Raw genomic sequence first — 140,073 nt, 5'->3', positions numbered from 1 at the left:
AGGATGCTGCTGTGGACTAGCAGTAGAACTGGGGTAAGATTTTCTCTTTCTCGTGAGTTCTTCCCTGTCTGCACTACTCCCTCTCTTGGGAACCTTTGACTTCCCAAACCCTTTTCTCCACAGCCCTGCACCTTGTCTCCCCCAGCCCGTGCAGACAGAGGCAGATACTGGGAACCTGTTGTCATCTAGTGAAACCAGAGGAGTGCTCATAGAATGGCTCCACTGGGGTGACATGTAACGTGTTGTTGAGTCCAGTGCTGGCTCTTCTAATTTGGGTTCCTTGTGTCATTGGATGTGTAATGTGGTCTTGAGCTGAATGTGCAGACAGCAGCATCTGAGGCACATCGAGAGAGCGGAGGCAGCATTTCTTTGAATTCAGCAAAACCATAATTATTGTGTTTTCAGAACTGTGTTTTACATAAATATCTTAGGCAAAGTCTTACTCTTGTTGTAGAGTCATTTTGTTTCTTTGGTTTAAACTGCACCAAAATTTTGCACAATTAAATATCCTCACCCCAAAAGCTCTACAGTGTTTCATTAGTGAACATATTTGCCAGTAATGTCAAAAAATGGGTTGATTAATCTTTGACTATATTTAAACAATACTAGGTCAATTTTCAATTAGTTCCATCATTTCTCTGAACACTGAGCTATTTCACACCTTGTGGTCTTCAGACTTGGCGTTCCTTTTGTCTAGTGTAACCTTGGCCACCTTCCATTCTTTGTGACTTAGAGCAAGCCCACCCAAGCTCCAGAAGTCTTTCTCAACACTCTTCTCTCCCTCCGGTGCCCCAGCACTGCCCCTTAGTTGTGTACCTCTGGCCGTTGGCATATTTGTTTTCCCAGGCCTCAGATTCCTGTATGTCAGCATCTTGCACAGTGCCCAGCAACATGGTCATTTAGTTTGTTGGAACAGAAGAAACGTTGAAACCCACACCAGGTTCATTCCACTCAGTATGAATTGAGTCCAAGTTGGTATTGTCTTTGTTACCCGGTATTGCCCTGTCAGAGGTCAGACTTGGTTCTTATGTTGCCTCAGCTGTTTTTGCATTTATTTAGGTGACATAAACCAGAGATAGAAACTCTGGAATTTCTGCTGTAATTTTTTATTCTCTTATTTTTTCACCACCTTAGGCTTCTTAGCTACTTTTCCTTTAAATCTCTGTAAGGTATAATTACACTTTACTCTGCATGTGATCTAAAGAATATTCAATCAGCTTTATTTTTGTTACTGTCCAAAAAACATTCCCGGTTTCCACGAATTTTTGTTTTTGGACACTTATTTCATCTATAGTCGTGGCATTTTATTTCAGCAGATGGTTCATACACATGTAAGAAATATTGCTGTAGAAGGAGATTCTAAACATTTTGGCTTTCTCTCCTGAATTTGTTCTTTATTCTTTAAGTGTATAAGAAAAATGAGAAAAAAATTTACAGGAATAGTTTGAAGTAAGCCTGTTGATTTGTTCTAATTTACATAGTTTACACAACTCCCAGCCTTAGAGAGGAAGAACACTCTCAGGGGCTGGATCTCGGGAAGAAGAATCTTATCGGATGTTCTCCTGAGTTTACTTCACTGCTAACAATGAGGTGGGTTGGGGGAAGAATTTCTTCTTGTTTTTCAAGCTTTGCCAGAACACTTTGCTTACAAGCAACTGTGCGAACTCTTACTGGTGTCCCTGTATTTCCAGGGACGCTTTCTGACCTCCTGTTAGCGACACAGCTAGGACTAGCCATGTGCTTTGTGGTGCCAAACATAGCTGAAGCAAACCTGGAAGGCGTCCAACCTGAACAAGATCCTGAAGTCAGAACGAGCAAGTGGTGCAAATGCTCTTAGTCAGAGTCTGGAAAGTCTTCAGAAGAAATGAATGCAGGCGGATCTGACAGGCTGATGAAAATTTGTTCATAGACTGACATTTCAGTTCTTCTAGGTCCTGAGTAGTTGGCTTCAGTCAACAAGGCACCAGTATCTCCTTTTAAATTTGCTCATAGAAACCAGCTCTTGGAATGTATGCATCCTGGTGATAAACCTGGAGCTTGAATGTTGTTAAGATATTCAGAAAATAATGAATTTGCAGCTCTAGTAGGACCTGGCTTTAACTTTGACTCTGTAAGTCAATCTAAGCCTCAGCTTTAAGCATTCATTAATTTTAAGTGTTTGTGCCTTTTCGTTGGTAATATGATGGTTCATGTTTTGAGTAAATACTGCTATCCTTAAAGGAAAGGAGTACATATGTTTTGAGTTGTTTTTCTAATTGTGGTAAGTATACTAGAGGGTCAGTAAGTTCTTTTTTTCGGGGGGGGGCTGCGTTGGGTCTTCATTGCTGCACGCAGGCTTTCTCTGGTTGTGGCGAGTGGGGGCTACTCTTTGTTGCGGTGCGCGGGCTTCTCGTTGCAGTGGCTTCTCTTGTTGCGGAGCACAGGCTCTAGGCGCGCAGGCTTCAGTAATTGTGGCTCACAGACTAGAGCGCAGGCTCAGTAGTTGTGGCTCATGGGCTTAGTTGCTCCGTGGCACGTGGGATCTTCCTGGACCAGGGATCAAACCTGCGTCCCCTGCATTGGCAGGCAGATTCTTAACCACTGCGCCACCACAGAAGTCCCAGGGTCAGTAAGTTCCTAAACACCATCGCTGTCTTGAGTGGTGCCATCTTAAATAGGCTGGTTGGCTAGAGTGAGAAAGTGAGCCTTTGACCAGCCCAGCCCATACCAGCCCACAGTCCTTGTCTCAAGAGTCTTACATTGTGACTCTCTGGATGAGCGCAGAAGAAGCAAAGGAATAAACTGGCATTTTTCTCAATACCAGGGTAGATCAGCATCTTTCAGCTGAGTAAAGCAACATATGGTTGTTTATGCCTTCTTAAAGTTTTATATCTTTTGGTTGTGGCCTTATAGTGTAAAGAAACCTTCAGTTTTGCTAGAACTTTAAGCTGCTACTCCTTGTTCCAGCTTAAAATCATTTAAATAAGATAGTTTTGATATATCCCATTTTGAACTCTGAGGAATATCTAGTGGCACATTGACACAAAATGTAGAAAATCATAACATTATATTGCTTTTTTTTTTCAGGTTCAACTAATATTTATTGCATACTTAACCCACACCAAGAACTGTGCCAGCACTCCCTTTATAATATCTCATCCAATCCTCTAAATAACCCTACAAAGAATATATTAGTATCCTCCATTTCTACAGCTGAGAAAACTTGACTAAAAAAAGTTAACTAATCTATGCAAGGTCACACAGCCAGTAACTAGAGACCCAGAAATGAAGTACAGGTAGCCTGACTTAAATTCTAGCATGCTTTCCACTGTTGATTAGACTGTCTCCTAAATTTCATCAATTCTTTAAAGTCAGATAATCTGTTACCATGTCCAAGGTACGTTTAAAAAAATCTCTAACACAGTTCAGGGAGATGGTGCTCTGACTGGGTGAGCTGAATATCTGGATTCATGTGGTAGTTCTGTATTTCATTATAAATTAATATATAGGTATTGTAGCTAACTGGCAAGTCTCTTGTGAGTTCCTGCTACACCTCTGGGGAAACTGACAAAATGGAGTTCCTGAAAAAGCAGAGAACCAGTGTTATCCAGATATGGTTTATTTTAAGGACTTTCCTTTACAGCAATATGGCTTCTTCTGCTTTGCTCTTTAGGCAGAGAAGGCTTTTAATTCAATGTCTGACTGATTTAAACTATGACACATTTCCTCCCTGACATATTACATTTCTCTCTTTTTATATACTACATTTAGGTTGGTCTGGAAGCTTTTGAGTGTGTGCCAAGTAGACAGTCTCAGTCTAGCGGGGACTTAGAGTTGAGCTGGTGAGGCTCTGTATACATATTTGTGAAACAGTTTGTAAAGAAGACAGTTATAGGAAGTATGTCTTCTGATTAAACGATGATTTAGAGGATTTATAGCAAGATAGAATCAGATGTAGTGATTGTGTACTATAACTAAATAATTTTGGACTCAAGGTACTAGAAAATGGTAGCTTCCATCCGAGTAATCAGAGCCTTCTAGGTGGGAGGAACATGAGAACAGAGATGGACTTGAACATAGAGGTACCTTACTGAAGGTAAAGTTTTCATATAGGCCCAGAAAATTAGCTCTTATTGAGCTCAGACAGACTTGGGAGCCAGGCAGGCTCTGTACCAGGTACTTTGCTCTTTAATCCTCTCAACAGTTCAGTGAAAGAATTTTTTCCAGTGTGTTGACAGACGGGTTGAGTAACTTGTGTAAAATTGCACAGCTAATCGGTGGGAGAGTAGACTTTTGAGCAAAATCTGATCTCGTTCACATTTTGAACGGTGGACTGATCAGAAGGCAGGCATTTATGTTGATGAAACAGCAGCGTTTTCTAACAGGTCCTGGAACAGTGAGTTTACCCAAATGGTGTTTTAGAAAGACTGTTTTGAGTAGTACAGGATTAAAGAGGAGAAAGATTAGAAGCAAGATGGAGCGTAGGGATGAAGAGCCCAGGCGGGAGCCAGACCATTTGGATTCAGACTTCAGCTTTGCTGTTTGCCATGGTTGTCATGATGTGCAAGTTTTTAAACTTCTTTGTGCCAAAATTTCCTCATTGGGAAAATGGGGATAATAATAGTACTTACCTCATCAGATTGTTGTGAGGATTAAATTAATTGAAACATGTAAGCAGTTAAAATGGCAAATATACAGTTAGTTATTATCAAATAGAAAGCAGTGGGGTGTTTTTGTTTTTTTGGGGGGCCGTACCTCGAGGCTTGTGGGATCTTAGTTCCCCGACCAGGAATCGAACCCAGGCCCTAGGCAGTGAGAGCACAGAATCCTAACCACTGGACTGCCAGGGAATTCTCAGAATGCAGTTTTGTTTCAGGCAAGCTGCTGAAATAAGTTAGTGGGAAGTCCAAATCTAGAGGGTGTTATAAGGGAAGAAATCACAGGACTGGGCAGGAGATGCAGTCGAGCCAGAGGATTCTGCAGCTTTGAGACTGGGGAGAGTATTGGTATCATCAACAGGATGGGAACTTGAGGAATTACCTAATTGGGGAAGATAAAGGATTGAATGCTAAACCATAGGAAGAGGTTGGACTAAAAATCTTGTGGACAGTGTAGGCCCTCCCCACTGCAGAATAGAGTGAGCAAGCAAGAAGCAGCCTTTATGTTGAGGAATAGGAGTCACCCCCGAGACCGACTGCTCCGGGCAATTCCTGTTTCACTAGCTGTCTTGAAACAGAGTAATAGATGGGAGTATGACCCTTTGTGGCAAATGCTGCATTCCATTGCTGTAGATTTTCTAAATTGGTTACAGTACAACTTTTTATTTGTGGCTAATAGTAAGAATAGTGTGGCCCTATTCATTTAGAAAAATTCAAGTGAGAATTCTCAGTTATAAGACCCTGAAGTACTGAAACCTTGGTTAATTTTATGCTCATTGTTAGCCCCATTATGCTGCTGTGCTTATTATGGCAGGCTTAGGAAAAGCGCCCTGCCGGGGTAAAAAGATCACAGGTTCAACAGCTCATTCATATAAACACAGGCACTCCTCCCCAGGTCCGGCAGAGAGGGACCTTTAACAGTGCTGTCCGTTGTCAAGGGAAAGTTCTGTGTTTGCCTCCATTTCATCAGAGTACTATCCATGTGCGATTCCCAAAACCTTGTTATACACTCAAAATGTGACTAGAAATAAGTTTCTCCACTTGTGCCGACTGACATGTATCAGGAGCTGTTTTACCTGGGAATCTTTGGCTTATTGGTGGTCTGTTTAGTTATGATTTAAGAACTATTGGTTGAATCTCTAGTGCAATAGTTCTTAACCTGTTTGGGGGCCATACCCCTTGGGACTCTATTAAAAGCTATTTCCCCTCTTCCAAATGTATATAAATAATCTGTATTTAGAACCTCTGCTTTATTTTATAATAGAATATGCTAGGCGTTGAGACAATTCAACATAAATGTAAAACAGTTCCTGCCCTCCAGTAATTTCGTATTTGGTTGAGTAGAAATGACTAATACAGAAGCAGTTATGTTTAAATGTAATAACATAAAGTGCCCAGGATTGTAGCATTATAGTAGGTTTTCAGTAAATGAGGTGGTTATTGTAATGGTTGCTAACTGTTGAAGGCATCAAGCATTCAGAGAAAGAAGTTGTTGGGGATTATAGGTAGGAAAGAAGAGAAGCACTGATCCTAAATGGCTAAGATTTGGACAGGAGATTTGGAAAAAGGAGAGTGGCATTTCAGGTGTCAGGATTCACAGAGAGTTGGCATGTCAATGGAATGAGTTTCAAAGACAGTGATCAATCTGACAGTCTCTTTTTTAATAATTAATATATATATGATAGTTAATGGTCAGTACCCAAGTCTAGCCCAATCCATTGCCCAGAAATAATCAGTTTATTATCTTTCCTAATAATCATTTTTTTCTGGACGTTTTTAAAATTAAAGGTCATACTGTATATGAAATTGCCTTTTTAAAAGATAAATATTTTCCCATTGTGTTAAGCCACTCTTGTTTGCAAATAACAGGATACATTACTCATACTAGTCTAAACAATAAAAAGTATGTATTGGTTTATATAATCAAAAAGTTCAAAAGTAGAATAGAGATCAGATATAGTTTGATCAGGGTTCAGCTCTGTATTTCCATGAGTTTTTGTAGCTATACCCTGTTCCACGTTAGCTTTGTTCTGAGGCTGGTTCCCCTTGTGACCAGTATGTCTATCGCCAGGGACCTTGACTAGAAGACATGTCGTTAACATCAGAGGGAGGGAGAAGTTTGCCCTTCCCACCTCCAGCAGGTGTTTTGAGATTTGGGTTGATTGGTATAGGTAACCAAGGACTGAGCTGGTCATTGTGGGTTAGGGGAGATAGACTTGCCCTGGGAGATTTGGTTGGGGGGTCAGTCCCACCCAAGCTTCATGGCTGCTTCATAGAGGCAGAATAGAGGTTGAGGAGACCACCCATTGTCTACCCGACCCGTCCTATTATAAACTCTTAGTAAATAACATTTGTGGGACTTCCCTGGTGGCACAGGGGTTAAGAATCCACCTGCCAATGCAGCAGACACGGGTTTGAGCCCTGGTCTGAAAAGATCCCATATGCCGCAGAGCAACAGTCTGTGAGCCACAACTACTGAGCCCGTGTGCCTAGAGCCCATTCTCTTGCTCTGCAACAGGAGAAGTCACCGCAGTGAGAAGCCCATGCGTCGCACCGAAGAGTAGCCCCCACTCGCTGTAACTAGAGAAAGCCTGGGCGCAGCAACAAAAGACCCAAAGCAGCCAAAAATAAATAAATAAATAAATTTGTTTTTTAAAAAAGTAACAGTTGTAACAGCTGCAGAGTATCTCATCGTATGTACCGTAATTTAACCATTTCACTACTGCTGTTGGACATTTTAGAGTGTTTCCTCCCCCATCGCCCCACTATTTTATTTTCTTATTTTTAAAAAGTTCTTTCTTTATTTATTTATTTTGGCCACGTTGGGTGTTTGTTGTCGCACGCAGGCTTTCTCTAGTTGCGGCAAGCAGGGGCTACTCTTTGTTGCGGTGCGCGGGCTTCTCATTGCAGTGGCTTCTCTTATGGAGCATGGGCTCTAGGCGTGCGGGCTTCAGTAGTTGTGGCCAGTGGGCTCAGTAGTCGTGGCTCGCGGGCTCTAGAGCGTAGGCTCAGTAGTTATGGCGCACGGGCTTAGTTGCTCTGCGGCATGTGAGATCTTCCCGGACCACAGCTTGAACCCGTGTCCCCTGCATTGGCAGGCAGATTCTCAACCACTGTGCCACCAGGGAAGTCCCCCCCGCCACTATTTTAAAAAATGCTTAGGTGAACATCCTTATTATATTTAGAGGTATTTTAAAGAAGAGTAAAATTTAATACTTGATTAGACTTGGATATGAAAGAAAAGGAGAAATAATTGTGCAAATGGTAGTTTCATAGACAGACCTGATGAGTTGGATAGTAGGGAGACTTGGGAGGACGATTGGTTTTGGTTTTGGCATGTTGAGTGAGATCCATTCCTTGGGTGGTTCTGTTCATGCTCTTGGGCAACCCCTGGGTACCCACTGGTTATTAATTATTCCCTCTTACGTTCTTGTTTTACCTTTTAAAAACTCTAAATGTACTGATGGTGCTTTTTTTTTTCTTTTGCTCATCATTTTCTATCCCCCACTGTCTTGTTTCACTTTGATTTCAGCTTTTCACCGTGGTATAGATGGTACCAGGTGTTCATTTCACCTGAAGCCAGTCACTCCTAGCACAGTTGCAAAGGCAATATCTTGCCAGAATAGCCTGTACCTGCTACTCTCTTCCAGTTTTACTGTGTTTAGCTTCTATTAAAAACGCATAACTGATTTACTCTGAGTAAAAGGACAGCTTAATTTAATTCATTAAAGTAGGAGTTAGAATTTCTTTGATATAAGATTCTGTCCAGGAAGGTTTAAATGATTCTAATTTAGAGGGTTTTTGGTTTTGTTTTTTTTGAGACAGCTGAAAGTAGGAGATCTGGTGTAAGATGAGCCATTAGCTTCTGCCCCCTTCCTGGACTTTTTCCCAGTTTAAATGTAAGCATCTGGGTGGGCAGCAGATGGAGCTACTGTAGGATTGGTATCTGACACCTGCCAGCTTGTGAAGCTCACATATTCTCAGTATCACAATCATTTGATACTAGAACTGCTAGAGAATGTCCTAAAAATAAAGATAGCCAAGAGCAGAGGAGAGACTTAACAAGATTAGTTTGATCTTACTTTTTCTTCATGGTCTGCCATTAGATGTTTGGGTATATGGCTCAAAACTACCAAATAAAAAGAATTTTCATATTTGCAGACTGCACTGCCTTCCCAAAAAATGGGAGGAGTTATTCCGTTTGAAGATTGACCTGAGTAAATAAGTAGTTGGTAGATATCTTTTTCCTGTGTGGACCTCAAAAAACTTTTTGGGTTGGCTGAATTTCTCTGTCTGGATATTATGGGAAGATTAGGTTGGGTACCAGATGCTTGTATGTGAGACAGTTTAGAGTCATCGTACTATTCTGAGCTCATTGTCCATAGCATTCTTAATCCGAAATAACTCTGTTCCCTCAGCTGCAGAAAGTATAAAACCCTAATAGAAACCTAGCTAGATAATTGATTCTGTGACGTTTTAGACAGAAATAGTGCAGACAACACTCTTCGGGAGGGCTGTTAAGGACGGTGTAAAATAACGCATAGTGAGAAGTATGCACAGAGGTTACAAGCATGACTTCAGAATTGGTCAGACCTCAGTTCCAGTCCTACCTCTTCCATTAACAAGCTATCACTCCTTGGGCAAGTTCTCTGGCCTCTTTGAATGGGCCTTAGATTCCTCATCTGTAAAGCAGAATAATACCTACCGACCTTATGGAGTTGTTGTGAGGATGAAATGGCCTAATATGTCATGAATTCTGGCACATGATAAATGCTTAATAGATGTAAGCTGTGTTATTTTAGTAATTTATTAAAGGAGATAAACTCATTCACCAAACAGGCATCGAGTGTTTATATAGGTATGTGATAAAACTAGATACTACTTTGTGGTTGTACAGTTAGTTTCAGTTCACTAGTGGAGATGTGTACAAGGAGAGTGGTGGTGATAGCTTTCACAAAGGATGGACATTACAGCTAAGATTTGGAGAGTAAGATAAGACTAGGTGAACAAATATGGAGGGAAGGGCATTCCAGGCAAAGGGGGCAGAGGCATGAAAACACAGAAGGTGAGGGGGAACAGCAGATGTTTGGCTATAGACAGGACGTGGGGTCTTCATGGGGGAAATGGCAGAGGTCGTTGGAGAGTTGGGCAGAAACTGGAGTTTGTATGCTGAACTAAGTACTGGACTTGATTCTCTGAGGGTAGGAAGTAATTGAAGGATGTTAAGCATGGAAGTAACATCAGTTGCATTTTAAGAGAGAAATTGTTATACCAGAGTGCTAAAGAAAGGGAAGTTAGGATATTGCACTGTGTAGAAGTGATAGACATTTTAATTGAAGATGACATCTATTTACATGATAGAAGGAACCAGACTTGGGGATGGATAAGGAAGAAGTCTGACTAAAGCAACTTGGTGGCTCTGGGTGCTATTAACTGGGAAAGGTAATATGGGAGATGGAATACTTTTTGGAACATCCTGAGTTCTATCTGGTTGTGGTTAAGTTTGAGGTGCTTGTGAGACATCCAAGGAAAGAGATTAGGTTGTTGAAGAGGTTGATTTGGGCTAGAGAAATTTGCGTATATCCAAGTAGAATATAGGCAGTAATGGAAGTTTGTGTGGAGGTGAGTTTTTTCTGAAGTGAAAATGTAGGCTTAGAACAATACCAAAAAGAGAACCTTGAGAAATGTCAAACATTTGAAGAGGAACTAGCAGTGATCAGTGCCATCCATGGAGGCATTCCTGCTGTCCCTGAAACAGAAAGAGGCCATTGTAAAACTTTACTAGGAATATCTTAGGTTGACTTTTTGGAATGCAGTCATTATATTGACTTTCTGGTACATAGGTCAGCTGTGTCTTTGTGTTCTTTGGCTGATTTGCTCTTAGGACAAAAATTCAGAGTTGTGATTTCATAAGAATGAGACTCAGTAAAACATTTTGCAGGTATAATATTCTTTGCATTTGTACTTTTGGGTTCCTGAAATAATGATCAAACAGTATATCTATCACTGCCCTCTAGATAATCCACATAGTTTTCCAAGGTGGGAAAGGTTTTCCAGAGAGAAAGCTTAAAAGCAGAAGGTGCTTTTGTGAGTGGAAATGATAGGATCCCCCTTAGCTGATTTTAGAGGTCAGGAGTATAAGACCTGACAGTCACTTCTTAGTGGGTGGGGATTGGCGCATAAAGAAGATAAGTTAGGTGTTCAAAACCTTTGAAGAAGGGTCTCTTGATTGTTAATTTTAGAATCCAGGGGATCTGTGTGATGGAAAATAATCTCCCTTTCCCCCCAAAACAGACACATACCCTTTGTGACAGGAATGGATTATGAAGTATGGCATGCAGAACAAACTCTCCACTCCTCACCTTTATTTTTGCTTCTGTTTCCTTCAAATACCCAACTCAAACAAACAGTTCTAAATTTTTTTTTTTTATCCTCTAGACTTACTTTTCTTCCTTCCTCTACTCCCCAAATGAGAAAGCCTTTAGCTTTTAACTGTAGTACTTCATTTGGCTGTCAGTGTTTATCACATTAGTAATTGGGTGATCTTGGCTGGAGGTGGGGGGCTGTAATGCCCTTTTGAAGATTGGCCCACACATCATTGTACTTAGGTGCCCACACAGAAGCAGAGGCAAAATGGCTGGATTTTGAATGCAAAAGCATGATACTGTGGGTGGGAGCATATATAGTTTTAGAATTTTTAAAGGCAAGACAAAGCCATGCACCTAATGGGCCGGTGGAATAACCTTTACAAAAGAGAATTTTTGTTTCTGTTTTTCTTGTCCTGCATCTGGCAATTTAAAATATTGAGAACAGGAATAAAGTGACAGTTGTTCAGCACCTGTATCTATCTCTTATTATTTTTAATATAATATTTTAAAAATAAATTTATTTATTTATTTTTGGCTGCCCTGGGTCTTCGTTGCTGCACATGGGCTTTCTCTAGTTGCAGCAAGCGGGGGCTACTCTTCGTTGCGGTGCATGGGCTTCTCATTGCAGTGGTTTCTCTTGTGGAGCACGGGCTCTAGGCATATGGGCTTAAGTAGTTGTGGCATGTGGGCTCGGTAGTTGTGGTGCACGGGCTTAGTTGGTCCGTGGCATGTGGGATCTTCCTGGACCAGGGCTCGAACCCCTGTCCCCTGCATTGGCAGGCGGACTCCCAACCACGGTGCCACCAGGGAAGTCTTCTATCTCTTATTGATAAAGATCAACACATTAAAAAAAAATCCGCTGGCTCCCAGATTGTTAATACTTCCTGACTTTTGTGTGTTCTGAGTAGTTTGGTGGAGGAGATGAGCTGGATCTTACCTTCTCAGCGGGAGTGATTTCTCCTCTCCCCCAAGGGGGAGAAATTTGGTGGTTGGAGGGTGAAAAAAACCTTACTCTTTTTATGCATACAGTACATAAATAGATATTCATGTATCTGTGAATCAAAATTTCATGGTGGGGGTGATGGTGATGTTGGGTTTTTTTGTTTGTTTGTTTCGTTTTTTTAAAGGCTGAGAAATGTTGGGCCTTTTCATTCTGGTACCTGCAGTGCCTTGAGCCCCTGTGTCTCAGGATGCTAGTGTACCTTCTTTATTGTTCTCATCTCTAAACTGGCCTGAGGGTGACTAGCTCTGTCACTAATCTGAAGCGCTTCAGGAATGCTTATGGGTATTTTTAGGATTATGGCAAAACGTGATTCTAACACTTACCAAGAGTATGTATATAATGCTTCCAAAAATATATTTATACAGTTCATTGGGGAACTTTGAGATGGTTTAAACATCTGAAAATAAGCTGAGAAAAATACTAGGAGTGGGAAGACATGAATCCTAGGATATTTGCAACATTATAATTTACAATATTAATTTAATAGTCTGTATGAATGGAGTTGCTCAGTTAGTAACAGGCATGTAATGAGTGTAATATATTTTGCTCATGGAATCATGTTGTTTTCAGAGATGTTAAAACCTACTAAATTGGGAAGGTTTTTCCCCCTAATTTGGTGAAGAGTTTATTGTCCCGCGTGCCTGCTCCCCACCCCACCCCAAACCATGGTTTTTAGGATGGTTCCTCAAACTGCCTCAACATACCTTAGGATGGTTCCTCAAACTACCTCAAACATACCTTCATTCAAGATGTTTGGTATTTTGCAAGTAGATATATGAGAAGTAGTATGACGGTATGTCCTGGTAGATTAAGCAGTTGGTAAAGAAGTGATAACATTTATGATGACAATATTAAAGAGCCAAGTGTTTGGGCCCATTTGTCTTAGGATTTCTGTATCCCTACTCATGGCATAGTGGATTGTCTTGACCTATTTTTCTGTTCTTTTGCTGCCTGCAGGAAAAATACTTATCTTTGCCAGTCTGTAGTTTCCTCCCTCCCTTCCTTCCTTTTTTCCTTTTTCCCTTTTCCTTTTCCAGGAGGCAGATTAGCACGTTTTTAAGAACAAGCAGACCTGAATTTGAATTGAATTACAGTTTGTTTTTATTAACTGTGCAATCATCTATAAAATAAAAATACTCTCTCTGTGAAGGGTTGGCCTTAATATACATATAAAGGTCACATAACAGGTGCACAATACATTGTGCCTTTTTAAGTTCTAAGTTTAAAAAAGAACCTAGCATTCCAGCCCAGCACTCTTATTTCACAGGGGGTTTATATGAGGCCCAGACAAGCCAAGGGACCAGAGCAAGGTTAAAGGGAGGGGCAGCACTGATGCTACTAGATCTCAGTGTTCTTTTCACTCCAGTCCACTTTCCTTTTGTGTCACATCATTCCTTATTGTGCAGACACACGTGCTAATGGTGGTATTTTGTTTCCTGTGTGAACTAATGCTGAGTTTGACCTAAATTGCATGGGTAGAGATTACATTTGTGTAAATTCTTAAGGATAGTTCTGTGGAAGCCTTCTAAAATAGGATAGTTATCTTGCCTGTATTTGTGACTTCATTTACTAGGTTTTATAATAGGAAAATGAATTGGAAAATCTCCTAAAATCCCATCTGGTCCCTTGATTTTTATGTGAAGGACTGACAATTACCAGGAATTGTTCCAAACACATAAAACTGGTCCCTGTTGTCCAGAATAGTCTTTCTAAGATGTGTGTGTATAAGTGTGTGGGTGGGTGAGAGAGAAAACGAGAGAGAGAGAGACACACACACACTAAGTGCTTGAAATCTGTTGGAACCATACTTTTGAGATTTAAGCTACTGAAACATTTGCTTATTATGAATAAAAAGAAAACCAGGCATAAAAATTCATTATGTAATAATCACATTTCCTGATTTACATTTGGGAGATAGTTTATCATTTTTTCCCTGGTGGCGCAGTGGTTAAGAATCTGCCTGCCAGTTCAGGGGACACAGGTTCGATCCCTTGTCCAGGAAGATCCCACATGCCGAGGAGCAACTAAGCCCGTGCACCACAACTACTGAAGCCTGCATGCCTAGAGCCCGTGCTCCGCAACAAGAGAAGCCACCGCAATGAGAAGCCTGCGCACCGCAATGAAGAGTAGCCCCCGCTCAACACAACTAGAGAAAGCCTGGATGCAGCAAGGAAGACCCAACGCAGCCAAAAATAAATAAATAAATTGATTTTAAAAAAAAAAAAGAGAAGAGAGAAAGATCTAGAATATTTTTGTGACATACTATTTTGCCAACAAAGGTTTTTCTTGCAAGACATGCCCTTGAGGATACCAAGGTTAATAGATTGAGGCACCTGCCCTCAGCTCAATCTAGTAGAAAAGACAAGTAATTACAGTGCATTGAGACTAGTATGATGGTAGAACTGTGATAATAATACAAAGATCCGTGATTGCAGAGAGGAAGTGATCCTTAAATCTTGAGCTTGCCATCTTAGCCAGAGGAAACACATATACGAAGTCTGAAAATCATAAAACATCTTGGCAGTTGGGAAGCAGCTTGCAGTAGCTTTAGTATTGTTGGAATTTGGAGTTCAAGGAAAGAAATAGCAGGAAGACTGGAGAGTTAGGTGAGGGCCAGGTAATTGAAAGCTTCGTGTTCGGTGCTGTGCTACCTCACACCAGTCAGGAAATGCTGTGGACTTGGAGCAAACGATTGATGAGTTTTGCCATATTAGTCAAAGGTGAGCTCTCTGGAATTGATCATCTCTGTCCTTTCACTTAAGTTAGTTATTAGAATCACTGTCCACACAGATGAGTATAGAGTAAGAAAAATAGCTCTTGTTGGTAAGTAAATATTTAAACTAAAAATGTAGCCATTAGGCCTGTTAAGATGAATTGATTCCAAATTGCATTTTACCTAAATTGTTTTTTAAAATGCTTATATTTAACATTTGATTAGAGTTTTAAAGACCTAATTCATTTTACTAAGTATCTTCTACATTGTGGGTGGTTTGCTGCTGTTGGTGGTGGTGATGGTTGTTTTAGTCCCAATTCAAGTTGCATTATAGGCTCTCTCTACAGACATACTCATTCCCCACTCCCTTCCAGTGTTGGTGAGTGTTCAGTGTGTTACACAATACAAAGAACAGTAAACAGGTCACAATATGATCGGAGAATTTGTTGTCAACAAAGGTAGAACCGTCATTGAGAATAACAGACAATGAACACTTCCGCATTGTCCCAAAAAAGCTTGTGGCATTGGAAATGGTGTTCAGCTACTCTTCCTAAAGATACCTGCATCTAGAGCTCTGTTCACTCACTCTAAAGCAGAGTCTCTGTTGTCAAGCCTCACCCACTTCCAGTAGAGTTCCTAGGCTGCTTTCGTTTTGCCTCAATTTTAAATATGAATGCACAACCAAGGAGCACCAGATGTTAGAGGAATGGGAAACCATTGAAGCATTTTAAGCACACTGACAGTCCAGCTTTTTTTTTTTTTTAACATAAGCTTTACTTTTAAGAACAGTTTTAGATTTACAGAAAAGTTGTACAAAGTGTTCAAGTATACCCCACACAAAATTTCCCCTATTCTTAGTGTCTTATGTTAGTACGGTGTATTTTTTTTTTCTTACAATTAGTGAACCGATACTGATACATTATTATTAACTAAAGTCCATACTTTATCCAGATTTCCTTAGCTTTTCCCTAATGTCCTTTTTCTGTTACAGAATCCCAACTAGGATACCGCATTACACTTAGTTGTCATGTTTGCTTAGATGACTCCTGGCTGTGACAGATCTGGTTTATATTTTTTTATTTATAAATTTATTTACTTTATATATTTTTGGCTGCATTGGGTCTTCATTGCTGCGCATGGACTTTCTCTAGTTGAGGCGAGTGGGGGCTACTCTTGGTTGCGGTGCGCGGGCTTCTCATTGCAGTGGCTTCTCTTGTTGCGGAGCACAGGGTCTAGGCGTGTGCGCTTCAGTAGTTGCAGCACGCAGGCTCAGTAGTTGTGGCATGCAGGCTCAGTAGTTGTGGCCCTCGGGCTCTAGAACACAGGCTCAGTAGTTGTGGTACACAGGCTTAATTGCTCTGTGGCATGTAGGATCTTCCCAGACCAGGAATTAAACCTGTGTCCCCTGCATTGGCAGGCAGATTCTCAACCACTGCACCACCAGGGAAGCCCCTGGTTTACATTTTATTTGTTTGTTTATTATTTTTAAAACTTTTATTTATTATTTATGGCTGTGTTGGGTCTTCGTTGCTGCTCACGGGCTTCCTCTAGTTGCGGAGAGCTGGGGCTACTCTTTGATGCAGTGTGCAGGCTTCTCATTGCGGTGGCTTCTCTTGTTGTGGAGCATGGGCTCTAGGTGCTCAGGCTCAGTAGTTGCGGCATGTGGGCTCAGTAGTTGTGGCTCGCGGGCTCTAGAGCGCAGGCTCGGTAGTTGTGGAGCACGGGCTTAGTTACTCCGTGGCATGTGGGATCTTCCCAGACCAGGGCTCGAACCCGTGTCCCCTGCATTGGCAGGCGGATTCTTAACCACTGCACCACCAGGGAAGTCCTGGTTTACATTTTAATGATGTTATTCGGGTTTGCAGAATTGAGTACATTCTGAAGGGGACAAAGTGAAAGCAGTGAGACCAGTTAGGAAGCCACTATGTAATAATTCAAGCAAGAGATAATAGCAGCTTGGACTAGAGTTGTAGCAGTAGAAGTGGAGAGAAGGATTTTTTTTGCTTTTTAAAAAACTTTTATTTTATTCATTCATTATTTATTTAGGCTGCGCCAAGTCTTAGTTGCCACACTTGGGATCTTCGTTGCAGCACGTGGGCTTCTTAGTTGCAGCATGCATGTGGGATCTAGTTTTCCCACGGGTTCAAACCCAGGCCTCATGCAGCGAGAGTGCAGAGTCTTACCCACTAGACCACCAGGGAAGTCCCTGGAGAGAAGGGTTTTGATTTAGGGTATGTAAAAGCCATTAGACTATATGAGAAAATTAAGGGGAATGAGAGTAGATAGAGAAGAAAATAGGTTCTGGGTTGGAGCCCTTGGGATCCTTTAAAAGTTAATGAGATAAGAAAGGCACTAAAGGGATTTCCCTGGTGGCACAGTGGTTAAGAATCCGCCTGCCAATGCAAGGGACACGGGTTTGATCCCTAGTCTGGGAAGATCCCACTTGCTGCGGAGCTACTAAGCCCCTGTGCCACTAGTGAAGCCCGCGTGCCACAGCTACTGAAGCCCGTGTGCCTACAGCCCGTGCTCCGCAACGAGAGAAGCCACTGCAATGAGAAGCACGTGCACCTCAACGAAGAGTAGCCCCCACTCACCACAACTAGAGAAAGAAAGCCCGCATGCAACTAAGACCCAACACAGCAAAAATAAATTTAAAAAAAAGACACTAGCAAAGGAGACCAAACAAGAGCGGCCAGTTAGATAGGAAGAAAACCTAGGATGTGTTGTGTCATAGAAGCCAAGAAAGTGTTTCAAGGCAGAGTAAATGATCACTGTATTATGTGCTTCTGATAGGCCAAGTCAAGTAAGGGTAGGGAATTGACCTTTGGATTCAGCAACAGGCCATCACTAGTGACCTCTGTGAGGAGTTTCCATGGAGTGGTGAGAGCAGAAGCATGCTTGGAGTGGCTTCAGCGAGAATGGGTTGGGACAGGGAAGGGGACATGGGGAAACTTGCCAGGGGGGTGGCGGTGGTTATGTAAATTTTACAGCAAAAGAAAACACTGCAAAGTAATATTTAACTGTTGTTAATAATATGTATGCAGAAGTATGTAGGAGAAAGCACTGATGTCTGCAACTTTGAGATACATTAAAAAATAAAATGGATTAATGGAAGGTTGCATAGATAGATATGTGATAAAACACATAATGGCATAATTTAGGTTGTGGGTAAATATGTGTTCATTGGAAAATTCTTTTAACTTTGCTCTACGTTTGAAAACTTTCATAATAAAATGTTGGGGATGGGGGAGAGAACAGGAGGAAAGAAATTGGAGACAGAATGTGAACAGCTATTCCGAGGAGTTTTTATGTAAAGGCAGTAGAATCAAAAGAAATCTGCTTTCATCCTGATCTCAAGAGTTGGGAGAAATAACAGCATGTTTATTTACTGATAGGAAAGATCCAGTAGAGACAAAAAATTGATGATGCAAAAAAAAAGAAAGGAAAAGTACTTCAGTGAAATGTCCTTGAGCAGGCAAAAAGGTGGGGTCTAGCACAGAAGTAGAATTTTCTTTTGTTAGGAGCATGGACAAAAGTAACAGAAGGCAGAGGGTAAGGATATAGGTATAAGCAGTTGTATACACGTGGTGGGAGCTTTTAAGGATCTCTTCTGTTTTTTCCGTGAAGTAGAAAGTAAGATCATCTGCTGGGAAGGATGGTGGAGGAGCTGTTGAAGCTCAAGGAGATAGGAAAATGAGATAGTCATCTAGGAGCGAGTGAATGGACTCAGGAGATACAGTGCGAGCCCACTTGAGGTCTTTCGTGAGGTCTAATAATTAATATTTAAAGTTTCAGAAGGAGAACAGTGCAAATGAAAGACACTATCAGTTTTTTTAAAAAGAAAGAAAAGATAACTTCTCATAGCTGATGGATGTGGATTTTTGGATGGGAAAGGACCACCAAGTCTACCCAGCAATATGTACAAAAATAGATCCATGCTCAGATAGGTTATGGTTAAGTTTCAAAATGACAAGAAGAAAGAAAAGGTTCTAAGAGCATCTAGAAAAAAGAAGCAAGTCTCTATAAAGAAATGATAATCAGATTGCCAGTGAACTTTGTACAAACAACTTCAAATACCAGAAAGCAGTGTCTTCCAAATGCTGAGGGAAAATGCTGTTCGGCCTAGAATTCCGTTGAATTCTACACCTCATTGAACTGGCGTTCAAGTATAAGCAAAGAATCAAGGCAATTTCAGACATGCCAGGACTGAAAACATTTGCTTCCTAAGCACCCTTTCTTGGGAAAGTATTAATATTAATGGTGCACTACCATAAAAACCAAGAATGAGGAAGACATGAATTCTAGGAATCAACACATCCAACCAAGGAAAGTATTGGAGGAAAATCCCAGAATGGTAGATCGATTGAAGAGTTAAATGGGTATTCCAGGCATTTTTATACACATACCATCCTTGAAAAGTTGTAATAATTTAAAAATATAATAAAGCCAGAAAAATTGTTTTAAGGCCATTAGAGCTCTAGGGAAAGCAGAAGGCCATCCAATAAAGGGAGTACAATTTTTAAAACCAGCTTAATTTTTATCTGCCAGAGCTGCAAACTGTAACTTCAACAATGAGAATTCACCTGTAGAAAGCAGGGCATTTTGGGGACTTCCCTGGTGGTCTAGTGGGTAAGACTCCGCGCTCCCATTGCAGGGGGCCCGGGTTCAATCCCTGGTCAGAGAACTAGATCCCACATGCCGCAACTAAAGATCCCGCATGCAGCAACGAAGACCCAGCGCAGCACCCCCCCCCCCAAAAAAAGCAGGGCATTTTGGTTCTAGTCAGTTCAGATTTGATAACTTAATCATTATAGATCTATTATGCATAGCCATTCATAGCCTTTGACTTCGCTGGGTGGGGGGTTATAAAGGCCTAATAATACTATTCCGTAGTGGCAAACAGTAGTCATACCTGAGTTGATCATAATATGGCTGATGAGTTTTGTAATTTGGGGAAGCTAGTTGTTATTGTGGGCAAGAGAGCGAACCTCATATGCCTGGTTTCCCCTTGCATTTACCAGGCAGCACGGACGTTGTTCTGTTGGCTGACCCAGAATTGTGGAATGGGACACAAGTCTCCCAGTTTAAATACTACGTGAAATCAGGAAGTTGTCCTTGTAGTCTGGAATTGAGGGTCTGACAAGCCCATTGTTTGCATTAATACACCTATTATTTAGTCCTCTTAGTCCCTCTGTTCTCTGCAGGTTGTGACGTTTTGTGGGACGACAGTGCTGATTTTGTACATGGAACAGTCTGTAGGTGCTCAGATAAAACTACTAGGCGGAGCAAGGCTGGGCTTGTCTGCTTTTGATGGTACAGGCCGGGAACACAGCAGCCTGGTTGTTCTCCGGCTGCCCCCACCCCCCCCGCCCTCCCCCCAGGCCTCCCTGCGAACCTGCCCTCTGAGCCCAGCAGCTGCCTGAAGGAGGCCATGAAAGCTGGTTAATTACTAGACAGGCCTCCCTTGCAGCGGTAAAAGGAGGGGTAGTTAGTTTAGCCTGTCTGTTAACAACAGCTATGTTTGTCTCCAGTTCCGTTAGAGAGGTGCCTAGAAAAAGTTGTCACATCCTGAATTCTGATGTCTGTTTTCCTGATGAAAATGTCCATATTTGGGGTCACGTTTGGAAGTAGATAAAGTTTAATATGGGAGTAAGCATATGTCAGGGTATACTAGTTCAAATTGAGTATTTTCATAGATTCTAAACATTGCAAATTATAGTTATTTGAATTGGTTGTTTGAAAAAGTAATGTCAGTTTTGTGTAGATTTTTAATTATATAGCAATTAAAACATAACCTCAGCACAACTGAGGGATTATCACTTTTATAAATTTATTTTTTAGTTTTATTTATTTTTGGCTGCATTGGGTCTTCATTGCTGCACACCAGCTTTCTCTAGCTGTAGCAAGTGGGGACTACTCTTCGTTGCGGTGCGCAGGCTTCTCATTACGGTGGCTTCTCTTGTTGCGGAGCATGGGCTCTAGGCGCGCGGGCTCAGTAGTTGTGGCTCATGGGCTCTAGAGCGCAGGCTCAGTAGTTGTGGCACACGGGCTTAGTTGCTCTGCGGTATGTGGGATCTTCCTGGACCAGGGCTCGAACCCATGTCCCCCGCATTGGCAGGCGGATTCTTAACCCCTGCGCCACCAGGGAAGCTTCGGGATTATCTCTTTTATACACTTTCTTTTTATTTATGGTGGAGAGTAAACTTTAAGTTTTAAATTATGTGACCTTGAGAAGCTAGTGATATGGCTTGAAATTTGATATCTGTTCCCTGTTCCTGGCAGAGGATGGAGGGGTAAATTTAGAGTCTTTAATGTGTATGGGTTTTTTAATGTTCATTTTAGGGTCTTTTCAAAACAGTCAGAATCCCCCCACCCTAGTCCAAATGTCCATCTGCTCTGGCCTGGCTTACTGCAGTAGCCCCGTAATTAAGTGGTCTTCCTGCTGCCACTTTCATCCCTCTCAGATCTTTGTATCACACAGAAACCAGAATCGTCATATTAAAGAGCAAATTCAGTCCATGGTTTCCCAGAATCCTTATTCTACCCTTCAGGGCCAGAGCCCTGCACAGTCTGGCCCAGTTCCCTTTCTCTCTAGCCTCCAAGGCTCTGCTTTTCACAAAACTCCCTTGGATTTGTCATTTCAGTTCTACACTGTGCTAAACTCCTTCTCACCCAAGAGCCTCTACTTACGCTCTTCTCTCTGCTTGGAATATTTCTCCTTGCTCTCATTTGTGTCCTCCATTCCCACCCCCAAACCTGGCTAAGACCTACTCATACTCAGGGTTTCTGGTTGAAATGTTACTGCCCAGGTGAGCTTTCCTTGACACACCTCTGCATAGTTCGATTAGGTCTCCCCAAGGTGTGCCCTCATACAGAGCACTCTGAACTTTTCATCGTAACTTATTATACCTGAAGTTATAATTACAATCCCTTCCCTACTATCTGCTCCTTGTAAGTAAGGATCATTTCCTTATTGTGGTATCCCCAGGACCTAGCACAGACGTTGACCCAAAATGGACACTCATACTTGTCTACTCCCTGAGTCTTAATATAGTACATCTTTGATTACTTTATTAGGATAGAGTCCTAAGAATGGCTGGGTTTTACTGGGTTAATAGGTATGAAAATTCATATCTTTGATACGTATGGCCAAATTGCTTTCAGTAAAACCATACACCTTTTTATACTCCCACCAGTACCATCCAGCCACCATCACTGAATATTAACTTATTTTTATCTTTGCCACTGTGATCATCCAAAAAGAAGAGGAAGGGGGGAGGTCTGTGAGATCTCTGAGTGATAGAAACAGAAGACTCGAGTAGGCCACTTGATCTAGTTATTCCAGTCATGACCACGTGATATCCCGTCCTTGAAGATTTCTGGGCTGTAAGACTTTAGCCTTCCTGGTGGCACTTGAGCACAGTGGAGGAGACAGCGAGGAGGGTGACTCGTCTTACGTGTTAGGCAGTAGTTTTCGTGCAGTGGAGTAGCATTGCCATGGTGATTACCTGTAGGAAGTGACTCTGCTTGACTGAGCCACATCCAGCCATCCACAGTGTCTGTAATTAGTTTGTCACTTAAACATGTGACAGCTCCATATCGCAGAAGGGCAGTGTGTAGCCTGGAGGAGGACAGCAAGTAAAGTGTGACTTAACAGCAACTCTCTTTTTTTGAACCCCATTTTAAAATATAAAAGGGAAGATGGCCTTGTTTACCACATACTCTTACACACTCTGTGTTGCTCTGCCTTTAGGTTCTTGCTCTACTCCTGCACTCTTGGAAGTTGCCCCTTTTCTCGTTTCTCCAGACATGAATTGAGTTTTCTGTATTAACTAAGCAGCTCACTTGGAAACATGTAGCTGTGAATTCCATATTCAACTCAAAATCAGCAGTTTCCCTTATCCCACTTCTTACTTCTTCCCTCATTATTTACATACATAACTCCCTTATCTGTAGGGCAGGGATTGTGTCTTTCTGCCCCCACCCCCCCTTTAAATCCCGTTGCGGCTTCCTAGCAGAAAGCTTTCAGTGGAGTAGACACTCGAACATTAACTGAAGTGCAATTCGAAGAGGACAGCGACGGTAACTCATCAGGACAGCCTAGTAATGACCAGATTACAGATCCTAGATTTTCATACTTCCACCACCTTTCTCAATTCCCTGTAACTGTTTTAATAGTAAACAGAATTATTTAGCTGCGTAAGATGGTGGACCTCAAGGCTGTTTTACAGTTTTCTTCTCCCAAGTTGTTGGTAGAATTTGGATACTTCCTGTGATCTGTTTGCCTCATAACAAATGTCACTTTGTATAATGAAATATCTCCTCAGTGAGTTCCAAAGGATGGATAGAACTGATTTGAGAGGAATTTCAGTCAGGGTCCTGGTAGGAAACACATGACACATTTAAACTGGCTAATTTGAGGAGATTTTATTAATGAGACTATTTACAAGGTGTGGGCAGGGTTTCTCTAGAAACCACAGGGGACGGTACAGTGCCCAGAGCTAGTAACCGGGTTCCCATTTTGAGGCCTGCAGAAGACAGTGGGGCAAAGGAAGGGGGGAGGGGTGTTACCAGAACCTGGAGGAGGAAAGGACTGAGTCAAGAAGGCTGAGACTTTCAGTTGCGGGTCTAAGACTGTCCACAGAAGCCCCAGACAGGAAGCTGCCTTCTGCGGCCTCTCCACTGGGGAGCTGGGAAGCCTGTAGAAGAGCCTGCTGTTGTGGTCCATACAGGTGGAGGGCACAGAAGGGCAGAGGAGAATGTCAGCTGGATCTGGAGAGGCACGGGGGTACCATCTACCTTTTACAATTATGCTTTTTACTCACGGTGGCTTTAAAAGAGGGAAATTTGCCAGCAGCTCTATATAGCTGTTTTTCTAAAGTGCTTTTCAGAAAAAAAATTGGTGGCCAAGAGGGAGGCCACCGAGTCACATATGCCCACGAAGCTCTTTTGATTCCACCTCAGAAAAGTATCTTGAATCTGTCTCCTTCCCTCCACCACACTTTCCCACTGCAGTCCAAGCGCTGGCGGCTGTAGTTGTTCCCGCCTGGTCTTCCCTGCACTTCATTCTCACAGTGCAAACGTTGGAATGTTTGAAAAATGCAAACCTGAATGTCACTCTTCTGTGACTTATAGTTATCATCCTTAGCATACCCATTTGAACTTCCTAATTTGCACACTAGAGCCTTCTGCCTAGACCATTTATAGGAGATACTCTGGGTGTCCCCTCAGGTGTTACTCACTGACCACATTCCCCGTCTCTCCCAGACTAGGGTAGGTCCCTCTCTTTTCCGCTTCCTAACCCTGTGCTTAACCTAACGTGAATCCACATTTTCAGTTTAGTGTTGTACTTATTAACCTGTTTAATTGCCTGCATTCACCTCCACCCTGGGAATGGGGTGGGGAATTACCACTGCACCCAAGTCCCTCTGTCTGTCATGTGGTTACAGACTCTCCTGCCATGGAGCTAGATTAGCTGCTTCAGAAAATTTTGGAACTAGGTTTTTTTTTAGTTCAGAATGGTAGCATTCTAGGTGTAAAGACCCCCCTAGCCTCGAGTGTTTCAGAACCATAGATCTTTTTTTTTTTTAATACAGCAGTTTCTTATCAGTCATCTATTTTATACATATTAGTATATACATGTCAATGCCAATCTCCCAAGTCATCCCACCCACCTACCCCCAACACTTTCCCCCCTTGGTGTCCATACGTTTGTTCTCTACGTCTGTGTCTCTATTTCTGCCTTGCAAACCAGTTCATCTGTACCATTTTTCTAGATTCCACATATATGCATTAATATACAATATTTGTTTTTGTCTTTCTGACTTACTTCACTCTGTATGACAGTCTCTAGGTCCATCCACGTCTCTACAAATGACCCAGTTTCGTTCCTTTTTAAGAGCCATAGATCTTTATGCAGTTGCCAGTGATTAGCTGAGTGACTGATGCCTTTTTTTCTGTTACATTCTGTGAGGTGACTTTGGGGCACGGAATGACTAAATCAGTAGACCCTATTTAGTTCACATCTTGAATCAATAAGGCCTAAGTTAAACTTAATGACCTCTGTTGTCATTAATTTTGGGGCGGAGGAGGGCTTTTTGGGAGCTCCTGTTTTTGGTTTATTTGCTGAAGCAACAGGAAGTGAGTTAGATCTTAGAAGGGGGAGCTGATGAATGTAAGCAGGTTTGCCTGTCATCAGAGAACAGGCAACTGCTGCTCCCCTGGCTTAGGAGGCTTTGTTTGCTTTTTATTTAGTTTGGTGTTTTTGAGGAGAGGGTTGTAGAATTTAACCTAAAATTGAAAGCCTTCTGTTAATGAACAAGGAGAGTAGCTAAATACATATATATTGCTAAAGTAAAGAATTAGCCGTAGTTTCTGATTATTTTGGTTATTTCCAGTTAGGAGTTCTTATACCATTAGTAAAGGTTTTACTTTTCAACTTAAGGAAACTTAACCAGTCTTTTAGTTAATGACTGCCAAGTGTGGCCAAGGAAACCATCCGTCCCTACGTTTGCTTGATAGCAAGTTGGGAAGTCGGCCATGTTCCTTCTACTCAAAGTTCTATACAAGCTGAGCAGAACTAAAGATGCAAACAAAGAATATATCCAGGGGGCAGGGGGGATAGGAAGAATATAACCTAGCTCACACTTCCCACAGGAAGTTTTCCTGTATCCCCTAAGCTGGACTTAGGTCTTTCCCTTCGGTGTTTGGAACGCAGATATTTTCTGTTGAATGGACATTTGCCACAGTACCTGTAATTCCCCGACTCCTGGAGTCCATCACACTGTGTTGCAACTAGCAGTTTACTAGATAGACTCTAAGCTCCCTGGGGAGAGAAGGGTGGCCATTGCATCCTAAGCTTACCTAGCTCAGGGCTTTGCACTCTTGTTGCAGAGTGCTTGCCTGGTACAGGCTGTCACATGATTGCTGAGTTTTTCAAATGTACAGAATTTTCTCTCTTGAAACTCCCTCATATTTATCTTTGTCTCTGCCCATCCCCTGCGCCCAACTGCCCCAAATCCCTGCAGTTGAAATTCTGACACTCTTGAGAGCATTTCGCTCTTCTGTTGAGCAGTCAGCTACACTAAAGTAGGGTGTCTTCCACAAGACACAAAGCACAGAAGACAGTTATTTTGAATGGAAACTCTTGGTACCCCTTTGGTATAAAGAGTTTATTTTGGGGTACTGCCTGTGCGTTTAGGTTTCACTGCCTCCAGATTCATCTGGGTGGAGTAATAGCTACATAAGTGTGAACAACCTTCCTGTTTTGTTAAAATGTCATGAGCAGCTTTTCTTAATGACAGCTGAACCTGGAAAGGTTGATAAGTGTCTGATTCGTTGTTTTGTTGTTGTTGTTTTTGAGATTTTTTTTGACGTGGACCATTTTTAAAGTCTATTGAATTTGTTACAATATTGCTTCTGTTTTGTTTTGATTTTTTGGCTGCGAGGCATGTGGGATCTTCGCTCCCTGACCAGGGATCAAGCCCGCACCCCCTGCATTGGAAGGCGAAGTCTTAACCACTGGACCACCAGGGAAGTCCCTCTAATTCGTTTTTTGAACACTAAAATATTTCTCAGAGAAAGAAAAATATCCTGATTTGGTTATTCTTCTTACAATTATTCTTATAATAATAATTTGGTTAGTCATCTTAATTGTTCATCTTGCTACATATGTGAACATTATAAAGGAAGTCTTCCATTTTAAAAAATGTGTGAATGGCCCTGAACTCTTAATATAATCAGTGTGTGTGTGTGTGTGAGTGTGAGTGTGAGAGAGAGAGAGAGAGATCATTTTTCTTTCTACATCAACTTGGCTGCCATTCAAAAGAATAAAAAAGGTGAAGGTCTTCATGGTGTCCTTTGTAAAGCTTTTGGTGGAGGAGTTGTAGCTATAACATTAACACTCTGCAAAAGTAAGTCACTAGTCAGACATGCAGGCTGAACCAGGCATCTTAACATTCCAGGAAGTGCCCCCATGCTGAGAGCTGTGAGTCGGGACACGTGTATAGATACAGAGCTACAGCTCTTCCCTCCCTAGTCCACCCAAGGCATATTTTCTCAGTTTCATACTGAAATTTCCCTTCCCTGCCTACCCACCCCACCCTTACACTTTTTTATCTTGGAGAAAGTAGAAGCAGGTAGTGTTGTGGAAAAGATGTGGGGTACCCCGTTTTGAGGTGCTCGCCATAGAAGTTTTTTGGCAGTGATGCCTAAGGTACAGGAAGACTGATTGCCTCATTCTATTACTTCCTTTATTTTGCATCTCCTTGCGGGGAACAAATTCATGACAGTCAGTCTTCTTTCCAGGGTCTATTTAAGATGTTATTATTTTCACCAAGGAATTTCATGGTAATGTATAATGTGTGGTGCTCTTTCTGTTGTCCCTAGACCCAGCTAGCTCTGTGATCCTGTATGCATTACTTAGAACAAAGCCCCCACATACCAGTCAGTTCCTCAAAATATGCTAGATGCTATTCTGAGAACCATGGAGAATACCGATGAGAAGTGGCATGGAGCCAGCTTTAGGGTGCTTGCAGTCAAGTTTAGGAGAGGACCAAAGCATTCCAGTACACAGTACAAAGCAGTGGTAGACGAGATGTGAATAGATGAAGAGAGGAAGCATGAGAGATGCAGTACAGTGTGTTTAGAGGTCGCTGAGTTGACTAGCCTGACTGAACTGAAAGGTTCATTTAGAGAAGTAGTGGGTGGGAAGAACTGAACGTAGGTGATGGCCAAATTATGAAAAGTGGAATGCCAAACTAAGAATAATTTGGATCCATAGAAGGCTACTTAAGACTTTTTAACAGAAAAACAGTGGTGTTTGAAGTGATTCAGAGCACTAAATAGATTGAGGTCAAACCAGGACAACCTTAAACTATGAAACCTGGACCTTTTGGGAGGTGGCGGGGCAGGGTGGGGGGTCGGCTTGGCCTCTTGATCCAGCAGTGTTTCCCTTTCAAACTGATGCCCATTGATAGCAGCTGTTTAGAGAGGGTAGAGAGAGCCTCTCAGGCAATGGGAAAAAAGGCACTGTTCCTGGGGTGTAACTGGTTTGTATTCAAATGGCAGTATATAAGTGATGAGTGATTTTTACCAATAGAAAATTTGGGAGTTTGGAGGTTTTCTTTCCTCTCCCTTCCTCCCTCTTTTTCTTTCTTTTCCTTTTAAAATTGTTAAGAGGGCAAAACCTAGCATGTGTCATTAGTGGTCAGAAGGTAAACTTGACCAACAAATGCCCTTTGGATTTCTTTAGTTTGGTAAATAGAATCCTTTCTTAAAAGGAAAATGATGTAAAAAATTGATTTAGGGCTCCTTGATCCCCAAAGAAATGAATCTTCTGGAAATACCCATTTCAAAGGGAACTAAAAAACACATTTCGTGGCACAGATATTATACTTTTGTTGAAAGAGTTCATCACCATAAGGTAAAAATACCCCCTTGATTTGATATCATTACATAAATTTGGAGTAACTCATCTACAGTGTGGGTGTTTTTCATGCTTTGGCACACAGTAGAGCAAGCAGCGTAGCCAAGATGTTTTTCATGTTGAGCAAAAACTTTAACAGATGGAGGTGGTGATTGTAGAGCACTTATTTAAAGTGTTAGGAATGAATCAGTGTAGTTTGAGGCTGAGGCAGTAATCCATACTAAGGGAGTCTGAGAAGTTGAAGAGCATCCTAATAATATATGTAACAGGCAGCTGAAGAGAACTGATTTTAAATGGCTCTCCCAGTACTGTTACCCTAGCCAGGGCCCTATAGAATTTTTCTTAGGGGTTAAAGTCTTTAAAAAGCCACTCTGTGTGCTTGCGTGCGTGCGTGTGTGTGTGTTTTCCTTCCCTATTCTAAGAACTTGAAATTATGTGGTAGGGTCACCATAATTCTTTAAATTTGTCTTCAAGTCCTGGCAGTATTTCAGTGTTGCTTGTGTGGGATTGATTGATCTTTAAAGAGCTGGGGAAACTCACTGGCTTATGTAGAATTTCTGTAAAGCAGGGACCAGCTGTAAGTGGTATTTTTGTTTTTTAAGTGGTGGAAGAGCTTAAATATGTAATTGTTCCTATCTTTTATGCACAAATGCTCTTTCTTATAAATTGCTTCACAAATGCTATAAAACTTTGAATAATTTTTCCCTGAAGAAATGTTGAACCCTGTGCAAGCTGTTAGAATTAGAATGTATGTTGAAAGCTTTGATGGGACTACTGTTCTGGAACTGCACAGCTTTTTTTTTTTTAAAATCATGATTCCTTCTTCTTTTTGTTTTGTTTTGTTTATTTACAGATGACTGCATATGTTCAGGCAAGAAAATACCCCCATATTTCAAAATACAGCAGTCTATAAACAAAATTCTTATCTACCGTTTTCCTAAACGACACATTTTTTTTCCTGTAATTTGTATAGAAAATTAAGTGCAGTTCTTGTCTCCCAGGATTTAAGGGAGACAAGAACTCCCTTATGGGAGTTCAGGGAAGGGACAGGGAAGGGCATTACCTACTGTAATCCTCGAACTCAGCATTTAAAATTTTTTTTGAAGTAAACACAGAAGTTTTGTACTCTGTGTTTCCAGAGTATAACAAGAATCCCAATTCTCTGTTAATACGTGTGCTCTGGGTACCCATGGGCAGCATTACATCAAAGATACCTAATTTGGTAAAACTCAGCCCCAAGGATAGCCATGTTTTGTTAGATCTAATACTGCTAAATGTGTAAGGCAGAGTAACTACTGTGAAATAAATGTGTCCACTGCAACAGCTGGACGGTAGCTCTGTAGTGAGCCATGCTGCTCATTTTCTCATTTAACCCCCTCAGTAACACTGAGAGGTAGGTATTATCACCACTTTATAGATGGGAAACCAAAACTTAGAAAATGGCCGTATGCCCAAGGTCACATAGTTCATTGCTGGTGAAATTGGAATTTGAACCCATGTGTTTATTCGCCTCTTGAATCCTACCAGATCAGGTGCATCCGAAGGGGTCTGAGCCCTAAATCTTTGAGCTCTGGCTTTTTTTTCTTTCTTCTTTTTTAAACTATTTGGAAACCTTTAAATTGGTATTAGTAAAGATGGAAATTTGCATTGCCTTTAGAATGGTCTCAGATTGGGGGTGGGGTGGTGGCAGCAGTGAATAAAGTTACCAGATTATATAATATAGAAAAGTAGAACACGTGGAATGCTCTGAGTTGTCCGTAGTGAAGAAAGTTTTATTTCTGGGAATTTTTTTCATAGGTTAGTGACGGCAAACTATCATGGTGGGGGTTTCTGAAGCCTCGTTTTGTTATTTTCTGCTCCGCTGTGTATTTTCGGTGTGAAAAGTTTGTACCGGAGGCGTATGAGGCCCTGGTGTGTGTTTCTTACATCTAAATTGGACCATAGTATTACTGTGTTCTCTTGACTGAAATACTTCTTTCAGTTGAAGTATGATATATGTGTAGAAGAGTTACATATCGTAAGTGCACAGTTCAGTGAATTTTCACAGACTGAATACACCCAACTTGCAGGTCAAGAAGTTTAACATTAGCAACAGCTCAAAAGCACCTATTGTGTCCCTTCCATCAACTGGAATATTTTAATTCTCCTGTGTGAACCTCACATCATTCCTTATCTTTTAGGTTTCTTCCTGATTGTGGCTCTAACATTGTCTTTCTGCAACCAGAAAAAGAACAAATAAAAACTTCACTGAAACTTGTCTCTTCCTCCTTTCATAATCTTATCTCTTGATCAGTCTGCTTCCGTTAAACCAAAGTGTTTTGATGGCTACAAAGTCATAACTTGAGGGAATATGGGGGTTGGCATAGAACATGCGGCTGTGGGGTAAGAGCTAAAAACATTCCTTGGAATTTTCAAAACGGAATGAAAATTTGGTGGTCGAACTCAACCATCTGTTTGTTAAGAGGTAATGAATGAGCGAATGGTAAGTTGCCTGTGTTTTGGGGAAGTGGTGATAGGAGCAGTTCCTCCTTCTCAGAACTCTGATGGGGCCTTAACAGCTTACTTGTGAAGGATGTGAACTTTCATCTAAAGCCATAGCAAATTCAGTACAGTCTCTGTAGGTGCAAACTCATCCTCCACATGTGGTTCTGGTGCCCTTCCCTGCTCTACTTGAGATTCACTTATGTCAGTTTGTGCCCTTGGCTGTTTTTTTTTTGTGGTACGCGGGCCTCTCACTGTTGTTGCCTCTCTCATTGGGGAGCACAGGCTCCGGACGCGCAGGCTCAGTGGCCATGGCTTACGGGCCCAGCCGCTCCGCGGCATGTGGGATCCTCCCGGACCGGGGCACGAACCCATGTCCCCTGCATCGGCAGGCGGACTCTCAACCACTGCGCCTCCAGGGAAGCCCCCCTTTGTTGTTTTAAGCATTTGAATAAAACTTAATTTTTAACTCTGAAATTATGCCATCCTGGGCTTTCAGGGCTTGCGTGTGAAAGCTGATGTACCAGCTGGGTAGAAAAACCTGATCCCAGGTGGCCCCAGGCTTGTCCTGTGCTTTGTCTCCCACAGAACCAATCTTTTCTTAAATTATCGAGTAAAGAGATTTACAGGCATGCACAGCCACACCTTGGCTTTCTGGCAAAGTGATATTCTAGATACTAGAATATTCTAGAGAACCAAAATTTTAGCCTCCCATGTATTCTGACATTACATTAAAAATAAAGCGGGCTTCCCTGGTGGTGCAGTGGTTGAGAGTCCGCCTGCTGATGCAGGGGACACGGGTTCGTGCCCCGATCTGGGAAGATCCCACATGCCGCGGAGCAGCTGGGCCCGTGAGCCATGGCCGCTGAGCCTGCGCGTCCGGAGCCTGTGCTCCGCAACAGAAGAGGCCACAACAGTGAGGGGCCCACATACCGCAAAAAAAAAAAAAAAAAAAAAAAATCTAAGCATTGGTGAGTTCCCTGGTGTCCTAGTGGTTAGGATTCTGGGCTTTCACTGCCGTGGCGGGGGTTCAGTCCCTGGTTGGGGAACTGAGATCCCACAAGCCACCCGGCCAGTATTCTTCTTCTTCTTCTTCCTCCTCCTCCTCCTCATCATCATCATCATCTAAACGTATTAGTTCCATTTTTCCCTACCTTCTTGGGGAGAAAAGCATACAAACACCAAGTATTAATTTTGTTCTGCAGAAAACCATAGTTCTAAAATGGTGCCAAATCTGGGAGTTGCCCTGGAGTTTCTTTTATTGTCGTGGGGCATTTTTTTAGGGGGAGGTTTGCCTCTGTCCTAACAAAGGTGACAAGAAGAACGTGCAGTGCTTCCCTAGTGGTGCAGTGGTTAAGAACCCGCCTGCCAATGCTGGGGACACGGGTTTGAGCCCTGGTCCGGGAAGATCCCACATGCCACGAAGCAACGAAGCCTGTGCGCCACAACTACTGGAGCCTGTGCGCCTAGAGCCCGTGCTCCGCAACGAGAAGCCACCGCAATGAGAAGCCTGCGCACTGCAACAAAGGGTTAGCCCCCGCTTACCACAACTAGAGAAAGCCTGCGTGCAGCAACGAAGACCCAATGCAGCCAAAAATAAATTAATTTAAAAAAAAAAGAAGAACATGTGGTTGGTTCTAAGAACTCCTGGCGTGTAGAACCTTTTCTGCAAGGTTATTGGTCACAAATTAAAACTGGCCTTTTCCAAGTGATTACCTTATTCTGTTTTCATGTCCAAATGGGCCATAATGCTTTATAAGATAATTACTAGACCACATTTTTCTTCCAGCCCTTCTTTTTGGTAGACAACAAAATCCTGGCCTAAAGCTCCTTTGGCTCTTGTGCTGTTGAATCTTCTGTGATGCTGGTGGGTTAACCTTGGTGCTTAGGGATGGACGTTGATGTCATTGTGGCAGGGAGTGCCTTAAGAGCCCTGTCCCTCTCAGACCTTCGTCCTTGGTGTGCGGGTGTGCTTTATAATTGTCTAGCAACAGAATAACTTTTCTGGCCACAGTACAGTTTTTGAAATGCATATTTTAAAATTATAAGTGTATTTTACATATATTTATTTCATCACAGTATTTAATAAATAAATAAAAATTTTTAAGGGAAAATTGATGAAAAGAAAAAGGTTTTCATCACTGAGGCTGATGGGATTTAGCAATAGCTTGTTACCTTATATTGTGCACATGTAAACTCAGTGACTGACACTGAGGGTCCGAGGTTAGCCAGCATCACAGATAGGCACCAGCTTTGTAAAACTCTGCAGGGCATAGCCTTTTTTCAGAAGTGAATTCACTGGTCGGCATCATTAGTGCAACTTAGCTATTTGTTGGTATCTATCAGTCTTATCTACCCTTTCCAAAGTTGTATCTCACTTGGAAATGTCAATACATATACATCAAGCAGTCCAGGTTCTAATTTGGCAGTGAGTACAGCATTGTTCAGCATCATGAGTAAATAATTTGGTAAAGAATTTTACCAACTTCCTTTTAGAATTTTGCTCTGTAGTATAGATTTACTACCACTGTACTAGTCCATCAGCATTTTCCTGTGTTCGCCATTTTTGAGTTAGGCTCACATGTCTATTTTCTCTTTTAAGTTACTTTTTAAAATGTCCTATACCCTTTGCCTTTTGTTAGAAATCTGGAATTCAAAGGGTGGCTTTTATACTATGCCTAGATCTATTCTGCCCACCCCCCCTTTTTTTTTGGCTGCACCATGTGGCATGCGGGATCTTAGCTCCCTGACCAGGAATCGAACCCATGCCCCCTGCAGTGGAAGCGTGGAGTCCTAACCACTGGACCACCAGGGAAGTCCGTATTTTGCTCCCTTTAATACTCTGCAGATGATAGGCTATCCATATAAGTCAGTATTGGAGAGCACACTCGTTTCAGTTTTGAAAATCTGCATGGGATTCATTACCCCGTAACCTTGGGTAGGCTGTTTTCACTTTGCAGAATGCAGGGGCTCAGTTGTGTGGTCTCTGGGCCTCCCCTGGAATGGGGCCCATTGGTGTGCTTCCAGCATTCTCTAACTCGGACACATCGTGGCCCTTGAGGGTAAGAGAAGTAAGTAGGACTTACCGTGCTTTTTCATTAAAATACGGTTTTCCCACACAAGGGCACATGGCTGTGCATGCAGGTAGCAGCAGGACGGTGGCTGGCCCATACTTGGGATAACCTAGAGACAGTATGAGGAAATCCCAAGATTGGATCTCTGTGATTCTGGAAATTGGCTTGAAGATCCCTGGAGAGGTTTTCAGGCTCTTTCTGTTGCTGCCCAGTTGTTGTGCGGTTATACCTACTCTCTTCCTTTATTCTCCAGTGTCAGTGTTTGCTGTTTTCCAGAAATCTCCTCACAGAAACTCATCTTTTATTTTTCCCTCCCTCTGCTTTTCTACTGAGGTTTTAATGCTAGATGTTTGGGAACCTGAATTCTCATTTCCAGACACAATTCCTTTTTCTTTTTAAGTATCAGAGTTGACATAATGCTGGTTGTTTTAAAAATTACAAGTTTTGCATCCATGTAACTGATAATACTCCAAATAACACCTTTTACAAACAAACCTAAAAGGCAACATAGTCGTCTTCATGGCTACCCACTTAAGAGTGAAAAGGAAATGATTGCTTTTTTTTCCTTGTCTTAATTCTTTTCAGGTTTTGAATGAAGAATGTGATCAGAACTGGTACAAGGCAGAGCTCAATGGGAAAGACGGCTTCATCCCCAAGAATTACATAGAAATGAAACCACATCCGTAAGTTGGGCTCTGCTGACCCTCCAGGGTCAGACCCATCTGCTTGTTCAAATGATGTTTTTAAAATTGAGATCATTGGGATGGATGTCATACTTTTTATTCTGTCTTCTCAGGGAATTAAGAAAGCATGTTGATTTTTCCATGTTAGTAAGAGTATATAATGAGAGCATAATAGTCAATAATAGTGTATGTTTTAGGTAACTGTCAGTGATCTTCAAATGATAAAACAGCAGTTACGCAGGTCCATAATTCTTTCTCTGTGAAACCCTTTGTGCCAGATGTGTTTCATAATTCTGCATTTTTTGAGTTTTAGAAAGGGTATTTATCACGTGGTTTTGTATTGACATGTTTGATATTCCTATGGGACCATATCTTAATAATCTTGGTATCACCAGAGCACAATACTTGGCATATAATTGGTTCTCAGTAAATGTACACTATAATCACTGCCCTACCCCTCCATTTTAGTGTTCCCACTTCAGAGAAAACAAAGTGCTCTCCTACTCCAGGCTGCTGAGAGCAGTGAGAAAAAAAATTTTTTTTTTAAATTCCAGAACCGTTTATTGTTGATATATGACATGGTGGGATCCTGGGAGCCCTTACAGACCACTTTCCTCCCACCCTTACCCACCACCTCTTTTATTGTCTCTGCTCCTCCCTCAAAAGCAGTCATTTTCTTGTGAGTATGTCAGGGAGAACTGAAGCATTTAATGCTCAGACTAGAATGCCACTGAAACACGAAGAAACGGTAGATCCTCTGTATCTACTTGTTTTAACACAAAATGGTAAATAAGACTTTCAGATGACTGCCCCACCTCGAGTAGCAGCCCATTTGTCCCTCTCCCCCATTGTCACTGTTCTGATGTGTCCCTGTCATTTCTCTTCCCCCAAGTACTGGAGCAAAGATCTTAACCACATCTTATCTTACACAGCTTTTACGTCATCTTACAAAGAACTGAATGCTGTAGAGCTCAAAAGCGCCTTGACAACGGTCTAGTTCATTCCTCTTTATGCTGCAAATTAGGAAAGCGTCCAGTATTTTTATTTCAAAACTACTAATTTATGAATTAATAAACTAATATACTTCTCTTTTTTTAATATTTTAATTTTATTGGTGTGTAGTTGATTTACAATATTGTGTTAAATTCTTTTCTCATATAGGTTATCACAGAATATTGAGTAGAGTTCCCTTGTTGGTTATCTTATATATGGCAGTGTGTGTATGTTTATCCCAAGCTCCTGATTTATGAATAGAGTTCTCATTTTAAAAGACTCACAGTGTAGAAAACTATAGAGCAGTGTGAGTTTCTCCCCATACATGTACCCCTTTTAGAGGTAACCACCACTAGCAACTAAACATGAGCCAAATGCTACCTTTTGAACTGAATCTGTTCTAAAATGATTTGCCTCTATGAAACAAAACAGATGATTCAGGAGCTTCACCCTAAAACTGTCTGTTGGATTCATGTTTTGGTCGCTGAACTCTTGCACAGTTCTCACTATGTGCAGAGACCGTGCTAGGTGCTGGGAAGTTAGGTTCTGTAGTTAAGTTATGGTATAATAAAACGTCCATGTAGTTAATGGGAAGTTCTTTGAGAGAGCACATCCAGGAAGCCTGGAGAGAGATTGGGTTACCCTGCAGTTTGGTAATAGGAAGATACCTATGCAGAAGTTTCTATAATGAAGAATCTGTGAGGTCCTCAAGGAAACTTCTTATAGTTCAAGAAGAACCAGGCACCTTATAATAGCTCACTAAATGTTTCATTGAATGATTTAAAAGGAGAAAACCAGTCTAACTGTGAAGTATATTTTTCTAGTTTTTGTTTGAAACTTGTACTATCGTGTATCTTTGTAACTATGTGAGTTTGATCTCTCCCCTTCTCCCCTAAAAAAGATATTAGATTCCTTGAAGAATTTATGTCTTCTGCTTTCATACTCCCTTGTAACTTGTGCCTTGCCTCTGCACATAGTAGCTCAGTAAGTAGTTTTGAATTGATACTCAGATGCAAATTCTTGTACAAAGGCTGGGACCAATTTGTTCATGATAATAAAAGCCAGAAGTATTAAGTCTTCAGAGGCGTACGTGGAAAAGATTTGTGGCCCCTGGTCAGTGGATTGATAATGTCCCTTATTTGAGGTCCCTGTGATGTTAGATTGGCTGTTATTAACACACAGCCATGCCCAGGTTACTAAAATGTAGGCACAAGCAGTGATATCCAAGAAACTACAAAAGATGAGCATGAGATTATTATAGATTCCCGGGAATTGTACTAAGCACAGTTTTGCATTCTTGTGGCCACTTAGTGTCCATATTTGCTTTGGGGGCTGTGTGGGCTTTTCGTGGACAGCATCACGGAATACACCCCATGGGGAGAAGCAGTTGGATAGTGGTTACTGGGAGTCACATAGTGCATCCTACCTCGGTCCACACAAGACAAAAATTGGTGCACATCTATTCCTACAATCCGCCCTCAAAATAGATCAAGGATTGGCTAAACCTTTTCTGTAAAGGGCCAGATAATAAATATTTTAAGCCTTGTGGGCCATGTGCAGTCTCTGTCATGTCACATATACTTCTTCGGTTGAATTTTTTAAAACAATCCTTTAAAATTTTTTTAAATAGTCTTAGATTGTGGGTCACAGCAAAACTGGAAAGATTTAGGCTGAGGGCCATAGTTCGCTGACTTCAGCATTAGATCCAGTGATAACAAAATCAACTTAAGTTCCTTTTCATTTTTCCTTTTTTTTTGGCGGGGGAGGCTACATTGTGTCTTCGTTGCTGCGGGCGGGCTTCTCATTGCAGTGGCTTCTCTTGTTGTGGAGCATGGGCTCTAGGCAAGTGGGCTTCAGTAGCATTTGGACTCAGTAGATGCAGTGCATGGGCTTGGTAGTTGCGGTGCATGGGCTCAGTAGTTGGGCGCTTGGGCTCAGTAGTTGTGGCACACGGGCTTAGTTGCTCTGCAGCATGTGGGATCTTCCCAGACAAGGGATCGAACCTGTGTCCCTTGCATTGGCAGGCAGATTCTTAACCTCTGTGCCACCAGGGAAGTCTGCTTTTCATTTTCATATTTCCAGGCTGAAGGGGAATTCAGCAGAACATCAGACTGTAATTTTTATATTAAATAAAATGCCTGTGGCTCTAAATCCTTGTTTTTCTTCAGATTGTTTCAGGTGACGTCGGCACTTCAAATCTGACTGTTGGGAACATAGGAAAGGCCACCTTCCTTGGATAGTTATAGTTACTGACCTGATGGATGGATTAGCTTTTTAGGAAGAGTCACTCTCATGCCTGCTCCTCTCTCCCCACTGTAAAGAACTTTGGAATAATAATTGATCAGGAAGCGTCCAGGCCCCATGGTGGTGTTCTTCACAGACTCTAGCTGGAACGCAGGCAGTGTTCATCCATCCAAGCTCTGCAAAAGGAAACCATATTGCCAGAAAAGACCATCACCCTGTACCTGTGCAGTGGTGGGCCTCACAGGCCTGTTTCACATTAACAGGGCTGCTGTGTGACTGGATGTCCATAAGTACAGGGTCAGTGTTGGTTTCATAGCTATGGGAGGGTACAGAGTACCAGGCCCCTCCTTCCATCTCCCCAGCCTCCCTTACTTCCCTTTTTTAGTTTTTGTTAGGGAGCAAGAGGGAAGTTTAAAATGGGGTATGGGGCTTCCCTGGTGGCGCAGTGGTTGAGAGTCCGCCTGCCGATGCAGGGGACACGGGTTCGTGCCCCGGTCCGGGAAGATCCCACATGCCGCGGAGCGGCTGGGCCCGTGAGCCATGGCCGCTGAGCCTGCGCGCGTCCAGAGCCTGTGCTCCGCAAGGGGAGAGGCCACAACAGTGAGAGGCCCGCGTACCGCAAAAAAAAAAAAAAAAAAAAAAAATAATGGAGTATGACCTAATATAGCATTTGAGCTAACAAATTAAACACAGACTACGAAATGATTGTTGGCATTAGTGTTGCAACATGAGTTGTATATACTGGGGGTGGATCCAAATATGTGCTTTTCACATTAAATGCATATGGATGGGTGCCTATGGGATGTAATAAAGGCTTGAATTGGAAATAAGCTGCCTCCTCCCATTAGCTTTCTCCCTTGCTAATTGTATTGTAGTATAAACCCATCTTTTAAAAAATTTTAAGAAGTTTGACCATAGCCATGTAGTCACACGTAAATATCACCATTAAAAGAAGTTAAAGTTATAACAGTATAAAATGCTAAGGAAGTGTAGGATGGTGGTATTAAATGTTATAACTGAGAGTGATAGCTGTTCCTCATAGTGTCATATCCCTTATGTTGTGGGACATCCTCTTTTTCTAGAGGGAGGAAGCGGGGGAGGGAGTGTGTGTGTGTTTAGTGAAAATGGGAGCAGGTACAAAAGAAGTATTTAATAAAATGGTCTCCAACTAATTTTCCATTTTTCAATCTGGGTGCTTATAACGGGTGTTTTTTATGAAGTAAATCTTTGTAAAAATTCCAGTTAGAGTACTTTGCTTCACCACAGGTTTTGTGTTTTTTTTCCAAGTTGAAAATAAAAATGAGTTAATTTTAAGCTGAGAGGAAGAAAATACTGCCACCATATCTATATATTTGTGCACCATAAGGGAAGGTCCACAAACATACACATCTAACTGCCAACAGTTGCTGCCTCTGGGGAGTTTGAGGGAAGAGTCTTGCTTATTTTTACTTCACGTACATCTAAGCTATTTTAATTTATGTTCATTACTTATACCTTAAAAAAGGAAAGCAGAAAGGAAAATGCCTGCCTGCTGGAAGATTTGGGGGGGTCTAGGAGGAAAGAATGTGACTGTTGGGGAACTTCTCGCCACCTCTCGGCCAAATGGCTACTGAGTGCACGGGCACTGCAATGTAAACCAGAGAGCACAGATGAAAACAGAAAGTACTTACGTGATCTCAACACTATGAGCTGTCCTTTCCTAGTGGGAGATAGTTCTGTTGTGTTACTACATGATTTCTCCTGTGTGGCCTTACTTCCAGGCCCTGGAAGACTTACCCTCAAGTTCTTTGTAGGTGCAGGAAGATAGGTTGTACCAGCTCCTCAGCGGCTTGGCATTACTTCACTTCAAATGAGAAAGATACAAGGCTGCGGATTTTAGGAATGTTTAAAGGTTACTAATGGCAACTTCTGAATGTATCCTTCCTAGCAGCTCCCATCCTTCTGTTTGAATTTTAGTATAGTGTATTGTTTCAGAGACATCTTGCAGTTGCTTATAAGTAAGATAGATATATGTTAGAGTTATAACTTTAACAGACTCCTTGTATCTTTGTTATTCTAGTTTGCATATTTAATGCATATTAGTTACCATGTATGGAGTCTGATGAAGCAGGTAGGTCTTTATTAGTTACAAGTGGCATCGTTGCTTTTTCTAAAATAATAACACAGTAACGACAAGTTGCAAAGAGAACCTTGTTTTCACAGTCATCTATCCTAATTAGTTGTGGCTTTCCTGTAAGAAGTGAGGTGCCTGTGACTTGAAGCTGTTTCAGAGATTTCTCCTCCTCTTCCTCATGGTCAGCCCCAGCCCCTGCTGCTCCTACCCTTTTCCATGAATTCACCCACTTTTTCTTGTGACCAAGGTCAGTTAGCATTGGGAGCAGAAGAATCTGTAAGTTACTCCAAATGAAAAAGTGAATTTTGCAACTAGCTGCCTCTGCACAGAGTAACGCATGGCATTCCTAATGGTTCCTGAAAACCAGACTCTGAGCGGTGACAGCAGAGAGTGGCCTTGAGAGGAGTGCCAACTACAGCTACGAGCAGAGGCTGCTCCCTCACAGCCTGAACCTCTTCCCTTTGTGCTGTTACAAGAAGTGGCCCTGTCCAGCTTCTGGGCCTTCCAGCTTTCCTACCCCTGTTTCTCTTCATCCCACTGTAGCAAGGCTGCTGCCTTATCAAGTGGCTGCAGGAAGGGCCTGTCTCACCTTAGATGGTTCATCATGTGCTCAAATCGATAGGCCTGGGCTTTCCCTGCTGCCTTGCTGATGAGTCAGTGGGGGGCCCAGTGAGCTTTGGCCCAGGAGGCCCATTTTTAAGTGTCTTCCTGTATAGAAAGTGGCCCACGATTGTGTCTTTTGAGTCACTGGGGAATGGAGGAGATGGTTGCAGGGAGATGGTCCCCCTCTCAAGGCGTGATGGGGCATGTGGAGACAGGAGGGTAGAGAGGGAGGCCCTTCCTTCAGCGAGGAGTGTTCTGTTACTCATATTTCAGAGGCTGGATATCCCGTTTCTTTGTGGGGAAGCAGATGTTGACTGGCTTGCCTTCCTTCCTTAGGTGGTTTTTTGGCAAAATCCCCAGAGCCAAGGCAGAAGAAATGCTTAGCAAACAGCGGCACGATGGGGCCTTTCTTATCCGAGAGAGCGAGAGTGCTCCTGGGGATTTCTCCCTCTCTGTCAAGTAAGTATTTACTACTTGGATTGCCTGGAATCCTGTCTTCAGATGATGGAAATTGTGAAGCCAGAGGCCAGGTGTCTGGGTACACACACCAAAGGTGGCAAACTGGGAGAGGTTGAGCCTAAACAGTATTTTATAAATCAGAAAAATTTACATTAAAATCCTAATTTCTGGCTTCTCTTAAAAATGACCTCTAGCAGCACTGGATTTAGATTCCCATGTGAAAACTGTCTTTAGTTGCTGAGCAGCAGCTGAGCTTCAGAGAGCAAATACTTGCCAGTTTTCCCCAATCCCCACCACTCTGCAGTGCTCTCCACACACACGGCTCTTCCCTTATCCGGGCACCCCTGCCCTCTGTGGGATTCCTGCAGCTCTGTAACAGCAACTGATCACTAGGTCAGCTGCCTTGTGCACCTTGACTAGGTGTCTCTCTGAAATCTACCAGTGTCATACTAGGCCTCACACTGACTTAAAAGGTGACCACAGGGGTTTGGGGGTTTTTGCTTTCCCCAGTGGTAAATTTAAATGTGGAAGGGAGCTGGTAGGCAGGGAGTGGGGAAGGCAGGGAGTTATACCACCTTGGTATAACTCCTTGGTATAGAGAATATAAATTGGAACTTTGAAGATCCTAAGCTAATCACTTCCCATCTGTGACGTAAGGATTTTGAATCAAATTGTCATTTTTCCATATGTGTTTTGACTCTGTCCATTTCTAGTTAATATATTATCACAGGAAACCCTCCCCTAGGAATCTTAGAAATCACATCATCGTTTATGTGACAAAGAGGTGACTAGATTAAAAACTCAGATCACTTTAGTATACATTTAAAATGAAGGCGGTAAAACAATTTATTTGCCATTTACAAATGATATAAAGATTTTTCAGTTTCAAAAATCAGCTCAGTATCTTGTTTCATTTTAGGACCAAATGTGCAGTTAAAGTGTGGGTTTCTTTAATATAGATTTAAATATAAAATTTTTGTGTTTCTTTTCTCAGTGAAGATGTGGGAGGTGGTTTCAGGTGACATTTGCAGTATCTTTCGTATACGTTTCCAGTATAGTTAGGTTTTAGTCCCAACATGAAAAAAATCAAACTGGATCTAATAGTTTTTTTCCTCTTTTAACAATGGCTTTTTTTTTTTGAAACTTTCTTTTTTAGAGCAGGTTTAGGTTCACAGCAAAATTGAGTGGAAGGTACAGAGTTCCCGTGCACCCCTTACTCCCATATGCTTAGAAACAGTGGCTTTTTGATGTGCTTGATTAAACACCTGCATATGAGGACCTGGTGGGCTGAGAGCACCTTGAGGTGGAAGAGTCCTTATGCTTCTCATTAACTTGTGTTTCCGCCTCTGTTTTCCTTAACGTTTTATACTGTCCTGAGTATAAATCGAACAGTGGAGGACAAGGAGTACAAGCAGTTAATCCTTGAATGATGGCCAAAAACCCCATGGCAGTTCGGGTTCGGTTGTCTGATGACCATGCGCTGGCTGCCTGCCCGCCCATGCTCGTGCGCTGGCTGTCGGGAACCTCCCAGACCCTTCCGTTTTATCAAATAAAACCTTTAAAGTGTTCATGTATTTATTGCTTTAGAAATAAAATTTGAAACAGGTGTCATAACCACCTCTAACAACACAAGCACCTGCACCAAGGAGGTTCAAGAGTGTGCAGTCTTGAGTTTCAAGGCGTTGAGTCTAATGGAAAAACTGCAGTAGTTAACAGCTCACCGTTAGGGACCCTGTACCCCTTTCAGAAGCCACCTGCATTGCACTGTGGGAGTGGGCTCCCACGGGCCCAGAAGTGCCATTTCAGTATGTCCTTCTTCCTCATAAAGCTTTCTTCCTCGTCCACCGTTTTTCCCATGAAATAGTGTTGTTTCTAAGCACTTCGCACTTGTACTCAGTGGCTTCCTTAAAGCTCAGTGCTGCCACCTGCTGGGTTGGTTTTAAGAAGTATTTACGCTTTAATACCAGCGATGGGAGGAGAGACTCTTAGTCGTTCATTTAACAGATCTTCATAGAGCGTCTTCTGAGGGCTGGGCGCTGGTGTGGACCTCAAGGACTCGGCAGAGAGTGGGACAGGCAGGGCCTTGTTTGAGCTGATGTTCTAGGCAGACAGCACGACGGTGGTGGGCCATTCCCACTCAGCCAGGCTCATGCTGTTTTTCTGGGCCATTGTAAAGAGAGCATTTGCCTTTTTACCAGGTGGTAGAGAAGCCTTTTATGGGGGGTGGCCTTTTATTTATTGTCCCAGCATGTTCTTTGCTTTTGAGATCTTTTCCCCTTAAGTAGAGCTAAAATCCCTGAGTAGAAAACATGACTTTAAACTCTTCCCAGTTATAGGAAAATTGTTGGAAGTTGTCCAATCCCTCCTTTCCTCACCTTATTTCCTATCTTATCTTTTGTAGTCTTCAAATGTCACACAAGATTTCAGTTCTGTTTTTCATTTGGCACAGTGCAGGGCACATAGAGGCATTATATAGGTTAGGACTTTTTTTTTTTTTTTTTTTTTTTTTTTTTTTTTGCGTTACGCGGGCCTCTCACTGCTGTGGCCTCTCCCGCTGTGGAGCACAGGCTCCGGACGTGCAGGCTCAGCGGCCGTGGCTCACGGGCCCAGCCGCTCCACGGCATGTGGGATCCTCCCGGACTAGGGCACGAACCCGCGTCCCCTGCATCGACAGGCGGACTCCCAACCACTGCGCCACCAGGGAAGCCCAGGACATTTCTTTTTATTTACAAATGTTTTCAGAATTAGACAGACTGACAGGGTTTCCCTGTCTGGCGAGGATTCTTCCTGTTGTCACTGGTAATTGTCATCCTAATGGAGGGTCTCAGGGTGCTCTCCAGCCAGGAAGTCAAGTTGTGCTACAGTCCTGGGCACCCAGCCTGTAAGGGGCATGGCCAGCAACAAGTTCTCCAGGACACCTCCTTGGTGGGCAGGTGGCCCCTGGGTAGCTGGGACAGAGCCCTCTGGCCTGTTCTCACGTGTATCCTCTACCCCTCCCCAGGTTTGGAAATGATGTACAGCACTTCAAGGTGCTCCGAGATGGGGCTGGAAAGTATTTCCTCTGGGTGGTCAAGTTCAATTCTTTGAATGAGCTGGTGGATTATCACAGATCTACATCCGTCTCCAGAAACCAGCAGATATTTCTCCGGGACATAGAGCAGGTGCCACAGGTAAGCCTCGTAAGAGACATTGGGATCATTCTTAGCAATTAAGAATAGCTCTTTAGGCAAGCAGGTGTTTTTTTAAAAGGTTCCTTTTGGACCTTCTGTGTTCATTATTAAGTCATGTTAAAGATTTGACGTTTGAAACAAAAAATAGTTTTGTCTTTTCCAGAGGCTGCTTCTCTGAAGCGTTGTGTTGCTAGTTATCTTGTGTCTCTTGGAAGAAGGTCTTTAACACACCCTCAAATACTCTGCCTGGAAGTAAACTTTGGGGAAAATCGTACTGTAAGGGAGTGAAGTCCACACTCATTCTTAAAATCCTTCTCACATGTAATGGTTATTACCACCTTATTTTATTCAAGCTTTTACCCTTCTCACTGTATAAAACCTTAAGGATTTTCTAAGTGATAAAGCGATAGGAACTAAACCATTTTCACATCTGGGATTGTAAACAAAACCCCACTGGCTGTTTCCGAAGTTCTTTCCTCTTGAAGCAGTACCTGCTGCTCTTTGCTTGATGCTGGGGTGCAACCCGCCTCCACGGTGGGGACACCCAAGTGGTTTTGAGCACTGGTGAAGACTGCACGACGCCCACCTCGGGTAAACTGTAAGAATTGGTGGGGCGGGGAGGAGAAGTGAGGGGTTATTTCAGGAAATGTGAAAAGGCTGGCACACATCAGTTTCCCCATCACCGGCCCGCTTACGAGGGGCCGGCCGCGATCAGGGACGCAATGTGTGTTTTCTCCCTGCCCCTCTTCTGCAGCAGCCGACGTACGTCCAAGCCCTCTTTGACTTTGATCCCCAAGAGGATGGAGAGCTGGGATTCCGTCGGGGAGACTTTATCCACGTCATGGATAACTCAGACCCCAACTGGTGGAAAGGGGCTTGCCACGGGCAGACCGGCATGTTTCCACGCAATTACGTCACCCCCGTGAACCGGAACGTCTAAGAGTCAAGAGATTATTTAAAGAAAGCGAAAAATTTTAAACACGTACAAAAGAATTAAACCCATCAGCTGCCTCTATCAGCAGCCTGTGAGGGAGCTCAGAATACCCAGCTGGGTCACCTGGTGACCCTCTCACTTTGGTTGGAACTCTGGGGGGTGGGAGGGGGAGTTGGATATAACAATGCCAAAACTTACCTATAAATTAAGAAAAGAGTTTTTATTACAAATTTTCACCACTGCTCCTATTCCTCCTCCTTTGTCCTTTTTTTCATCCTGTTTCCTCTTCTGTCTATCAGTGCATGACATTTAATGCCACATATAGTCCTAGCTGATGCCAATAATAAAAGAAAAGAAACCACGTGGGCTGATATTTTCTCTATGCAAAATGTCTGTTTTAGTCGGGACGACAGAAAGAACAGCCGCTTCTGTGTCCTGCGTTTACATGCACACACACAGGAGCGGGCCGGGAGCGGGCGGCCCTTGCCCTTTAGCTTCTGCCGGAGGAGGGAGGGCAAGTGGGAACCTGCCTGCCAGCCCCCAGTCCCCACCAGAATGTTGTGTCAGAGTTGGATGGGCGTGGGGGTGAGTGTGCCCCTCAGGGCTTCCTGCGAGCCAGGCCCCAAACCTGTGTCTCTCTTCCACGTTGGTTTCCCTTTCCGATGGTGTTCCTGAGCATGTTGTTTTTCTTAGTGCCTTCTGCCTTATTTCAAGGGTTGCTTATGAGTGGTGGTTTTTATTTGTTTTGTTTTAAAAATAAGTTAAAGACAGCCAATTTGTTTCCTACTCTGTAAATATTTTTTTCCCTCGGGGGAGGGGAGGACAGGGTAGGGAAGAGGAGACAAGTGAGATGAGGGTGTGGGCGTCCTGCCTGTGCACAGCCAGAGTCTTTAAGGTTCAACTTTAATATTTATAGCCCCTGGAGGTTAAGGGAGCTGGAGCCCCAGGGCACAGTGGGACCGGGTTACAGCCCTCCCTGCATCTGACTGGAGCTGGCTGAAAGGGGGGCCAGGGTCCTTGACCTTGCGGTCTCAGGTGTTGTCTGTGCCCTCTGTAGCCCCAGACACCCCCAGACACCAGTCTCTGGAGCCAGCAAGTTTCAAATGCAGGAAGGTTTAAATTGTATCAGGTTCTACCGTGTTCCTACACTGGGGTGGGGTGTGCGGGCAGGATGAGCGTTTTCCCTTCATTTTTCTTACTCTGAAATCTAGGGGTATCTGTTCAGGGCTTTCACCTTTTGTGTCCCCTACCTGAGCTGCCCAGGTGAGCTTCAGGCCGCATTCAGGAAGCAGCCGGGTGGTTTTTCATGTCTCCATTCACAGCGGGCTGTGTTCATAGCTGCTCCACCCGACCCCCTGAAAAGGAAGTGTATCTGTGACGCAGTGACTGTTGGAAGGAAGATTGGAACGATAGGAAGGCTGAGTCCATTGCAAAGCTCTTTCTGTCCGTCTCCTGTTAGCTTCTTCTCCCTTGTGGTAACACGCCTGTGATCATCTTCTCCCCACCCTTCCCACAACAAAAACGGGGCCACTGGGAGTTGGTGGTGGCCTTTGGCTTCTGAAGTGGTCGGTCGGCGTCTCCCCTGGACTCTGGTTATGGAGCCGGACTCGGCCTGGAGTGGCCTGAGACCCAGGAGGCGCTGCCCTCCCAGACACAGCGTCCGCCTCTCATCACCCCTGTCCACTAGCTTCTCCTCTCCTTGCTGATGATATGAGGAATCTCTGGCATTCTGCACCTGGACCATTTGATTGTTTTATTTTGGAATTGGTGTATATCATGAAGCCTTGCAGAACTAAGTTTTGTGTGTATATATTTAAAAGAAAATCAGTGTTTAAATAAAAAGACCTGTGTACTTAATCCTTTAACTCTGCGGGTAGCATTTGGTAGGTAGTGATTAACTGTGAATAATAAACATACAATGAATTCTTCACTCTGTATCTTTTCTTTTTTTCCCCTCGCCTTAAGGTAAAAACCTAAAGATTCTGTCAGGGAATCAGGACACTTGTGTCCTTATTTCCAACTCACCTCACTCCTTGGGGACCATGGGAGTCTCACTGGGCCTCTGGAAGAGTGATGCTCACATCACTGTTGATCAGAATCCCTGCAAACATGTTCCCAGTGCAGAGTCCCACACGCCAGACCCCACCCTCAGATTGCGTGGAGGGCACCAGCAGCGCCCGGTGTTCCCGACAGAAGCCACAGGCCGCAGTTTGAAAACTGGTGTAGTCTCAGTGCCTCGTAAGGACTAAGCACGGCTGGCTTGGTTCTCGTCCCCTCCTCCCACCTAAATAAATAAAGGACAGAAGGACAGAATAAGCCATGTTGAAGGAGTCTCAGTGTCCCAACTCGTTACAGCAAACTCATTGGCCCAGCGGGCTGCCTCGGGGTGACACTGGGCCTGTCACCACCCATAGAGCTGGCTACAGGAGGTCAAATAAGACTCGTTTAGAGAGAGAACAGGAAAGAAACCAAACCCAAGGAATTTCCACTTACGTTCTTGATCCTGTTCTTACACAGAGCCCCAGCACGCTTCCTCGCTTGTGGCTGCCCCGCTTGGATGAGAGAATCTCCACTTCTCCCCTTCTCTGCAGTGACCGCGAGACAGAGCTTGACCCAGCGCTGCCCTGCTGGAGGCCACTGGGCTCAGGGTCCACCCAGGCTGACCGAGCAGAAGCCAGCAGAAGTTTCCAGAAGGGGCCATTGAAGTGAAAACTTCAGGCAGTGACTGTCAGCCTCCTTAAGGCTTTTTGCCCTGTTTTGACTCATGGCCTCAGAATAGCTTCAGAATTAATGGGAAAATGGCTGCTTTTGCACTACCAGTTTGGTCACAAGTTTCTTGGTGTCTGTGTCCCCCTCCAGCCCTGGGTCTGTCATTTCTGGCGGGGGAAGGCGTCTGGGTGGGAGCGCCTTTGGGGAGACTGCACCGTGGGATGTAGTGGGCTGGCTCGGCTGCCTGTGACGACTGAAAGCTCTGGTGGGTGAGTGGCCTGCGGCCTGCTCCCTGAGCTCCTCCCAGAGCAGCCCTCCGACCTTCTTCACACCTGGCGACCTGGGAGATGGCAACAGAAGCTCGTCTTCAAGGATGATTGTGGAGGGGCGGTGGTGACAGCTCCTCCCCAGCGCTCTGAGTCAGTGCCGCGCTGGAGCTGCTGAGGTGACACATGGAAGGAGAAAGGGGATGGGCACAGTGGTCTGCCTTTCCTCAACACTTGTCCCCTTGACCTGCTTACAGTAGGTGACCTTCAAGTCAGAACGTCTGGCTTTTCCAAAGTGCCTGGATAACTAGGAACGGTGAGCGAGGAATTGTATTTACGCGTGCGGGATGTAACTCCTAAGACACTGGATTTACATGTTATGCAAATTCTCCAGGTTGGATCTGAGAGACATAGAAAAATAGATGTGATCTGTTTTTCACAGGAGAGCAAGGAGAGGTTGTGTACTCACAGAATGTGTGTTCCTTTGGACACTTCTTACTCTGGGGCTCAGGGGTTATAGGCACCTCCCTCCAACCAAGTCCCGAGGCAGCGGCCAGATGAAGCAGGGCCATGTAGCCACAGAAGGAGCTGGAAGTGGGCAACCCTGGGAGGGTTGGGATTTTTTGTTTTTGTTTTCAAGGATAGCTTTACTGAGATACAATTTACTATCCTAAAGCCACCCATTATTTATTTGGCCACAGCATGCAGCGTGTGGGATCTTAGTTCCCAGACCAGGAATCGAACCTGTGCCCCCTGAGGTGGAAGCTCGGAGTCCTAACCACAGGACCGCCAGGGAAGTCCCACAAGTCACCCACTTAAAGCAGACCATTCAGCGGTGTTTAATATTCACAGGTTATGCGGTCAATTTTAGAACTTTTTCATGGAAAAAGTGGAAACCATGTATCCATTATCAGTTACTTGCCATCTTCCTCCAGCCCCTCCCAGCGCTTGGCCGCCACCAGTCTACTTTCTGTCTTTACGGATTTGCCTGTCAGAATAGGCAGTCCAGAATAGGCAGTCCAGAACTGTTTGCATAAACGAGATCATAAATACGTGGCCTTTTGTGGCGGCTTCTTTCACTCAGCATCGTGTTTCCAAGGCTCATCCATGGGGTGACACGTACCAGAACGTCATTCCTTCTTACAGCCGAATAGCACTCCCTGGTATGGAGACACCCTGTCTTTTTTATCCGTTCGTACAGTGATGAGCATTGGGGTTGTTTCCACGCTTTGGCTGCCGTAAACGATGCTGCTGCAGACATTCACGTGCAAGGTTTTATGAGACACACCCTGGAGGGTTTGAAGCAGAGGAGCAGACACAGTGCTGTTTGGCTAGAAGAGTGGAGAAAGGGGGCCACGGAAGAGACCCCCTGGTGAGCAGTTGTCCTGCCGAGCCAGGTGGGTGGCAGGGGGAGCGAAGAGAAACTGGTTGATCTGAGTCATATGTAGGAGGACCGGTTGGCAAGACATGGGGGTCAAGGAAAAGGAGGGGTAGAGATGACCCTCGGATCCTTCTTGAGCAGCAGGGGCCCTGAGGTTGCTGTCGACTGAGACAGGGAGCCCTGGAGGAGGGCGAGCTGGCGTGCAGTGGGGAGGGAGGGTGGACCAGTTGCCTTTGGTGTCTGTGGCAAACGTCTGGAGCAGCAGAACGTGGTCACCTGGAGCTCAGGAGACAAGACTGAGCAAGGGATCAGGGTTGTGGGTGTGGAAGTGGTCCTGAAGCCCTCGCCCTGGGTGAGCCCTCACCCGCTCTCCTCAAAAGAGGGAAGAGGGCAGAATTCGGGGCCGGGCCCTGGGGACTGGACGAGGAAGCAGCAAAGGAGACGAGGAAGAGGCCAGAGAGGCAGGGGGCAAACCAGGGCTGCACAGCGCGGGGGCAGCTGGGCGTCCAGGAAACGGCCCCTGTGGCCATACTCCCCCAGGCCCCTCGACCTCCACCCTGCTCTTTTCCTGCAGGTCCCGGTTGTACCCAGACTGCCTAGCACGCCTTCCCTCTTCTTCTGAGAGACCTTCCTCCGCTGCCAGGTTGTTGAGAGGACAAAGTGCATACTCCTGGCCCGTAGGTATGCTGCAAGGTCAGAGACAGTGAGCTTGGAGTCACGAGACCCAGGGCTTTATTCCAGGCTGCGTGGCCTTGGGCAGGGCCCTTAACCTCTGCTCCCTTCATTCATCTGTTTTCAAACAAGCCCATGTTGGGACTTACCTGGTGGCGCAGTGGTTAAGAATGCTCCCGCCAATGCAGGGGACACGGGTTCGAGCCCTGGTCCGGGAAGATCCCACATGCCGCGGAGCAACTAAGCCCGTGTGCCACAACCACTGAGCCTGCGCCTGTGAGCCACAACTACTGAAGCCCGCATACCTAGAGCCCGTGCTCTGCAACAAGAGAAGCCACCGCAATGAGAAGCCTGCACACCGCAGCGAAGAGTAGCCCCCACTCTCCGTAACTAGAGAAAAGCCCGCGTGCAGCAATGAAGATCCAACGCAGCCAAAAATTAATTAATTAATTTAAAAAAAAAAAACAAGCCCATGTCACCAGGTTGGCCTGAGGATCCAGCGGGATTGCATCTGTAGATGTCTTACAAACTTTCATGTGACGGGACCGGTACTGATTATGATTTTGGCGTTCAAGGCCTTTCACAGTCTGAGCCTGGTCCAGTCCTCCAACTCTTTGGCCTCCAACCCTTCTGAGGGTCCCTGGCTTTCACCAGCATCCACCGTTCTCTCTGATCTGAGGCCAATCTGCTCAATTTCCTGACCTGCTCCCCGTGAACGCTGGTTCCACCACAGTCTCCAAACTCCGAACACAGGACCACTCCTTGACCCGTCCTGTGAGCCCACCCTCCTGCCTCCATCAAGCCCGATGCCCTGCTTCCATGACCCGCTTGCCGGTGGTGGTCAATCTTATCTGCAGCCGGGAGCAGTGGAGCCACGGTGAGGACTCCAGACTCTGGGGTGGCCTTGGACGGGTCGCTTTGAGAGTTAGTAACCAGATCAGTAACCTTAAACAAGTTACCTTTCTAAGCCTCCGGTCAAGAAACTGAGGTCAATAAACCATCTGAGGATTGCACAGGATAATGTGGGTTAATCAGTGCTAGCTCCCACACCTGGTAATTTATTCGGAGTCCAGCCTACTCCTGGGCAGCCCTGTGCCCACCCACGACTCTTGTTGAGGGCAAGGGAATTCATCCAATATTTTCATTTTTTTTTAATTTAAATCTTTGATCCGTTTGAAGGCTGTCCTGGTGATCAGTGAGAGCTTGGATCCATCTCTCTTTGTTTCCAGATGGCTGCCCAGTTGCTCAGATAGTATTTCTTAAAAGATCCATTGTCAGGGACTTCCCTGGAGGTCCAATGGTTAAGACTCAGCGCCTCCACTGCAGTGGGCGTGGGTTCTATCCCTGTTCGGGAAATCCCGCATGCCACGCATGTGGTACAGCCAAACAAAAACAAATTATCCATTGTCAGCTCTTAGATCTGAGAGGATGCATTTTGTACACTGAGTTTCAGTATGGTGGGGTCCTATTTCTCCACTTTACGTCCATGGGCCCGTGCTAGGCACGCGGGGGTGGTTCCTGAGACTTCACAGCAGCTTAGGACATCTGATGGGGCTGTACCTCCCCCATCGCTCTCCCTTCTCGACTCGTCCTGGCTCTTCTTGCTTGTTTATGTTTTCAACGTAAACTTTAGACTCAGCTTGTCTAGTTCGAGAAAAAAAAAATGCCTCTGAGTGTTTTTATTTGGATCATGTTAGATTTATAAACTACCTTCGGAAGAATTGGCATTTTTTAAAATTTATTTATTTATAAATTTCGGTTGCATTGGGTCTTTGTTGCTGCACGCAGGCTTTCTCTAGTTGCAGCGAGCGGGGGCTACTCTTCATTGTGGTGCGCGGGCTTCTCACTGCAGTGGCTTCTCTTGTTGTGGAGCACGGGCTCTAGGCACGCGGCCTTCAGTAGTTGTGGCACGTGGGCTCAGTTGTTGTGGCTCGCAGGCTCTAGAACGCAGGCTCAGTAGTTGTGGACTTTGTGCATGTCGGTGGGAATATAAATTGGTGCAGCTGCTGTGGGAAACAGTACGTAGGTTCCTCAAGAAATTAAAAATAGCCTTCCTGGCAGTGACATTCAGCCGGCCAGTCAGGACGATGGACTTTCCGTCCTAGAACCATGGCCCAGTTTGTCCGTAACCACGCAGAGAAGGTCCCGGCACTGGTCAATGCTGCTGTGACTTTCTCAAAGCCTTGATTGGCCACATTTTGCCACTCTGCCAAGGTTGAGCTGCTTCCTCCAACCTTGCTGGGTTCCCTACAGCTATTCAGAGCTTGAAAAAAATTTGTCAATAGTGCTCAAACTGGTAGCTTCCAACAGCTCACAGTTAAGCAAGCTCTGCTCAATGGTTTGGTGGCCCCTGAGGTGTGTGGTGGTGGTTTTATGTTGTCAAGATCATAGACAAGCGTGGCATCATTGGCTATGATGTTTGAAGACCAATCTTTAACATGTGATTATATCTGTTTTATTATTTGGGTGTTCTTGGACCATGTGTGAGCAGACTGGTATTTGAATAAAATGAGACAGTGTGTCAAAAAAAAACATTAAAAGTAGAACCCTGTGATCCAGCCGTCCCACTCGGGGTATTTATTCAAAATAACTGAAATCAGAATCTCGGAGAGATATTAACATTCCTATGTTGACTGCAGCACTATTCACAATAGCCAAGATGTACAAACAACCCACATGTCCATCAACAGATGAATGGATAAAGAAGACAGGATACACAAACACACACAAGAAGACTGTTCAGCCTTAAAAAGAAGGAAATTCTGCAACATGCAGCAACATGGATTAACACTGAAGACATTATGCTTTAGTGAAATAAGCCAGTTCCGGAAGGATGATTCCACTTATATGAGTTATCTAAAGTAGTCAAATGCATAGAATCAAAGAGTGGAATCGTGGTCACCAGGGGCTGGGGGAGGGGGAAATGAGTTATTGATCAACAGGCAGAAGATTTCAGTTCAGCAAGACGAGTAAGTCCTAAAGGTCTGCTTAGTACATTTTATGTGTATAATGTATACATAAAAACTTCAGAGGGTAGCTCTCATGCTGTGTTCTTCTTTTTAATTTATTTTATTATTTTTTAAATTAATTAATTAGTTAATTTTTGGCTGTGTTGGGTCTTCGTTGCTGCGTGCGGGCTTTCTCTAGTTGCAGAGAGCAGGGGCTACTCTTCATTATGGTGTGCGGGCTTCTCATTGCGGTGGCTTCTCTTGTTGCGGGCGCAGGCTCTAGGCTGGCGGGCTTCAGTAGTTGTGGCACGTGTGCTCAGTAGTTGTGGCTCGCAGGCTCAGTAGTTGTGGCACATGGGCTTAGTTGCTCCGCGGCATGTGGAGGATCTTCCCGGACCAGGGCTCGAACCTGTGTCCCCTGCATTGGCAGGCAGATTCCCAACCACTGTGCCACCAGGGAAGTCCCCTCGTGCTGTGTTCTTACCACAATAAAATTTTAAAAATTAAAAAGATATAAAGAAAGCTCATTGGCTATAATAGCTGGTTCTGGAACCTCATGGAAGAGAGAAAGTGGGAAATACCCATGTGAAGGAAAAAGAATATTCTTTGCAAAGCACCACAAGGATTCTAATGCATGAGGAGCCCTGCTCTGGCCCATCCTCCTCCTTTGGTGGGATGGGTGGGAGAACGGGTGCCTAGAAGCAGTAATGAGGGTCTTGCCCAAGCCCTTAGAGCCTCACCTATCCTGTGAACAGTCACCCTGTTTTCAGCTCTGGTGAGGGCAGACCAGCAAGGACCAGATCAGGGGTGCCTTCTTGCGCTCCATCTATACCCCTCACCCTAAGACTTAAAAATGAGGAGGAAAATGCATATTTTAAGTTACTAATTGTTTTCCCTCCCAACCCTTGTTTCCTTTCCTGGCCTGATGAGCTGGTCTGAACAGAAGAAAAAGATGGTTGAACATTCCCCCCGCCCTTCCACCTTCTGCTCTTAGACTCCCAAGGGATCTGGAAGCAGTGGGAAACGCTCTGAAGTCTGTCTCAGTCAGCTCAGGCTGCGGTAACAAAACACCACATCTTGGGGAGTCCAAGATCATGGTACCAGTGGATTTGGTTCTTGGTGAAGACTCCCTTCCTGGCTTGAGATGGCTGCCCCCTCCTTGTGTACTCACAAGGGGAGAGAGAAAGTGAGACAGAGACAGAGAGTGCTCTAGTAATAGAGGGGCTAATCCACCATGAGGACCCCACCCTCATGACCTCAGCTAAACCTGCTTACCGCCCAAAGGCCCCACCTCCTAATACTCTCACCTTGGGGGTTAGGGCTTCAACATATGAATTTGGGGGGACTCCAACATATGAATTTGGGGGGAGTCCAACATATGAACTTGGTGGGACTCCAACATATGAATTTGGGGGGATGCCAACATATGAATTTGGGGGAACACCAACATTCAGTCCAGGACAAAGTTTGTAGTCCTAGCTCCACACCCTACTAGTTGTGTAACTTGGGGCAAATTACCCAACGCCTCTGAGCTTGTTTCCGTATCCATATGATGTCACACATTGTCTGCCTCCTAGGGTTTTGGGGAGAAATGACTCATCTATAAAATATCAAGCACAATGCGAGAAGTTTGGTTCACGCTCAATACATGTTTCTCTTCATCTGTTCATACGTGGCGGAGAGGCCGTCTGCCATCTTCCTGTCTTCCTCTTTCTTCTTCTATACGAGTGGAATGCGCAGTGTTTAGTCTGTACCTTCCTATGCAGAGTAAATACCTTTTGTCTCAGCCACTCAAGCATTTAGGTGTGGCCACGTGACTAAGTTCTGACCAATAGCATTCAAGTAAAAGGCTCTAGTGGCAGTTCAGGCAAACTCCCCAGGACCCCTTTCACCTTCCATTCTTCCCTCATCCTCTGGCTGGATTCCACCTGCTGACTTGGGTCAAACAGTGAGGACCACACCATAGGAGGGTGTCATGGTGAACTGGGAAGAGTCCATGCCCCTGGGAGTTTTGTGGAGACAGCTGCCAAACCATACCTGGACAGGACTTTGATGAATTTAAGCCACTGGACTTTGATGAATTTAAGGTACATTACTTTGGGGCTCTGTCACTTTCCCGGAAGCTAAATCTTACCCTGATACCCCGTTGTTCATGCCTGTCTACCAAGTGGCCAGTCCCCACATTTCCTGACATCTCTTTTTCTCCAGAATTCAAGGAACCTCAGAAGCAGGTGTATCCCACCCCAAAGGTGAGCAAAGAAAGGCATCCAAAGAAGATGCCCCCACCATCTTCTCTGTTCAACTCTCCCACATGTTTAATTCTCCTCCACATTTCCCTGTCTATAAATACCTTCAGGGGGTGAAGGCAGACGTGGGAGAGGGAGGTCATTGCACCCTGAGCCGGAGTAGGGTCCTGTTTCTTCCATCTCTGCTCTCCACATCATCTACTGAACATTTTGAACACGAACTTGTGCCAGGTGCTGAAGACAAAGAGATGAATAAGAAAGTTATCGAACACCAATCTCCGCTCAAGACCTGCGAAGGATACTGAGCAATGATCTATCCCAGGACAGGAATGGGGACAAGGTGAGGCAAGAGGGACCACAGACTTGGATGGGTCGGGAAAGGCTTCAGAGAGACGCCGGGGAAAAGAAGGGAAAATTGTATATGCCAAAGCACATGGCATCAAAAAAGCAGAAAATAACAAGTATTGACGAGGACGTAGAGACATTGGAACCCTAATGGCTTGCTGGTGCAAATGTAAAATTGCTGTGGAAACTGGTCTGTTTAGCTCAAAAAGCTAAACATAGAATTACCGTATAACCCAACAATTCCACTCCTAGTCATGTACCCAAAAGAACTGAAAATAGAGATTCAAGCTGATACTTGTATACTAGCGTTCATTGCAACACTATTCACAGTAGCCAAACGGTGGAAACAACCCCAAGTGTCCATCAAGAGATGAATGGATAAACAAAATGTGGTTTATACACACAAATGGAATATTAGTCAGCCATATAAAAGAAGTTCTGATCGATGCTACGATGTGAATGAACCTTGAAAACATTAAGCTGAGTGAAAGAAACTAGACCCAAAAGGATGAATATTGTATGGTTCCACTTATATGAAATATCTAGAATAGGTATATCCATAGCGACAGGAAGTAGATTAGAGGGGCCAGGAGGAGGGGGGAATGGGGAGTTATTCCTCAATGGGTACAGAGTTTCTGTTTTGGAGTGATGGAAAAGTTTTAGAAATAGATAGTGGTGATAGTGGTGATTGGACACCATTGTAAATGGAATTGATGCCACTAAATTGTACACTTAAAATGAATTGGGCGATTGGGATTGACATGTATACACTAATGTGGATAAAATTGATGACTAATAAGAACCTGCTGTAAAAATAAATAAATAAAATAAAATTTAAAAATTAAAAAAAAAAAAAGGTTGAATTGGGGACTTCCCCGGCAGTCCAGTAGTTAGGACTCCGCGCTTCCACTGCAGGGGGCACGGGTTTGTTCCCTGGTTGGGGAACTAAGATCCCACATGTCGCACAACACGGCCAAAAAAAAAAATCGTTGAATTGGCAAATTTTATATTATACACACACACATAGACACACACACGGACACAGCACAGCACACGGGTTCCTGCAGGTTGAATTCTAGAAGGAGCAAACATGACCACAGGACCAAGGGGCAATGGCATTTTAGGGGAATGGCTGCCGCTGAGGCCACAGGACCTGGGGTGCGGAGTGCAGGAGCACGTGGATTTTCTCTCATTAGGTCAGTGCTGTTCTGGTTTCCATCTTACCACCTTATCTTCTTCCACTCCACGCACTGGGTGACTTGATGCTGCACTCAGAGGATTGGATGAACGGAGCAAGATGTAACACAGCAAAAGACATGGATGTTTCTGAGACATGTTGTGGTATGTTTCAGGAATTCTTTCCTTATTGTCATTGAATAGTAGTCCATTGTGTAGATAGCCTACATCATATAGTGCTCTGTTGATGAATATCTAAACCATCAATATTTCCAGTTTTGGCTGCAAAGAACATTTGTGTGTGTATGTGTGGTACGCGGGCCTCTCACTGTTGTGGCCTCTCCCCTTGCGGAGCACAGGCTCTGAACGCGCAGGTTCAGCGGCCATGGCTCACGGGCCCAGCCACTCCGCGGCACGTGGGATCTTCCTGGACCGGGGCACGAACCCGCGTCCCCTGCATTGGCAGGCGGACTCTCAACCAGTGCACCACCAGGGAAGCCCTGCAATGAACATTTTTATACAAATTTTTTTGTAAACATGTTTTCATCTCTCTTAAATAAACACCTAGAAGTGAAATTGTTGTGTCATAGGTGTATAGGTGTTTAAGTTAATAAGAAGCTGCCTGGCCTTTTTCCAGGTGTTTGTGCCATTTTACACTTCTACCGGCAATGTCTGAGATTTCCAGTTGCTCCACAGCGCTGCTAAAATTTGGTGTTGTCAGTCTTTTTAATTTTAACCATTCTGGTGGGTGGGTGGTGGTATCTCATCGTGGTTTTAATTTGCACTTCCTTTGACTAATGATGTTGAATGCTTTTTCAATTGCTTATTGCCCATTTGTATCTTTCTTTGTAAAATGTCTGTTCAAATCTCTTACCTAATTTGTTTACTGGGTTGTTAATCTTTTTTTAATTTTTAAATTAATTTATTTTGTTTATTTTTATTTTTGGCTGTGTTGGGTCTTCGTTGCTGCACGCAGGCTTTCTCTAGTTACAGCAAGCGGGGGCTACTCTTCGTTGCACTTTGCAGGCTTCTCATTGTGGTGGCTTCTCGTTGCGGAGCACGGGCTTTAGGCACGCGGACTTCAGTAGCTGTGGCACGCGGGCTCAATAGTTGCAGCACACGGGCTTAGTTGCTCCGCGGCATGTGGGATCTTCCCCAACCAGGGCTCGAACACATGTCCCCTGCGTTGGCAGGAGGATTCTTAACCACTGTGCCACCAGGGAAGCCCCGGGTTGTTCATCTTTTTATTATCAACTTTACATTCAGATTTGAGGTTCCCAGAAGTAGTCACTCCTGAGTCTGGTGGGATGAGAAGTTGTGGAGGAAGAAGACGTGATCTGTGGTTGGCATGGGACCTTCATGTTAGAGCTGCATCCTTATGTGCATTTGGTGGTGAGTGAAGACCGGCTTCGTACAGACACAGCAGGAAATACCTTCTCAAGGAAGCTCAGAAATGCGTGATAGGTGAGGGATTGTGAACCACAAAGGTGGGTGATCTGGTCAGAGAGAATCAAATGCTGAAAATCAAGAAGCCGGAAGCCTGGAGAATCCTCCAGCAAACTTGGAGACTTTTCTCTTTGGGCTGACATTGACACTCCCTGTAGCTTCTTGACATTTGGCTCTACTGAGAAGAGCAAAAGAAGAAAATTGAAATGCATAAGAAATCAGCTCTTGAAACTTACTGGACAGTGAATCCTCTTTCTTTTTTTTTTTTTTTTTCTCTTGGTTAGTTTACTGGTGTTTGAGTCATTTGCTGAGTGAATCTGAAAGGACAAAAAAAGGAACTGGATCAGAATTGTCTCTATCTTTGGCCCCTGCAGCCTGTCAGAACTTCTTCCAGAATCCATCAGCAGTCGTTGGTTTTTCATGATTTTCTCAAACTTGTAGTCCTACAGTTTAAAAAATAAATAAACAGATAATGAAAACTTACGTCCACACAAAAACCTACACACACATATTTATAGCAGCTTTATTCATAATTGCTAAAATATGGGAGCAACCAAGATGTCCTTCAATAGGTGAACAGATAAAGAAGCTGTGTAATACATCCAGACAGTGGACTACTATTCAGCGCTAAGAGGAAAAGAGCTATCAAGATATGGAAGAGGAAAAAAAAAAAAAAAAAAAGATATGGAAGAGGGCTTCCCTGGTGGCGCAGTGGTTGGGAGTCCGCCTGCCGATGCAGGGGACAAGGGTTCGTGCCCCGGTCTGGGAAGATCCCACATGCCGCAGAGCGGCTGGGCCCGTGAGCCATGGCCGCTGAGCCTGCGCGTCCAGAGCCTGTGCTCCGCAACGGGAGAGGCCACAACAGTGAGAGGCCCGTGATGATCAGCTAAGATGTGTATCCCCAATTCAGTGTCTCCCCAAATGTGGGCCACCAACCAAAATGCTTATTCCCAGGCCATGTACCAGATCTGCTTGATCGGGACAAGTGTAATCTGGAGAGGGTAATCTGCATTTTTAATTAAGCATCCCAGATGATGCTTATATCAGCTGAAGTTAAGAGCCCTTGAGATGCTTACTAAAAATGCAGATTTTTTTTAGATCTGTGGAGGTACAGAGGCAGCAAGGCTTGCACACCCTGTTGTCCAACCCCTTAATCTTTGTAGATGGAGAAACTGCAGCCCAGAGAAAAGAATGCCTTGCCGAAGAGCCACGGCAAGTCACCTTCTGGCTCTCAGGCCTCTTTCGGATGGCATGGCCAGCCAGCCACTCAGGCAGTAAGAGATTCTTTCTCCTCTGATGGGAAAGATCATCTGCTTAGACAGCTGATAAATACCAACTCGGTCAAGCCCAAGGAGGTGTTTACTTCCTCCGAGGAGGTGGGGGAAGTCCAAAGGAACTTTTCATAGTCTATTTGGGGTAAATGTTGATGAGGTCACAGAAGGATTCACTTCCCCAAGCTGACGGGAACCATTATTTTCCGGTTTCTCTTTCCACATGATTTGATTTCTTTAGTATATTTAACTTCAAATGAAATGACCAGATTTCCAATATGCAAAAACTAGAACTGGGGTGTAAGCCCAAGAAAACTGGCACCTGCCACTAATCTCACCTCAGCTTGACCACCAATTTGCCATCTGACCTTGGAAGACCTTCAGCGCATCGCCTAGCCCCTTGGGGCCCTGGACCCTGGCTATGAGTCTTTTTAGTTCTGATGGTCTGTGGTTCCCTGAGTCTAACTCATTCTAAAATTAGCCTGTAACCAAAAGTCCTGCTGGCTTATCTGCTGAATGACCATTGGGAAGCCTATTCTAAAATGTGGGCTTGCTGTAGTCCAGGAGAACAAAGTAGAACCAAAGATCTCAATAGCCAAAGAGCTCATCTGGAGAGAAGTTAGTGATCACTCCACAAAACTGCTGGAAAATGAAGATACAACACAGAGGCTGGGGTTTCATGAGGAAATAAAGCAATCTCTAAGCAAGGAGACAGAGGAAGTGAGTGATGACAAAGATGACCCTGAGGACACAGTGGGGAACATTTTCAAGAACAGGAAGTCAGATTTCTGTACCAGGTTCTGCCTACTGTGGGCCACCTTAATATTTTATCCTCATGTGGACAGTGCTGTACACTAATGTTGAGTGGAAAAAAAAGTGAAAATTTTGTGTACCTATGAACAACTGATTTTCAGCAAAGGTGCAAAAGGCAATTCAGTGGGAAAAAAAATAGGCTTTTCAACAGAAACAGTGTTGCAGGTGTTGGAACAATTAAATATGCAAATGAAGGAGGAGGAGTTGGGAGGGGAGGAGGTCATTCCGTATCACACACTGTACACCAAAGCTAACCCCAAATGCATCAGAGACCTAGATGTAAAACCTAAAACTATAAAGTTTCTATTGGAGGACTTCCCTGGTGGCACAGTGGTTAAGAATCCACCTGCCAATGCAGGGCACACGGGTTCTAAGCCCTGGTCCAGGAAGATCCCACATGCCGCAGAGCAGCTAAGCCCATGTGCCACAACTGTGGAGCCAGCGAGCCATTTTAATATGAACTACTGAGCCCACGTGCCACAAACTCTGAAGCCTACGCACCTAGAGCCCGTGCTCCACAAAAAGAGAAGCCACTGCAATGAGAAACCCATGCACCGCAACAAAGAGTAGCCCCCGCTTGCCACAACTAGAGAAAAGCCCACAATGCAGCAGCAAAGACCCAACACAGCCAAAAATAAATACATAAATTTATTTTTTAAATGTTCTATTGGAAAATATAGAAGAAAAGTTCAAATCCTTTGGATAGGCAAGGAATTCTTAGGTATGATACCAAAAACATCCATAAAGGCGAGAAGTCAATAAATTGGACTGCATTAAAATTAAGAACTTCTGGGGAATTCTTTCGTGGTCCAGTGGTTAGGACTTGGCACTTTCACTGCCAGGGCCCAGGTTTGATCCCTGGTCGGGGAACTAAGATCCCACAAGCTGCACAGCACAGCCAAAAAAAACCCTTCTGCTCTTCGAAAGACCCCAGATGTAATGATAGGGGACTGATATCCAGAAAATATAAAGAACCCTCAAAACTCAATAATAAGAAACAAAACAATCCAGTTAAAAATGAGCAAGGGACTTCGCTGGTAGTCCAGTGGGTAAGACTCCATGCTCCCAATGCAGGGTGCCTGGGTTCGATCCCTCGTCGGGGAACTAAATCCTGCATGCATGCCACAACTAAGAAGAAGTCCAGTGTCGCAACTGAAAGTCCGCATGCCGCAACTATAGATCCCGCATGCCGCCACTAAGACCTGGCACAGCCAAAAAAGTAAATCAATATTAAAACTGGGCAAAATATTTGAACAGATACTTCACTGAGAAGATAAATGGATAGCAAGTAAGCACTTGAAAAGACACTCAACGTTAGTCATCAAGGACATGTAAGTTAAAACCATAATGAAATACCACTATGTATTTATTAAAATGGCTAAATTTATTAAAAATTACCTTACCAAGGATGTGGAGGAACTAGAACGGTCATACTGCCGGTGGGGAAGTACAGTAGTACAACCACTTTGGAAAACAGTTTGGCAGTATCTTAAAAAGTTCAATGTACACTGACTATATGCACCAGATATTCCACTCCTAGGTCTGTACCCAAGAGAAATTAACACAGATGTCCGTACAAAGACATATATGAATATTTGTAGTGAAACTGCACTCCTTTGGATGGAACTCAAACCCAGTCACACCTCAGATTGGGACTTCAATCCACAATCCCTGACTTAGGAGTGGACTTGAACCCACTGTCTTTTTTTTAATATGAATTTATCTATTTATTTATTTATGGCGGCTTTGGGTCTTCATTGCTGCGTGCAGGCTTTCTCTAGTTGCGGTGAGCGGGGGCTACTCTTTGTTGCGGTGTGCGGTCTTCTCATTTTGGTGGCTTCTCTTGTTGTGGAGTACGGACTCTAGGCACGCGGGCTTCAGTAGTTGCAGCGCGTGGGCTCATCTGCTCCGTGGCATGTGGGATCTTCCCCGACCAGGACTCGAACCCGTGTCCCCTGCATTGGCAGGCAGATTCTTAACCACTGCATCACCAGGAAAGTCCCAAACCCACTGTCTTTTCATTGAAACTGCACACCTGGTCTCAGGACTTACTGAAGCTCAGGTTCTTTTGTCTCAGTGCAGAAAGAATCCAGCAAGAGGCGAGAGGTGAAGTGGCAGGCAAAGAGTGAGTTTATTAGCATAGGATGCTTGTGAGAGATACAAGCAGGCAGACCAGGGAGCACAGCCCCCAGAACAAACTGGGCTACATTTTTATAATCAAAGAAAAAGTGTTGGGGGGAGAAGACCAACTTCTTCCTCATTTTGGGTACATCATTAGTTCCTCCTTTAACCCTATATGGTCTAACCAGGACTGTCATGGCTCTATTGAAATCATATGTATATTAGCAAAAGGGTGGTAACATATACTAAAATATGGTCATTCATCTCAGGGTTTGGTATCATGTCCTCTTTCACCTAGTTTCTTTCCCCTTTCTCCTCTATTCTTGTCTTGACTATATGCAGAAATGCTACTCTTCAAGGACCGTTAATTCCCTGACTTCATGTAACAAGATGTAGCCCCCTTATCTATTGTCTTGTGTTTTAACTATCAGGACTTGTGGCTTGAGTGTGCCTGGGGCTTGAATGCGCCTGGTCTTCCTTCAAGGTAGAGTAGATGGTTGCTAGGTTGCTGAATTCTTTTCTTGAGTAGTTATTCGCTTACAACAGTCTCCCAAACTCCCTTAAAATTCCCTTTCTGTCTTTAATCCCCTAGTGGGATTTCTAAGATAAGTATTTATTTATCCTTCTCTATCCCTATCAATAGCAACTTTATTTATAACAGCCCAAAACTGGAAGCAGCCCGAATGTCCCTCAACAGGTGAATAGATTAAAAACTTATTGTATATCTGTACAATAGAAGACTACTCAGCAATAAAACGGGATCAATTAATAATACCTACAACGTGGATGAATCTCAAGATAATTATGCTGAGGGAAAGGAGCCAGAGAAAAAGAATGTCATGTTTGATTCCATTCATATAAAATGCAAACTAACCCATTATGACAGAAAGCAGATCAGAGACTGCTTGGGGAAGAGGGAGGGAGAAGAGAGGGCAAGAGGGAGGGATAGTAAAGGGGCATGAGGAATCCTTTAAGGTCATGGATGTATATGTTCACTATCTTGTTCACACATAAAATTGTTCACTTTGGAAATACGTAGTCAACTGTATGTCAGTTACACCTCAATAAAGCTGTGCGGAAAATTGTGATGAGCCTAGAACACTTTGTCATACCAGAAAACAAGGAAACTAGTCATTTTGTTTAAAGGATTCGGGTGCCAACCTGTTGGCCAACGATGGAAAAATATGAGTATCAAATCGGGATAATAATTACAGTGGATTGAAAAAGAACAAATATAATGTTCATAATGATAGATACAAATCCATGTGTTCATAATGATAGATATAAAATATGTGTTCATAATGGTAATAATAAAAAACCTCATTGATCAATATCCTTGGAAGATACTAGGGAATCAATTAATTATTTTGAAAACTGCTAAAGGTGAAGAATCAGGTATGTAACCTGACTTTTTTGTACTAAGTGTACCTCATGTAATCAATTAGCCGATGAGGCGATATTCCTCTTCATCTGTCTTCCAGCTAATAAATGCCGAAATGATATCACCATTTATAACCCCTAAGCAATGCAATGATCAATGGCTGCAAACATCAAAAAATGAGAGACAAGCAGGAATAATAATTCTCCCCATGGAAATACACAATAATAGACAATCAGTCTTGTAAAAAAAAAAATCAAACCTGATCTGATCAAATCTTTTAGATCTAACTAACCAATACGTAGAGAACACAAGAGGCGGAGGAAGATGTTAAAACACCACGGGGATGCCACCAGCAAGATCCGTCCAGACTGGAGAAAACTCTACAGGACAAACCACCTAGTTTCTAAAAAAACAAATAAAGAGAGAAAGAAAGAAAAAGAAACGAAACCAGGGACTTCCTTGGTGGCACAGTGGTTAAGAATCTGCCTGCCAGTGCAGGGGACTCGGGTTCAATCCCTAGTCCGAGAAGATTCCCACATGCCACGGAAAAACTACGCCTGTGTGCCACAACTACTGAAGCCCGAGCTCCTAGAGCCCGTGGTCCGCAACAAGAGAAGCCCCCACTTCCTGTAACTAGAGGAAGCCCGCACGCAGCAACAAAGACCAAACGCCAAAGATAAAATAAATAAATTTTAAAAAAATGAAACAAAAAGGAAATGAAAGAAATTGCAAGCAAAAAAGAGAGGAAGAGGGAAACCATAGCTTTTTTTTTTTTTTAAAGACTTAAGAGATATATTAACCAGTTGCAGTGTATGGTCTGGATCTCAATTCAGACAAACTGTATTTGAAAAATGACATTTATAGGTCAATCAGGTAAATGTAAACACTAATTTGATACTTGATAATATTAGGAAATTATTGTTTTGGAGGTGGGTGATAGTCTGGGGGATATGTTTTAAAAGGGGAATGCTTGTCTTTTAAAAATACACTGTGGGGCTTCCCTGGTGGCGCAGTGTTTGGGAGTCTGCCTGCTGATGCAGGGGACACGGGTTCGTGCCCCGGTCCGGGAAGATCCCACATGCCGCAGAGCGGCTGGGCCCGTGAGCCATGGCTGCTGAGCCTGCGTGTCCGGAGCCTGTGCTCCGCAACGGGAGAGGCCACAACAGTGAGAGGCCTGCGTACCGCAAAACAAATAAATAAATAAATAAATATAAAAATACACTGTGAAATGCTTACTGGTGAAATCACATCTGGTATTTATTTCAAAATAATGTTGGGGGGGTGCTGTAATAGGGAAGAACAAATCTGACTCCATATTAGATCTGTTTCTTTCACTTTAACCTTTATATTCTATTGCTTTTGCTACAAGTTAATCACTAAAGAGATGTTGCCTATAAGCTTAAATTATACATAATGGCCCACCTCTGGGAACCCTGCCTCCCAGGTAATAAGCTTTAAGCTAAAATACCTTTGTTTAGCTCACAGGAAACATCCTGACCAGGCCCACCTGTGAATGACTACAGGAAGGAAGAAATCAACACATCCCCTCTGGAGGCTGACTGGAACCAGGAATGTTTGACTTTACCCCCTCCCCTTTTAGTATAAAATAAGCCTGAATTCTAACTGAGGCAAGATTGTTCTTTGGGACACGAGTCCACCATCTCCTCAGTCTGCTGGCTTTCCTAATAAAGTTGCTATTCTTTGCCCCAACAACTGTTCTCTCAATTTATTGGCCTGTCCTGTGGCAAGCAGGACCAGGATGAGCTTGGACCCAGTAACAGTGCCACTTAGGTACGGGTATGGAGAAAAACAAGACTGACCAGGAGTTGGTTAATTGTTGAAGTTGAGTAATGACTATATGGTGGTTCATCAGGCTATTCTCTCTACTTTTGTATAGTATGAAACGTTTTATTTATTTATTTACTTCTTTACTTATTTATGTGCCGCATCACATGGATCTTAGTTCCCCAACCAGGGACCAAACCCACGTCCCTTGAAGTAGACGTACGGAGTCTTAACCACTGGACTGCCAGAGAAGTCCCTGAAACGTTTTTAAAATGTTCAATAAAAATGTTTTTTTTTTTGCGGTACGCGGGCCTCTCACTGTTGTGGCCTCTCCCGCTGCGGAGCACAGGCTCCGGACGCGCAGGCTCAGTGGCCATGGCTCATGGGCCCAGCCGCTCCGCGGCATGTGGGATCTTCGCGGACCGGGGCACGAATCCGCGTCCCCTGCATCGGCAGGTGGACTCTCAACCACTGCGCCACCAGGGAAGCCTAATAAAATGTTTTTAAATTGTGCGTCAAAATGATTGCAGTAATATGAAAAATGCAGTTTAAAAATCGGGAAGACTGTCCTGCAAAACGCTGATACTACTTGCGTGAGAGCGGTAGGATGAGTCATTTCCCCCTTCATTTCTACATTTTCTGTAATGTGTCTATATATTTTTATATTATCTTATAATGAGAGTTATGCAAAATAAACCCTAAGGGGAAACAAAACCTCTGTATTTTTGCCGTCGTCGTTCTGGTCTTAAAAATTCACCTATTCTTTCCCCCACGCCCTCCAGGATTTTGCTAAACTTCCCGCCATCTTTTCCAAGTTTAGGTGATCCGAGTACTGGAACTATGAAAGTTTTGAGGAAAGAGGGTCACGTTCAGCGCGCCCTAAACTTCCGCCCGCCAGCAATCTGATCCAAGGCACACGCCACTCAGCGCGGCTACCTCCAACGGCGCAGCCTGGCTTCGGGACCCTCCTCCTTTCAACGCGTGGGTAACATGTGCGCATACGCGCGCCGAGGGACTACATCTCCCAGGAGGCTCTGCGCCTCGTAAGGGGACGGCCTCAGTAGCGGAGGACTACATTACCCAGCAACCCCTTACAATAGGCGTTGGTCGGGTGACTACTGTACAACCGTTGGTCCAGCGTCTGTCGGAAGTTGCGCGGTGACTGGCTCACAAGCCCGTCAGTTACTGCCAAGCGCAGTGAAGTTTTGCCGTTAGACTGCGTGAGGAGGGAGGGAGAGAAGAGTTCGGGGAACCGGGCCGCGCCTTTGGAGCCGGGTGAGTGACCTCTTTCTCCGCCCTCCTGGCACTCAGCTCGGGGAGCTGCACCCCCGCTGCCCGGGGGCGCCTACACGCGCAGGTACTTACGCGGGGGCGGGGACTGTACGCACACGTGTCGCGTCTGATCTGAGAAGCATCTTCAGGGACGCAGGAAGCAAAACCTTGGACACACCCGGGGCACCTGTACATGGGGGTGCCCACCTTGTGGGCGTTTTCTCGGACTCGGGGAGAAAAAACACGCCCTGGAGCACACGTGGACACTTGTGTCCACACGCGGAGACATCTGCAGAGACCCTCAGCTGAGCACGTGGGCTCACGGGCACACACGCTCACCGCGGGGCACCTGCATACCTGAACACCAGGGACTTACGCGGTAAAAACAGGGGTGGCACGGCAGACTCATATACACACACACCCCAGCCGCCCTGCCACTCACACCAGCGGCCCCCATCTTCTGGGTACTTTATTATATCATGCATATAATCATATTTCATGTTTATTTTGTCTCTTTAGATGGTTTTTTGGTACAAGAAGGAAATTTTGAACAAGCAGAAAAAGTAAGGCCACTACTGAATTATATTTAACAAGACCTTTCACGTGTATAAAGACTTTTACCTTTTTGACAGAGCTTATCACATATAGTAGTATCTCGTGTGATCCTCCCAGGAATCCAGCTAGGCAGGGCCGCCATCATTCTCATTTTCCAGAAGAAAAAGCTGCCCAAGGTACATGAGAGAGACAAGACAGGATTTTTTTTTTTTGCGGTACGCGGGCCTCTCACTGTTGTGGCCTCTCCCGTTGCGGGCCACAGGATCCGGACGCGCAGGCTCAGCGGCCATGGCTCACGGGCCCAGCCGCTCCGCGGCATGTGGGATCCTCCCGGACTGGGGCTCGAACCCGTGTCCCCTGCATCGGCAGGCGGAATCTCAACCACTGTGCCACCTGGGAAGCCCGAGAGAGACAGAATTTTGACTCAGGCTTCTTGATCTGAGGTTTAAGGTTATGTCCAGCTATGCAGAGCTGCTTATTTGTAGAAGTGCCTCCTTCCCTCCCTGACAGTAGGGATCTGACACTGCTCAGTGTGACCTGAACAGTCTCTGGGCAACCTCCGGAGAGGCTTTGCCTCTCAGTTACTTGCCTCACGTTTAAACTGCTCCTCACAGGTGCCTGGGGAGTAGCAGCTTGAGTTAATGTCACAGAGAAGTTGATGGGAAAGTCGAGATCTCCTCCTTTGAGGGTCTGGGGAGAAGTTACTGGGGAACTACTGGGGAGAAGTCTGGGGAGAATGGGCAAATTCCTGACAGGAGTCGGGAGATTTCATACCATTAGACTTTTTTCTCTCTCTCTTTTTTTTATGGCTGTGCTGTGTGGTTTGCAGGATCTTAGTTCCCTGACCAGTGATCGAACCTAGGCCCCAGCAGTGAAAGTGCCGAGTCTAACCACTGGACCGCCAGGGAATTCGCCCATTAGACTTTCAATAAATGTTATTTTACAATACTTTGCTGATCGAGCCCCATGGAAATGTCTTGTTAATTTTAAGGATGGATTGGAGTGCTATTTTGGTAGTTTCAGAAAAGTGAGGTAGTTTCAGAAAAGTGAGGTAGTTTCAGAAAAGTTTCAGTGGGGCTGAGGTATTGGTGCGGACAGAGTTCCAGGGAAGGTGAGAGGAGAAAACGAAACAATGGGGTGAAGGTGTCACTGTGTGGGCCCTGATTTCCTTGTTACTAAAGGTATTCAAGAACTAGGTTAATTCTGAGGTCTCTTCGAAAATCATTTTATGTTTACTTTTAATTGGGGTTTGGGGGGGCCATAATGAATTCAAGCAACGTAGAATTGTGTAAAGAAAAAGGGAGGGAATTTCCTGGTGGTCTGGTGGTTCGGACGCGGTGCTTCCACTGCAGGGGGCCCGGGTTCTATCCCTGGTTGGGGAACTAAGATCCCATATGCCACGAGGCATGGAAAAAAAATAAAGTAGGGGGGAGGAGATCTGCCTTCCCTCTTCCCTTGCCAACCCTACCCCCAAAGGTAACCTTACCAACCTGTTGATGTGTGTGTCCTTTAGACTTTCCTGCTATGCTTTATACGACTGTTGAGGGTGTATGTAGGTCTTGCTGTTTTTCTTTTGCAAACGTGGGGTTACACTAGACATACAGCTCTGACACCTGCTTTTTTCATGTTTTAGTCAATTGTGGACGTCTTTTCCAGTGTGTGTTTAGCTCTGGCTCATTCTTTTTTTTTTTTAATCTTTTTTTATTTTTGACTGTGTTGGGTCTTCGTTGCTGCACGCGGGCTTTCTCTATTGTGGCAAGCGGGGGCTACTCTTCGTTACGGTGCGCAGGCTTCTCATTGCTGTGTCTTTTCTTGTTGTGGAGCACGGGTTCTAGGTGCGCAGGCTTCAGTAGTCGCAGCATGTGGGCTCAGTAGTTATGACACGTGGGCTCTAGGGCACACAGGCTTCAGTAGTTGTGGCTTGAGGATTCTAGAGCTCAGGCTCAGTAGTTGTGGCGCATGGGCTCCGCGTCATGTGAGATCTTCCCCGCCCAGGGGTCAAACCTGTGTCCCCTGCATTGGCAGGTGGATTCTTAACCACTGCGCCACCAGGGAAGTCCGCTCATTCTTTTAATGGCCGCATGGTATCCTATTGCATGGAGGTGACTTCGTGTCTGTCCCTCTATTTATAATCATTTGCATTATATCCAGTTTTATAAATAGTGATGCAATGCATGACATCTTACACACACATTCCAGTATTTCTCTAGAACAGTGGTTCTCAATCAGGGGCAGTTTTGAACCCCAGGAGGCATTTGTCAATGTCTGGAGACATTTTTGATTGTCACAAGGGGAGCGTGGGGATACTGGCATCTGGCGGGTAGAGACCAGGGGTACTGCTAAACATCCTACAGTGCTCAGGACAGCCCCCAACTACAAAGAATTCTTCATTCTAGAATGTCATTAGTGTTGAGATCGGCTCTAGATAAAAATGGAATTCGATTTTTGGGGTTTTTTGGCCATACTGCATGGCATGCGGGATCTTAGTTCCCCAACCAGGGATCGAACGTGCCCCCTGCAGTGGAAGCGTGGAGCCTTAACCACTGCACCGCCAGGGAAGTCCCAGTTACTTGGTTTTTAATCATTTATTCAGTCATTGTTTTTAGAGCCTTTGGGGCATGCCAGGCACCGTGCTGGTCTCTGGAGATACCACTGTAACAAGGCTGTCTCTACCTGTATGGAGCCTACCTCCTGTGGGCGGGGAGGACAGCACCTTAACAAGTGCTGTGAATGCTAGAAAGGACATGAGTACATCTTCTGGAGGGGATGCTCTTTAGCTGAGCCCTGGAAGGTGAGAGGAACCAGTCTAGGGAAGAGTGAGGCTGCATTTCAGACATGGGAACGGTAGGTCCAGGGATGGGCCGGTAGATAGGAACATAAACAGCATTTTCTAGGAACTGCTCAGAAGCACTGAGCCCACCCTGGCTGAAGAGACTGAACCGTGGTCCAGGGTGAGGTTGAAGAGTTGGGCCTGTATCATTTTGCAGCGTAACTCAGCTCCACTGCTGTGGGCGGGCCTCCGGTGTGTGCAAAGAATGGCGAAGGGAGATGCTGAAGGGCTCAGGGCCCTTTGGATCATGGCGGCTTGTTAGAGAATCCCAGGCCCTGTTCCTGGAGTCCGTGTGTCTGAGGTTCCCCCTCTGCGCTCAGCTTGAGGCTCTGCCCTCACGCTAACGCAGCCTGGGATTTCGCCTCAGTCAGGAGCTGGCCATAAAACCAGGTGTCTTGGAAAGCCAGCTGATCTCTGGAAGTGAACTGTTTCCTACCAAGCCTGTTCATTCAGTCCATCAGCAAATATTAATGAGCAGTTACCGTGGTGGGCTCTCTTCCGGGCACTGGAGTTACAGGGATGGATGAATGAGACCAACGCCCTGTTTTCATGGGCTCGAATTCTATGGGGGAGAGAGACAAGAAACAAAAGTATGGAGTCAATGTCTGGTATGTAAATGCTCTAAAGAAGAATAAAGCAGGACAAGGAGAGAAAAGGGGTGTGGGCGCTGCTCTGGGGGCCGGTCCGGGAGGACGCTCTGAGGAGTGATGTGTGAGCCGGGGCCCTAAGACCTTGCTCTGGTATTTACTCCTGTCTCTTGCATTTAGCCTGAAGCTGATGGACGTTGTATGGGCCACAGGCAGGGATGGTGGGCTATGACCCCAGAGCAGACGGCAGGAATGTCTCCAATCTCGAGGTGGCCGTGGCTGGGTCTGTGTCTGGACTTGTCACTCGGGTGCTGATCAGCCCCTTGGATGTCATCAAGATCCGTTTCCAGGTACCCTTTTCCCCTTTTTCTGTGTAACGGGCCAGAGGACAAGTTCACTCTTCTTTGCCAAAGCAGTTCCTAGAGCTTGCAGTTTTGTCAAGGAGAAGCACCTTGTTGCCTTTGTTACCGTCTCTGAAATTCCTCCTCGCCCCTCCGCCATCATCCTGACCATTCTCATCTTGATTCCCAGCTTCAGATTGAGCGCCTTTCTCGCAGTGACCCCAACGCGAAATACCACGGGATCCTGCAGGCTGGGAGACAGATTTTGCAAGAGGAGGGCCCAACAGCATTCTGGAAAGGACACATCCCAGCCCAGCTTCTCTCCATAGGCTATGGAGCTGTCCAAGTAGGTGGCAGGGGAAGCGGCCAGGCCCCTGGGGTCACATTGCCCAATGGGGGAGCCCAGGGTGGTGAGGCGTGTACCTGGGCTGCCCGGGGTAGGGCAGCAGGAGGCGGTCACACACTGCTCACTCATCTTGGCTGGGAAACTACCTGACAAATTGAAGACATAGTCAGACTGAGCTGTACTACAGGCATCCCCTTCCCCACGTCCCCCAACCCTGGAGACTTAGCACCCACTGAATATGAGGTGCTGCACCTAGGATACTGTCTTGACACCCAGCCCAGAGGGGCTTAGCAAATGGCAATACAAATGCTTTTCATTTTTCAAAATAGCATTATTCACGTCTGTGCATCCTTTGAACTTCCTAACAGCACTGTGAGGAAGGTGGAGCAGGTGTTGTGTGGGTCGCAGAGAGGTTGAGTGAGCTGCCTGAGGCCACACAGCTTGTAGGTGGTGAGGCTAGGATTAGGATCCAGGCTTCTTGACTCTTGCTCACGAGTTTGTTCAGCTGAGCGCCAGTTTACCCCATGGCATCTAGTCTGTAGCCGTACGGTAGTGGTGATGGAAATAGCCAACCCCGCACAGTGCTCGTAGGGGGCCAGGCCCCGGGTGAAGCACTTCACATCTGACACCTTACGACAGTCCTCTGGTAGGTTCTGTTGTCATCCTTATTTTACAGATGAGAAGACTGAGGCAGAGAGAGCTTAAGTAATGAGTCCAACCAACGTCACTAGCTAGAAAGTGGCAGAGCAGTCCCTGCCTGCTCTACGTGTGACATCACAGTGATTGCTCAGGTCACATGCACCTGCCGCGCCATCTCTGTGCCCAGCACGCAGGTGCTGCATCCTGATGGATAAATGCAGCAACGTGTGCTCTCAGGACCCCGAGCCATCTTGAGTTGCTGGAGAAGGATCTGAGCCCACGGAGGGCTCACACCACAGAATATGGAATATGTGCAATTCTCCCAACAGAATTTCAGCTCCAGGGCAGAATGTTTCTCAAACAGGGCCGCTGCCAGCTGCATTAAAGGGGTCCCCAGCCTAGAGTCAGATAATGGCCATCTTTTGCCAGTTCTCAGAAAACTAAGTGATGAGTAGAATTTTCTTTTTTATTCTTTTTTTTTTTTTTTTTTTGGCCTCGCCATGCAGCTTGTGGGATCGTGGTTCCCCCACCAGGGATTGAACCCGGGGCCACGGCAGTGAGAACACCAAGTCCTAATCACTGGACTACCAGGGAATTCCCTTTTTTTACCAGGGAATTCCCGCTGCGCCACCAGGGAAGCCTTTTTTTTTTTAAATATTTATTTATTTATTTGGTGCGTCGGGGTCTTAGTTGCAGCATGCAGGATCTTTTTTTTTTAGTTGCAGCATGTGGGATCTAGTTCCCTGACTAGGGGTTGAACCTGGGCTCCCTGCACTGGGAGTGCGGAATCTTAGCCACTGGATCACCAGGGAGGTCCCCCAAGTAGAATTTTCTGATATAAAAATTTTCTCATATATTTTCTTAACCCTTGGGTATTTGGCTCTACTCAGAGTATGAAAGGGCATCTGAGCTTTGCACAGTTACACGTTTATTGTATTCTGACCCTACTCAAGAAGAGTATCTCCTGGTCCCTAGGATAGGCCCCGCCTGGGTCACGGGTGCATTCGGGGGGTGTTTTCCATGACACTGTCACACACTCTTGCAGTTTTTGTCGTTTGAAGTGCTCACCGAGCTGGTGCACAGGGCCAGCGTGCGCGACGCCCGAGACTTCTCCGTGCATTTTGTGTGTGGCGGCCTGTCTGCCTGTGTGGCCACCCTCGCCGTACATCCTGTGGACGTGCTACGCACCCGCTTTGCAGCGCAGGGTGAGCCCAGGGTGAGTGGCCAGGCCAGAGGAGGGGCGCCCAAGATACGAAGGGCGTCCCAGGGTGGGGGCTGTTTTCCTTAGAGGGAACAAAGCCGGGGGGACCTGGGGTTTTCAGGCCATCCTTCAGCCTGTTCCTGAAACCCGTGATGGTGCTTGGCACCAGGCAAGGTGCTCACAACCTCACGGGGGACACAGAACCTGCAGGGGAAACAGAGCAAATACCAAATCGGGACGGGGAAGGCATCTGGGAAAGTGAGACTTGAGATTCTATCGCTGTATTATTGGGAGGGAGGTTTTGGTTTCCAGAAAGAATGGATTGGAGGAAATGGGATCATTGAGTCAGACTCAAGGAAGAACTGACTGAGTGAAAGCAAGGGATTAAACCCTCAAATAGATGCCCCATTCCCCCTCCGCCCACCATAATCTCTGTTTCTTGGACATATATAAGAATAGCTTAGGATACTGTTGATGGGGAATGACGTTTTGCTTAAGAATTTGATCTGGGACCAGCTAAGAATAACTGTGGTTTCAGCTGTGCCAGTTTTTTGTGTTGCCTGGGGTGGAGATCCTGGGTTGGGGGACCTCTTTTGTTTAGGAGACATTCTGATAAATTTTTTGGTTCAGAAATGCAAAGTGCCCCAGGAACATTCTAGAAGAAAACGACTGGGGCATGAGAGCTGGGTCACTCTGTGTGACACTGCAGTGGAAAATAGAGGTTTGGGGTGACTGCCCTGGTGGAGAAATGAGATGAGGGGTCCTAGGAATGGAGTAGAGAAATGGAGGGGAAGGATGTTTATAGAGGGAACAGACCTCAGCAACATGGTGGCTGCTGGGATGAAGAGAATGGCTGGTGACAGTCCTTCAGGTTCCCTGTTCTGCGTGTGCTATTATCCTCTTCTGTTACTTTCCAACCTTTAGTACAAGTCTATGAGAAGAAAAAAGGGAAAACATCATTAAGAAAAGAATAGCATACTTCTTCTTAGGCTTAGCCAATTGAGATGTTGGATTCTGATTCTGGAATGGCTGGAAAATTGTGTGTGAAAGTGAGGGGAAAAGATTTATTTAAAAATTGCAAAACTCTCCACCTTGTTTAGACTAGTAGCATCCATAGTGTAAATCCTCACATTTCTTAAAAAAATCAATAACCTGGGCTTCCCTGGTGGCGCAGTGGTTAAGAATCCACCTGCCAATGCAGGGGACATGGGTTCGAGCGCTGGTCCGGGAAGATCCCACATGCCATGGAGCAACTGAGCCCGTGCGCCGCAACTACTGAGTCTGCTCTCTAGAGCCCGCGAGCCACAACTGCTGAGCCCGTGCACCACAACTACTGAAGCCCGCTTGCCTACAGCCCGTGCTCCGCAAAAAGAGGAGCCCGCAATGAGAAGCCCGCGCACCGCAGTGAAGAGTAGCCCCCACTCGCCGCAACTAGAGAAAGCCCGCGCACAGCAACGAAGACCAAACACAGCCATAAATAAATAAATAAATAAATAAATAACCTATAAAGTGTATAAAGGTTAAAAAGACAGATAGTTCTTCAGGAACTATAATGAAAAAACACCAGCCGCCCCCCTGATTCTACTCCCCAGAGGCAACCACTTTTAATATTTGTGTGCTTCTTCCGTAATTTACTTCCTAATTCAAAGTAACATGCTCTTTCTCTTTCTTCCTTTCCTTCTCAGTTTTAAATTATAGACATTAACTATTGACTACTACTATGGAAGATGAGGATTTAACTCTTTTACCATCACCCTTGGGTGTGCTTGTGCTTCCTCACCTGAGTGCAGTACAACTGATTAATAGATTTTTGGCTAAATCAGTACTCAGTGTTTATGCTGTTATGATTATGTAAATGTTTCTGCTGAGCCTCAAAATATATTATGATTATGTTTTCTTTTGTATTTTTGTCTTTCCTGAAGTTGGCAATTGCTTTGTATTTTATTTGTTTCGCTTTCTACATGCTTATCACAAATTCACTTTCAAACAATCTCCCGATAGGGTGAGCCTGTGGTCATCAGTCCCATGTTTTTATGGAGCCCCTCCTAGAGCCCCCCACCCTTGAACCCTTCACCCTATGGCTTCGATCTAGACTGTTTGCTCCAGGACTATGGCCAGCTATTCTCTTAGGAATTCTCACGTAGGAGCCCATGTCTCCTCTTTCTTGATTAGTCCCTCATTTTGTGGAGCACATCCTGAGGTATAGCTTCCTTACAGAAGCCTGATAGAAAATGCCTTTATTTTCCCCTTGCACTTAACTGATGATCTGGGTGTAGAATTCTAGGTAGCTCTCAGTATTGCTGAAGAGGCGTCCGGAACCATCCTGAAGACTAACCCTTTAGATGAAGGCATCCACTTCGCCCTCTTGGGAACTTTCAGGATCTTTTTTTTTTTTTTTTTTTAACTTTTCTGTGGCCCCACCATGTGGCACGTGGGATCTTGGTTCTCCAACCAGGGCTCGAACCCACACCCCCTGCAGTGGAAGCGTGGAGTCTTAACCACTGGACCACCAGGGAAGTCCCTCAGGATCTTTTCTTGATCCCTGGCATTCTAGAAATTTACCAGTGGAGTGCCCCAGGGCGGGTCTCTTTCATTCATTGTGATGGGCACTTCCTGGGCCCTTTAGTCTGGACACATGTTCTTCATGCCTGGAAAATGGTCATGAATTATTTATTCACAATTGCCTGCCCTCTTTTTTTCTTTTTCTTTCTGGAATTCATGTCAGTTGGACACTAGACATCCTGGATTGATCCTCTGATTGACTTATCTTTTATTTACCATTCTGGGAGGTTTCCTTACTTTTATCATTTGGGCCCTCTATTGAGTTTAAATAATGTCTGCTAACATATGTTGGTTCCTAAGAACTGTCTTTGGTTTGTTTGTTTTAGTCAGGTTTATTAAAGCATAACTTGCCCAGTAAAATCCACTCTTTTTAGCATACAGTTCTGTGACATTTGACAAATGCGTACAGTCACGTAACCACTAGCACAATCAAGATATAAAACAGAAGTTCCATCACCCCCTGATTTCCTCCTGTCCTTTGTAGTTTGTCCCTCCCCACCTCCAGCCTTCAGTAACCACTGGTCTGTTTTCTGTCTGAAGTTCTACCTTTTCCAGAATGTTACAGAAATGGAATTATGCCCTGTGTAGTCGTTTGAGTTGGCTCCCTTCACCTGGTAGATGCATTGGAGATGTGTCCGTGGGGTGCCCATGAGTAGTTGGCTCCTTTTTTTTTTTTTTTTTTTTTTGCGGTTCGTGGGCCTCTCACTGTTGCGGCCTCTCCCGCTGCGGAGCATAGGCTCCGGACACGCAGGCTCAGCGGCCATGGCTCACAGGCCCAGTCGCTCTGCGGCACGTGGGATCTTCCCGGACCGGGACACGAACCCGTGTCCCCTGCATTGGCAGGCAGACCCTCAACCGCTGTGCCACCAGGGAAGCCCTGACCCTCTGCTTTTATCATGAAGGTGATGCGTTCTCTGTGGTCTCAGGATATTAGCTAAAATTTTGTGGGTGGTTTCTTTTTGCTGTAGTTTTCTTCTGCTGTATCTATACGGTCTCTTCCTTCCCAATGACTTCTCCTGCCCCTCATCAATCATTGTGGCCTCTGTTTTGGGGGAGGCTTTCCTCAAATGTCTGGTGACTCTTGGCTGCCAGCTTGGTGTTAAGAGGGCACACAGAAAGCAGAGTGGCACTCTGGCACATGGGCAGCTTGTTGCCCGATGGCCTTCCTCTGAGGCCCGGCCCTTTCATGCAAGTCCCCAGGGCGAAAGCCTTCGATGTGGCTGCCAGCATCTGGGAGCCAAGTGTGTACTGTCCCTGCTCAGTACAGACTTCCCCTCGGTCACCCTCTTGTCAGTGCAGTGCTTCCCGCACCCACAGCCAGGCAGATTCAGCCCCTCTGGTCCACTGCAAAGAATATATGCCAAATAGAAGTGTACTAAAAAATCAGTGGCTCTTCGTGCGTAAAGATCACCTGCTGATGGTTTCAGAAAGGTTAAGTATATGCATATGGCAAAAAAATCCAGATAGCATAAAATGGTCATAGTGAATCTCCCTCTTCCCCCATCCCTCCCCTGTCCCCCTGTTTCCCGCTGTGGTGGCAATAACGTTACTGTTCCTCCTTTCTTGTGTATCCTTGTGGGGCATAGTCTCTGCATACAGTTTGTTTCCTCCACAGACACTATGCCTGCTCTTCATGTCCTGCTGGGTTCACTTAACTGTATATTTGGGGGAGTCTTCCCTATCGATCATCTAGATTGCATCTTCCTGTTGTAATTGCTACACTATGTTCTTTTGAACAGGTGTGCCGTAATTTATACAACCGATCACCCAAGGGTGGACTTCACACCTTTTGCTGTTCCGCATACTTTTGTGCACTCCTTGGCATATCTCAGTCGTGTAAATAGCTAGAAGGGGAGCTGCCAGACAGTCCCACCCTTGGAATTTTTGTCCAGCATTTTCTTTGTTCTCCTGGCAGGAGAAGTAATGCTCCTAGTAGCTGGTTTCTGGACAAGGGGAAATACAGCTGGTGGGCTGGGTTCTCGGGCTGAAACGATGTCACTCATCATTGCATGTGTGGTGTCCAGGTCTATAAAACCCTGCGAAACGCCGTGGTGACCATGTACAGGACCGAAGGCCCCTTGGTCTTCTACAAAGGCTTGAACCCCACCTTGATCGCCATCTTCCCCTACGCTGGGTTCCAGTTCTCCTTCTACAGCTCCTTGAAGCACGCGTATGAGTGGGCCATGCCAGCCGAAGGAAAGAAAAACGGTGAGACCGGCCTCATGGGAAAGGAAATCTGGGTCCCACTCCGCCCCACTCCCAAACCATAGCATCTCTTTCTGAATCAGGTAGGAAATAAATTTTTCCTGCAGAAGCTAAGACACCACAGATCTCTGAACCCACAGCTCTGTAATACAGCCAACAAAACAAATCCATTCACTCACAGATGACTTTATTTCTTTCGTCTCTTGCCACTGTTATTTCCAACTACTGGTCATGGTTTTCATTTTTGTCAAAGGTCCAACTTGCAAACAGCCTGGTTTTGCTTATGTGTTTGGTTTGGTTTTCGTTTGGGGACTCTGGGGAGGGGGATGGGCATCCTGTTCCCTCCCAAGCCTTGAACTGAGTCGCATGGCAGAGCCTGCAGGCCATTACTGCCTCCAGCTGGGGTGATTACTGTTAAAGGCGCACACCCCTTCTGCCACCAGCCTGTCCAATCAGCAGTCCATTGTCGTTCCTTTTTTAAAAATTTTTATTTATTTAGTTTTGGCTGTGTTGGGTCTTCGTTGCTGCGTGCAGGCTTTCTCTAGTTGCAGAGAGCGAGGGCTACTCTTTGTTGCGGTGCGCGGGCGTCTCACTGCGGTGGCTTCTCTTGTTGCAGAGCACGGGCTCTAGGTGTGCGGGCTTCAGTAGTTGTGGTTCGCGGGCTCTAGAGCGCAGGCTCAGTAGTTGTGGCGCACGGGCTTAGGTGCTCCGTGGCATGTGGGATCTTCCCAGACACGGGCTTGAAACTGTGTCCCCTGCATTGGCAGGCAGATTCTTTATTTTTAACTTTTTGGCTGCGTTGGTTCTTTTTTAAAAATATTTATTTATTTATTTATGGCTGTGTTGTGTCTTCGTTGTTGCGTGCGGGCTTTCTCTAGTTGAGGCGAGCGGGGGCTACCCTTCCTTGCGGTGCTCAGGCTTCTCATTGCAGTGGCTTCTCTTTGTTGTAGAGCACGGGCTCTAGGCACATGGGCTTCAGTAGTTGTGGCACGTGGGCTCAGTAGTTGTAGCTCGTGGGCTCTAGAGCACAGGCTCAGTAGTTGTGGCTCATGGGCTTAGTTGCTCTGCGGCACGTGGGATCCTCCCGGACCAGGGCCCGAACCCATGTCCCCTGAATTGGCAGGCAGATTCTTAACCACTGCGCCACCAGGGAAGCCCTGTCTGTTGTCATTCTTCCTGAGGTTGTGTCTGGTTCTCTCGCTCCTGGATTAAATTCTTCCAAGATCGAGGATGCTTGTAGGTTTGGGTTTTCTGGTCGAGGATTAGACTGTATAACCTTGAAGTTTACCCTAGATTGCATTTCTCTCATATTTCCCCTCCATCCCACTTCTCTGGTTCAGGAAACTTCAAAAACCTGCTTTGTGGCAGTGGAGCTGGAGTCATCAGCAAGACCCTCACGTATCCCCTGGACCTCTTCAAGAAGCGGCTTCAGGTTGGAGGGTTTGAGCAGGCCCGAGCCTCCTTTGGCCAGGTGAGATGTCCCTCTGCAGAGAGCTCTGATTCCAGCCCCTCACTGGGCACGTGAAGGAACTGGGTCAGCTCCTGTCCATTGGGCAGCTTTCGCCCCCATAGCCCTCTCAGCCCCTGCATGTCCCCGGTGTTGATGAAAAATTAATCAGTTGATCTAAGAAAGAATTGGAAAATTTTATTCCAGCCAAATTTGAGGATTATAACCCGGGAAGAGCATCTCAGAAAGCTCTGAGAACTATTCCACCTGCTAGAAGTTAAGACACAGTTTATATAAGTTTTTTGAGACAAAGGGCTGTGCATCAAATGACGTTTTTGGGGGGTTTTTTTGGCTGTGTTGGGTCTTCCTCTAGTTGCAGTGAGTGGGGGCTACCCTTTGTCGTGGTGCGCAGGCTTCTCATTGCGGTGGCTTCTCTTGTTGTGGAGCACGGGCTCTAGGCATGCTCCACACATGTGGAGCATGCGCTCTAGGCTTCAGTAGTTGTGGCAGGCAGGATCATTAGTTGTGGCTCACGGGCTCTAGAGCTCAGGCTCAGTAGTTGTGGCACATGGACTTAGCTGCTCTGCGGCATGTGGGATCTTTCCAGACCAGGGCTTGAACCCATGTCCCCTGCATTGGCAGGTGGATTCTTAACACTGTGCCACCAGGGAAGCCCCAAATGACATATTATTACTTTTTTTAAGATAAATTTATTTATTTATTTATTTATTTATTTTTGGCTGCATTGGGTCTTCGTTGCTGCACACGGGCTTTCTCTAGTTGGGGCAGGCGGGGGCTACTTTTCGTTGCAGTGCGCGGGCTTCTCATTGTGGTGGCTTCTCTTGTTGCGGAGCATGGGCTCTAGGTGCACAGGCTTCAGTAGTTGTGGCACGTGGGCTCGGTAGTTGCGGCTTGCGGGCTCTAGAGCGTAGGCTCAGTAATTGTGGTGCACGGGCTTAGTTGCTCCGCGGCATGTGGGATCTTCCCGGACCAGGGCTCGAACCCATGTCCCCTGCATTGGCAGGCGGACTCTTAACCACTGCCACCAAGGAAGCCCCAAATGACGTATTATTGACAGTTCACAGAATCCAATTCTAAGCAACATCGTGGTGGGTCATGTGACCCCTTACAAGATCAAGAAGGAATGTTATCTTTTTAAGGAGTTGTCTTGTTGATGCTGGGAGAATGTTGCTCTCTATGGTTGAGCAGGTATTCCTGGGAGAGGGTTTGGTCAATGCACAATGCACAGTGTGGAGAGAGAGGAGGCCAAAGGGCAGAGAAGAATTTTTATGTTTAAATTTTTCTTGTCTTGCCATAAAATATGAATTTTATTTCACACTGGGGACCCCTGAGCACAAGCGAAGCCACAAGCAAGGCCCTGTGTGTACTGGACACTGTTTAAAGACCCAGGAGAAGGCACACTCATAGTGCCTGCTCTTAAAAAGCATTCAGAGGAATTACCTGGTGGTCCAGTGGTTAGGGCACGGTGCTTTCACTGCCATGGCCCAGGTTTGATCTGTACCGCAACAAAGAGTCGTCCCCGCTCGCCACAATGAGAGAAAACCCGAGCACAGCAACAAAGACCCAATGCAACCAAAAATAAATAAATAAATTTATTAAAGTAAGTAAATAAATAAATCCATCACCACCCACGCAGAGATAATCACACAGAACCTTTAGCTGTAGTCTTTCTTTTTTTAAAGATTCTTTTTTTTAAACGTTTTTATTTTTATTTCATTTTTGGCCACGCGGCATGTGGGATCTTAATTCCCCGACCAGGGATCGAACCCGCGCCCCCTGCAGTAGAAGCGCAGTCTTAACCACTGGACCACCAGGGAAGTCCCTGTAGTCTTTCTTTCTTCCTTCCTTCCTTCCTTTCTTTCTTTTATTGAAGTATACTTGATTTATAATATTATGTTAGTTTCAGGTGTACAACATAGTGATTCAATATTTTTATAGATTTTATTCCATTTAAAGTTATTATAAAATAATGGCTATATTTCCCTGTGCTGTACAATATATGCTTGTTGCTTATTTATTTTTTGCATAGTAGTTCGTACCTCTTAATTCCCTACCCTTATCTTGCCCCTGCCCCCTTCCCTATCCCCACTGGTAACCATTAGTTTGTTGTCTATGTCTGTGAGTCTGTTTCTGTTTTGTTATATTCATTCATTTGTTTTTTTGTTTTGTTTTGTTATTTATTTATTTATTTATATTTGTCTGCATTGGGTCTTTGTTGCTGCACGCCAGTTTTCTCCAGTTGCAGTGAGCAGGGGCTACTCTTCATTGTGGTGTGTGGGCTTCTCACTGCGGTGGCTTTTCTTGTGGAGCACGGGCTCTAGGCACACAGGCTTCAGTAGTTGTGGCACATGGGCTCAGTAGTTGTGGCTCGCGGGCTCTAGAGCGCAGGCTCAGTAGTGGTGGCGCACGGGTTTAGTTGCTCCGCGGCATGTGGGATCTTCCCGGACCAGGGCTCGAACCCATGTCCCCTGCATTGGCAGGCGGATTCTTAACCACTGCACCACCAGGGAAGCCCCATTCATTTGTTTTATTTTTAAGATTCCACATAAAAGTGATAACATACACTGTTTGTCTTTCTCTGACTTATTTCACTAAGCATAACGCCACCTAGGTCCATCCGCGTTGTAGTTTTATTCCTTTACATAAATAAACATATGTTTAACAAAAATGGGGTTACACACAAGGTTTTATAACCTCCTTCTTCCTTTTACCAACTTGTCTTGAAAAGATGGTTTGAATTTGGATAGGGAGAGTTGGTGAGAGCTCAAGACAGAGAAGGGAGGCCCTGCTCCTCACAGAGCTTTGGGGTGAGCAGGTATGGCTGGAGGTGTGCGGGCACTGAGGCTGGACCAGTGGGGAAAGGCAGATCAGGGAGGGAAGTTGAGGCCAAATGGTGAAACGCCCCGAACACCACGCCGTGGGGCTTGGACTTGATTCTTTGTAATATCATTGTCATCATCATCATCGGGAGTTACTGGAGCTCTGGGAGGGGAGCGAGGCTTGAGTAGAGCCGTGCCCTGGGGACACGGGTCTAGCAGCAGTTTGTGGTCAACTGGAGGTGGCCAGGCTGGCGCCGCTGGTCAGGCTCAGAGCTAACGAGGGGCCGGTTCAGATCTACTGCCCAAGGGGGACCAGGAGGGATGGGCGCACAGTCAGAGGCACCCCTGGGAAGAGGGTCCAGAGCTCTCTCTGGGTCCTTAAGAGCCACTGTCAGTGGAGCCTCCAGGGCAGGAAGGAGCTCTGTCCAGTGCTGATTTCCGGGCACTTCATCTGTTAAGTCTGAATTAGCCCAGTTGGAAGAGAAAGAATGAGGTTAACTTATTCTGTCTTTTTTGCATTCATTCCTTTGTCCAGCAAGTATTTATTGGGTGCTGGAACGTGCCAGGCTCTGTGTTGACAAAAGAACAGAGCTCACACCCATGTTGCCATCACCTCCTCTCTCCTCAACTGGAGAACCTTCCTCTCCCCAGGTGCGAAGCTACAAGGGCCTCCTGGATTGCGCCAGGCAGGTGCTGCGAGAGGAGGGTGCACAGGGCTGCTTCAAAGGCCTGGCCCCCAGCCTGCTGAAGGCTGCCCTCTCCACCGGCTTTGTGTTCTTCTGGTACGAGCTCTTCTGTAACCTCTTCCACCACGTGAAGAAGGCAGACAGCTAGCCTCGAGGGCAGGAAGGGTGGCCTGAGTCCTTCCCTGGAGGGGCCTCGTGAAGAACGCTTGGTCTGCCATCCCGTGTTGCACTGAGAGGTGTTGCCCGGCCCCTCCCTCCAGGCCAGCTGTCCTGAGCATGAAGAGCCGTCGGCAGCAGCCTGGATTCCACCAGAAGGGCAAAGGGGGTTCTGCACGGGAGAGCACGGGGCGAACGCAGGACTTGGTCTGCGGGGACCTAGCCCCGCCAGTCAGAAGGGGCTGGACGTTTCTCCTCTGTGTGGCGCACACTCAGGACAACAGCTGCCCTCCGGCACGCCTTCGCTCTGGCTGCCCAGAGAACTCTCCTGCGTCTGGGTGGGCCGCAGCTTGAGTGTGAGGCTGGGGTCAGTCCTTTACAGGGGTCTGGTCCCCACACCTGGGTTCTTACTCCCACCAATTATTTAATAGACATTAAAACTAAAAACACATTCCTTATCTGACTCCTCCATCTTCCCTTCCAAATCACATCCCTTCTCCCCAAGTATGAGGGAAGGGATCCCTGCCTTCCCTAAACTCTACTTTTCTCAGCAGTTGCATTCCTCAGGCAGCTTTGCTTCTAGCTCTGGGGGAAGAATCCCAGCTGAATCAGTCACTTTATAAACTCCACCCTGCTCAGATCTTCATGTCTATAAAGGCACCACTCGGGCTGTTCTCTCCCTGGACAGGCTGGTCGCAGCCCGTGGGCCTCTAGGGAAAGCAGACCCCAGCAGCCCCACAGGCAGTGGGGGGATGTGCTGACGGGGAGGGGGCGCCGGTAAAGGCAGCAGCCCTTTTCCCGTCTACTGGGGTCACTCCTCTTTCCCTGTGGGCTGGGCTAGCCCTCCTGGGTGGGTGGGAGCTTACAGCTGGGCCAGTGAGCACCTGCTGCCCGCTCAGGGCGCTCCTGCTGGGTCTGGCGTGGTGCCGTGTGCGTCCTCTGTGGTCCCGGGAAGAGGGGGTTGTGCAGGCAGCCTGCTGCATGCACAGTTGGTGCTCCGGGAGTTGTCAGGGCACAGGAACCCACGACAGACACCCATTGAGGCCCGGTTAGGGGTATGAGAGGAGGAAAATCTACAGAACACACCCACCACTTTCCACCCCAGGGGAGCCTGGCCTGAGAGGTTGGCTGTGCAGGGGGAGCCCCGTGCAGGACTTAGAGCCTGACCTCGCCTCAGCCCCGGCTCCAGCCTTTGAGCAGGTCTTGGGTGGGTTTCATGGCTCTCGGTCCCCATGGATCCTGGGCCCTTTCTCACCATTACTGTTTCGTCCCTGGTCTGGGGCTTTGTGATGTGTCTGGTCCCCATAATCCTGAAGCCTCCCTGCTCTTGGGCGCTGATTAAGAAGGTTCACCTGTGGCTGGAGGGCTCCCACACCCACAGGTTTTTTGGCAGGCAAGGCTTGCAGCTGCCTGGATGTATTTTTTGTGAAATTCCACTGAAGTAAACTTTGTTCTCTTCAGCTCTCCCACTCACTGGTTTCTTTTGCTGCAGCTGGGATTGTCTTCCTCGTTCATTTTCTGGTGACCGCTTTGGCAGCTCTTAGAACAGGAGGAGCGAGCTTTGGATACAGGAGACCGCCGTCAGCACTTCCTTCTCGTCTAAGTGATGGGACGAGACGGTTCTTTTCCAACCTCTTCTGTATGCTCTCCTGCAGCCCAGGGCTGACCTCAGAGGTGGCCCTGTCTGGGCTGCTGGGCCCGCGCCTCACCCCCTTGTCCCTCCAGGGACAAGACACTTCCCTGGAGTGTCTTGTCCCGACCAAGACGGACTGGGCCAGGGGCTTGCTCAACCTCAGGGTCGCTCCCAACACCTTGGGCGCCGCAAGTTGGCAACTGGGATCCTTTCTCTTGGGCTGGCCCATTGATTTTCAACTTATTTTACCAATATCGTTTGTACTTGGAGTAGGAGAGCGGCTTAGTGGGACTTGATCCTCAAAGCCCTTACCACCTCCCTGCCTTCTCCGCTTTGGGGGGAGGGGGTGGGAGTGGGGAGCACACGGCCACCACCTGTTAAGTCCTGCCCCTCCAGCCCTCTTCTCTGCCCTCCCACCTTTCTCCCTCCCGCTGCCCGGCTGCGGACCACGCCCTCCGCAGGCCCCTCCCACGCCGCGCGGCCGGGCCAGTCCCCTGACCCCGTTTTAACCTGAGCTCTAGCGTGGGGCGCGGAGAGGGATAGTGTTAGCGCTCAAGACCCAGGGCTTAATGCGGGCTGAGGAGCAGGTCCACCCCAGTACCGAGGAGCCGGTGTGGTCCCGGATAGCCCGTGGGAGAGCCGGGTGAGGAGCGGACAGGGGCGGTGGAAGCAGTGTCGCGGGCGTTCTGCGCGGCCCCGTGCCAGGAACCTTCGGGCAGGCCTGGCCGGGCGGCGAGGGCAGCGACGTCGGGGCTCCGGCAGGTGGCGCTGGCGAGGCGGCCCCAGGCCCCGCCCCGTCGCCCCGCCGCCCCGGGTCCCGCCGCGCCACCGCGCTAGGAAGTGACCTAAGCGGCGGCGAGGCGCCAGCAGCGCCGCGGAGGCGCGGCGCGCACAGCATGCCCCTCGAGCGGCCTTCGGGCACGCGGGCGTGGCGCCGGCTCGGCAGGTGGGTCCCGGCGCTCCCGCCAACTCTCCAGCCCACGGGAAGGGCGTTCGGGAAGCTGCCCGGGTCTGGAGACCCCTAAGGTCCTCTCCTTTGGCCATGGGGGAGGCACCGAGTGCGGAGAGGGGACTCCAAAGGGGACCACCTCTGGGGGACACGTCACCTCGCTCCTCTCCTTAAGGAAGGATCCAGAATGGAGCTCAGGACTCTCAGGGAGTCCTGAGCGGGCAGGGCCGAGTTTCTGCCACTCGAGAGGCCAGTTTAATTAGTCTGTCCCGGGGAGAAGCTGGCCGGGACGAGGGGAGTCAGGGCAGCAGAGACGCTTCTGCACCCAGCCCTCTGGCCGGCCCCACCCCGAGGGCAGGAGGAGTGGGATTTCTGGGCCGAGGACTCTGACTAAAGGGAGGGAGAGGGTTGCAGAGAGGGGCTTGGACCCCTGCTGGGACAGAGCTGTCCGAAGCGTGGAGACCCTAGCCCTCTCATTCGCCAGGAGCCATGCTGGACCAGCAGCTTCCAGGTCGGCTTATATATAGGCAGGGGAAGTGTTTAATATCCACATATCCACCCTCACCCCACCCCTTGGTGTCAGCTGAGAAAAACCCTGCCTGCTGCTGGGACTGGAGGGTAGACGCATTCACCCTTCATCTCTTTACTCTTGTGTAATCCCAGAAGCTACAGGGGTTCTTTAATTGAGCAGCAGGTGCCTGGCTGGTGCCCAGTCTCCACCAGAAGCCAAGCTTGGCGGGCACCCAGCCAACCACTGAATGCCATGGACTGCCCAGGAGCACCTGTCTCAAGCACTGGCCAGTCCTGCCACGGGCCGGGAGAGCTAGGAGCCCTGGCCCCGTGCGCCACACCTGAGGCCTCTCCTGCTGCCTCTCCTCTCCAGGTGCTGTCATTAGTCCCAACCTCGGAAAGAGCTGCTGCAGCTGGATGGTCATGGGGGAGCCCAGGAGAGAGGAGTATAAAATGCAGTCTTTTGATGCAGCGACACAGCAGCTGCTGAAGACAGCCCTCAAAGGTGAGCATGCGGAGCCCCCTGAGCCTGGGCCCAGAGCCACAGAGGAGGGGCCAAGGGGCCAGGCCTGGAGTACCGAGCCTTCGCCTGGCTTTGCCCAGCCCTCTCCCTTCACTTTCTCAGAATAGGAGTCAGCAACATAATTCTGGAACTGGAAGACAAGCTACATTTAGGCCAGTATTTGGCAGTATGAATCAGAGTCACCCCCTCGGATTGTAAAGCCTTTTTTTAAAGTTTAGGTGCCCATGAGAGGAGAGTGAGGCACAGAGAACACAATTCCTGCCCCTTAAGTCCTTACGCTGGACCTGGTTTGTGCGTTGCTGCAGCCAGCTCTCTTGAATGTGCAGAGCTGCCTGACGTGGGACAGAGGATGGAGTGTTCTGCTCGGCAGGGGAGCTACAGTAATTGTCCTGGACCAGTGCCTTCTTGCAGCACTTTCAGGACAGAAGTTTGACTCAGCTAACGATTAGCAGTGCCCATCACGTGCCAAGCTGAGTCTGTGGGGAGGCCCTGCCTGGCCGGCTCTTGTCAGGGGTTCATGTGTGTGTATTATAAGAACACTTTTCTTCCGTGAAATGGCTGTCAAAGGCATTGGCATTCAGTGTTCCAGCCTCAGCCTAGGGCTAGGAAAAGACGTGTCCTAAAAAAACGAGCGTTCTTTGATTCTCTAACAGCCACACAACCCTCCCTGTTTCTTCTGATTGGGCCATCAGGAGGCTCACGGCTGCAGCTGCTCCTGTGTGTAGTTTCCTCTCTGTTTCCTGGTCTCTTTAAATGGAAGCGTATAATGGGACTGCTCTTCTGTGAATATCTTGACTCCTTTAGAAGCAGGTGGAGGCAAACGTGATAATTAAGCAGCTCTAGACTCCCCACCTGTCTTTACCCTAGATCCAGGTGCCGTGGACTTGGAGAAAGTGGCCAATGTGATTGTGGACCATTCTCTGCAGGACTGTGTATTCAGCAAGGAAGCAGGACGCATGTGCTACGCCATCATTCAGGTTGGGTGGGGCTGGTAGAGAAGGGGACGCTTTGAGGAAGGTGCTTCAGGAGTGGGCAGAGGCCTGGCCAGCAGGGCAGAGATGCAAAGGGCTGGCCTCAGAGGCGAGAGAGGAGGACAGCAGGGTCCTCGGCCTTGGAAGCTTGGGTGGAGTTGCGACTGCCCAGTGACTGCCCTTCACCACCCTTTCCCTGGCTCACAGGCAGAGAGCAAGCAAGCAGGCCAGAGTGTCTTCCGCCGCGGACTCCTCAACCGGCTGCAGCAGGAGTACCAGGCTCGGGAGCAGCTTCGAGCCCGCTCCCTGCAAGGCTGGGTCTGCTACGTCACCTTTATCTGCAACATCTTTGACTACCTGAGGGTGAGGCCCTGCCAGCCACATCCTGTGCGGCACAGACGGCCTGTCTCCTGTGCCACTAAGCCGGGCTCTGGCCCACGCTCTCCCCCCGTAGGTGAACAACATGCCCATGATGGCCCTGGTGAACCCCGTCTACGACTGCCTCTTCCGGCTGGCCCAGCCCGACAGTCTGAGCAAGGAGGAGGAGGTGGGTGGCCCTAGCACAGAAGGCTGTGGAGGTGGGCTGCCTCTGGCTTAACTCAGAATGCCTGCCCACTGTTCGTGGAGACTTCCGAGGGCATCACTTGCTGGGGAGGAGCCTGGTGGGGGCATTTAAGGCCTGTCACAGTTACAGGGCAAGCTGCTAGGCCTGGAGTCTATCCAGAACAGAGCGCAGCCCAAACCTCCCGGCTCAGAGGTTTTGAGTAGGAAAGCCAACCTATGGTAGGACTGGTGAGAGCGTCAGCCAGCTGTGGATACAGATGACCCCAAAACCACTCCAGGGTTGGGGGTAGGGGGTAGGAAAGGGGGGTTCAGAAGCAGTTTGGAAACAGGGCCTGAGTGCAGCCTGGCCCAGGTGAGAGACCTTAAGCAAGTCTCTGAACTTGCTTCTTTTCATGTAAGACGTGGACAGCGCCCACTGGGTGGGGTGAGGATGAAGTGGGCAAACACGTGTACAGGGCCAAGCCCGGTGCCTGGTGCACCGCGAGCGCTCAGTAAATAGCTGCTCTGTGTGATGGAGGGCCCTGCCCGGGGTCACCTCCTGCTGCCCCCTGCAGGTGGACTGCCTGGTGCTGCAGCTGCACCGGGTCGGAGAGCAGCTGGAGAAGATGAATGGGCAGCGCATGGATGAGCTCTTTGTCCTGATCCGGGATGGCTTCCTGCTCCCAACCGGCCTCAGCTCCCTGGCCCAGCTGCTGCTGCTGGAGATCATCGAGTTCCGGGCAGCTGGCTGGAAGACGACCCCGGCCGCGCACAAGTATTACTATAGCGAGGTCTCTGACTAGGCCTCCAAATCAGGCCTCCTCCTCAGCAGCACCGGCCTTTCTTCTACCCACCTCCCAACCTGGCAGTGGAGTCTTCGCCTCTCCCAGACTATTTCCCTTCCAGACTTTCAAAAGCGTCCGAGATGTTTCCCACGTAGGCGGTGGTCCCGCCCTGAGCACCTTCACTCCGATTCCAGGATTGGGGAAGACACCAAGCACACCTGCCCCACGGTCCCATCAGCGTTTCTCTCCCCTCACCTTCAACCTGGGCCAGGCAAAGAAGGGCAACTCCTGACAAGCACTGCACTATGTAACCTTTGGTACAATAGCTATCGTGGTGCCTCAGTTTCCCCATCTATAAAATGAGTACCCAGAGCCATTGGTGGGGGGAGAAGTAGAGTCACACCAGAAACTGCTTTTTACACATTTTGTACAAGGACCACTTTGGAACCGAGCACGTTTCCTCCGGTTGGTTTTAATGAATGGCAATACCACATCACATGCTACACCAGCTCAGGATGAGAATTTTCTAATAAACTTTTCCTGATACTAAAACTGCTTCCTTTCGTATCACCCAAAGGTCCACCCCAAGCTGAAGGAAGAGAGGGGCTGGATGAGCCCTAAGTTTCTTGGGGAAAATCTAAGTTGATATGTCCCCTCTTTGCAAGGAGATGGGGCAGGGAGAGTGAGTTCTAGCCCCCAGAGAAAGGACTAACAAGCAATAAACATGCTGCTGCATCCTTCTTAAGAGGCCCGCCTGCCCCTGACAGGCAAGTATACGCTTGACCCACAGGTATTTTGCAACATGGCGGTGGCGCATGCCGCTTCTACAGCAGCGTGCTGGGCTCCTCCCGGCTCCTCCGCCCGCCCGTCACCACCAGCGGTAGTGGGCCAGCGCGCGGTTGGCCTCGGCCATCTTGTGCATGTCGTGCTTTCTCTTGATCACAGGGCCCCGGTTGTGAAAAGCCTCCAGCAGCTCCTGGGACAGCTTCTCCGGCATCAGCATCCGCCGGTGCTTCTTCTCCCGACACTCAGTAATCATCCACTTCATGGCCAGGAAGCGGCGACGCTGGTCGGCTAGCGGCACAGGGACCTGGGCAAGATTGGACACGGGCAAGTTAGTCTAAGAACTTGCCAGGACTGCAGCCTCCCTCCTCCTAGAGCTCTTAAGAAGCAGCCACAGGTCTGCTCTGGGCCAGCCCTGGCAAGCCTGCTGAGGAGGGGGCCTGTCTTTTCCCCTCGGAGCCTCTCTCACCCCTGGCTGACCTCGGTGCAGCAGACATCAGGCATTCATCGAGCAAACAGTCCTTGAGTACTGGCCTCTTTCACCTCTAAAGGGAGCTCAGCCAAGTTGATAACAGGCACCACTGGGAAAAGCCCTGTCAGCTGGGCATGACTTAGCCAACACAGATCATGCGTGCCTAGAAAGAAGACCCTCTTGTCCAAGAATCATTTGCCAGGCCCCCACTATGTGCCAGGTACCATGCCGACCCTAGGGACACAGACGTTAATGAAAATGTCTCTACCCTTATGAAGTTTACATTGAAAAAGGAAAGACACGAACACCGGATTATGACGATGAAATATTAAATGGCATGATAGAGACACCCAGTTCAGTTCAGCAAACGGTGATGAAGCATCACTCAAGCACTACACCAGACACTGGTGTATAAACATGAGATACAAACACAGTCCCTCACCATGAGAAGCTTATAGTTTAGAACACAGAATGCTGAACAGAATGGGGGGTAGGGTGGGCCTTCAAAAGAGGTCACTTGGATACGTTTTTTTTTGCTTTCTTCCATCTTCTGCCTGTAATCTTTACACTGTGGGACTCAGATGAGCTGATCCTGACTCTCCCCAGTCCTTAGAAAGCTATCAACCTTGGCCCAACTCTACCCACTCCCATCATCTTGTTTCACACGTGACCAGCCGTGCTTTCCCACCCTGACCACTCACCTGATAGAAATGGCCACCCTTGAGGATGGACACCAGCCCAATCACAGGCTCACAGTTTTTCAGTGCTTGGTGGAAGATGGTGTAAGGGTTGCGTTCAATGGTTGCCTGTTCCTCAGCAGAAGCAGTGTGGTACTTCTCAAACTGTTTCCTTTTCACAGCTTCCAGAGTCTGCAAAGGGATACAGTGGAAGAGGCTGCCCCAGGCTCCCTAAAAGTTTAACCCAGCTGAGCTAGGACCTTGCCCCTTACTCCCATCATTCTCTTCTTCTTCTGTAGCTGTACAGCTACTCCCTCAGCACTTCTGAAACAAAGATCCTGGACTAGGACAGAAAAAGCAGGCTAAGATTTGTCACATAGGGGTAGGGAATGGCAGTGGTTGACTCCTGCAGGACTTCCTGAAAGCCCCCATTCCATACATAAGTACATGAAAGTTAATTTTAATGAAGGTATAGAATGAATTATTTTTGATGTTAAAATTAAAGAGCCAAGTACAAAGCTATGGGGAAAACAAAGATGAGAAAGAGGTACTGGTTACCTGTGTCATGAGGGATCTGGCCAGTATTTTGTTTCCTCCTTTCATCATCATGTTGGTGAATTTACTTCAATGAGAAAAGCAACATGTTTAGCGCGCCAGGACTGTATCAGGGAACCCCTACTGCAGACCCTCCCTGGTGCGGTCCCACTCCGCAGAACAAAAATTTGTTTCCTTCTAACCTGATCACTGGGTCTTCAAACACAGAGCTTGTTCTCGTCGCAGGGGCAGCTTTGATAACCTGAGTCTTCCTGAGCTCCCTCTCATACTTTTCCTCTTCAGTCAGCGCGGCCAGGGGCTTGCGGAAATATCCCTTGTCAATCTGGGGATCCTGGTATTCAGGACCATAGCGGCTCCACCTCACCTGGGTTAGCCTGGGAGGCGGGGGGGGGAGAGGAAGAGAAGGGCAAAAGCTGACTCCACAAGTGAAAAGGCTTGACTTAACGACAGGCATGTGTGCCAGTCCGCCGACGAGTGAGAGCAGCGTGGAGACCGCCAGCCAAAGCTGAACCGCAAAACTTCTGCTTCTTGTCCCAAGAGGTAGGAGGACCTCCCCCAAACAGGCCAAGAAAGTCTGCTCTTCAAGTGCCAACGGTAAGGACAGGCTCCTGAACCTGAGGATAGACAACCCGCCTATGCATCTCTCCCCCCAACTCCCAGCAAAGAAAATCCCACCTCTGAGTTCTTTACCAAGATCGCACTTGCCGTTCCAAGTGAGAAGCCCTCGGGCTGGGAGCAGTCACTAAGCCTTCAGGTTGACTCAAAGTCACGCGGCTGGTTCAAGAGGCTTAGACTCAGATATCCCGGCCCCCAGGCTCTCTCCTGGAACCCGCGAGGCCTGCCTGTGGCTCCCCCTTCCTTCCCAGCAGGCCCCTCCGTGAAGACACAAGCGGCCTCCCAGCTGCCCGCCGCCCTCTCACCCTGGAAGCCTCAGGACAACACTCCGCACGCCCAGCAGCAAGCCCGACCACCCTCGCACAGCCGTCACCGCGGAGGCAGCCATCTTGGCTGGCCACGAGGACCCTAGAGAGGCTGCCCTCGGCGTGCCTGAGCGAGTGACGGAAGACGGGGAAAAGGCTCTAAAGGGTCCTAACGCTGTGCATCACCCTATTAATCTGAGCCTTAAGAGCCTCTCACTCCGAGGTCTAAAGCGAAGAGTCGAAAGGAAACATTCGCTCTCCCATTATCCGTCGCAGCCTGGCGCCACCCTCGGTGGCGGCGCTCGGTAATCTCAGGCCCCTGTGCAGGCCCCGCCCCGGCTTTTCTCTTTCAGATTCTCGCGAGGTTTGAGGCCGCTGGGCCGGCCCTGGCGGCTGCAATATGGCGGAGGCGGAAGGGGAGAGTCTGGAGTCCTGGCTCAGTGAGTAGTCGCGGCGGATTCTGTTTGCTCTCGAGCCGCGGAGCCGCACCGCCCCACCCGCACCTCTCCGCCGCGTCCCCGGGTCCCGCGGTGGCGCCGCCAGGCAGCCCGCGCCTGGCCTCGCCCGCGCCGCGAGCGTCTCGCGATCACGCCCCTTCCCCAGCAGGACGTCCCGGCCCCTGCTCCCCGTGCTACTGCGCCTTCTCCCGCTCCCGCGAGCAGCGGCGTGAGCTCGGGTCCTGTCCCGTCCCCGCGGGCTCCGGGAAAGCGACAGCCAAGTGCTTCGGGCTGGCATGCATCGGCGCTTGGGGGAGACTGTAGTGGGGCCGCGCGCGGCTGATTCCGGGCCCCCTGCGCCTCCCTGACGAAGGGAAAAGCTCCGGATTTGGGCTGAAACTCCGGGAGCGGTGGGTGTCGCTGAGCATACACACATAGCTTCAGAATTGTGACCATGTATTCGGGAAGTGACCGCTTCGGGCCGGCTGAATGTTTGAAGTGAGAGTAATCCAAAGTGAGACAGAGAGAACAGAGCTCTACCTTCTTCCTGCAGTGACCAAAGCGTGGTGAAAGCTATGTTGAGGGGGTGGGGGCGGCTGCTCCCCTCCCCCACCACCGCACGTCTTCGCGAGTCATTCGCTGGTAACCTACTCAGAGCAAAGCTGAGGGGCACAGCATTGATGGTGTAGTTATAGCGGCCTATTGCTATGACTGCTAATTCATACTGCTCTTAAGGAGATACGGGTTAACCTTAGCAGGTAGTATTTGGTTGAAGCGTTAATACGTTGATTTAACTATGGACTAGAGGAGACCCCTAGAGGCCTCTTTAAGTGAAGACAAATTGGACAGGGTGATAAGACGGGCAAGATGCCTAGATACTGCCTTGTGCAGTATCTGTTATTTACTAGAGCCTGCAGGCTCTTGGAGGTGATGCGTGTTTCCTCCAATTGCCTGACTTTTCTTAATAAGAAACCCTGTTCAGGTGGTTGAACTTAAGTTACGTTTGCAAAACCTGCAGTTGCAGGCAGGTCACAAAGCCTTCCGTATATATGGAACTGTCCTCCAAGGAGCTCAGTGCTCCAAAGACGTTCATTTAATTCATTTATCAAGTATCCCAGCAAAGTAGGTACTTCTGTCACAATTTCACAAAAAGAGGGCACCGTCTCATCAATTCACTTGCCCAGAGCCACCCAACTGGATATAATCACACTGGAATTGGTTCCATTCATAGATATTAATGGGGACATTGGAGTAATTTAAATGATCTAAGCTGAGTTTAATAGGCTAGGTTTAGCGTTAATTTGAAAGAGCAGACTGACCTGTTTCTGAGAGAGAGTGGAGATGGTGATGGGGGACAGGGATGGTATCTGTAGAGACTAGAGCTGAGACTGGCCTTTGACCCCTTCCTGTAACTTAGAGTGACACTTGGGGCAGTGGTAAGATTTCTTCCATTCTTACCCTCTGTCCACTTTCCTGGTTCTTATGACTTAATGGTGTGAACTGTACCAATTGAACAAACCAGTGCTTGGAGTTCAGCACCATCTTAGTCTATGTCCTTGTCACTCCGTGGTTTGCTGGAATTTTTTTTTAAGATTTATTAATTATTTTATTTTTGGCTGTGTTGGGTCTTAGTTGTGGCACGCGGGCTCTAGTTGAGACGCGTGAGCTCAGTAGTTGTGGCGTGTGGGGTTGGTTGCCCCGCGGCATATGGGATCTTAGTTCCTTGACCAGCAATCTAAACTGCGTCCCCTGCATTGTAAGGCAGATTCTTTACCACTGGACCACCAGGAAAGTCCCAGTTTGCTGGAATTATTACAGAAGCCTCTGCTGGGCCCACTGTCTCAGGCCTCTCCCCTCCCCATATCAGTCCATTCTGCATTCTGCTCCCAGAGAGCACTTCTGTTTAGTTAAGTCATTCTGCTGCTTCCTCTTTGTGGCTTCCTGATATTCTTCCTTACTTTGGTCAGTTGGATGTTCTTGTCCCACCAACACACATTCCTCTCCTTATCTGAAAGCCCTGTTCCCCTTTGCTCCACTACATGCTGTAAAATGCACCCCAGAATCTCCTTCCCCGTAAACCACCTCTTGATCTCAGCCTTCTCCAAAGTCCTGCGTTACAGCAGCTGATCAGCGTCTAGTGACTACCTGCTATGTGTGTGAGGTGTGATGAAAATTAAGAAGTTCAAACAATCTTTGCCTTCAGTTTGAAGAAAGTGATGCTGGAGTGGATACAGCATTTTTAAGTAAAAAGATAAAAGCAAGAGCCATAAATGCTAAAATTCAGACAGTTTCTCTGGGAAATTGGGAATAAGTGGAATGGAAGATGGTTCTCCCAGTGGGGAGATTGCAGTCGAGCTAGGCCCTAAGGAATGGGAAAATTGGCAAAGAAAACACCAGACAGTGATGTGGAGGGAGCAGACCACGTCTGGGGTATGCAGTAACAGCTGTTTGGCTGGTTCAAGCAGGGGGTTCCTGTGGGAGTGTGGTGGGAGAGAAAGCTGGGAAGTTAGAAGTTAGAACCAGATTCCGGACCAGCTTGAATTCCAGCCCAAGAAGTTTACGTGTCTACAGTTAGGAGGTACCCATTCCAACTGTACCTGGTAAAATTAGTGTTTTGTGAAGGTTCATGTTGGTGTTTTTACAAAGGATGGGTTGGAGCAGAAGTTCTGGAAGCAGGTGAGAAGTAAGGAGGTTGGGGAAGGAATAAGAAAAGAAGAAGTGAGAGTTTTAAAAAGACATTGAGGGGACTTCCCTGGCGGTCCAGTGGTTAGGACTTGGTACTCTCACTGCTGAGGGCCCGGGTTCGATCCCTGGTGAGAGAACTATTGTAAGATCCCACAAGCTGTGTGACATGCGCCCCCCACCCCCAGAAAAAAATCGAGAAGGAAGGGATTGTGACTGACTGATGAAAATGGGTGAGGAGAGGGAAGGAGTGTTCAAACCTGGGTGCCTGGGGGTGGGGCAAAAGGAGCTTTTGAATGGTGGCAGCATTTATAGAAACAGGGAAGTCAGGAAGTAGAAGTGATGGGTTTGTTTTTAGACTCGTTTCTGCACCAAATTAGCACCGAAAATTACACCCTGTCTTGTTTTTTGCTGTGGTGATTTCTCATGTGTTGCACCAGAAGAGCGTGACATCCTCAAGGGTAGGATCCGAATCTTGTACTTTTACTGTAGTCCCTCCAGGGCCTACCACGCTGTGTACTTAGTTTTCTGTGGCTGCTTAACAAAGACCTGGTGATTGACTAAGTCTCCCTCGATTCCAGACCACAGCACTGCAGGCTGACTCTTGACTCCCTTTCCATCTGTGTCCTTGCCTCTGCTTATTTCTACGTCATTTGCTACATAGAACTTGTCATCACTGGACTATCTGAGCCGTGTTGGGAAGGCGTAGCCAATGCTGCTGTTTCCATCCCTACTGACCAACGGTCCACGACAGTCAAGGCTAGAGATGGAACTAAGTTGAAAATGAGAGCAGGAAACATAGAGGCAAAGACACAGACTAGAATAAGGCTTTCAGCGGAGCCTCAAAAATAGAAACCTTGAATCAGAGTAGAGCCCAGAGGGGCAGTTCTAGAAGGCAGGACCTGAGAGGAGGCTCTGGTGTCACCTCCGTGCCAGGTGAAGGAGAGTGTTGAGGGGGTGACAGTTGTGAGTCTGCTGGCGAGGCAGTGGGCAGATGGCGCGATTGAGTCGCCCAGAATCATCCCCAGAGGTTCTTCCGGTTCCCGTGGGTGACTGAGGTCTGCTGTCTGAGCTGGCTGGAAAGTCAGAGGATATACTCAGAAGTGGGACCAACCATGGCTGAAACCAGGGCTTTTTGTGCTCATGTGTAGGCAGAGAGCTCCCTGCGGGTTTGCAGTAAAAAGATCTGTCAAGGGGAAAGGGAGTGGGATTCTAGAGATGTTGAACATAAGTGAAAAGTAAGTGGGAGCGTTCTTGGGAGGAGAAATGCTACAGGAGTTACGGGCAGCCCCGGGCAGAGTACACTGTTTGGTGAATGCCCGTGTGTGGGGAGGGGCTGTCCACATTGTACACTGTATCTGTAAGATGCTTTTCTAGTTGCAAACAGTGGAAGCGACTGGGCTTCTTTTTCTTATATCACGAGGCATGCGACTGTCCCCAAAATGATGAGAGTGACAGGTGTAGGTATGGCTCCTCAGACCACCTTTTAGTATCCTACAGCCTCTTAACGTCATGAGAACTTTAAGCATCTCAAATGATAGGGATTAGTAACAAAGCCATGCCGATACCTGAGAAAATTTCAGACACCTGGTGGGAGAGACTCAGGGCTTTTCTGGAGGGTAACAGCTAGTAGGTCACTGTGGCAATAAATGGCCACTCTTGATAGAATTAACCTCCCTTCCCTTCAAGCGTGACATTTTGAAGGGCCTGCTAATTCTCTTCTCAGGATTGAGGACTGACATCTCGTTTTTCCTCCAAATATGATCCTAAACCATCAGAATTTTCTTGCAACCAGAGCAGAAACGCTGCCACGCACGCGCAGCGCTGGGCGCTGCAGGTGTTCCCTCTGCTGCCAGCTGGCGTCTGCTGATTCTTGTGACTCCTATTGGAGGGGTAGGGGGTGGCTAGGAGTCCCTGTTAGGATTTGGTCGTGGAGCTAGTGACTTTTAATGTTAGGGGAAAAGGAAGTTAAGAAAACAGTCACGAAGAATCAGAATTTAGGAACATCTAACAACACCCCTTGTTGGGAAGGGCTTTTTACAGGCTCTCACTCTGCTTTTGGCCCCTGTGGAAATCTGCAGGAGGAGGCTGGTACTTAAAAAAGGATCCACGCCTTCAGTCTTCCTTTTGTCTTCCGAACCTGAAGCCCTAAATTTAGCAAACAGCTTGAGAGTGCTTTCTAGAAGAGGCCAACTCCACGATCTGAATCAGAGATGGGAACACATTTAACCACCCTCAGCTGGGGCCATCCTCTGTAAGCACAGGTTCTGGGGATAACAGAGAAGAGAGGACCCACACCAAGTATTAGGAGACTTGGCATTTAGCTCTTGGAATTTAAACCCTCAGTGACCCTCTGAGAACTCTTCAACGCTTGTCTTTGTCCTTGATCATGGAAGACCCTTTAAACTTAAGGGTGGGGACTTCCCTGGTGGCGCAGTGGTTAAGAATCCGCCTGCCAATGCAGGGGACAAGGGTTCGAGCCCTGGTCCGGGAAGATCCCACATGCCACGGAGCAGCTAAGCCCGTGCGCCACAACTACTGAGCCTGTGCTCTAGAGCTCTCGTGCCACAACTACTGAAGCCCGCACACCTAGAGCCCGTGCTCCGCAACAAGAGAAGCCACCGCAGTGAGAAGCCCGTGCACCGCAACGAAGAGTAGCCCCCGCTCGCCGCAACTAGAGAAAGCCCACGCGCAGCAACGAAGACCCAACGCAGCCAAAAATAAATAAACAAACAATAATAAACTTAAGGGTGCTGGGACTTCCGTGGTGGTCCAGTGGTCGGGGGAATTAAGATCCCACATGCTGCATAGTGCAGCCAAAAACAAAAACCAAACAACAAAACAAAACTTAAGGGTGCAGATTACTCAAGCTCAGGTTCTGTTTCTGCAACCCCAGGGACAGATAGCACAGTGATTGGTGCTCAGAGGGGTTCAGTAAATGTTGCTAGCTTGCCTTAAAATCAGAGGCTTAGGATTTGTTTTCTCTTTCGTTTGTGACTTTCAAAATATTGGACAGAAAGTGGTATTTGTATTTGACTTGCTTTCTGACTGAACTATTGAGTCGTTTCTCCTAGAGAAGAAATTTCTTCACATCAGTGCCTAAAAAGCGTGAGGAAAACCTTCCATACTGTCCTCCTTACTCTTTATAACAACTGTACTCTTCTTTGTTCTGTCCCAAGATAAAGCCACGAATCCTTCCAACCGCCAGGAGGACTGGGAATACATAATTGGCTTTTGTGATCAGATCAACAAAGAGCTTGAAGGGTGAGTCTCAAAGCTGTTAGGGGGCAGGTAAGAGGTAGTTGACTGGAAAAGTAAAAAACTGTGGCCAAGGAGGGCTAGCCAGATGGCCTCGGGTCAGTGTCCTGAAAGTGTGGTCTGCTTGTCTCCCAGGCCACAGATCGCCGTCCGACTGCTGGCCCATAAGATCCAGTCTCCACAGGAATGGGAGGCAGTCCAGGCCCTGACGGTAGGTTCTTCGTGCTGACGGAGGATCTTCATGAGCCCAGGCCTTTCCCCGTGAGCCCGCTGGGATCTCTCGGGGGGGTCAGGGCTCACACCCTCAGCCAGCTGAACACCCTTGATACAAACTAGACATACCTGGACCTTGCTCAGTCAGCTGTGCCACAAGTGTGTGTGCCCCTGTGCCAGGCACTGAGCTTCACGGATGGCTGAAGCGTGGCCACAAGGTCTAGCGGGAAAAGCAGAGTGGCTGAGGGAGGGAACGAGGGGCAGGGGCCCTGGGCTGTGGGTGAGGCTCAGAGAGGGCTTCTTGAAGAGAGGCTGACAGAGCTGTCTTGCCAGGTAAGAGTTGGCCAAGTGTGATTCATCCTGTAGCTAAAAATAATGCCGGTTACTAGTGAAGGCATCACACCAACAGGCAGATCCTAGCGTTTATTCAGACTAAGGGGGGTCAGGACGTGGAGCCGTGTGCGGCACGCGGGCGCCTCCCGGGCTCTCCCCTAAGCCAGGGGGCCCAGGTTCTCTCCTGACTTGGTTCAGCTCCTGGAAAACCGGGAGAGGGGGACACGGTCGTGGAAAAGGCACTTAGCCCACGCACATGGCTCTGCTGTGTCCTCCGGAGAGCAATGGCCTTAGAACAGTGGTTCTTGACTGGGGGCAGTTTTGTCCCCCAGGGTACATTGGGCAATGTCTGGAGACACTTTTGGTTGTCACAGGTCAGGAGGTGCTACTGGCATCTAGTGGGTAGAGGCCAGGGGTGCTGCTGAGGACAGGCTTCTACAACAAGTGACCGGCCCAAAATGTCAGCAGTGGTGCAGTTGAAAAACCCCGCTTTACAAGGACAGAAGCCAGGGAAGGGGGCAGCACTGGGGTGGTCTGCTCCTTGGAGGAAAACTCAAGGCAGGTCCTATGGGCCCCAGAAGGAAAATAGATGGGGGCCGGGGGAGGGGAAGTAGTGTACCATCTACAATGAAGAAAACAGAATTTAACAGAATTCTCTCCCACCTCCCCAAAACGTTGATCAGCTTATGGAAAGAACCCTGGACCCTGAGAGAGGCGTGTGCTCTCTGGGTCTCCGTCTCCTCACCTGTAAAACACAAGGGCAGAATCTGCAGGCAGGCACCTTCCAGGACTGACACTCGATCTGTCTTGGTATCTGGGTCTCAGGGTTTTTTACTTTAGTTCCTGTTGAGCTTCCCCAGGAGAGGTTTACAGTTTGAGGGGCTCTTTCGTCAGTAATCCTGGTGCGCTGATGTCCCCTGGGGCAGTGCACGCCTCTTTTCCTGGTTAGCTCCTTCCTTGGGTGAGTATTTATTCAGCGCTCCCTCTGTGTGGGGTCTGGCCGAGTGCCAGGTCCCAGGCCTGAGCGCCGCGCCTTTGTGTGGTCCAGGTGCTGGAGGCCTGCATGAAGAACTGTGGGAGGAGATTTCATAACGAAGTGGGAAAGTTCCGGTTTTTGAATGAGTTGATCAAAGTCGTCTCTCCAAAGGTAAGTCAGTGGCAGTTTCCTCGTTTCTAGGAACTTCTTTCGTACCCCGCCCCATCTTACTGCCTTTCACTGCACAGACCAGCATCTCCATGGATCTGAGATTCCCTGGGTCCTGTCCTCAGAGAGCTAGGCTCTGACAGTAGCAGGATGTCCAGACAGGGCTCCCAGTCTAAACGTGACAGGTGGTGTGGCAGCAGCTGTGCGCATGTCAGGGGAGGGCCTGTGTAGCGTTGGACCCTGGGCTTCTAGTGACAGCAGTCACTCTTCCTCGCCTGCCTCACGTGGACACGAGCAGCTGGCCTCCCTCATCACCGGGCTTCCATCGCACACTAGTGTTGCCTAAGCTCTGGGCACCCACTTACGGCAGAGGGAACAATTCTTCATAGCAAAGAGGTTCTCATTAACTCCTCTGAGGGAAAGTGCAGTTCTGTTTCTGGCAGACTGTGTGGAAACGCCGTGAGGAGCTCCCAGCCCCCGGCCTGACTACCGTCTATACGCCGGATGGATACGGCCGTGTGCGGGCCGTGTGCAGGCCGTCTCCTGCCCTCCCCTCCCAGTACTGTCGCACTCACGCCTCACACCTGCGGGTTTGGAGGAAGCTTGAGGACTGTACCCAACTAGCAACCATTACACTGCCGTGAAGAGAGCGCTCCCTCTGTCTCTGCCTCCAGACTGCGCTAAGTTTTCCCATTTCCTTTTGCCTCTTAGTACCTGGGGGACAGGGTGTCTGAGAAAGTGAAGACCAAGGTTATTGAGCTGCTTTATAGCTGGACGTTGGCGCTGCCGGAAGAATCCAAGATCAAGGATGCCTACCACATGTTGAAGAGACAGGGTATGCGCCTGCCTTCCCTCAGCCTCAAAGCAGCCCTGAAGGCTGGCCAAGGCCAGGAAGAATGAGGGGTGTCCGCCTAAGACAGCGGGAGGGGCTGGGCTGTGAGGGAATGAGGGGGCTGCGGCCCGCAGGCCTGGTCCCAGGGAGCGCCCCCTTGCTGCATGAGGAGGGGAAAGAGCGCGGCCCAGCCTGCGCGAACGCTGCCCCGTCCCATTTCAGGCATTGTGCAGTCGGACCCGCTGATCCCTATGGACAGGACACTGATCCCCTCTCCGCCACCTCGTCCCAAAAACCCTGTTTTTGATGATGAGGAGAAGTCCAAGGTAAAGTGCATTCCAGCCTGCAGCGTCCTCAGATGAGGTGTGGGCTTGCTCAGTGCTGTGGGGAGCTCCGGTCCTGTGTTCTCCCCAGGTGGGGAGTTGCCTGTTCCTCTACCTCTGATACCCTCCTCTTCCAGCTTTTAGCCAAGTTGTTGAAAAGCAAAAACCCAGATGACCTGCAGGAGGCCAACAAGCTCATCAAGTCCATGGTGAAGGAAGTGAGTGGGTCCCGAGCCTTGGGGTGGAGGATCCCGTGGCCACAGAGCAGAGGTCCCTTCCCCTGGTGCTGCGCCTGTCGTTTGCCCTGTCCCCAGCCCTCACCTGGAAGGAGGAGCATGGGAGCTTCTGGGGGAGAATGGGATAGAGGAGCATGAGTAGCTGGGGCCAAGTTTGGGGGTAGGGAGGACTGTTGCTTTAAAAGAAAAACTGTAGATTGGGTCTGAGGCCAGTGGTTCCCAAGAATCATGCATTGAGGGCAGAAATAGAGACACAGACGTAGAGAACAAACGTATGGACACCAAGGGGGAAAAGTGGCCCGGGGGGGGGTGAAAAAAAAAAGAATCATGCACTGAAACGAGCTTCCGTGGGACTGGCCTCTGCTCTCGTGTTCTCTGGGAAGGTGTGAGCCTTGCCTGTCGGGATTCTGGGGGGCAGTGGGACGGGTCCAGTTGAGCTCTTTCTCCTGGATCCTCTGATGCAGGATGAGGCGCGGATCCAGAAGGTGACCAAGCGTCTGCACACTTTAGAGGAGGTTAATAACAACGTCAAGCTGCTCGGCGAGATGCTGCTTCATTACAGCAAAGAGGATTCTTCAGAGGCAGATAAAGAGCTCATGAAGGTAGGCCCCGCTCTGGGAGGGCCAGGCTCCGGGGAAGGGAGCCAGCCTTCGCCGAGTCCCAGCCCTAAGACGCTGCTACACACCTGGTGTTCCCTCACCTCTTAACCGGCACAGCAGCCAGGTAGAGGGGAGTGCGTCCCCATTTTGCACACGAGCCATGGCTGACTTGCGCAGGGTGCGCGCGCTCCACGGACCCCTACGTCTACGCGACTCTGCAGACCTGCTCCGGGGCGCGCCCTTGCTCCACCTCGCTTTCTGCCTCGGGGACATCTGGGCAGAGAGGCCAGCCCTGTGCCCCTGATGCTCACCTCAGCCCTCGGTCACATAGATACTCTGAATTCTGAGACATGTGCCAGCCTGGGAGGCAGGAAGGGACATACTGTCCTGGTGACTTCTCCGCCTGAACAGGCGTCTTGGGTGACACAGAGTGGTGGAGGCAGGTGGCAAGATGTGTGCTCCGAGCCCAGCTCTGCCGGTAACTGACCGTGGTACCAGGGGAGCCCGCGGCTGGGCGTGAACGCTGAGTTAGATGCTCTCCAAGAACCCTGCCAGCTCCAGTTTTTCTGCCTGGGTCTCTTCTAGGAGCTGTTTGATCGGTGTGAGAGCAAGAGGCGGACGTTATTCAAACTAGCCAGCGAGACAGAGGACAACGACAGCAGTTTAGGTGAGTGAAGAGGGATTGACAAAGATGAGCTGGGAGTCGGGATGTGTGAGGTGGGACGCCGTCACGGCCAGGAGTAAGAAGTCTCTCTCCATTCTAGGGGACATCCTGCAGGCCAGTGACAACCTCTCCCGGGTCATCAACTCTTATAAAACAGTCGTTGAAGGGCAGGTCATCAATGGTGAGGTGGTCACCTCAGCCATTCCTGACTCTGAAGGTAAAGTGTTCTGGTTCCCCACTCCCGACCCCTCTGGACCAGCCCCGGTCCCCACCACCAGGCCACGGTGCAGGTTGACCAGTGTGTCATCCCACAGGGTCCGAGGGGCTTCTCAGCCACTCCAAGCGGTCCCCCTTGGAGGTCTGTACAGGGTCTCCCCTGCTTGCCTTCTCCGCTGGCTTTTCAGCCTTCACCTGGCACAGGTGCTCTGGGATTAGGCCAGAGGCTGTGTCAGGGTTCCCCCTCCCTCTGTGCAGCCACTCGTGTGGCCCCTGATTATTCCTGTCCCCTTCCCTTCGTCCATCCAGGAAACCACCGTTCCAGTAACCAAGGCACTCTCATTGACCTTGCCGAGCTGGATGCGCCGAGCAGCTTGTCCCCAGTGCTGGCCCCTGTACCCCGCCCCTCGGGCATCCCTATCCTCCCTCCGCCCCCCCAGGCCTTGGGACCCGGGCGCAGCCACTCGTCCAGCCAGGCTGAGGCCCCGCCGGGACCCAGCAGCACAGGCCGCACCCTCAGCCTGCTGGACGAGGAGCTGCTCTGCTTGGGTGCGTCCTGGGGGCTGGAAAGGGCTTCTGGTGGGGCCGGTAGGGAAGCTAGGCACGTGGGAGCGGGAGGTCTGAGGGGCCCGTGTGCTTAGCGAGGGTGGCGGAGGAGGCTTCCACTGTAGGCAGAGAGCCAAGTGCAGTGTCCCTCAGGGGGAGCAGAGCGGACCCAGTGTCTCGCTCTGCTCTCCTCTCCCCGGGAGGTGCCCCCTCAACGTAAGGACTGAAGTGGATCCGCTCCCCTCTGGAGGCTGCCTGGGGGACACCTCTCCACCCTGTCACCCACGGATGCCCCGCTGGTCACGTGACCCTACCTTGGTTGAGGTGGGGCTGGGACTGCCCAAGCCCAGAGCCTCTTCTCACCGCAGTCGTCTTCTCTGTTCTCAGGTCTCACCGACCCAGCCCCCTGTGCTCCTCCCAGAGAGTCAGCTGGAAACAGCCAGTGGCCCCTGTTCCAGGTAGGGGCACAGGTGACATGACTGCAGGGCTGACAGCCTTCACTTCCTACTGTCCTCCCCCTCCCCACTAGTCCTCAGCTGCAGTTGTCTGCTGTCTTGACCCCTTAGGGCACCACACCGGATACGGCGCTTTCCCTGCCCTGTCCTTGGAGGACAGGGGCTGCTCATCCAGAAGGGCTGCAGTAGGGCCCCCAGTAAAGGGGTGGGGGGTGGAGAGCCCAGATCCCCCGCCGCTCGCAGGGCCCTTCGCGCCCTCTGCTCACTCACGCTTTCCGTTCCCCACAGAACGAACAGTCGAACCTGGACTTCTTCAGCCCCAAACCTGGAACTGGTGCCTGTAGCCTCTCAGATGGGCCTCTCCTGCAGCCCTCAGCAGCCCCCGCAGGCAACTCCCAGGCCCCCGTGGTCCCAGCCAGCGTTCCAGCCCCCCCGGCCGGCTCCTTCTCATTTTCCACCGGCCTGGCCCCAGCTTCGGCCCCCAAGGCTGAGCCTGCGGCCCCCGGGCACCATGGTTCAGCTTTGGGCGACAGCACCGTGCGCCAGCTGGACGCCCTTGATCAGCTTCTAGAAGAGGCCAAAGCGTAATGAGTGGGAGAGGGGCTGGTGGGGAGGGCAGGCCCGGGCGTGGCAGAGCCAGAGGCAGCTCCAGAGGGGTCATGAGTGTTCCCTCTCAGTCTGGAATCTGGAAGCTAGGGAGGGGAAGAACTGGCTCTAGCCTGGCGGCCTTAGTGAGGGGCAGCCCAGCAGCTCTGCCTGGTCTCTGACGTGCCCTGTTCTCCTTCCTGCCTCCCAGGACCTCAGGCCTGGTGAAACCCGTCTCCTCTGGCTTCTTCGCTGGCGCTGCCACCTCCCCTCTGCTGCCCACCAGCACCTCAGCTAGACCTCTCCTCCCCTTCTCCACGGCGCCCGGCAGCCCTCTCTTCCAGCCACCTGCCTTCCAGTCCCAGGGCAGCCCCGTGCAGGGGCCCGAGCTCTCCCTGACCAGTGTCCATGTCCCCCTGGAGTCTATCAAGCCTAGTAGGTGTTCACGGAGGCTTGGGGTGAGAGGGGAGGTGGGGCTCACAACTTACAGTGTTGTCGGGGACACGACAGGGGTGGCAGGGTACAGGCTCTCCAGGCCGGGGTCCCTTAGAGCCGCGCGTGGCCCACCTGACCGCTGTCTCAGCCTGTGCTTGTTCCCACCGTGCACTCTCGGGAGGTCCTGCAGAAGTGGAGCCTCTGTCACAGGGCCGCCGCGCCCTCCCGCTTGGCTGTGGTGTCTGCTGGCTGTCTTCAGCCTTCCTCTCCTTCCACACTCACACGCCCCCTTCTTACAGGCAGCGCCCTTCCTGTGACAGCCTATGATAAAAATGGCTTCCGCATCCTCTTCCATTTTGCCAAGGAGTGTCCTCCAGGACGGCCTGACGTGCTGGTGGTGGTGGTGTCCATGCTGAATACGGCTCCCTTGCCTATCAAGAGCATCGTGCTGCAGGCTGCAGTGCCCAAGGTACCCCCGGCTTCCTGGAGCCTCAAGAGGCAGAATTCACCTGTATCTTGCACCCACTGCGTCCAATCCCAGTTCCATCTCAGGGGCACCTGCAGTCTCTTCAAAGGAGCTTCTCTCTCTCTCTCTTTAGTCAATGAAAGTGAAGTTGCAGCCACCCTCTGGGACAGAACTCTCCCCGTTTAGCCCCATCCAGCCACCTGCAGCCATCACCCAGGTCATGCTGCTGGCCAATCCACTGAAGGTGAGCTAGAACTGGGGATCCCAGCCTAAAGCCCTGGCTGCCCCAGGTTAGGGCTCGGGAATATCACCTCCCAACCTGGAGTGTCGTGATACCACAGCCATTAACATGCGTCCCTTCTCCACCCTGGTTCAGTGGCTGAGTGAGGACGAGGTGGTAGGAGCAGGGCCTGTCCCACAGCACAGACAGGGCCCCAAGGGTATCACAGAAGAGAGCGTCTCACACGCTGCCCCTCTGCCGCAGGAGAAGGCGAGGCTTCGGTACAGGCTGACCTTCGCCTTGGGGGAGCAGCTGAGCACGGAGGTGGGGGAGGTGGACCAGTTCCCCCCTGTGGAGCAGTGGGGGAGCCTGTGACCCCAGAGGACACTGTCATCTGCACTTTGGAGCCCAGGCAGGCTGCCCTGAGACGGGAGGCTCTCCAGGTCCAGCCCTTCTTCACGTCCTGACTGCAGTGCTTAAGAGCTTTGATGTGGAACAGGGGGCCTGGGTATTGCTTCCAGGAGCCGAGCAGCTGCTGTGATGATCTCTCCTCCTCTGGCCCCCTAAAAGGACCTGTTTTTATCTACCTGTGTGACTTGAAGTGGCCACGTGCATCAGGGGTGGGGAGTGGCCCCAGACTCTGCACCCCTGCCCTGGGAACATGGACCCAGGGCTGGAGTAGGTTTTTCCCCTGTGTTGGCGTCCTTTGATGCCACAGAGGGGGAGGTCTCCAAAGACAGACTCAGGGCCCTCCCTCAAGGACCACGTCCTCACAGCCCCAGAGGTCTCAGCTCCCCGTTGCTGCTCTGTGCTTCCCCTTGGCAGGCTCCTGCTCCCATCTCCAGGGAGGTGGGCAAAGCCCAATGGTCCTGAACGGCCCTGGGCCCAGAGTAAGGAGTTGGTATGCTGCCAGATCTCCAACCCTGCCCTCCATGGGCAGCGTCATCCTGGAGTGGCCACTGGATAATGAGTTGTGTGCTTGTCCCTGGTGGTGGCAGGCTGTGTCCTATGGACATCGCAGCAGGATGAGGAACTCAACTCAAGCTATTAGAAACAGTAGAACTTGGCCTCATGGCAGCCTAAACTGCAGATAGGAAGGAAAGATGGAAGAGAACCAGTGTTTTCCTCCGGAAGCAGGTCCTCAGCACTTTCTGGGAGAAGTGTGCCTCCTGCTACGGGAGCAGGCCATCCTACTCACTCACTACCTCTTGCTCCGCATGAAATAAACTGCTGTCCTGCCCTTCACGCCTCTGAAGGGGAGGACGACTCCCAGCGCCCTGTGTCCTCCTGCTTCAGCCTCCCCTGCCTCCCACCAGATGGCCTGTGGTGTGGCACGTGACTGATTGGGAACAGGAGGCCTCAGGGTCAGGCACGTTGCACTAGTTCTATGTCCATACCTGCTGCCCAGAAACCCTGTCCCCAGCCGCCCAGGGGCACTGTCAGCAAGATGTTGGGTCTGGAGGTGGTGAGATGAGGGGCCTTGCTTGAATCGAGTCACCAGACCCTACTGCTTCAACAGTGCTCAGCCCAAGCTTCTGCACCCACTGGATGGAACTGGGCCGGGGACTCTAGGCCTCATGGGGCAACAGCAGAGTGAGAACCACCAGCTGGGGAAAGAGCGCACAGCTCACCTGAGCTCAGCTGGATAGGCTCAGAGCCATCTCTGGGGAAAGGTGGCACAAACCATGTTCCCTGACCCCTCCCTGCTCCTTGCCAGGCTTCCTCACTCCATCAACATAGAGGTCATCTCCCCTTCCCTCCCACTGTTGGCAAGCAGGTTTCACTGCTTCACTAGGACAGTCAAAAGTGAATCAATTTCACTACTTAAGGAATAAATCCAAGAGCTTTCCAGAGACGGGCTGCTGCAGCCCTGGGAAGGTCTGTGGGACTACAACATGGAAATGTACCTTTATAAGCTTCAGACTTTAAAATTATTTATGAGTGTTACTTGTTACTATTGAGGTCACTGCTTCGTGACAAAAAACTCTACTGGATATATCAACTGCTGCCCTTGTTCTGCTGCATGTCAAATAAACCATTTTCACCCCATTTGGAATCCTCCTAATACAGACACCAATCGCCCCAGTGTGGGGGAAGGTGCCACTTACGAATTCCAAATGTAGACAGGTGGATATGCTGGCATCACCTGAGGGCTGCTGCTGAAAGGTAAGGTTCCTAGACCGTTTTCTTTTTTAAAGAAGATAACTGGAAAGTTAACAGATGATTGTGAGGTGAAGCCAAATTTCAGAAGCACAAGTAAACCACTGAATGCTCTTGTTCAAGTTTCTGCTTTCAAGCAGGAGGGCACTGCACTCACCGTAACTTCTGGGGGTGGCTTTTTCTCGAAGACAGCTACCTCAGGTTTACAGTGGTGGTAGATAAAAACTCCCTAGATGTAAGAACTGTAAGTTCTATAAGAACTTGCCTTCTATTTGCAAAAGAAAACATTTATTCTTCTAAAAACGTATATACATTGCCTTACAAAGATAACATGTTGGAGCTGGCCTCAGGAACCTTCCAATGAGCCTTCTTTTATGATTGACCGGGCAAGATTCCGTGCAAGAGCAAGTCTCAGCATTTCCACCTTGGTGGTCTCTACGTCATCATCCTAAAAGCAAAGAGCCTGCATGAGGCACAGCAGGAAGTTTACCTTCTTTATAGTTCCCAAGACTCTCTAATCCAAAGGTAGATAAAAGGCATACAACATTCAGTAGTATCTTCCAGCAAGTTCTCAATATTAAAAGATGGAGCTGCATGCAAAGGACCACTGTGACTGACTGACAGGAAAGAAAAAACAGACGAGAACACTAGAATCACCCCATTTTCTCCTAAAATAAGTTGGCGTGTCACAGTTACAGGTTAAGAGGTATCTTAAGAGGCATGTGAGTTTGTAAGGGGCCAACATCTCGGGGTGGGGGTACACCTGAGCTAGAAGGAGCCTTTTCTCATCTCCATTGTGGTACCAACAAACTGGAAAAGCTCAACTGACCTGGAGTTGCTGGGCATCAGGCTCTCCACGCACTGGTCTTCGTGAGGTCAAGTCCTCCAGACATCTCATCAGCTCGTATGTTTGCTCTGCTGAAAAAATCACCTAGGGGAGAGACGCTGCTTAGCTTAGCTGCTCCCCAGCCAAAGCCTGCAGTGGTTTGGGCACGGGCTCAAGCCGAGACAGCCTTTCTCGTATCTCACTTGGAGAAGTGTGCTTTCTGTATGCAACCCTGGGAGGGTAGAGCAGCCCCCCATTCTCACTCCCAGCTCTTGTCAGGGTCCTGGGCTGAGCACTGTCAGTAGACAGATGCCACATTTCAAATTAAGTAGTTTTTCTTGTGTAGCTATGGATATCCAGAGTGGGCGCTATAGGGGAATACACGCATGCATGCGCACACGCACAGAAGATCACTGTGGACTCAACCTGTACCTGTTTCTGTTCCAAAAGGGGCAAGGCATCTGTTAGTAGTGTCATCCAGAAAGTACGGGGGGCAATCTGGGACGTCATCAACGACAGGAGAAGAGAAGCAGCATCAACGAAACGCTTCTCCCCATATAACCGGTGGAACTCGCGGTACTTTCCTGTTGAGAGCAGAGCACACTAAGTCACCTCTGACCCTAAACAAAAGAGACCCCAGGCCAGCCTTTCCACAGAGCAAGGAAACTCTTCCAGAGTGGCCTCCAAGCTCACGGGCCAACAAGACCAAAAGGATTCAAAATACACGCTTAAAAGGGGTTCCAGGGCTTCCCTGGTGGTGCAGTGGTTGCGAGTCCACCTGCCGATGCAGGGGACATGGGTTCGTGCCCCGGTCTGGGAAGATCCCACGTGCCGCGGAGCGGCTGGGCCCGTGAGCCATGGCCGCTGAGCCTGTGCGTCCGGAGCCTGTGCTCCGCAATGGGAGAGGCCACAACAGCGAGAGGCCCGCGTACTGCAAAAAAAAAAGGGGTTCCAGAGAGCCAAACCTGGGAGAATATAAGCATCAATATAAACAAGAGTCATGAATTATATAACAGATTGAATAAAATAACCCATAAGGCCATTACTGATGTAAATGAAAGAATAAACGGGGACGAAGAGGAAGCCTGCCATACAGTGGAATGCCAACTATGAAACACAAGGACTGGCAGGTGAGAAAATCACCGGTAGTTACTAAAACTAGTGGGTCAAAGTTTGATGAGAAACAAGACATTTAAATAATCCCAAAGTATCCCTCCACGAATTGTTAAAGGGAAAATCTTTACACGTGACCAAGGTGAACTCCACCAATAAGGGGACGACACTGAGGAGGACACATCACCTCAGTGGAATTCCTGCCCAAATATACAATCTGAGGCTGCTCATGGATAATCCCCAAGTGAGAACATTCTACAAGAGAGCTGCACTGACTCTTCAAAAATGTCAAGATTAAGGAAGCACCAAGAAAGGCAGAGGCACTAACGAGCCATGAAAACTAAATGCATGAACCGAGACAAAGTGAAGGACATTACTGGGACAACTGATGGAATCAGATACGGATTAGATGAGAGTATTATATCAACGTTGAGCCTCCTGATTTTCATAACTGGTTATATAAGAGAATGTTCTTATTCTTAACAAATACGTGCTCAGGTATTTATGGAGAAAGTCTCCATATAAATCTCCAACTTATTTTCCGACTGTTCCCCAACAACCTGATTGAGAGAATAAAACAAATGAGGCAAAGTATACATAACTGTGAATCTGGATAAAGTGCGTGTGGGAGTTCCTTATTCTTTACACTACTTTCACAACTTCTAAGCTTGAAATTACCAGAAAATAAAACGTTACCAAGAAATATCCTTTGCAGAGACTGGCACACAGGGTTCTATGTGTTTTAGACTGGAGAAGCCTAGAACAGTCCCTCCAATCTCCATAACTGTCCACCTGTGCTGAAGGTCCAGGGGACAGAGCCCAGAGAGACTCACCCAGGAACGTCAGTCGATCACTGAGCATCATGGCTGGCCCCAGGTTGTCAATGAGATCCAAATCAGAAAAGCAGCCTCGCTCACAGTAATCCCTGAGGAACCTACAAGGCCCGGCCCAGAGGTCAGAGCAGCAGTCCCAGGCCCACCTCCTCAGCCTCCCAACTGCCCAGGCAGTACCCAGGAAGCACACACAGACTGAGCCCACCTGTCTGAGACGAGCGTGGCGAAGGCGGCATCTTTGGCTCGAATGCTCCAAGAGAGGGCGGAGCCCAGGCGATTGTTGCGGACAGCTTTCATGGCCAAGATCTTACAAATGCTGCGAACTTTGCAGGGAAAACAGTAAAGATGAAACTTTCACCCTACAAATCACTCCATTCCTGAACCTGCTGGGATAGGAGCAGCTTCCCAGCTCCTCTGAGCTTTACACGGCTTCTCTGTGGGCTGCAAATACAGTCTGGCCTGCAGAACTAGGAACTTCGAGGTTTATAAATTGTCTCCTGGCAGGACTGGCTTTGTGAGTGGGTTTCATTTCAGGGGTGGTAAAAATCTTTGTATTGCTCCCCACAGGTCAGCGCCTCCATTATCTGTCCGCATGCTGAAAATGCTACCATCCTTTGGGTCTTGAATGCTATATGCTTTCAGAGACGGTCATAAACATGCAATGCCTCTGGGAAGAACAACAACTTAGGTTTTTATCATTTGACGCTGAGGGGGAGGAGAAGGGGCCACCATCAGCATCGTTCCCTCCCTGTGCTCTCCCTGAGCCACCTCCGGTCCTGCTTCCCCACCCAGCCAGCCTTAGCCAGCAACAGCAACCCACCTGGGACAAGTCACCTCGCACCTGCCCCAGCCTGACCTCTGGCGAATGCATGAAAGAGTGGATCAGGACCTTTATAACCAGGCAATGGGCTCGACTGCTTCTAGGTGCCAACGGATCCCTAGCTCTTTGTCCCTCCGCAATGACTTTCCTGTGTTTTGGTTTACCTCCTGGCACCCAGTGCCCAGACGCTCTCCAGGCTGGCTCACACGGCATGAGCATAGAGGGTACGCTGGGAGGACAGCCAACTCACCTTGCTCAGTCATCTGCCGCTGCTCGCAAACCCGCAGCACCTTGAGGGCTTTCTGCTCTGTGCTCAGAGGGATCCGCTCAATATGCAGCTCCAAGGAAACTCGGCCCAGCTCAGGGCAGTAGTCAAAGTAATCCACCCCCAGCTGCCACAGGCTGCACAGGTCCAAGGAGGACAGACGTGAGGGCCTGGGGCTTGGGAGTTAGCACCCAAGGCGGCTCCTCCCCCGGACCTTGTAGCCTTCAGGGAACCAGACGGGAGAGAACACAGTCCAAGCTCCACTGGCAGCAGCCGCCTGCTGAAGAGCACCCCGCTGCCACCCCACCCCCTTGGGGCCGTCCTACCTGTGATGAGCAAAGAGTCCTGAGGCGTATTCCAGCAAGAGGAACTCTCTCATGTTGGATCCAAAGCTGGAATAAAGCATAACATGGGACCAGGACTCTGGGCCTGCTCTATTCAGGGCCCCCTTCGGCAGCCCAGCCTCCCTTCTAGGCACTCGGTTCAACCCACCCTCAAGAGCCTGGATGGCGGCAAGAAGAGGGTTGGCATGGCCATGGCGTACTTACTAGAGGTTGTGCGACTGGAGGAGTTTGCAGTGATCCAGCAGGTCTGTCAGATGGGCCACAAACCACCAGTTGCTCAGGGCGATGCTACAGGTTCAGACACAAGGCCAGATTCAAAGTCAGGATGAGAGGGCATGGCCCACACGAGTGGAGCATAAGCAGGAACCCCACATGTCTTTTGCTTAAAAAGGATGGCAGGGACAGAGGCAAGCTGGAATCTGTCTGGAAGCACAGACTGAGAAGTTTCTGCCCACTAGGTGGGGACTAGTAACAGACACTGAGAAGGACATTCAACCCCCAAAGCAGCAGCCGATGATACATTTCAATGGAGAACGTCACACAGAAAATGAAAAAACATCCAGGAACCCAATTAGATATAGGAATTGCGGACACAGAATAACATATAAGAAAAGGACTGAAAGGGACTTCCCTGGCGGTCCAGTGGTTAAGACTCCGCACTTCCAAAGCAGGGGGCACGGGTTCAATCCCTGGTCGGGGAACTATGATCCGCATGCCATGCCACGCGGCCGGTGGTGGGGGAAAGAATAAAAAAATAGAAAAGGACTGAAAGATTGGTGGGTTTTGATTCTTAATGAAACATGGAATTCAAAAGAACATTTTCTTTTGTACTGGAATTTGCTGTTAATTTTTCTGTTTCATAGTTTTGATTAGTGCACTTTATGAACACAACTATATATATTAGGATGTCACTTAAAAAACCATCTTGTGTTATCTATTAACTTTGTTATCTATTACTACTTTGTATAAAGAAATTATTTTTTGTTCGGTTACATGATTTGTAATTTGATTTTATTGGATATATAATCTGACACATAATGGAAAGTCAGAAGTCCTTCCCCAAACCACATTTTAATCGAAACCTAGAATCATCTGTAGCCCTTGTTAGAAATGACATTTCCTAAGGCCCTCTGAAGGTCTGATTAAATTTTTTTTTTATAATTTTTTTTTTTTTTTTTTTTGCAGTACGCGGGCCTCTCACTGTTGTGGCCTCTCCCGTTGCGGAGCACAGGCTCCGCACGCGCAGGCTCAGCGGCCATGGCTCACGGGCCCAGCCGCTCCGCGGCATGTGGGATCTTCCCGGACCGGGGCACGAACCCGCATCCCCTGCATCGGCAGGCGGACTCTCAACCACTGCGCCACCAGGGAAGCCCTGATTAAATTTTTTACATCACCAACTTTTGTAAACTCTCTAGCATCATTCTGTATAGAGTAGACTATGCACTTACTGTCAGTGTGCGTACATCATTTTGAGTTGTATTTTTCATTTGTTACTTGGTGTAGGCCTTCCTGTATCTGTATATAATGCCTGACTATTTTTTAAATCTTGGGAGAGGGAAAAGAAGCTTTAATGGTTCCTTTCTGTAAGGCAAGATCAACCCCAAGTAAAGTGGAGGGAGCAGACCAAGGCAATACACTGTCCCAGGCGTAATCATTCACTAAGGTAAACAGTTCTGCTTTCAGGATATCAAAAGAATGGGGATTGGTTTACACTGAATTACTGGATAAATGTTTAAAACTTTTGCCTTGATCTCAGGGATACGGATACTACGATACTTCATCTGCTCCAGAATTCCATCATTATGGAATGTCATTTGGCCTCCCTAAATTTCATATGTTAGATACATTCCAGCTTTACTAACAGCTATGCATATGTATCTGACATTCAAAAAACTAAGCCAATTCTCAAAAACGCTTGTATTTCTACTACCACCTTCGAACACTAAGCTCTGTAAGTGCATACATGCTATACAAAGCATCACGCTCCAGTGCGTTTTGTTGTTGCTGCTGGCTGTGCCTCTCCGCTCGAGGGATCTCAGTTCCCCGACCAGGGAGTGAACCCAGTGAAAGCCCCAGAACCCTGACCACTAGGCCAACAGGGAACCCCCTTTGCTCAAATTCTTACAGGTTGCTTCCTCGGTCCAGGATTGCCTTTAACGATGACTTTCGTAATTTTGTAATTCTGCTGCGTTCCTTCTTGATTTTGTCCTTTTTAGACAAGAGTCCCAATAAATCCGGTATCTCTTTATGACAGGCCCCTAAACAAACCCTGACTCGCTGGACGTTTGTTCCCTTAACTGTTCTAATTTCATCATAGGTCCTTTACGTATCAAGTTTTTTTTTACTTGGTTGCGCCAGGTCTCAGTTGCGGCATGCATGTAGGATCTAGTTCCCTGACCAGGAATCGAAGCTGGGCCCCCAGCACTGGCAGCGTGGAGTCTTAACCACTGCGCCACCAGGGAAGTCCCGATAATTTAAAAGTTTAAAATACTGTTATTTCATTAACTAGAGAGCGATTTAACGAAGTGTGGCAACTGGACCTCACGGCTGCCCCTGTCGGTCACTTGCCTCTCTGTAGCCCTTTCATCTATAAAATGGAGTAATTGTACCTCTTGCCTACCTGGACTGTTTCAAGAAAAAAGTGGCAAAACAGACATAAACTGCTTTAAAAAGATTATTTTTGAACAGTATCTATATAAATAAAACAACAGTAAGCCTGAGCTTGAAGCTGACACTAACTTGTCCTCTACTTAAACTGCTTACCAACAGCTACACAGCTGTGTCCACAGGAAAGCACTGCAAACTGGTTCAAATCCAGTCCTGCTACTCAATGACTGACCACTTCACTTCTTTTAACTTCTGCTTCATTGTCAAAGTGAAGGAATTATAATGGTCAGTACAGTGCTTTGAGATTCTGGAGCTATCTTCAGAGTTATGAAAAATTCAAATATAATAGATGAAATCAGAAATGACCAGTCCTAAGAATAAAATATCATATAAGGTGAGAAAGTGTAAACTGAGAAGATGTAAAAACAAGCTGCCTCCTCACATATAAAATCACGCACATCCCCCACCCCTCCTAGAATAAGTTCTATGTAGAAAAATTAGTCATGAGGGTTGTCTGAGCAGAGGGCTGAAGGATGAGAAGGAACCTGCCAGAGGAAGACAAGGGAAAGGAGCATTCCTGAAATAGAGGAAACAGCCAGTGTGAAGGCTCAGCGGTGGAAAGTAAGCTTGTCTCGTTCCCACTTCAGAATGAAGCCCGTGTGACTCAAACTTCAAGGCAGGTGGAGGCCAGCTCACTTAGGGCCTTGTGATGAGAAACCACTGGGACAGTAAACAGGAGAATGACGTGGTTTAAGTTGTTTTTTTTTTTTTGCAGTACGCGGGCCTCTCACTGTTGTGGCCTCTCCCGTTGTGGAGCACAGGCTCCGGACGCGCAGGCTCAGCGGCCATGGCTCACGGGCCCAGCCGCTCCGCGGCATGTGGGATCTTCCCAGACCGGGGAACGAACCTGTGTCCCCTGCATCGGCAGGCGGACTCTCAACCGCTGCGCCACCAGGGAAGCCCATGGTTTAAGTTTTAAAAGATTACTTAGGCTCTTCTGTGATGATGGACAATACAGAGACAGGTGATAGTGGGAAGCCAGCAACGGGCCACCTGTTAACAGTTCAGGGAAGGGCTTCCCCAGTGGCACAGTGGTTAGGAATCCATCTGCCAATGCAGGCTACACGGGTTCAATCCCTGGCCTGGGAAGATCCCACATGCCGCGTAACAACTAGGCCCGTGTGCCGCAACGAGTGAGCCTGCGCTCTAGAGCCCACGATCCACAACTACTGAGCCCGCGAGCCACAACTACTGAGCCCGCGTGCCACAACTACTGAAGCCTGTGCTCCACAACGAGAAGCCACTGCACCACAACCAAGAGTAGCCCCCGCTCGCCACATCTAGATGAAGCCCGCACACAGCAACGAAGACCCAATGCAGCCAAAAATAAATACATAAATAAATTTATTTTAAAAAAAACAGTTCAGGGTAACAGTGATGGTGCTGGGCCATGCCAGTGGCTGGGGAGGGAGCAAGAAGTAGCTGGTTGTGAGATATATGGCTGTTTTTCTAAAAAATAAATGTATTTACTTATTTATTTATTTTTGGCTGCGTTGGGTGTTCGTTGGGCTTTCGCTAGTTGTGGCCAGCGGGGGCTACTCCTCGTTGCGGTGCCAGCTTCTCATTGCGGTGGCTTCTCTTGTTGCAGAGCACAGACTCTAGGTGCGCGGGCTTCAGTAGTCGTGGCACGTGGGCTTGGTAGTTGTGGCTTGCGGGCTCTAGAGCGCAGGCAGAGGCGCATGGGCTTAGTTGCTCCACGGCATGTGGGATCTTCCCGGACCAGGGCTTGAACCCATGTCCCCTGCATTGGCAGGCGGATTCTTAACCATCGTGCCACCAGGGGAGCCCCAAGATATGTTTTCAAGTTGAGCTAATAGGACTTACCAATAGACTGGTTAGTGCTTAAGAACTCAGTAAACCGTATGGACTTTGGTAAACGACCACTGAGGCCAAGAACTAATGAAAAGGCTTGAGTGACTGAGACTGGAAGAAGTGCTAAATGAAAACGGACACCAGGGTCTTGTGCAAGTCTGAACAACACAGGTTTTGGATGTTCACACACATATAAAATGGAGAATTCTGAATGCAGGCTCTAAATGGAACAAGTGAACAAGCTCACTGGTCAAAGATGTTCAGGGAAGACTTAAATTAGCTGCTCTGGGGTGGCCTCTGCTGGAAAAGGGAGAACTCTGGAGCCGGGAAGACCCGCGAAGGCCTATAATGAAGGCCCTACCCTGGGTTAACAACTGTAACCCTCCAATGGACTGTTTGCCCTGCACTGGGGCTGCTGTCACCCCCTCATGCCAACCCCATGTCCTGCTTTTCTGGTGGCTCTGCAGCAACCACTGCCTCTGACCAGCCAAGATCTGGTGGCTGTGGACCTTCTTCTATGAATAGAGCGTAAGGGTCTGTACACACCGCTCTACCCTGAAGCCAAGGTAATGGGCTGGGCCAAAGGTCTGACAAGAAGATTCTAGATTAGGCAAACATTAAACTGGATCTCTTCTTAGTTTTTGAAGGAAGACCTATTTCCTTTTAGTTCGATACTTCTGAAGGACTTTAAGAGCACCAGGAAGATGCCATCTTGCCTAGCTCCCTGTGGAGTGTGTACCAGTTCCTGTTTTCCTTTTGCTGGACAGCAAGAACTAGCAGCTGCAAACCAGAGGGGAAGAAACGAACCCTTGGAGGATTCCCAACTTCTCCTTTCAGCTGTGGGGATAACAGGCAAACACATGGCCCTTCAGCAGGGGCTGATGAACTGTGGCCTCCAAGGGCCTCTATGCTCTGCTTCAGGATCCCTCTCTGCCCCTTAGGGCCTGGCATAGTTGACATGGGGGTAATCAGGTGCCCCTACAGAAAGCTCCCTTCTAGCGCCTTGAGAAAGGATTCCCCTCATTCCCCTTTCACAGGGTAGTCAGGAACCCAGCTGACATCACACCCAAAGCAGCAAGGCTTTCCTATACCACCAGCCCACTGGCCCAACCCCAGACAGACACACCCCTCTTCCCTGGGAATCGAGCTTGGGCCTGACTGGTACAACACATGAGAAAGCAGGTGTTCACGAGACCCCAGATCCAATCCTTCCCCATCCAAGAGGGCATTATGTCTAAAACTGTGCTACTCTCTCTGAAGGTACTTCAGCCCTTCTTCCAATTCGTGGATGAGGTCCCGGGATTTGCTTTTCAGTGCCTCTTTCAGAATAGGGTAGGAAGTAGCTTCCCGATCAGAAAAACCCAAACTCCTAGATTCACAGCTAACAGAAATACCTCAGATCCTTTCCTGCTTGCCGGAGCAAGAGACACCCAGACTGAGGGGCTGCAAGCCTTACCCTTCCTCAACTGGCATAAGAGTGATGCCGTTTTCTGTGGCGTTCATAAAAGCCACTCCTCTTCATTGGCATGTCCTTATCTTTTCCTTCTACTGCCACTGAAAAGAACAAGGTATTTTCCCTTTTTATTGTCCCTCCTCCTTGCTCTGTTCAAATCTGTTTTGATCTTAAAAATCCAGATGTGGCTTATGAAGGAAGCCCTGGAAGAAATAACCCACTGCTGTTTAGACAACATATTCAGGAATGCCTATTACTTCAAATTATAGGCAGAGTCCCTGACAAAGCCAAATAACGATGCGCGAGCGCCTCTGCGAGTTACTCTCACTAACCCTCCATGCAGATGCCACGCTGGCCGCCAGCCACCATCAGCTGAGTTCTGTAAGTCATCTTCCAGCTCCACTAAAGTCCCTATTTCACAGGTTTGTGCAAAAAATACTGACACAAAGCCCCTTTTCCTTTCTCCAAATCTAACGTCATTTTCCTGAAGCCCTGGCTTGCTTTCGGCCAAACAGCAAGAGTAAGGTAGGGGGTAAGACCTTCCCACCGCCCAGATCTACTAACAAAGATCCAGTCGAAGTCGGTGAATCCGATACGCGAGCAAGGCCATCTGCTCCAGTTCCCAACCTTCTCCCTTCTCCAAGTCTTTGGTGCAACACCTACTTTTCTGGGCTGGACAAGAAGAGAGGGTACATTCTTTCTGACTTACTACACATGGGAATTTCTGGAAAGCTTTACCTTGGATTCAGTTTCACATTCCCTTTCCTGCCTTGCTGAAGGTTCGGGGAAAGGTCTGGGGAGAGGGCTGATACAGAATCCCTGCTCTCAACAGACCCAGCCGGGAGCCCAACGGTGTGGTGGCTCTTGGCTCACCAGAGTGAGACTGTTGAGAAGTCCCTTAAGGTGGCTGCATGTCCATCAGGTTCCAAGAAATAAGTCTGCTGGCTGTTTCCGGATTTTAAATATCAAAGTAATTTCCTGCAACCTTATTTTAAGTAAACATCCCTGAAATGCAAACTGTTATAGACACGTTAGCCCTCCAGCCTCAGGAAGGCCCCCAAGCTTGTCCAGAGAGAAGCCACTGTCTACCTAATGTGGCAAGAAGGTTAAGACACCAACAAGAAGGAACAGGACATCCTAGAAAAGGATGGCAGTGCTGGCTGCACAACACTGTGAATGCACTTAACTGAACTGCACACCTAAGAGGGTTAGAATGGTGATGGTGCAGCAGGTCCTACCTGCACTCCTTGATCACTTGGTGGATGTCAAACTCGAAGGCTGCCATCAAAATGTTGTCCAGGGGTTCTGGGCTGCTCTCACCTCCCAGAAACAGGTCAAGGCTGGACTGTGGAAAGGTGGTGACCCATTCAGTCGCCAGATGGAAGCAGAGACCCAGGGGGGCAGGCAGCGCTGCTGCATAGGGAACACTGGAGCAGGGTGATGGGGTCCTTCAAGAAGGGGCCAGAGGAAAGGTCCTGCCTGTTCTCCAGGGAGGTTCAACTCAATGAGGCCACACGGTGAAAACGACCCAGCAGGGAGCAGAGCCCCCAGGAGCCCTACTCCCCACCCCCACCCCACGGAGCTCAGACTCACCTGGGCATAGAAGTGCAGGTCCATGGGTTTTACTGTGGGGTGAGAGTACAGGAGCCGGGTCACTAGGAAATGATACCAGTTACTCAGAAGCTCCTTCTGCTCCAACAGCGCAGCTTCATCTCCCAGCATGATCTGAGAAGAGAGATGCTTTCCCTTAGGTCTGGGGGTGACTTCCCGATAATGCTCCTGACCTCGACTGGAGCATCTGGTTGGAAAGCTCTCTCCTTCCCTCAGAGCCAATGAACAGCCCTGTCTCGGGAGGACACGTCGTTGCTGCACTGGATGCCGCAGCCCCCGGGGGAAGCCAGCTTGGACCCTGGCCTGGACTTGCTTCCCACAGACCTTGCAGAGAGACTCGAGGTGAGGACTGGAGGCGAACGTGCCGTCCTGGAGGTGCCGCTCACATCCCTCGTGCCAGTGCTGCCACTTCAGCTCCAGCTCCGTTAGTGTCTGAGTGTTACCAGGCTACCGGAAGAGACGCAGAGAGATGCCATCACCGCACAAACCCCTTACACTCATTGAATGAACCCACCTCCACGACCCAGAAGAGCAGGGCTACTCGCACATACGCTGAGAACAGGCATGGTCCGCATCAGGTCCCCAAGGATTCGGCACATGCCTGCAGAGGTGGGGCTGGTGTTGGCTTCCTTGGAGAGCATCTGTCGGGCCTCATCCAGCCGGCCCTGCAGCACCAAGACGGTCACCTGGGAGGGTACCCAAGAACACAAGCATTCACGGAGGCTCAGAAGCCACTCCCCTTAGCCCACCACTGGCTTCCTAGCCTTGGAGAAACGTGATGGTTCCCTCCCTCCAGAGGTAATCCAATTCATCCAATCTCCCAGTTTTAACCTATACCATGCTTTTCAAACTGCACGTTGTAACCCATTGCAGGTTATGACCAACTTTTAAAAAATAAATAAAATAGAAAATAAAATATACCAGAGTGCATCAAATAAAGTATTGGCTCATAAACGTTTCAGTTCAAATACATATACGTATATATACAAACGCTCAGTATAAATACAGTTGATCCTTTCTATTCAGATTCCATATTTGTGAATATGCCTACCTGCTAAAACTTATTTGTAACCCCAAAGTCAATATCCGAGGTGCTTTCACCATCATCTGTGGACATGTGCAGAGGGGCAAAAAATTTGAGTCACCTGATGTGCACATTCCCAGCTGAGGCTGAACGAGGCGGCACTCTACATTCTGGTACCAGCTCTTACACTAAATTAGTGTCTTTCTGGCGATTAGTGCCACATTTTTTGCATTTTTGTGCTTTCTGTTGGGCCCCCAAGCGTTGTGCTGAAGTGCTGCCCGATTCCTAACTGCAAAGGAGGCTATGACATGCCATACAGAGAATGTATGTGTCAGATAAGGAAAGAGAACATACGTGTTAGATATACGTGTTCATTCAGGCAAGGATTATAGTGCTGCTGGCCATGAGTTCAATTTTAATAAATCAATAATACATATTAAATAAGGTGTCTTGAAACACAAACATACACAAGATTATAAATTGATCAGCGGACAAAAATGTTGTGACCAGAGGCTCGAAAGAACCCTGTAATTCCCCTACAAAGAGCGATGGCTCAGTAATCGAGAGCTCAGGGTTCCAGGCAACTTTGTAGACCATAACTATCATGAATAATGAGAATCAACATTATATACATGCAAGTATATACGTAAAACATACACAGTAAAAGTTCTTCCATTAAGCCACGCTCAGAAAAGCCAAGGATATATAACCTGACAAGTCCCCAATTCCTCTCTCTAGCCTGGACTTCCTTCTCTGAATTCCAGACGTGTATATCCTACTGCCAGTCAATGTCTCCACTTGGCTCTCCTAGGCATCTTGTTTAACATGCCTGACAGTAAACACCCGGGCACCTCCAACTCACCAACCCACATTCTTCTATTTCTTACACATCCAATCCATTAGCAAATCCTACCACTGTATCTTTAAATTGTACCCAGAATCAAGTCACTTCTCACCATCTCCTGCGCTCAGCTCCTACCCTTGTCCAAGTTGCCACCTCTGCCTGGTTTAGGACCTCAGCCTCCAAACTGGTCTCTCTGCTCTGCCTTTGCTCTGCTCTCAGCAGTGTGGCCAGAGGACCCTTTGAAAACGTAAGTTAGATCACAGTGCTCCTTCGCCTGACTCTCCAAGGTCCCCGTCACCCCATCTGACTCAGGAGTAAAATGGGAGCTCTAACCTTGCCCATCAACTAGCTCATACATTTATGCCCTTCAACGAATTTAATCATAGCAGCCATGTGGGGTAGGTGTTGTTATTATCTCCATGGTACAGAGGAGGGAACTAAAGGCTGTTAAGTAGCTCATTCAAGAGCTCACAGCTGGTAAGAGGCAGAGCTGGGATGCTAACCCGGGCAGTTTGGCACCACAGGCCATGTTCTTACCACTCAGCTACGCTGCCTCTCTAAAAGCTAAAGCCCTTACCCCTCCTCGCCTTCTTCAGGTCTCTGCTCACATGTCACCCCACAAGGGAGGCCTTCCTTGACACCCCTACTCTAGCACTCCCGATTCCCCTCCCTTGCTTTATTTCTCTCCACAGCACTTCACTTTTACACATGCTACATGTTCGACTTGTTTCTGTATTTATCTCCTGTCTCCTCACCCAGGATGTAAGCTCCGTAAGGGCAGGAATCATTGCCCTCTTTGCTCATGGTTGTTTCTGCAGTGCCTGCAAACAGTAGCACTCAATAAATACTCAGTGAATGAATCAGAGACTCAAAATCTAGGCCCAATGATTTCTGAGCAAAGTCTCTCCCCATTACCTGCACAGATCTCCTGGCACCAAAAGGCTCAGGAACAGCCTCGAAGGTGACAACTCCTTACTTGAATTTCAGATTTTATAAGTCTCCATTATTCAAGTCAACCAGCAACCTCCTCCCTGCTCCCTCCCAATTGCATCACAGGTCAGTAGAGGTGACTGGGAAAGTACTGCTCTCACAGAAAGAGAATACATACACACAGGCTGACTTTCAAAGTGATAATCCAAAGTGACTCTGGGATCATCAATGTCTTTGTTTTGTTTTTGTTTTTTAAATATTTATTTATTTATTTAGGCTGTGCCAGGTCTGAGTTGCAGCACGCAGGATCTTCGTTATGGCAATACAGTCTCTTTAGTTGTGGCATTCAGAATCTTTAGTTGCGGCACACGTGTGGGACCTAGTTCCCTGACCAGGGATCAAACCCAGGCCCCTTGCGTTGGTAGCACCAAGTCTTAGCCACTGCGCCACCAGGGAAGTCCCAAGGTCTTTGTTTTTAATAGCTTTACTGAGTTACAATTTATACATTATAAATATTCACCTGTTTAAGTGTATAATTCGATGAATTTTAGTGAGTTCCCAAAGTTGTGCACCATCACCATAATCCAGTTATTAGAACATTTCTATCACCTCAAAACAACTCTCATGCTCATTTATATCAAACCCCTACCCCAGCAGCTATCCATTGGTTTTGTATTATCTTCATGCTTTCTAACCCTTAGATCCACAAAGAAATCAAAATTCCCTTCTCACTGCAAAGTCTACAAAGCATTATTTTTCTTACATGATAACTTAGTTCAAAACTCTCCCACAGGGCTTCCCTGGTGCTGCAGTGGTTAAGAATCCGCCTGCCAATGCAGGGGACATGGGTTCGAGCCCTGGCCCGGGAAGATCCCACATGCCGCGGAGCAACGAAGCCCACGCATCTAGAGCCCATGCTCCGCAACAAGAGAAGCCACCGCAATGAGAAGCCCACGCACCGCAACGAAGAGTAGCCCCTGCTCACCGCAACTAGAGAAAGCCCGGGCACAGCAACAAAGACCCAACACAGCCAAAAATAAATTAATTAAATAAATTCATTAAAAAGGAAAAAAAACAAAACCTCCCCCACGGAGCAGGGAAGAAAAAAGACCTAAGCACGTCTCCGTAATTGCAGACTCAAAGAACCAAGTGCACACAGGGTCAGCAGGCAAACCCTCAGGCCTGCCTGTGAGCACAGGGAAAACAGAATATAAGGTGGAAGGCAGGGAGGCCCAGCCTGCATGAGGATCTTACCAAGTTCCAGAATCTCTCGTGTTTGCTTGGATTCTCACTGCCCAGAACATCTGCCGACAAACTGTCCACCTCACACACATGCAGTTGGACCCAGTCAAGGAGGTGAAGGAGAAGAGGGCCGGCTGGAAGGAAAAACTCTCGTCACACACAAAAGCAATAAATTCCACTTTCCCAAAGTACAGACAACGTAGGACACACGAGCTGACTATGTAGGAAGTGTTTTATCCCTCTTAAGTGAGCACACATGTGGTCCTGAATAAAGGGCTGAGCTAGCAAATGGACTTTTATGGAATGCTTCCTCTGGCCAGGCAGCTCCACCTTTCACTGACTCGTGGGAAGGGTTGGACATGAGACCCAGACCTCACCACCCCACCACCCCTCAGATTCTTCAGAACTACGCAATACTCACTGGCTATGTAAGTCATGGCCATATAGGGACTGGTGCCAGGTATGCAACAATGATAAAAACATAGCGACAGCCCTCAAAATCTACTGGAGGAGGCGGGCACATAAACAACTAATTTTAATTTCAAGTTGCTCCGTGCTTTAGCAGGAGTATGAATAAAAAGCTATGACTGCAAAGAGACTATCAATACACGTTTATAAATAACAGTAAACATAAACCATAAAAGAACGCAAAAAAGCCTGTAGCACCTCCACAGAGAGCCCACTCAAGCCAGGATACCGTACTGACCACAATTTAATTCAAGATCAACAGAATAATTCGGAGTGGACCATTAACTTGTAGGGTTGCCCCTGCCCCAATCACTAGTGAAAGAATTGTCAAAGTGACTTTGCCGCCTACCACCTAATTCCTCTTCATATCTGTAAAACCTTTTTCCTTTTTAAAATTTTAAACAACAGAAATGTATTGTCTCACATTTCAGGAGGCTAAAAGTCTGAGATTAATGTGTTGGAAGGGTTGGTTCCTTCAGAGGCTAAGGAAGAACCTGTGCCACGCCCCTCCCCTAGCTTCTCCTAAAACTTTCTTAAGCTTGACCAGTCCATGATATAAATATCGACCACCCCTTTCGCACGCTAGTTTAATATTGTTTTCTTGGTATTTTTCAGGGGTCACCTGCCTAAGAGTTTAGATTTTCAGAAGACTGATTCTTTTTGCAGTATCTGACAAAACAGCAGGCTTCTTTGGGTATCATGTAATACTTTCTGATGGTTACGTTGATGAAAAGCAATGAAAAGAGCATTCTAGGCAACAAAACACTCATCACAACATAGAAAAGGGCAGGGGGACACCTTTGATGCTGTGACAAGATGATTCTGTGCTCACCTGGGGCTACTTCAATAAAAAGAATCTCACAAAGGTTCCAAATGAGCTCCATTGCTGACAGACTGGAGACCTAAGGAAGAAATGGAGACAAAGTTTTGACTGAAAACATTCCTGAGGTTTTTTCTTAAAGCAAAGAAACAAAGGATAGCTTGAAACACCTCATGGTCATTTATTAACTCAACATCTACTGACTATTCCTATGGCAGGGCTTCCCACAAGGCAGCCAGTGAGAGAATTTTAGGGGGTGGGACACAGACTAATATTTTCTATTTTAATCGTTGTGGTTTTAGTTTAACGTGCATTAGAAAAATATAACTAGCTCATTACACCCATGATCTTGATGAATATTATGGTTTAGGAAGAGGCTTTGAGTGTAAAGGGAGAGATGATTTTTAGAAAAATATTCACTAAATAATATTACAATATATAGATACAGCAAAAATTGTCAAGTTGGTATTCAAGGGACTGACATTTAGGAAACAGTCTACTAAAAAGCAAACCCGGGACTTCCCTGGAGGTCCAGTGGTTAAGACTGCGCACTTCCAACGCAGGGGGCGCAGGTCTGGGAACCAAGATCCCATGTGCCGTGGCCAAAAAAAAAAACACAAACCCAATATAAGACACCAAAATAAATCGGGTCTGGACCCTGCCCTTAGGAATATGCAGTATTCCCTCCCCCATCATTCTTCTGTGCAAAATCACAGAATACCTTAACCATAAGGAAAAATAAATGTTTTGATGACAGAGATAATGCACCAGTCCCTATTCACTACTGAGTTTGAACAATATCAAAATTCTAACCAAAGAAAGAGAATTCTTTAAGTCATCTTCCAACTAAAGTTAAACAACCGGCAGCTTAAAAATGTTGGGTTCATTAGCTGAGTTCAGTTTATGAGACTAACCAGGGATTCCAAAAGCTTAGCTCACTATCTCAGGTGACACAATGTGGTTAGGATTTATATTTCCCGTAAGAGTTGAAAACTAATACAAGTATTTACCAAGCACATCCTTGTGTTCCAATGTGCGAGGGCTTGAAGGGGGCACTGGCAAGTTCAAGATGATTCTTACCACCCCAAGGAGTTGCCTATCTACCTGGAAAGAGAGACTTCTGCAAAACCAGTGATTGCAATGCCACTGCAGGTGGGTGCTGAGGATGTAGCTGGACATAAAGGAGGTACCAGTACAACAAAAACCCCTTACCTGGATGCTAAACTGGCGGTCACTGGCTGGATCTTTACCAGCAACTAACAAAACACAAGACATTTTAAGTGAGCACTAAAACTTTAGTCTTACTGTTATAGCTTCACATATAAGTACTGTGGCTTGTGCCTTCTAAGACCATCCATTTTCACTATAGATTTTTTGAAAAAGCCTTCACAGCTCTGTTGTAGATGAATGATCTTAAACCAAGGCGTTCAAATTACAAATGGCTCTTTCAACTACAATACAGCAAATGTAGACACTACCATGTTATATAAGACTCTACCCAGCATCTAGGAGTCACATGGCTCTCGTGGTTATTATGACTTTAAATCACCAAGGTCAAAGAACTGGGAATGTGATTATCGAAGATCTTGAATTTGGCCCTTCAGCCTCATATGTGTCAACATAGTATGTTCTAATTTGAAAAACGTACTCAAGACAATTGCCAAAAAATTAAGGATTATGTAAGATGGGAAAGTAGGAGTTTTGAACTGGAATGTCAATCAGATTTTAACTTGTCGTATTTATAGCCAGATAAATCCTTCAACTATTATCACATACAAACAAAGTCCTTACTTGCAAGCTGGTGCATTTCCTCCAGGCATGCTCTTATGACTGATCGGTAGTTTTTACTCACTCGAACCAACCTAAAAACAATGAAATGACATAAAAGACGAACCTGGAACAGTTTGTGGTGATAGAAAGTAAGGAACATCTTGTGAAGATAGAAAGTATAAAAAAAAAAAAAAGATAAGAAGTTGCTGAAAGACAGGAGCCAACTTGAAGGAGCGCCTAATGACCAAAGCTGAACAACTTGAGTGACAAAATAAGTAAAACACCACATAACCCACTGACTAAAATAAATATCCTTGAGTCCACACTGATATTAATAGTTGCAAATGAGACCCACTGACAGACCCTAAAATTAGTGGCTGAAATTTGAGGAGAAATGGGATTTGCATAGTCGCAAGGTTTCTCCCCCAAATACTTATTAGTTACACAGGGAAAGATGGTAACTTTACAGTACAGAAACCACATTAACCACGCAATCAAGGTCAACAACAACATAAGAAGGCCTCAGCGTCATGAATCTCATGATACGATGTACTGAGAAGGACATATCACACCATTTCTGTGGTATTCTTGCTAAAAATGCATAACCTCTGTCCAATCAAGAGAAAGCACCAGACAAACCCAGGACAGTTTTGAGGGACAGTCTCCAAGACAATTGGTCAATATTTTTCAAAAGTGTCAAGGTCATGAAAGAGATGAGGGAGAAAAAAACTAAATGCAATCTCATTTGGCTGCAGAAGAGAAAAAAGGACATTAGTGGAAAACTTAGTGAAATTCAAATAAGGTCTTCACTTAATCATACTGCATCAATTTTTAAAAAAATTAATTTTATTTTTGGCTGTGTTGGGTCTTCATTGCTGTGCGCGGGCTTTCTCTAATTGTGGCGAGCAAGGGCTACTCTTTGTTTCGGTGCAAGGGCTTCTCATTGTCGCGGCTTCTCTTGTTGTGGAGCACGGGCTCTAGGCGCGCAGGCTTCAGTAGTTGTGGCACGTGGGCTCAGTAGTTGTGGTGCACAGGCCTAGTTGCTCCATGGCATGTGGGATCCTCCTGGACCAGGGCTCGAACCCATGTCCCTTGCATTGGCAGGCAGATTCTTAACCACTGCGCCACCAGGGAAGCCCCATACTGCATCAATGTTTAAGTTTCCTGGTTTAAATACCAGTAATGTGGTTATGTAAGATATTAACATTAGAGAAGCTTGGTAAGGGACGTACAGAAATCTACTATCTTTGTACCTTTTCTATAAGTTTAAAATTAGTTCAAAATAGAGTTCTTCAAAAAGGAAATAGCAGATTGTAAAGCAACTATACTCCAATAAAAAATAATTTTAAAAAAATTTGGTAGAAAGGGTTCTACAACTAAGCAGGTGGCAACAACATCATCTCTCCATCATCACCATAGGCTGTTTGAGATAGGAGAGACCTCACAGGTCTATCAGTCTGGGTCTTTGTTTTGGAAACGATGCAAAAGAAGCCTAAATCATGGGGTTTCCCTGGTGGCAAAGTGGTTAAGAATCCGCCTGCCAATGCAGGGGACACGGGTTCAAGCCCTGGTCCGGGAAGATCCCACATGCCACGGAGCTCCTAAGCCTGTGCGCCACAACTACTAAGCCTGCACTCTGGAGCCCACACGCCTAGAGCCCATGGTCCGCAACAAGAGAAGCCACTGCACCACAACGAAGAGTAGCCCCCGCTCGCCGCAACTAGAGAAAGCCCGCGCACAGCAACAAAGACCCAACGCAGCCAAAAATAAATAATAAATTAATTAATTAAAAACTTTTAAAAAAGAAGCCTAAATCATGCTCTAAACACACACGCACACACAAAGGAAATAGAACAAAACAAACAGAAAGCAATTGGCTATTAGTTACCAATATGCACATCCTTAGCAAGAAACATTAGTTCTAAATGAAGAAACCTAAAGGCCACCTACTGGCTCCATTTATTTTCATTCTTATTTATTTATTTTTTTTCTTTCTGGCTCCATTTAAAGATGAACAGAAGGGCTTCCCTGGTGGCGCAGTGGTTGAGAGTCCGCCTGCTGATGCAGGGGACACGGGTTCATGCCCCGGTCCGGGAAGATCCCACATGCCGCGGAGCGGCTGGGCCCGTGAGCCATGGCCGCTGAGCCTGCGCTTCCGGAGCCTATGCTCTGCAACGGGAGAGGCCACAACAGTGAGAGGCCCGCGTACCACAAAAAAAAAATCAAAAAATAAAGATGAACAGAAGCTACGATGGGGGCAGCAGGAGGTGAAGCAACTTGCACACACTGTCTCACCTAATCCTCACTACTCCTTACCCCCTTTCACAGTCAAGATTCAGGCCCAAATAAATAACTCACCCAGCCAAGAAACAAGGTAATATGCTGACCCTCATGCACAAAATAGGAGCTACCATCCCACCATCAGTAGGATATTTACTAATTTATTAATTCAGCAAACATTTTAGAGCACCTACTGAATAGACGCACGAGGAGATCTGGGAACAGAGGGCCCACATAAATAAGACGGGGTCCCTGCCTTCCAGGAATTACAGGACTTCTGACATATTTTTTCCTTGGAGTCATAATAGATTTCTCTGAGTTATCAATATTCTGTACCAGAGCCTCTTGTCACCAGTGATCTCTCACATACAGACACATACATAGACATACAGACACACACACGCACGCACACACGCGTGCGCGCGCTGACCAGGGTATCCTCCAGGGTGATTTATTTGTAAAATGCTTATCAAGGAAGTGAAATACTGTGACACTGTGGTTAATAATAAGACATATAAAACTGGTCTTCGGGACTTCCTGCAGGGGGTGAGGGCTCGATCCCTGGTTGGGGAACTAAGATCCCCCATGCTGCGCAGTGCAGCCAAAAAGTAAAAAAAAAAAAAATTAAAACTGGTCTTCGTCCCCAGTCCGTGACCCACAGCTCCTAAAATCTTTGAAAATTCCTAAGTGATAAGAGTGCTAGAAGCATCTTTTGTTCCAAATCTGGGTGGCTCCTGGATGAGGGCTGGTCACAAGAAAGACCAAGTCGTAATTAGAAACTTGAAATTTTCAGCCCTGTCCCTGACTTCTCTAGAGAGGGGAGAGGGCTGGAAATGGAGATAATAATTGATCATGCCTACATGAGGAAGATTCCATAAAATCTCAATAGCATGGGGTTTGGAGAGCTTCCAGGTAGGTTAACACATCCATGTACCAGGATGGTGACACAACCCAGCTCCAGAGAGACAGACGTTCCTGCACTTGGGACCCTTCCAGACCATGCCCCACATACATCAACCGGCTGTTTTTCTGTGTCCTTTCTCATATCCTTTAACAAACTGGTAAATGTGTTTCCTTGAGTTCTGTGAGCTGCTCCAGCAAATTAATCAAACCTAAGGTGGTCATGGGAACCTCTGATTTATAGCCAAGTTGGCCAGAAGCTGTGGGTAACCTGGGGACCCACTATTTGTGACTGGCATCCGAATGGGGGACAGTTTTGTGGGACTGAGCCCTTAATTTATGGAATCTGATGTTATCTCCAAGTAGACAGTGTTAGAATTGAGTTGAATTGTAGGATACCCAGCTTGTTTCAGAGAATTGCTTGGTGGGGGAAAAATCCCAGACATCTGGTGTCAGAAGTGTTGTGAGGAAAACACAGGAGGGAAAAAACTGTCTTTTTGTTGTTGTTTTTTTCAATACAGATACCAACACTGTCCATTCCCTAACCGTATGAATGGACTCTAAGAAAAACCTAACACAGAGGTTCTCAAAATCCACTGTGCTTAAGACTCACCTAGAGATTTTAGGATCCACCCCTAGAAACTGTGGTGATATGAGGTGGGGCCTAAACAAGTACCTGACCCTGATGCAGTTAACTCATGAACCACACTCCAAACAATTCTAGTCTATAAATAATACAAGTTTTCTGGTCTCTTCACAAAAAAAATGCTTTAAAAATAATTCTTTAAAGACAAAACAAAACTCCCAAGAGTGGAACCTCATTCAATGACTCTCAGGTGCTTGTCTGGCTTAAATTTTATTCTTTGGAGGGTAAGTGAAGTAGGAATATAAACAAAGCAGCAGCCAGCAAGTCAATCAGCAGCCACTCGCACATTCTCTGTAAGACATTTCCATCCATGCCCATTTATACTGTCCACTAAAGAGGACACAAACTAGAACCAGGAGTCCCTGATTTCTCCAGGAGAGCCATCCATCATGCAAAAGGATAAGGACGCATTTCATGCGGTTTCCCACAATTCAGCTCTGGGCTGCAGCACCTATCAGCAGCCTACTTACTGAGTTTTTCTGGATTTCCCAGTCAACTCTTCTTCAATTCTCTGGAGGCCCACAAAGATCCCATGGGATTCATTGAAGAGTTTTCTCAGGATTTGAGAGTAAACATCCTCATTCTTTCGGATTATATGGATAAAGGGGCAACCTGGCATCATGTCTGATTTTTCTGAAACAAAACAGAAAAAAAATTTAACACCTATCACCATCATCCTCATGAAAGAACCCACTCTAAAAACTCTGAGTATCTAATTACAAAAGCTTCAGCTTCTTTGCTACTGATTTCACTTATTAAAAATGATATGAATTATCATTTATCCACACGTGAATTTTTACTTTTCTTTTTTTTTGATCGCGCCACGCAGCATATGGGGTCTTAGTTCCCCGACTAGGGCTCGAACCTGCACCCCCTGCAGAGGGAGCATGGGATCCTAACCACTAGAATTCCCCACACATGAATTTTTTTTTTTTTTTTTTTTTTTGTGGTACGCGGGCCTCTCACCACTGTGGCCTCTCCCGTTGCAGAGCACAGGCTCCAGACGTGAAGGGTCAGCGGCCATGGCTCACGGGCCTCGCCGCTCCGCGGCATGTGGGATCCTCCCGGGCCGAGGCACGAACCCGTGTCCCCTGCATTGGCAGGCGGACTCTCAACCACTGCGCCACCAGGGAAGCCCCCCCAACACATGAATTTTTAAACACAAATGTTTACTCTCAGACTTTACTCCTCAATTCACTGGCATATTTTGTAATGACCTTTCACCTCCATCAACTGAAATATACTAGAAAAAAAAGAGTAAACTCATTTAATATTAGCCTATGTAATATTCAGTAGACAAGATAAACCTACAGCTGAAGTTTTATATAACATCAAAGTAAATATTATTTTTATATTACTTTTTTACTGCCACTACTCCTAAAACAAAGAATCAAGAACTGACTAAACTATTTTGCAACAGTGATGAAAAGGCTCTATAATAAATTATTAGCCACCAACTTGTGGAAATTTCTTATAAACAACTTCTCAAATAAGTTGTGATAATGTTCAATGGCTTGTCCTGAAAGTGATTTCAATAGATATAAACAAAAACAGAAAGAAAACCTTGAGTTTCCAACAATCGAGGACAAGCCAGAAATGTTGATAAGCTCTCCTATTAAGTAGGAAAAGGGCCATCCAGACCTAGTCACCGAAGTTTCTCTTCTGAGCAACTTCCACAGCTCTGCCAAACTTGAGATCTTCAATACCAACAGATTCCATAAATATTTAACAACATTAGGGATAATTATTTATTTATTTATTTACTTATTTGGCTGTGTCAGGTCGTAGCTGCAGCTTAGTTGTGGCATGGGCTCTAGAGCGCGGGCTCAGTAGTTGCAGTGTGTGGGCTCTCTAGTTGCGGTGCGTGGGCTCTAGAGCGCAAAGGCTTAGTTGCCCCGCAGCATGTGGGATCTTAGTCCCTTGACCAGGGATTGGACCCATGTCCCCTGCATTGGAAGGCAGATTCTTAACCACTGGACCACCAGGGAAGTCCACGTTAGGGATAATTTTTAACTATAAAATCAAGAAAAACTACATCGCTTAAAAATTACATGAACTTCATACCATGTAATCTGCCAAAATTATATGACCTTCATTAGCTCAATCTGCTCCTTGTAAGAGGAGAACCTCCACATTTGGATAAAGAATGTTGCAAATATTACAAGAAAAATCTCTTCAGCATTTTCTGAGATTTCTCTCTTGAAAAGGAGAAAGGAAAATCAAATATCAAGATTTCAGTTTTACCTTGCTACTAGAGGGAATCAGTATTGGAAAGGTAAGATCCATGTCTGATACCCAATGGAGCTTAGAGAACAAAGCCAAGGACAAATCATTTTGCTCTCCAGCTCATTTGTGCTATGTATTAACAGCCTACGAAATTCAATCAAGTTCACAATGCTAACATAAAGGTAAGGGCTATGACATTTGCAAAAATTCACAATGAGGGCACTATCATAAAGAGAGTTAGTAAAAAAAAAATTAATTAATTAAATTAAAAAAAGAGAATTAGTTACTCTGGACAAAAAGGAAAAAAAGCTTCACGTATTCAAATATAAAGAAAATCTTTCTTTAACACTGGAAGACCATTGTTAACCTTTTTTCCTGGACTCAAAATCTGCCAGGTCTCATAAATCAATGAAAATCTTAAATAGCTACATAGTTTCAAAAATGAACAAAATAAGTGCAAAATAAGTGCAACTGTTTCACATTTCAGCTAGTCATACCTGAGAGAAGAAAAAAAACAAATGTGCCAAGATAGATAATCTAAAAGAAAAGAAAAAAAAAACTACCTTTTTTGTTGAAAGACGTTTCACACACCAGCATCTCCCCTGGACCCCAGTCAAAACACATTTGCTTCTTCTGGGAATTCACTCCCGGAATAAACTAGTAAAAAAAATAAGGCACAGAAATTGTTATTCTTCCTAAAGGCTTTGCTTTCAAATTACTTGCAGGTATAATCCTAGAAGCCAGTGGTCGTGAAAGTTATTAAGTGCTAATCTATGAACACAGCTGAGTGTGACTGAGCAGCCCTGTCTGTTAGACCCTAAATGAACAAGTGAATTTTGCTAGGCACATCAACCCAGCCTGTCACTTCTGAAGTGTTGATAAAAAGGAAAGCTACACCTCAATCAATTACTATATGGTAATTCAGTGATCTGTAGTTCAGAAAAAGGGAAGTTAAAAAAATTAAAAAGGAATTGAACTGTTTGTTACTCACTAAAAAGACAGAGACCTCCAATCCCATGGCTTCTGTGTCACATCTTTTATGACTTGATTTTTTTACTCCAACTCAGACCAATCCCTCTAAGTCTCGGCTTCATAAATCCAACTGCCTAATCCACACCTTTATGAGCTGTCTAACCTCTAGAGCTATATCCATAACGTCAAGAACCAAAAAAGGAACTCTTGATGCCCAAACCTCATTCCACTCCCCCAGTGGGACCAAGCCTTTCCCAACCGTTAGGAACAATCCTTGTAATACTCCGCTTTCCCTCATCACCCACTGAGTTTATTTTAGCTAAATACGCATCTGTCCTATACCCCAGCAATTCCATTTCTAGGTATTTATCTGCAAAGTAACAACCAAAGAAAGACAACAAGAACTGCAACTTATATTTTTAAGCGCCCTTGACCTAAAAAGATAAGACCACTGGCCTAGAAAAACTGCTCAAGATTATTCTCTCTCTGAATCTACACTTAAACATCCCTGAATCTGCTAATTACTAACTGGCCTTCATGTGCCTTGATAAGAGGAAGCAGCTGTGTGAAGAGCCGGCACAACAACTGCTACACAGGTGACAATGGTTTTCAGGGTTATTCATCAGCCTCCTGAGGGTGTGTTCAGCGTAAGCCCAAAGAGCAGACTAACTCTCAAACACCTACGTGACTGAGTTCGAACTTGCAGAGTTGAAGTTCAGATTCTAGACCACGCAGTTCTGCCAAGATCATGCCCCCCTGAGAGGCTGTGTCCACAAGGCCAACCAGTTTCCTACCTGGTCTCCCCAACACCAATGTAAAGCTGGGTTATCACAGGTCAACCATCACTACTAGGGGCAAAATTAAGCTTAGATCATTTTCATTCCATTTGTAAATGCATGACTCATTGTCATGGTTCAATAACAAAGTGGCTCTCCTGGGCTGCACAGGGTGCTGGGAAGGTTTCCCCATCCAAAGATTCGGACATAAGTGAAGGAGGGAAAAGCAAGATAACACGTAGTCTGTAAAAGTTCCAGTGATTCCGATAGCCTAATTTTTCACCCCAGAAACACTGACATAGTCCTTGATAGACATTTAATATTTAAGATACTTTATATATGCATTAAAAGTTAACAATCTATAGCATATAGGAGTAAGCTTTATAGAGAGTAACAACCCACGTTAACTGCTATTTGAGATCTCATGTCTCTTTTTGTCCAGTTAGCTTTGAAATGACTTCTATTTTCAGTTTTTGGTTCTGTCAGATACTGCTTTGCGATCTGATGGCTTTAGCTGAAAACTGAAGGCATCTTAACCTTCTAAAAAGCAAAAATACAAGGTCAGGCAACTTGCAGTTTAGTGGGGCTTACAGGTTACCAAGAGCTAAGAGACGCAGAACAAGCCTAAACGGACAGAAATATTTGACCTAGTCAGGAAAGGCTTTCCTGACAAAGAGGCTCCTGGAGCTTGCATGTAAGAAATGAACAGGATATAAACCTAAGAGAGAAGAGATCCCAGGCAGGGGGAACAGTAGGTGTCTCTTATCTAACAACCATGAATCTCTTTATAAGCATCGTAGGTCACCCACACCTGACATATTCTCTTGAGAGTTCAAATACAACTGAAAGGAAACAGAGCAATAAAAGCAAGAATAGTCGCCCGAAAGAATAATTATATTTAGTAAACCTTGGGCCAGCTCAAGCAAAGCCAAGCTCACGGCGTTGCGATGTGAAGCTTAGCTCGGCTGGGAGAAAAAAGCCCCAATTCCTGTGCTTGGTTCAAGCCCGCTCCTTAAAGCATTAGCCCCAAAGGAAAACCCAAAGAAGTAGGAAGGTCGGGAAGACAAGGGACGGAAAGGGATGGAGTGGGGCCTCCAGGGCCAGGTATTCTGAGTATACAAAGGGGCAGAAACCCAGCGACCACTGCGACCCAAACACGGGCACCTAGTTAATGGGACTTCTGGACGACGGCAATTGTACTGAGGGAAGGGGACGAGCACCTCGCAGGCGGCACAGAGATAGACAAGCCTGCAGGGACGAAGCGCACCCAATCCTCGGACCTAGAAGGCAAACAGTACTGTTCGAGGCACCCTTACAGTGACTGTCGGCTCGCCATCTAGCTCCTCCATAGCGCAACACCTCACCGCCCGGAACTCGCAGGGTAGCCAACGCTCCCAGCTCGGGCCTCCCGCTCCGAGCCGGCTGCGAGAGAGGACCCCGTCCGAGCACCTCCCGAACTGCCGGCAGGGCCGAACCTCCAACGCCGCAGGGGTCTCTCCTCTTGGCCACGACCACCCCTCTGCGGCACTCCACACGTGTCTCTCCTTCCTGGCCTCGACAATACGACAGGGAAAACAGCGCCAGCGGCAGCCTATCCACACAGTACCGCTCTCGCCAGATCCGGCGCCGCCACGGACAACCCCGAGCCAGGCAGAGAGAAGGTCCCGGAGACGGCGGGAGCGGCGGTGATGCGGCTGCGCGTGCGCGGGCCGGGGCGAGCGTTGGGCTTGGTAGGGGTGTGAGTGAGCGCACTACCTTACCCGATCCTGGCTTTGCACTCCGCTTCTTGGTCTGCAGGTTGGCGTCGTCGCCGCTGCTTCTCTGAACAGTGTCCGTGGCGAGAGAGCCCTGTCGGTTCTTCGGGCTTGTGTACGAAGGTATTCGCCGCCACTCCCACCCCAAAAGGCTCAAAAGTCATGGGGACAAAATTGATGCAACTGAAACAGCTGTGAAATTGAGACCCCTGGGTTCAATTGAAAACAAATACCGGTTGTTATCTCACAAAAGAAAAGTAGGAAAAGACACTCAAATTAGGGAATCCCCGGTCTTATTATGGAAAACATCAACAAAAGTGCTCCAATAGGGGCTTCCCTGGTGGCGCAGTGGTTGAGAATCTGCCTGCTAATGCGGGGACAGGGGTTCGAGCCCTGGTCTGGGAGGATCCCACATGCCGCGGAGCAACTAGGCCTAGGCCCGTGAGCCACAGCTACCGAGCGTGCGCGTCTGGAGCCTGTGCTCCGCAACGGGGGGCCGCGACTGTGAGAGGCCCGCGCACCGAGATGAAGAAAGGCCCCCGCTCGCCGCCAACTGGAGAAAGCCCCCGCACAGAAACGAAGACCCAACACAGCCAAAAATAAATAAATAAATTTAAATTAAAAAAAAAAAGTGCTCCAATAGCCTAAAGGAGTTATTTATTTTGTAAATGGCGTATTTACAAATATATAAACATACAAGGAATAGAATAGTACTCGTTCTAAATTCCCAGATAAGCGAGTTTTTTCCTTTTTTAACGAACGGAAGGTAATTCGAAATCTTAAAATAAACCTTAGGAAACAGTGCCTGAAAATGTAGCAGCTTTTATTAGTTAGGAAAGAAATTTGATCTGAAAACAAGACAAAATTTCAGTAATTTTCTTGGGGAAGGCTTCTTTCCCTGAGATGATTCTGAATGACCTATTTGAATGGTGAAAATAAGATGACTTGGAGTGGTTAGGAAAATCCTATCCCCCCAATAGTTTGTTCTTTAGAGTTACACACTGTTTAGTAAAGGAAGAAAAATCCTGTGGCTATCACAATTTCATCCAAATTCCTATCTCTGAAGACAGCCATCTATAGGATAAAATTTAGTTTTGCGCAAAATTCCACACTGTTCAACCATCTGTGTCTGGCTGCATATTCCAAATGTTTCACAGAGTTTTACTGATCTGAGTGTTTCTGACACCAGTGGTGTGGCTACGAGAAATTATGCATTCGTGTCCATTTTCTAGTGGGTAAAAAGAGTCCTAATATTTTTCAGAATGTAAAATAAACATTCAGTAGCAGATAAATCAGTTTTTAAAAACTGGTTATTATATCTGCTCTATTAAAAATTCTTCAAGCAGCAGAAGTTAAAGCCAAACTTAGTAAGACATTGATAGAAATCATGCCTAATTTCCTTCAGAAAAAATTATTCTGGGGAACAGGATGAAAGACCAGCAAGGAAAACCATTTTTCTCAAAAGAAGACCTGAGAAAAAAATAAATTTAAGTGCAAAAGAGAGCTCTCCTGTTCACTGCAGGGTGTTGAGCAGAACATGGCCCCTGGCCTCTATCCAGTAGATGCCAATAATATACCCCTCAACAATTGTGACAGCCAAAAAAGTCTCTAGAAGGTGGGGGTGTGAGGATTTGATGAAGGCAGTCAAAAGATACAAATTTCCAGTTTGGGGACTTCCCTGGTGGTCCAGTGGCTGAGACTCTGCACTCCCAATGCAGGGGGCCCAGGTTCGATCCCTGGTCAGGGAACTACAACCCACATGCTGCAACTGACAGTTCATATGCCACAACTAAAGGTTCTGCATGCTGCAACCAAAAAAAGGATCCCACACACAGCAACGAAGATCCCATGTGCCTCGACGAAGACCCAGCGCAGCCAAATAAATAGTTTTTAAAAGACTAGATTAAAATTAATTAGGTAAATAAATTTAAAAAAAGATGACGGATGTTCAGTAAACCTACTGTGGCTGTTATTTCATGATATAGGTAAGTCAAATCATTATTCTGTATACTTTAAATTTATGTAGTGGTGTTGTGTCAATTATATCTCTAAGACTGGAAGAAAAAAAATGTCTCAAGATATTCCCAGTGTACCCTAGGGGACAAAATCATCTCTTTTAAGAGCTACTGGCATAGATATTCAACCACAGAGGAAGAGAGGAACAACCGGGTAAATATATTATCAATGAGATATCCACCTATTTAGAAGAATTACAAAGACTGATAAGAAAATGGAAAAGTTTTTCAAGAAGTTTTAAAGTGTTCACCTTTTGGTCCCCATAATTGTACTTCCCTGTTCAGTGATGTAATACTACTCAGCTATAAAAAGCAGTGAAATAATGCCATTTCCAGCAACACGGATGGACCTAGAGATGATCATATGAAGTCAGTTAGAGAAAGACAAATATCATGTGGTATCACTTACATGTGGAATCTAAAAAAAATGATACAGGGAACTCCCTGGTGGCCCAGTGGTTAGGACTCGGCACTTTCACTGCAGGGGCCCGTGTTCTATCCCTGGTCAGAGAACTAAGATTCCAGAAGCTGCACAGTGCAGCCAAAAAATAAAATAAAAAATGAAAAATAAGAATTAAAAAAATGTTTAAATGATACAAATGAACTTATTTACAAAACAGAAGTAGACTCACAGACATAGAAAATAAACTTATGGTTACCAAAGGGGACAGCAGGAGCGGCCATGGTGGGGGGCGAGGTGCGGGTGGGCGGTGATAAATTGGAGTTTGGGATTAACATACACACTAAAAATATATATATAAAATAGGTAAACACAAGGACCTACTGTATAGCACAGGGAACTATACTTAATACCTTGTAATAACCTATAATAGAAAATCTAAAAAAGAATATATATATATGTGTAACTGAATCACTTTGCTGTACACTTGAAACTAACACAACATTGTAAATTAACTATACTTCAATAAAAAAAAGTTCAGTGAATGTATTGTGAAATGGAACAGTATTTCCCTATATTTAATACCCCAGCTGATACATTTAAAGTGAAATGTACTAGCTTCTTGGCTTTGACTGCTGGTGCAAGTTTGGGTCCCATTTTCTTTGCCATGACCCAAGGATAGAAAGCTGGAAGGTTTCCAGAACATCACAGATTCTGTGATTGTCTCCAGATTTCCTGCAGTATTCAGGAATAGAGTATTCAGTATTCCTGCAGTATTCACAGAGATAGCTCAAGTACTCAACTAACCTCTGTTAGAACTGAAGGAAATTTGATGGTATAAACTATGCACCGTTTAGTCGTCTGTGTTATAAATTCAGTTATGTGTTTCTCAGGGTTTTTGGCAAGGATTTCAAGCTCTAAACAAACTCTCTCTGTGATTCTTATTTTCCTGCCCTTTCTAGGAATGATGTTTTTTATTTGGCACCTGACCCTGAAGAGTACATTCTTG

The 140,073-nt window shown here is 47.0% G+C and overlaps 6 protein-coding genes and 1 pseudogene across 22 annotated transcripts in view; 5 read left to right on the top strand and 2 right to left on the bottom strand.

Annotated features, from left to right (window-relative positions):
• GRB2 (growth factor receptor bound protein 2) overlaps positions 1–46,831 on the top strand; it is a 70,432-nt gene extending 23,601 nt beyond the window's left edge. For 2 of the 3 annotated variants that reach the window (XM_030837642.2, XM_030837641.2), the window contains exons 3-6: positions 34,288–34,385; positions 40,675–40,797; positions 43,799–43,967; positions 44,722–46,831. In XM_030837642.2, coding sequence (XP_030693502.1) covers positions 34,288–34,385; positions 40,675–40,797; positions 43,799–43,967; positions 44,722–44,907 — 576 coding nt within the window. In that variant the 3' untranslated portion in view covers positions 44,908–46,831. The remainder of the gene's footprint in view (positions 1–34,287; positions 34,386–40,674; positions 40,798–43,798; positions 43,968–44,721) is intronic. The other variant, XM_060290601.1, reaches the window with a different exon arrangement.
• A 3,586-nt stretch (positions 46,832–50,417) lies between these two features.
• Positions 50,418–52,955, top strand: LOC132594164 (ATP synthase subunit g, mitochondrial pseudogene; annotated as a pseudogene).
• A 13,644-nt stretch (positions 52,956–66,599) lies between these two features.
• SLC25A19 (solute carrier family 25 member 19) lies at positions 66,600–85,078 on the top strand. Of its 3 annotated transcripts, XM_070044456.1 has the most exons (8): positions 66,619–66,736; positions 67,253–67,296; positions 70,886–71,055; positions 71,237–71,392; positions 73,077–73,247; positions 77,819–78,002; positions 79,340–79,470; positions 82,938–85,078. In XM_070044456.1, exons 3-8 carry the CDS (start codon positions 70,924–70,926, stop codon positions 83,118–83,120), a joined length of 957 nt encoding a protein of 318 aa, XP_069900557.1. In that variant the 5' UTR covers positions 66,619–66,736; positions 67,253–67,296; positions 70,886–70,923; the 3' UTR covers positions 83,121–85,078. The 3 variants fall into 3 exon arrangements, with proteins under 3 accessions (XP_060146474.1, XP_069900557.1, XP_069900556.1); XM_060290491.1 differs by lacking the exon at positions 67,253–67,296 and having other exon boundaries at positions 66,600–66,736; XM_070044455.1 differs by lacking the exon at positions 67,253–67,296 and having other exon boundaries at positions 66,674–66,818.
• Positions 79,347–91,980, top strand: MIF4GD (MIF4G domain containing). 5 transcript variants are annotated; one of them, XM_060290494.2, is made up of 6 exons: positions 79,347–79,470; positions 86,594–86,725; positions 87,611–87,720; positions 87,922–88,077; positions 88,169–88,261; positions 88,833–91,980. In XM_060290494.2, exons 2-6 carry the CDS (start codon positions 86,638–86,640, stop codon positions 89,058–89,060), a joined length of 675 nt encoding a protein of 224 aa, XP_060146477.1. In that variant the 5' UTR covers positions 79,347–79,470; positions 86,594–86,637; the 3' UTR covers positions 89,061–91,980. The 5 variants fall into 5 exon arrangements, with proteins under 5 accessions (XP_060146477.1, XP_060146478.1, XP_030693498.1 ...); XM_060290495.2 differs by lacking the exon at positions 79,347–79,470 and adding an exon at positions 85,205–85,404; XM_030837638.3 differs by lacking the exon at positions 79,347–79,470 and adding an exon at positions 85,580–85,707.
• Positions 89,499–92,774, bottom strand: MRPS7 (mitochondrial ribosomal protein S7). Its single transcript, XM_030837637.3, has 5 exons — positions 92,450–92,774; positions 91,712–91,903; positions 91,533–91,596; positions 90,999–91,166; positions 89,499–90,132 (listed from the first exon to the last, which is right to left on the bottom strand). Exons 1-5 carry the CDS (start codon positions 92,530–92,532, stop codon positions 89,911–89,913), a joined length of 729 nt encoding a protein of 242 aa, XP_030693497.1. The 5' UTR covers positions 92,533–92,774; the 3' UTR covers positions 89,499–89,910.
• On the top strand, positions 92,731–120,853 carry GGA3 (golgi associated, gamma adaptin ear containing, ARF binding protein 3). Of its 4 annotated transcripts, none has more exons than XM_060290479.1 (17): positions 92,731–92,889; positions 98,748–98,832; positions 98,962–99,037; positions 100,421–100,519; positions 101,228–101,351; positions 101,571–101,674; positions 101,809–101,889; positions 102,372–102,509; positions 103,092–103,173; positions 103,271–103,387; positions 103,696–103,935; positions 104,320–104,390; positions 104,676–104,971; positions 105,184–105,407; positions 105,707–105,876; positions 106,007–106,117; positions 120,214–120,853. In XM_060290479.1, the coding sequence occupies exons 1-17, from the start codon at positions 92,850–92,852 to the stop codon at positions 120,220–120,222; spliced, it is 2,067 nt and encodes a 688-aa protein (XP_060146462.1). In that variant the 5' UTR covers positions 92,731–92,849; the 3' UTR covers positions 120,223–120,853. The 4 variants fall into 4 exon arrangements, 3 of the variants coding, with proteins under 3 accessions (XP_060146462.1, XP_030693482.1, XP_030693487.1); XM_030837622.2 differs by lacking the exon at positions 120,214–120,853 and adding an exon at positions 106,358–113,607; XM_030837627.2 differs by lacking the exons at positions 92,731–92,889; positions 120,214–120,853 and adding exons at positions 93,086–93,296; positions 106,358–113,607.
• NUP85 (nucleoporin 85) lies at positions 108,520–137,077 on the bottom strand. 6 transcript variants are annotated; one of them, XM_060290480.2, is made up of 19 exons: positions 136,656–137,077; positions 133,711–133,804; positions 131,392–131,554; positions 127,117–127,187; positions 126,538–126,581; positions 125,338–125,407; positions 124,050–124,171; positions 120,549–120,683; positions 120,322–120,444; positions 119,980–120,111; positions 119,625–119,731; positions 112,659–112,742; positions 112,437–112,502; positions 112,096–112,247; positions 111,231–111,348; positions 111,026–111,126; positions 109,512–109,663; positions 109,083–109,184; positions 108,520–108,701 (listed from the first exon to the last, which is right to left on the bottom strand). In XM_060290480.2, exons 2-19 carry the CDS (start codon positions 133,769–133,771, stop codon positions 108,600–108,602), a joined length of 1,905 nt encoding a protein of 634 aa, XP_060146463.1. In that variant the 5' UTR covers positions 133,772–133,804; positions 136,656–137,077; the 3' UTR covers positions 108,520–108,599. The 6 variants fall into 6 exon arrangements, with proteins under 6 accessions (XP_060146463.1, XP_069900555.1, XP_030693489.1 ...); XM_070044454.1 differs by lacking the exon at positions 136,656–137,077 and adding an exon at positions 136,212–136,533 and having other exon boundaries at positions 108,520–108,716; XM_030837629.3 differs by lacking the exon at positions 136,656–137,077 and adding an exon at positions 136,212–136,532.
• Between the last annotated feature and the right edge of the window lie 2,996 nt (positions 137,078–140,073).

The sequence above is a fragment of the Globicephala melas genome, chromosome 20 (genome assembly GCF_963455315.2).
Source record: "Globicephala melas chromosome 20, mGloMel1.2, whole genome shotgun sequence".
In the NCBI taxonomy this organism is placed as follows: domain Eukaryota; kingdom Metazoa; phylum Chordata; class Mammalia; order Artiodactyla; family Delphinidae; genus Globicephala; species Globicephala melas.
This window is presented reverse-complemented; position numbering and strand designations above follow the sequence as displayed.

Coding starts and splice junctions, on each gene's coding strand:
- SLC25A19 (XM_060290491.1), top strand. CDS start 70,924: ATGGTGGGCTATGACCCCAGAGCAGACGGCAGGAATGTCTCCAATCTC. Junction 71,056..71,236: donor TCATCAAGATCCGTTTCCAG/GTACCCTTTTCC, acceptor CTTGATTCCCAG/CTTCAGATTGAGCGCCTTTC. Junction 79,471..82,937: donor CCCGAGCCTCCTTTGGCCAG/GTGAGATGTCCC, acceptor TCCTCTCCCCAG/GTGCGAAGCTACAAGGGCCT.
- MIF4GD (XM_060290494.2), top strand. CDS start 86,638: ATGGTCATGGGGGAGCCCAGGAGAGAGGAGTATAAAATGCAGTCTTTT. Junction 88,078..88,168: donor ACATCTTTGACTACCTGAGG/GTGAGGCCCTGC, acceptor CTCCCCCCGTAG/GTGAACAACATGCCCATGAT. Junction 88,262..88,832: donor GTCTGAGCAAGGAGGAGGAG/GTGGGTGGCCCT, acceptor TGCCCCCTGCAG/GTGGACTGCCTGGTGCTGCA.
- MRPS7 (XM_030837637.3), bottom strand. CDS start 92,532: ATGGCTGCCTCCGCGGTGACGGCTGTGCGAGGGTGGTCGGGCTTGCTG. Junction 91,904..92,449: donor GTTGTCCTGAGGCTTCCAGG/GTGAGAGGGCGG, acceptor CCCGCCTCCCAG/GCTAACCCAGGTGAGGTGGA. Junction 90,133..90,998: donor AGGGTGGCCATTTCTATCAG/GTGAGTGGTCAG, acceptor AATCTTGCCCAG/GTCCCTGTGCCGCTAGCCGA.
- GGA3 (XM_030837622.2), top strand. CDS start 92,850: ATGGCGGAGGCGGAAGGGGAGAGTCTGGAGTCCTGGCTCA. Junction 105,877..106,006: donor TGCAGGCTGCAGTGCCCAAG/GTACCCCCGGCT, acceptor CTCTCTCTTTAG/TCAATGAAAGTGAAGTTGCA. Junction 106,118..106,357: donor TGCTGGCCAATCCACTGAAG/GTGAGCTAGAAC, acceptor CCTCTGCCGCAG/GAGAAGGCGAGGCTTCGGTA.
- NUP85 (XM_030837629.3), bottom strand. CDS start 136,244: ATGGAGGAGCTAGATGGCGAGCCGACAGTCACT. Junction 124,172..125,337: donor TTTTATTGAAGTAGCCCCAG/GTGAGCACAGAA, acceptor TTTTCCTTCCAG/CCGGCCCTCTTCTCCTTCAC. Junction 109,185..109,511: donor CCCTTTTGGAACAGAAACAG/GTACAGGTTGAG, acceptor TCTCTCCCCTAG/GTGATTTTTTCAGCAGAGCA.